General features: G+C 40.2%; 1 protein-coding gene across 4 annotated transcripts; it reads right to left on the minus strand.

The window, feature by feature from the left end:
• Nucleotides 1-15,046: 15,046 nt before the first annotated feature.
• ELL2 (elongation factor for RNA polymerase II 2) lies at nucleotides 15,047-101,798 on the minus strand. 4 transcript variants are annotated; one of them, XM_036310393.1, is made up of 12 exons: nucleotides 101,502-101,797; nucleotides 78,461-78,508; nucleotides 45,754-45,875; nucleotides 39,177-39,340; nucleotides 32,545-32,804; nucleotides 30,505-30,629; nucleotides 30,272-30,359; nucleotides 27,826-28,393; nucleotides 24,113-24,179; nucleotides 21,024-21,195; nucleotides 19,000-19,044; nucleotides 15,047-18,907 (listed from the first exon to the last, which is right to left on the minus strand). In XM_036310393.1, the coding sequence occupies exons 1-12, from the start codon at nucleotides 101,646-101,648 to the stop codon at nucleotides 18,791-18,793; spliced, it is 1,923 nt and encodes a 640-aa protein (XP_036166286.1). In that variant the 5' UTR covers nucleotides 101,649-101,797; the 3' UTR covers nucleotides 15,047-18,790. The 4 variants fall into 4 exon arrangements, 3 of the variants coding, with proteins under 3 accessions (XP_036166286.1, XP_036166287.1, XP_036166288.1); XM_036310394.1 differs by lacking the exon at nucleotides 78,461-78,508; XR_004967686.1 differs by lacking the exon at nucleotides 24,113-24,179 and having other exon boundaries at nucleotides 18,815-18,907; nucleotides 101,502-101,796.
• Between the last annotated feature and the right edge of the window lie 42,381 nt (nucleotides 101,799-144,179).

The raw sequence follows: 144,179 nt of genomic DNA on the forward strand, positions 1-144,179 counted from the left end.
CTGACAGTTTGAGGAGCACTTTCATGATTTGATTTGATTTTTTAGAGATAAGGGTAATAGAGCAATGATATGGTCAAGTTATACAATTATCCTATATAAGAAAAGCCTAATATGCAAATCGACTGAACAGCAGAATGATCGGTTGGTGTGGGACAGGCCCGGCGAGTGGGCGGTGCCAGGCCAGCCAAGGCGGGTGCCAGTGGGCAGAGGGAGGGGACAGCAATGGGGGGGGGGATGGGTGGCAGCGACCAGTGGTGGGGGAGGAGGCGGGGCTGGAACTGCCCCTGGTGGTCAGTGCTCTCCCACTGGGAGAGGGAGTGCTGCTCAGACACAAGCCGGGCTGAAGGCTGGAAAGTGCAGTGCTAAGGATGTCTGACTGCGGCTTAGGCCCGTTTCCCAGGGAGCGGGCCTAAGCCACAGTTGAACATCCCCCAAGGGCTCCCAGACTGTGAGAGGGTGCAGGTCAGGCTGAGGGACACCACCCCCCACCCCACCCCCCAGTGCACAAATTTTTGTGCACCGGGCCTCTAGTATAATACATAATTAACAAGGGGTAAGAACACTCATCTTAAAGAAAAAAACAAACTTTCTATGTGTTTAAATAGTTAATACAACAGATATGGCAAATAAGGGATAAAGTATGATAAACAATTATAGTTAATTCAGAAAGAAATAAACATTTATGAAATACTATGAGCCAGACACTATGCAAGGATATTGACATGCATTATTCCACTTGAGCCTTACAACAGGTTGGCAGTACTAGGTATTTTACCAAAGAAAAGAATTGACGGTCAGAGAGGGCTAGTTTCACTGAGGGCATATAGTAATTGCATGATGTGAGAGGGAAGCCCATGTGTGTGTAGCTCCAAAGCCCATTGTCTTGCCATCCAACCACCCTACCTCAAGTTACTCAGGATGAATATTGCCTGCCATTTCTTCTTTTTCCTTTTAACTTTCATCATTCCTTTGATTGGAGGTGATCACATTCTCCATAGCTCCTGTCATCATTATCACCATTATGGTGATTCATAGACCCCACTTCATACATCTTACTTTTAGATTTCTCCTCTTACCTCTTCTATACCATATGCTCCTTGAAAGGAGGTTTCGAGTCTTACTCGTTTTTATATCGTAAGCAACATCTTACATACTGTACTGTATCTAATATCTGCTCAATAAAACTTTTGAATGAAACTATGTGATGCAAAATGTTTATAATCCAGGGAATCTATTAACTAGAGAATTTGGGTGGGGGAGTTCTAGCTAAAGGATGGCGGTGTAAAGTCATGTATGCCTAGCTGGTTTGGCTCAGTGGATAGAGCATCAGCCTGTGGACTGAAGGGTCCCGGGTTCAATTCCAGTCAAGGGTATATGCCTGGGTTGCTGGCTCAATCCCCAGTGGGGGGTCGTTCAGGAGGCAGCCAATGAATGATTCTCTCTCATCATTGATGTTTCTATCTCTTTCCCTCTGAAATAAATTAAAAAATAATAAAGTCATATTTTCTTTACCCTCTTTCATAAAACCTACGAAATGGATAAAATTTAAAAGAATGGAAAAAAATTTAAAAAGGATGAAATTTTGATAGGAAAAGCCCATCTGCAATGACACTAGGACAGTGATGGCGAACCTTTTGAGCTCGGCGTGTCAGCATTCTGAAAAACCCTAACTTAACTCTGGTGCCGTGTCACATATAGAAATTTTTTGATATTTGCAACCATAGTAAAACAAAGATGTATATTTTTGATATTTATTTTATATATTTAAATGCCATTTAACAAAGAAAAATCAACCAAAAAAATGAGTTCGCGTGTCACCTCTGACACGCATGTTATAGGTTCACCATCACTGCACTAGGAAATAGCTAAAATCTCAAATTACATTATCTGCCAAATATGGCGAATCTGGACTGACTCAAGGAAGGCTACAGAGAGCTGAAACACACTTGCTGGGTTCCAGCTACAACTCTGATTTCTCTAAAAATAGTTGCTCTCAGGGGCCTAAGTTATGGTCTTTTCCTTGGAGCAAGGACTAAAGGTGTGGATGGGACACGAGAAGTCCAAACCTCCCTCTGGAGGGTTGTCTACATTGCGTAGAAGAGAGGATAGTCAGATAGATGGAAGGAAGTTTTGCGCAAAATATACTTATTTTCCCTCAAAATAGAATTCCTATTTATGAGGCGAGGCAGGGAGGATGAATAAGTAGCAGTGGCAACCAGCTTTACAGTGGTTGATCAGATTCAAACAAGCAGCTGCAAATAAGCACAAATAACAAACAAAAGATTTGAGAGTGGGCCTCACCACCATGATCCTTACTGACATCTTGCTTGGGTGATCCACTCTCTCAAAAGGTCAGAGACTGTAGCAAATGTGGCTGAAGCTATTGAAGCTACTGTGAGCAATCAGATCCAATCTGAAGGAGTACCCCTTGACTCCTCTCCCTAATTCTTCTCTCCACGCCAGGAGAGAACCACTTTCTCTTCAGAACAGAGTACATTTTCATGAACATTTAGGCATATCAATAACCCTAAAAGCAAGTAAAACCGAAGACAAAAACAAAGGAGGAAAGAAATCCAACAATCAGAAGGCAAATGAAGAATAATATTCTTGAAAATAATTCCTGCAAATCAAAGAAACATCTGAAGATGCAAATTTAGCTCCACTCCCAAAGAAATTTTAAAAATACATGTCTTTGTGGAATAATTTATAAATGAAATACAAGAGATCAAACCAGAATAGGCCAAAGAAGATAAAGTAAGCTAAGAGTGATAAAAAAATTGAAGATAAAACTATCATAGAAATGAAAATCACATTAGGACAGATATTGTTGAAAACATTGTCATGATGCAGAAGTCAGACTAAAGAGAACAAAATAGCATTTACAGGGGAAAAACCCAAATAAATAAAAATTAAGTAGGGAGAATATGTCAGTTATTACAAACAGCCAACAATCAGCCGGTGTATGGAATAATTATATCCTCGAAGTAGAGAACAGAACAAATAGGGCAGGAAATAAAAATGTCAAAAATAAAATTAAACTTCACTAAAATAAAATAGATCTGAAGATTGAAAGAGATTCCAGAGGAAAGAAACCTGATAACAGAAGAATCAACACGAAGACACATAGTAAGTCAAGTAACTTGAAGGCCAATAGAAGAATCCCATGGGCATGTAGGTAGAAAAAGCATATGTCCTGAGAGGGAAAAGAGCAGGCTAACCTCAGATTTCTCAACAAAGAAATTCAATTAGAGAAAAAGGTAGACAACTACTTAACTATGAGATGAATCACAATAAAGTCTGAAGAAAGGGGAAAGGCTTAGTGTCACAGGACTGAGTTGGAGCCTTGAATCCATTTAGTTATAGACATAAACCAAATTGCATGAAAAGTTAAAAAATAGAGTGCAACTATTATAAATCCTAAACATAAAAAGTAACATAAACATATAATAATCCAAAATCATCAGTGAGGAAATTAGCTTTTTTTCTTCTCTCCTCATTCATAGCATGGAGCCATAGCTACGATCAAAGTTTTCTGAATTCAAGATACAAAATGTACTTGGTAACTTAAAGAAATTGATGTATAGTATTTAAAAGTTTTGGATTTGTAAATGATTTTTGAACATCCTCTAAATAGTCTATATTTTAATGGTTTTCTCGTACATTAGGAGGACTTGGAAAGGTAGGGATTGTCAGTAGGGACAGTGGTGAAAATGTTAAACCACTTGGTTAAGGGAATGTGTCTGGCCATGTTGGTGATGATTTCAGTTTTTCAGTATTAGGAATACTCTGAATCTCAATCAGAGTGATTAAAGTAGGAAATTATGTTATAAACAATGAAATACCATGCAGCTGGTGAGAGGAATGAACTAAGTCAATAGGGACTAAGATGGGATGATGGTCAAGTAGTGTTGTTAAATAAAAATTTAAGCTGCAGATCTGTACTTTGATATCTTTTTGAACAAAAGAGAAAACTGTAGCCTGGCTGGCATGGCTCAGTGGTTGAGCATTGACCTAAGACCCAGGAGGTCACAGTTCGATTCCCAGTCAGGTCACATGCCTAGGTTGTGGGCTCTAATCTCAGTGTAGGGTGTGCAGGAGGCAGCCAATCAATGATTCTCTCTCTTCATTGATGTTTCTATCTCTCTCCTTCTCCCTTCCTGTCTGAAATCAATAAAAACAAATGTATCTTTTTTAAAAGAGAAAACTGTACATGGATATGTACTCTCAGTGTGTACTTTTGGAGCCTGAGTTACGTGAATGAGAACAGGAGACTTCTGCTTTTTCTTTTATTTACTACTTGAATTTTTTTCTTAGAGTAGAAATGACTTTCTTTTTTTTACAATAGATTAAGAAAAGGATGAAGGACAAACTTTAATTTTTTATTAGATGGCCATAATAGTCATGGTTGGTGAGTCAGGAAGATCATCTGGTGAAACTGATTTGCTTGGCAGTGGCCTTTAACATTCTGTTCCCACTGCCAGGTGGAAACTCAACCTGGCTGTGACGGAGTACATTCCACCTTCGGGCAGAAGACAGCAGGAGGCGATGGTTACAATAGTGGATGGGAGCCTGGGAAGGCTGGCAGGCATTTTCATAGCCCACAGAGGTGTTTAGCTGGCTGCAGAGGCCAGGGCAATAGAGAATACCCGGCTTAGAGCATGGGAAAGGGAACGGAAATGTTACCTCCTATAAGTAGGAGTTTACTTTAATACTCTTAGAGGAAAACCAAGTTTCATGGAGGCACAGTGTGAGTGGGCTGTGAGGAGATCTTGCTGGGTTCCCTCAGTCACCAGGTAAATCTTGGGGATCAGCACCAAGTCCAAGATGATGAGTTCCGAGGCACAATGGCAAGAAGCAGGGTGCAGTAGCGTGACAAGATTTTTATTGGAAAGAGGACATACCATGTGACCCCCCAACCCCCGCCCTTGGGGCCTGTTTCTCCTTGGTAGGCTGTCCCACCTCATGCTGTAAAGCAGGGTTGGGGAATGTCTGGTCCGAGGGCTGTATAAAGGCTAAGAAATCATTTGGTCTGGCCCTGCTAAGGCATTAGGAGTGAGTTAATTAAATGTTTGACCAAATATAGTAGGCTAATTTATTTTTTAATTAATTTATTTTCTTTGTTGATTAAGGTATTACATATGTGTTCTTATCCCCCCAACCCTGCTCATGCCCTCACCCCCCTGGTGTCTGTGTCCATTGGTTAGGCTTATATGCATGCATACAAGTCCTTTGGTTGATCTCTCCCCCTTCCCCTCACCCTCTCCTACCTTTCCTCTGAGGTTTGACAGTCTGATCGATGCTTCTTTGTCTCTGGATCTGCTTTTGTTCATCAGTTTATGTTGTTCATTATATTCCACAAATGAGTGAGGTCATGTAATATTTAGCTTTCTCTGACTGGCTTATTTCATGAGCATAACACTTTCCCGTTCCATCTTTGCTGTTGCAAATGGTAAGAATTACTTTTTTTTACACCAGTGTAATATTCCATTGTACCGAAGTTTTTTAATCCACTCATCTGCTGATGGGCACTTAGGCTGTTTCCAAATCTTAGCTATTGTAAATTGTGTCGCTCTGAACATAGGGGTGCATATATCCTTTCTGATTGGTGTTTCAGTTTCTTGGGATATATTCCTAGAAGTGGATCACTGGGTCAAATTGGAGTTCCATTTTTCGTTTTTGAGGAAACTCCATACTGTTCTTCACAGTGGCTACACCAGTCTGCATTTCCACCAGCAGTGCACGAGGGTTCCTTTATCTCTGCATCCTCGCCAGCACTTGTCACTTGTTGATTTGTTGATGATAGCCATTCTGACAGGTGTGAGATGGTACCTCATTGTTGTTTTGATTTGCATCTCTCAGATGATTAGTGACTTTGAGCATGTTTTCATGTCTCTTGGCCTTCTGTATGTCCTCTTTCGAAAAGTATCTATTTAGGTCCATTGCCCATTTTTTGATTGGGTTGTTTATCTTCCTTTTAAGTTGTATGAGTTCCCTGTAAATGTTGAAGATAAAACCCTTATCGGAGATTTGCAATTAACATTGGCAAATACGTTCTCCCATGCAGTGGGGTTTCTTGTTATTTTGTTGATGGTTTCTTTTGCTGGGCAGAAGCTTTTTATTTTGATGTAGTCCCATTTGTTTATTTTCTCTTTAGTTTCCATTGCCCTAAGAGCCTTATAAGTGAAGAAATTGCTTCGGCATATGTCTGAGATTTTGCTGCCTGTGGATTCCTCTAAGATTTTTATGGTTTCCTGTCTTACATTTAAGTCCTTTATCCATTTTGAGTTTATTTTTGTGTATGGTGTAAGTTGGTGGTCTAGTTTCATTTTTGTGCATGTATCTATTCAATTTTCCCAACACCATTTATTGAAGAGTTTGTCTTGACTCCATTGTATGTTCTTGCCTCCTTTGTCAAATATTAATTGGGCATAGTGTTTGGGTTGATTTCTGGGTTCTCAATTCTATTCCATGAATCGATATGTCTGTTTTTGTGCCAGTACCAGGCAGTTTTGAGAACAGTGGCTTTGTAATACAGCTTGATATCTGGTATTGAGATTCCTCCTACTTTGTTCTTCTTTCTCAGGATCGCAGCAGCTATTCGGTGTCTTTTTTTTTTTATTCCAGATGAATTTTTGGAGACTTTGTTCTAGGTCTGTGAAATATGCATTGGTATTTTAATGTGGAGTGCATTGAATCTGTAGATTGCTTTGGGTAGTATGGACATTTTAATGATGTTGATTCTACCAATCCATGAACATGATATGTTCTTCCATCTGTTTATGTCTTCCTCTATCTCTTTTTTCAGTGTCCTGTAGTTTTCTGAGTACAGGTCTTTTACCTCCTTAGTTAAGTTTATTCCTAGGTATCTTAATTTTTTGGTGCAATGGTAAATGGGATTATTTTTTTAATCTCTCTTTCTGTAAGTTCACTATTGGTGTATACAAATGCCAAAAATTTCTGGGCGTTAATTTTGTATCCTGCTACATTTGCCGAATTTATTTATTAAGTCTAATAATTTTTTATGGAGTCTTTAGAGTTTTCTATGTACAGTATCATGTCATCTGCAAATAATGACAATTTTACATCTTCTTTTCCAATTTGGATATCTTTTATTTCTTCTTCCTGACTAATTGGTAAGGCTAGCACTTCCAGTACTATGTCAAACAGGAGTGGTGAAAGTGGGCATCCCTGTATTGTTCCTGTTCTTAGGGGAACTGGTTTTAGTTTCTGCCCATTGAGTATGATGTTGGCTCTGGTTTGTCATATAAGGCTTTTGTTATGTTGAGGTATGATCCCTCTATTCCCATTTTGCTGAGGGCTTATATCAAGAAAGGTGTTGGATTTTTGTCAAATGCTTTTTCTGCATCAATTGATATGACTATGGATTTTTATCTTTCAATTTATTTACGTGATATATCACATTTATTGATTTGTGGATATTGTACCATCCTTGCATCCCCACAATAAATCCTACTTGGTCATGGTGTATGATCTTTCTGATGTAATGCTGGATCCAATTTGCTAGAATTTTGTTGAGGATTTTGGCATCTATGTTCATGAGGGATATTGGCCTGTAATTCTCTTTCTTTGTGTTGTCTTTATCTAATTTTGGTATTAGAGTAATGCTGGCTTCATTGAATGAGCTTGGAAGTGTTCCTTCCTTCCTCTTGAATTTTTTGGAATAGTCTGAGGAAGATAGGTTTTAGTTCTTCTTTGAATGCTTGGTAAAATTCCCCTGTGAAGCCATCTGGCCTTGGGCTTTTGTTTGCTGGAAGTTTTTTGATGACCGCTTCAATTTCCTCCATAGTTATCGGCCTATTGAAATTTTTAGATTCTTCCTGATTAAGTTTTGGAAAGTTGTATTTTTCTAGGAATATGTTCATTTCCTCTAAGTTGTCTAGTTTGTTGGAATAGAGTTCGTAGTAATTTTTTACAATCCTTTGTATTTCGGTGGGGTCTGTTGTTATTTCGCCTCTTTCATTTCTGATTTTGTTTTTTTGGTTCCTCTCTCTTGGCTTCTTAGTGAGCCTGGCTAGAGGTTCATCAATCTTGTTTATCCTTTCAAAGAACCAGCTCTTGGTTTCATTGATCTTTCGTATTGTTTTTTTGTTTTGTTTTGTTTTGTTTTGTTTTGGTGTCTATGTCATTTATTTCTGCTTTGATCTTTGTTATCGCCTTCCTTCTGCTTACTCTGGGCTTTTCTTGTTGCTTTCTTTCTAATTCTTTAAGTTGTAGAGTTAGATAATTTATTATCATTTTTTCTTGTTTTTTGAGGTAGGCCTGTAGAGCTATAAACTTCCCTTCAGGACTAGCAGGCTAATTTTTAAGTTGATAATTTTGTAGGGCCTGCGAATGATTTTATAAATATCCAAATGGCTCTTGGCAGAAAAAAGGTTCCCCCCCAACCCCTGCCCCGCCCGTTGTAAAGGGATTAAAGGGAGGATCAATTGAGAACATCTGTGAAAATGCTTGGAAAAAGCACAAAACATTGTACATTGTAAAGTGGTATATAAGAAAGTATCCACCTCACTCTCCTACTTTGCTCATTTTTATTCCCAGAAGTGCTCTTTTTCAGCTTCTTGGACCGTCTGGCATCTTTCTCTCACCACTCTTGTCTTGGTTTGCTGCTTGCCCACCAATTACTTTGTTAGAGCCTCATCACACAGATTTGCCTGGCTGCTGAAGTCAGAGAGAACTGGTTGGTAATTTTAATAGTACAGATGTTTTTGTTTGATTGTTTTTCTCAGAGAAACTGTCTCTGGCTGATTGGACTCTATCAATGTAGCCAAGATTTCTTACTGTAGCCCTAGATACCACCTTCTCCCCCAATGGAGGGCGCCTGCCCATCTTGGCTCTCTGTGCTCATTCTGCACCAGCCTCCAACGGGGAGACGATGGGCTCACCAATTCCTGGGAAAGGCCGTCACTGTTTCTCCCCAGTTCTTCTCCATGTGAAAGTTCACGGATTGGTTTGAGATCAATACGTCACTAAATTGATATCCCTCTATTTTATAAACTTTCCTTGGAACTTATTCGCAACATCAGAAGGCCACCGGGTAAGAACCCTAAGTACCAAGATGTCTCTGATAAGCAATAACCCAAGTGCCCGGATCTCAAGAGGAAATCGTGTCTGGGCTTCATGCCTCCAGAAATACTAAGGGCAAAGCAGCAATGGAGGGAACAAGTTCAACACAAAAGCAAGACCTACAGGTTTTTGTAAATGAGAAGTGATTTGGATAAACATGTATTCAGTGAGTGCTAAAGGCCTTCTTCCCAAGGCCTTTCCAACACGTTCTCTCTTTCTGGTACACTCTCTCCTCAGCCACCTCCTATTCATCCCTCAAGTATTAGTTTCATGCCATTTCCCCAGGGAAGCCTTGCCCCATTCTCTCACTGTCCTGTGTCCTGTTACCACCCATTCTAATGGCTACCCTTTTATTTTGCAGCATTTACCACAATCATTCACATTCATCTTGATGTATTCCCACCAAGGAGCACAATGCTTAGGAACACATAAATATTTGTTGGATGAATGTACAAATGCTATAACTTAAAATTCACAATGCAAATAACAGGGTTTAACACAGGACTCTGACAGCCTTGGTTGAAGTCATAGACTACGAATGCCACCCCCACAATATAAAGCAAGGTGCAGGACCACACATGCAGGGCTTCCATAGGAGGTTGTGAAAAAAACCAGGTTTGCTCCCTTTAGCTTCTGGCTCCTCACTGGCATAGGGATTGAAGTTGAGAAGTCACTGATGTGGGAAATCAGAGGGTTTCTATAGAGCAGGGAGTGTGCTTGCCCTTACCACAGGCTAACGAGAGCAGCTTTATGAAGACCACTTAGATGTCAGTGAGGATGTGGAGAAAAGCAAGCCCTTGTGCACTGCTGATGGAAAACAGTATGGAAGTTACTTAAAAGATTAAAAATAGGACTACCATATGATCCAAAAATTCCACTTCTGAATATTTATCCAAAAGGAATTGAAATTAAGTCCTCAAAGAGATACCTGCACTCCCATGTTTATTGCAATATATTCACAATTGTCAAAATATGGAAGCAACCTAAATGTCCACTGATGGATGAATTGATAAAGAAAATGCCACACACACACACACACACACACACACACACACACACACACTGGACTAATATTCAGCCTTAAAAAAGAAATCCTACCATTTGCAACAATATAAATGAAACTGGAGTATGTTATGCTAAACAAAATAGACTAGACCAGGGAAAGACAAATACTGTTTTTTCTCACTTATGTGTGGAGTATAAAATAGTTAAACTCATAGAAGCAGAGTAGAAGGTGATCAGCAGGGGCTGGAGGACTGAGGGAGATGGGGAGGTGATGGTCAAAGGATCCAAGTGTCAGACAATGCCTAGAGGAAGCCAAGGCCAGTCTCCCCTGCCCTTTATCTCTTCGCCCTACCTTCTGCTCCTTCAACCTGGGGGCACTGCGTGGTTGGAGGAGGGCAAGAAGCACTTGTCTTCCCGCCTAAAGCAGGCCTAAGCTGAAAGAATGGAACATCTTTCATTTTAATTGCATTTCAGAGTTTTGGCTTCTATATAAGACTAGTCTTATTAATTACTGAAATGAGACCTATGCCGAAATTGACCACCGGACTTATCATATTAGAGTTGTCCTGGGGAAATTATAAGACCTGGCCTAGATTTTATTGCTGAGGGTAGAGAAACAGCCACCAATGTGGGTTTTTAGGGACACGTGTGAGAATAAACAGTGTTGCTTTGTGAGTGCCCTACCAAGTCCCTTTAGTTAAATGCAACAATCTAATCTTCACTTAGCTACAGTATGTAGGTATTATCCTAGTTTATAAGAGATGGTGGAAGGAAGACTTAGGGGTTTAGACAAATTGCCCTGGGTCATAGTTTGGTAAATCTCAGAACTAGGACTGAGACCCAGGTGTAGGACTGCATTCTTTCCCCTCTATCGCAAAGCATTTTCAACTTTACTTCCTTAACTTTTTGTGTCTTGCTTGTAGGTCCCTGGTTCTGAACTGGCCTTCTCACTATCTATAAGCCAACTCATCTGTAACCAAAGACAGAGGGAAAATGATAAGATGTGCACATTAACGGAAGGGAGGAGCCATTGTAGTTCATGCAGGTGAGAATAGTGAGCTGAGAAGGGAGGAGCAGGTGGGGTGGTAGTAATTGGCTACCACAGCAATAAAAACGTGTCAACTGGGGCAGAGAGAGAGGCAGGGAGGATGAGGGTAGATAGGAGGTGGCTTTGCCCGCAGTCCCCAGTGTCCTTTTATAGCTGTTCTCAGCTGCAGAGTTCTGTAGCTCAGGTGGCCCTGAGACCCCTGGAGACCCTCTTGGCTCTCCGTTGGCAAAGTTGAGTTAAATGAGCCCTATCCTTGAGGGAAGGAAAAGCTTACAGGTGTAGGACAGAGTCATGTTCATGGCAGACTTTTTCGCAGCTCACCTTACCTGAAATGAACCGTGTCAACCCTCTCAAGTAACAAGCGGGCAAGAAGCACTTAAACTTACAGAAAACACGGCTCATTACAAACTCTCCCCTATGAAGACAACTGGAAAAAAGAATTAATACAGAGTATGTTCAAGTTTGGAACAAATGCATCAGCACTATAACTAAGTGACTGGTATCCGTGCTGTTTAGGGCCACTAATGTGGCACTTGATAAGATTCACAAAGAAAACTTATTTCATAGAGTAATTGGGAGCAGTGACTCTTAAAACGTTCTGGGATGTGTTGATCTAACATACGGGCTCCATCACTGTTATGCAAAAATCTAAATTAGCCCAATAAGGTTTCCAGTTCTGGCTGGCTGCTTATTTATCAGGTATATTCCTAAAAACTGTCCAAATCAAAGTAAATCATTAGAAAATAAACCATGAAAGTACGTATAGGAAACTTATTAGGTGCCATGTACCATTCCACATATATGTTATCACAACAACCCTCTGAGGTGGGCACTGTCCCATTCATGGGTGGGAAACTGAGGCTAGAGAGCTGTATAAGCTTGCCCATGTGCGTAGTTTGACAGTGGCAGACCCTGGATTCCGAGTCAGGCTTTCTGAACTGCTTGAGTGGTACACCTTGTTTGGCATTTTGCCAGACCCTCTCTTTATTATGTTCAGCCTCCCTCTAGGAAGATGTAAGCTCCTGGGGTCCATCTGGCTCTGCGAGGGGCTGTCATTCAAACACCTCCATCTCATCATCTGTGAAGGGGAGGCAGTGGTGCCTAATACTGTTGATGGGCTCTGTTAGCTCTGTCATTACAGGAATCCCCAAACCCTTGGATAACCCTTTATATGCATACTGCCTAGGTGGTTCCAGAAGTGTTGGGCATAAAATAAGTTTCAATAAAAGCACATATTGACTTTAAAGAAACATCAGGCTGGGCATGCTTTCACGAAGATGGAAAAGTGAGATGCAACACTATCTTAAGATGGCTATCCTCTCCCACATCGTTGAGAAGTGAGAGAAAAACTATTGAAAAAATAATTAGGAAATGAGTCAGAATAATAAAAGTCAGTTATATATAATAATGAGTCAGTTATAATAAAAGTATCTTTTTAAACCATTTCATTTTACATTCCAAACCATGATAGACTAATGCAGATGCTCATAATCCAAAGGTGACTGGAGGGGTGAATCCAATGTTGGAAAGACATTGAAGGTGTCCAGTTAGTTAATCGTGGCAAAGGGATTCCCGAAGTCAGGTCGGTGAGCCTTTCCTCAGTCAGGACTTCGGGGCGAGAAGTGGCAGGGCACAGCGAATGACACAGCAGACTCTCGCAGTGGTCCAAGTCCTCTGCAACGTTAACTTTGTGTGACATATACAAATAGCCTGCTTCGGTCATTCTTTCAATCCATTATTACTGAGTACCTTCTGTATGCCAGGCACTAGGCCAGGAGCTGGGGATACCCTAGTGAGCAAGACAGTCTCTACTGCCATGACACTTATTTGATTAGTAATAATACAATTAGCATTTAGTTACAATTGTCATAAATGCCCTAAAGGAGAAGCATGAAATGAGAGCATATACCACGGCGACCTGAGTTTGTCTGAGGGGTCAGGGGAGGCTTCCTGGAAAGAAGTGATGTTTAAACAGAGATCTTCAGGGTAAGGAGGGATGAGCTAAGTGAGGAAGGGCTGGAAGGTAAGGCTGGTGGTGCAGAAGGGACAACAAGTGACAGTAAGGGCCTGGGATAGGAAAAACCTGTGGGCAGGCCTGTGCGACTGGTGGCAGAGAGTGAGTGTAGCAGGAGACGAGACTGGCAAATTGGCTCCCACTGCCTGTCTAGAATTCTGTAAGCCCACTGGGAACCTGTATAGAAAGGCAGCCAGCCATTCCCCTACAAGCCCCAGCTTTAGAACTCAGGCTTGGTGGCTAATTCTGGGAGCTCACCTTTAGGAGGCATTCTCCTACATTTCACAGACCCAGATATAGGATTTTTATCGTCCATCTACAAATGCCCACATTGTACCAAGTATCTAATTACAGTCAGACAAACCAGCCTGGCTGGCCAGTTGAATTAAGCAGGCAGGAGTTGTGAATGACGCATCTCCAGTCACACACAGCAGAATCATCTGACCCCAACATGACAATTAAGCAATCATAAAATATCAGAGCCATCTCTTGCCACTGCTAGCCTCCTGTCCGTGTCAGAAAGGTAAAACCAGTGGAGCAGGTACCTGAGAGCCTGGCATTCAATAAAACAAACCCCAGGCACTCACCTAGAACCCTCCGCCTCTCTCTTCTCTCTGCCTTTGTCCCCTTTGCCATCAGTCAAAATAGACCCATTGTCACCTGGAAAATAATGCTCCCAAGTCTCCCAATGCGTTCAGCAGACAATATGTAATTTAGATAGCTGTTTTTCATGGAACACCCAAGTGCTTTATAAACAGTAATTAAGCTTCTTTCATACCCAGTAAGAAGGCGTATTTCCACTTTACAGCTGAGGAAAGGAATTAAAAGACAAGCACATGTTAAATGTCTGGTGGGGGAGGGCCGCTGCCACAATTACATTAGGAATCTCATTAATCTGTGAGGCTCCTTGTAAACCTAACCAGAATCACTGCTGGCACTAAACATTCTAGGTTTTTAACATCAATGCTTAATTGAGACTTTCTTCCTTTCATCTTCCATTGTTCCTGCAGAAATCTTATAGAAACAGGAGGATGTCCTTATGACTAATTCAGACAGGGATCCTAGAGCTAGTCTGTTGTTAGGGAGACAGCCTTTTAATATGAAAAGAAAATGGTGTGATTCCAAGGCCATACCCCTGCCTCCTGTCTCTGCCTTCACTGCCTCAGTCTCCTTCAAATACTAGTAGCCTTGTTAAGACTATACACAGTCATGAAGAAAATGAACATATCTTTTCGTAAAAAGTATTTTGGCCTTCCTTCAAATTTATCAATTCTGATAAAATCAACCTGCTGAGAATAATCCAGTAGACATCATACTCACATTCTAGTCTCCTTTGAATCAAAACATTTTTCTAGCCCTTCCGATGTTATTAGAATGATCACTTTGTGAAGATTACTCTAACCCTAAACTGGTACGAACATATGAGGGATATCGTGGAGAAGTGGTTAAGAACACAGACATGGAAATCAGGTTTCTTAGGCTCCACTGCTTACTAGCTGGGTGATGGGCAAATTTCTTAACTTCTCTCAACCTTAGTTTACTCACCAACAAAATGGGTATAACAGGGCTGTGGTGAGGAGAAATGGGACCATGGATGCAGAAGGGTATGTATCCCACAGGAAAACCCTCAACAAATGCTAACTATGATTACTGTTCCCCTAGATGTTGCCTGTGGAGGGTATGTCCTAAAATTATAAACAGGCAGCGTTCCGGAGCAGACAGACACCCTGCTCCGACTTTTAGAGTCACCAATAAATATCTGTCCTAGGAAGATCATTTACATTAGGACATCAGAGAGCACTTTGGTGTGGGGCATTTTTTGTTGTTGTTTTTTAAGACAAAGTTAAGGATTAAGGGCTTGAAATGAGACAAAGGCAAAACAGATACCAGCAGTGCAATGTTTACATTTTTATTGAACTGAAATTGGTGTAGAATAACAGGGGCCACTACAGCTGCTGAGCTCAGTAACAACTGAAAAGTCCCTGTGACATTTTACCTTTGAGAGTCCTAACATGGTTTGGATGTAACTGAGAAACAGTGTGTGTGTGTGTGTGTGTGTGTGTGTGTGTGTGTATATAAATTTTTAACACTTCAAAATGTTTTGAAACGAGCCTCACAGCCTTGTTCAGGTTTTTAGGTTACAAAGAAAATGGATAATATCTCCTGTTGCCTCCATTTAACAGTGTCCATTAAATATCCTTTCCCAACATGTTCCTCTCAAAGTGCTGGTTATAAATTTTCCCCAATCTGGTACATGTAATAAAAGGATTTAGTAACACTTGGGGAAGTAATAAACTGTAAGCACTTCAGAAGTAGTAAAGGCATATACCAAGCACACATGATAACACTCACCCTGCCAGAAAGACAATGAACTGGCTAAAACGTTTCAGACAAGTTCCAGGAGCAAAGAACAAAGTAATGCAAGAGGTACGGCAACCAAGCAGTGTTGGAATTAATGGACCATTTGTGGCTAAACCTCATTTCAACATCTTGCTTCCAACATGCAAGTATGCATTTATTTTCATAATAAAGTGAAATACTTTAAGGGAAAAGAAAACTCCTCTAACAGTTAAAAGATCCATCAGAGATGAATGAAAATACTGAATTTTTGGAATCAATGAATGGAGCAACGATAGAAACTGACCACACCAATTACTTTTGAGAGAGCCAGTCCTAACATCTACCACTAGAGGTGAAAGTTTAACTCTTTAAGTTACTCCTTGAGAAATAAAACCCAAGAAGATAGGAAATTAAATCCCCACATAAAAAAACAAAACCACACCTAATTAATGTTCTTTTTGGTTTATATTAAATTAGCTGCTCATTCAATTTAGAGTCAATTTATGAGTGTTGGTAAAAATCTTCAAGAATGCTTCAAATTATTTTACATGAAATGTGATGAAAACATAACTCCCTCTCTCATCTTGACAATGCTCTTTTACACTGTGTCTTTCAAAAAAACTGAATAGATTCTTTGACCAAAGTAACTAAGTGATCACACACTCCTGCAGCAATGACTTGAAAGTATCTAAAAATCTAACAGTAGGATATGAAAAATGATATATTTTAATAGGCTTATGCCTGTCTTCAAAAGAGATGCAGCCTCAGGTAGCAGCAGAGTCAGAGATTTATAACTGATACACATTTTATAAGGATCTGCCCATGGTACACAATAAACGTCTAAATTAAGGCTTTTATAGGTTTGTGGTCAAGTCTATGGGTATGCAGTGCTGGATTTTTGTAAAGCATCTCCAGCTTCTATTACCCAATTTGTAAACCAGAAGATGTGCAGATGTGGGTGGGTAGGAACTCTAAGGGCTAACAATTACCTAACTAGAAGACTTGTCTGTAAACAAGTTCTGAAATAAGAGTTGGCAGTGAAACAATTGAGAAGGTGCCTCTCATCTTGAGGAAAAAGTGATGTGTACCTGCTGATAGAGGTGGTTTAAAAAAAAAAAAAGCCAACAGTTGAACTTCAAGACTTTGAGATTTAGAGACCTAAGGTTTAGCACTACATCCAAGCCAATGGTTCTCATACTTTAGCTTGCAGGTCACCTGGAGGATACCAGGTAGTGGATGACTACCTGGGCCCTATACCCAGAGATTCTAATTTGGGTGATGTAAGTGGTCCAAGCACCTTGCTTTTGAGAAACACCACTCATAGCAAATAGCAGCACACAATCTTTGATTAAACACCAATGAGGTCATTATCTACAGACAAATCCCTCAGCAGACTCCACCATAATAATATGAGGACCAAATTTACCCCCAATTAAGTTTCCTATCTTTTTTGCAATTGAAAGTTTGAAATCAATTAACATTTACTAATGATTGTACCAATTCTGAGGAAAAAAGAAGAGCACTAGGGATCTCAATGCTAAAAGAAATCGAATTCCCAAGAGGTTCATGCTACATAGAAATTAAGTTTCTGCAATAATGTTATAGAGTTGTAGTGTAGAGGGTCTTGTTTTAGTCTTGGTAAAGTTTGTGTACTTCTACATTATCTAAGAACTCCAAAGAGAAAGTTCATCTACATGCTCTCTCAGGTTTTCTAGATAATAACATTTTCCTGGTTTACAGTGATACACAACAGAGTTATTTATTTTTGGATGCTGGAGACAAACATCTTTATTAAAGATACTACCAAAATTTGGCAAACATTTCAAAACAGATTTGTAAACATAATGCTTCCCTTTTTAACTGGCAGCACTTTGAAAAGACAATACGGTAAGACAACACAACTTGAATCAACATTAGTTCAAAATCCTTACATTTTGACATAACTTATGTTCCCACATGATAAAACAAGTGATAGTTTAAATCAACGTCAACAGATAAACTCCATGAACTGAAAGTTTGTGCTGTTTGATGAATCACAGTATGCTATTGTTAAATATATCCACTCTTTTTTATATTCCTGGCACCCAGGATGAAGAAAAAAATCTTTAAATATACATTTCATGTAGGTAATAACTTCTTTGCACATCTCTCCTCAAAAAATACTTTATAGCAGTATATAAATAGTTTACCTACATATTTAATTTTATAATTTTGCCCCAAAACTATAGATTTGTTTCATTTTCATAACATACCAATTTTGCCCAACGACAAAGCTGACAAACAGTTGAAATGGAAATGCTTTTGTCTTTCACAATAGAAGTAGCAATTGGACAAAAAAAAAACAAAACAAAAAACAAGAACAAAAACAAAAACCTACAGTAACACTCGTCAGTTGTTTAACCTGAGCGTTTGGCCTACTAAGAGTAGCAGCTTTTTTTCCTTCATGCACGCTCACATCCACACCACCTCTGCACACACACAGGTCGCGCACACGCGTTCAGACGCTGGTAGGCCACAGTGTGCTTCCCGTTGCTCCAATCAGGTGGGAAGCAGTGTAGCTAATGATTAACCACACTATGTACATAACTAGCAAACACCTTAAGGCAACCATTGCAATGGGGGGTTAACTTGCAGGGCACTTTACTGTTCTAGATTAAGTCAGCCTGTATATATATGTGTGTATGTGTAGCTACACACATATACATACTCGTAGACCTTTTTATTTCTTAACCCTCCAATACAATGTTTTAATTTTTTTTGTATTTTGTGCAAATTTCTAAATATTCTACCATTTAAGGCAAAGAGTTTGCATTAAGAAAGGTCAGAAAATAGGCTTATGTTTATCCAAACGCATTTCACCTTGCACATTACTGGTTTGTTTTTTAACACACATAACTTTGAAGTATAGACACTGGATCCCCAATATCTAAAAAAATCATTGCTAATTACAAACAAGTTTATAAGAAAAAATAACTGATTTAAAGTATAGATACTGGATCCCCAATATCTAAAAAAATTTACTTCTATTGACAAACACAAGTCTTGACGGGGGGCGGGGGGGGGGGGGGGTGGGAGGGGGTGGGGAAGGACCAGAAAAAGCAGCTTCAAAATTGCAGGGAGGCAAAGAAATTAGGGGTTGTGGGAGGGGGACAGAAAGAAAAAAAATAGTTAACTCAAGTTTACAAATACTGAAACTTTCAACAGGCAAAGTTTCCTTTTTTAGAATCTTAGAGCAACTCATTTGGAATTTTAAATAAATAAGCTTAAGTTTATTCACATCTTCTGGTCCAAGCAGAGCTCTAGTGCCATGCCTCTGCTTGCTGTTGGTCAAATTCACCTATCAGTCTTTTGATATGAGCCAGCTTGTTATGAAGATACTCGCATCTGTATTTTTCTTCATGGTAATTGGGACTAGACTGTAGATGGAAAAGAACAGGAGGAATCAGGTTACATAGTTTGTAATTACTTCCCAACTCCATGTCAGAAAACCAACAGTAATGATACGCACCTGCTTGATCTTCTGATATTCTTGTAAGACTTCTTCATGAACATTCTACAAAATTAAAAATTAGAAATCAGAAGAGAACATTTTTTGTTTTCAATATATATAGTTAACACACATTTGAAAGGGTGTGGGGAAATATTGATGATGGGAATGTAAATCAGTACAATTACTAAGGAAGGTAATTTGGCAACTGTTATCAGTATAGCAAATGCAAAACTGGCTTGGCACTTAGACTTTCTTTCTGATTTACTGGTGTCTGAGTGAAGTGATGTGTGTGGAAGGTCACTTGCTGAAGCACTGCTTGTAAAGCAAAAGATAGTAAACCACATCGAAGTGTCCATTAATCCATGCAAAGGAATACTAAGGAGAGCATTAAACAAGGGAGGAGTGTTTATGTACTTATATTTAAAAATTCTCTAAGATGCATTTGTATTGTTCAGTTAAAAAAGCAAAGTGCAGAACTATTTATACAATGACATCATTTGTTTAAAAGAAGGAAACAGAATATATATTCTAAGAATTTCATTAATTCTAAGATGCATATTTCTTCTCAATGAAATCAGGTGAAGATGTATCATAGTTTAACTTACTTGAACATAACACAATAGTGTATCTTGTCATTATACCTCTTAGATTTAATTATGTATGGTATATATGTGAATTTGCTTGTGTATATACCTCTTACACACATGCATGCACACGCGCGACTCTTAAAGAATACACTGGAAACCAGCACTACTGGTTATCTCTAGGGAGGAAAACTGGGTGGCTGGGGAAAATGGCTAACCCTTAAGTATCATATAACCTGATGTACGATGGATCTAAGCAGGTTCCAAATGCTTACATTTATTCTGCACAAATCTATGGTCACCTCATTCTATGGATGGGGATTTTGAGGCAAGTTAAGTAACTTGCCCAAGGTCACACAAGTATTAAATGGTAGGACCTTGGAACCAAACCCAGCATTCTGGTTCTGGAGCTACTTCTAACCACCAAACAATCCTTGGAATACAATCATGTTACACTGGTCAATAACTACATAGAAAACTACAAACCCGAAACCACCATATCACCGTCTTCTCGCATCCTCAAACACCAACTCCTCTGGAAAAATATATAATTCTAGGCGGCTTGTTTAAGAGACTAAGGCCTCCTAATAGAAGTCATAATGGATATCTAGGGCACAGGCCCTCCCCTGTAGGAAAACTCATCCATTCTCTTGCTGGGATCCTATCAGAACAATGGCAGTGGGCCGGGATGGCGGCACCATCTATGCCTGTGAAGTGCGACCAAATTATCTGGTCTATGCAAGCAAGGAAACACTTGTTTATATTAACCCTTTTGCTAAGAACCATGAGAATAATCAGGTCAGGCTTCTGTTGCTCTTTGAGCTGTAGTAATATTATTACCACTTAAAGTAGGAAAGTGAAACTGATCACTACCTGCTAACAAATGTCTGTCTCTGGAACAGCTGTAAGCACCATGTTTTTCTTCACTTAAACCCCAAACTTCTGTGGTATTAAGCCCCTTGTTATATTTCATGTCTACATCTTCCATTTTCTATTCCAGACTGAGGTTATTTAAAAATTACTTAAAGTATTGACTTGGAATTGGAGTTTTGGGGAACAGTACCAGATCTGGAGCTGTAGCCTGAGTTGAGTTGACAATGCAATAAAATGTTTTGATGAATCCAAAATCCAACTTGTTTTCCTGTTTATTTGTGTTTGGTATTCTTCCCAATACACTACACATAGTATAGTAAATGTATTAAGCATATATTACATATTTTACACATATTACATTAAATAGAAGGTTATTTTTTCCACGGACAGAAATACAGGTTGAAGCACTACTTCAAATATTTAGATACCAGCTAATTTTAAATAGAGGCTAAAAGCTGCAGAGAAGTTGGTCAGCAAGAAGACCTACTCTGAAGGCTAACAGGATGCTTGGGGGCCTGGGGGTTGGGCCAGGCAGAGAAATTAGTAAAACATGAAAGTCAGTCTTCTATGAACAAATGCATTTACCTGATACTCTTTTGAGCCTGGAGAAAGGCGCTTTCGTTGTGCATCCAGTTTGATAAATCTTCTAGCTACAGTCTCCATTCTGGCATGCAAGGCCCTGTATTCATCATACTCTGCATTGAAGTCAGCCTTGTAATTCTGGCGTTGTTCATAGGAGACGATAGCAATATATTTTCTAATAAGGAAAACAGGATAAAAGATAGCCATGTCACTCCTTCCAAGACCTTCCAGGTGAAAGTCTCCCATAGAAGAGCTCCAGTGAAGGAAAATTAGTATAAAAAGACGAGGGAATTATGAGGGGATCTGTCTTTAGGCCTTTCACACCTGCTGCCACCAAGGTGCCTCAGGCTTCCTCCCCTTTCTCCCTTTCTGATTAGGCAAATATTTAAAATACAAAAGGGAAATTGTCATTTAAAAAAATGACACAGTATAACCTGTGTAACAGAAAGGCCGTGTTGTGCTATTAGTCTAATTTACTTTCTTAATAAAAATGCCATAAAGCTGTTTTACTTTGGGGTATGAACACTTCTAGGGACCTGGTTAATGAAGGCTATTTTCACAGAGTGTCAGTTTACTCAGTGGTAAGTAAATTAAACCAGCATTTTAATATTCATATTATTTGTGGATCCAGAGATTGGGATCACATCAGGGTCTTTGCACTCTGTGCTTCTGTCATGAAATGCAAAAATCCCTTGACTTTATTGAGATAAAAATTGAGATTTCAAAGCAATTTCAAGCAGGTAGCTCCAGGGGGTACATAATATTCTTCACTGTGGGAAAACCTTGGAGTTCAACCCTCTCCAAAATGGTTTCAGATAACTTTCCAGTTATATTTAAAATGTAATAGCACAGATACCTAGTTGGAAATGTGAGAAAAGTAATGCAGTGAGCAACCTTAATGTCCTCATTAATATTTTTATTCATGCTGAGTTAGGGTGGAGGTTTAATTTCTAAGTGTAATGGAGACTACGGTAGTATGCTGTTTTAAAGCTGCCCCGCTGGTGTCTGTGCTGTAAAAGGAACACCGCCAGCCCAGCAAGGAAGCAATCCTTTCCAGACGGGGATGTCCTCACCGCACTGCAGAGTGAGCCCACTAGGGAGACAGTTCCCGGGACAGCATATGTGAGGAGATGGCTAAACAGATTGTGAAATTCAGGTTCAATCTGTTAGCAAAATACTCATCCTTCTTTCTCAAAACTCTCAATATTTCATTTAATAAATTCCTTAGGAAAATTACAAACTGACCAACAGTTGTGTTGCTATTATAGAAGATTATTTGATTATACTGGCATTTTAACAAAAAGCATTTTACTATTTTTATCAAAAAGTATGAGTTCTACTGTTGGTTCTTAATGCAAGAATGGAATAAAATTTTAAACACTTTGGACAATTTACAACCAGAAGTAGCAGAAGTATTCTTATTATATAAAAATCAGGAATATTGTAATTAAGTTGACCATTAAGGTTTTATAGTATGATCTTTCGATTTCTTATGAAAGCAAGTTAAGTTTATTTTTGGTAATTTTTCTGAAAATTCATGCTTTCTCACCATTTTTAGAATATTTTTTATATATATACACAAGACTTATTTTTTTTAAATTAAATTGCTTTTACTTAAATAAAGCAAGCAATCACATAGGTTATATATTTTTGTAATTTTTAAAGAGCTAAAAACATGACAAGTGTACAGAAATGCACTGATGAGGCAGATACATCAGTAAGTTAAATTTTTTTTTAAATATAGAATTAACTGATTAGGTTGAAAAAAACACAGCCTTACTCCATGGGGAGAAGGTCAGAATTATTTTTCAGTTTCCCTACATGATCTGTCATATATAACAAGTATACATCACTAGGGCAAAAAAGAGGAGTTCAAAATCCATCATGAGAGAATGAGAGCACAGTAATGCAGTTATTATTTGAGGGGGGTGTCAACTTTCATAGCACTGTTAAGGAGAAATGGGTTTGAGCTGGAGAAATGAACCCCGCATCATCGGTGCAGATAGGTGCTGTCCCCTAACCAACCCTTCCTGGGCCAACTCAGTGGTGCCTGCTTTTCAAAGCTCCTGCACAGAATCCAAAACCATACACTGCTTCAGATGAGAGAGTACTAAATATGGCTTCTTTTTACATAAGAAGAGATGATAACCAGTCTTATGGTTTCCTGCTGTATCATTCGCCAATAACAATAGCTTTCACACTACTGTTAAGCAAAAGTATCACATTTTAAGTATAAAATGTTCTCTACTCTGAAAATGAACATTTCATTGGACATTGAGGGCTAACTGGCATAATTCAACTTTGTCCATCATGAGATGGTACTAAATTGAGAGAAACTGTTCATACAGCCCAAATTCCTGTTTCTATTCTAGATTAAAGCTATTTTGCACATTTGTTCATTTTTTAAGCTATCGACAGCTAGACCTGTTTGCCCTTTCACTCTCCATTTTTCCAGGCTCTTGCAACTTAATTATTTTCTTCTTATGAAGCCTTTGAGTCTGTAAAAAAGCTAGAATTATGTGTCCAAGTTATAATTTCTGTGATAGCCAGTTACAAAAATGTCCCCAGCTCAGCGTTTAGCAACTTGTTGCCACAAGAAAGACATTATAACCTGTAGTAAAGTGAGATGATCAAATTTTACTATTCTCTCCTCTTAAAGTTAATTTGATGGCATAGCTTTGTTTAAACAAAATCAATCTATCTCTACTTTGTATTAACTGCAGAGGTTTAAGCACTTTACCAGTAACATATGCAGAGAAGGTCTGTGCATTGATAGACTGTCAGCTTTGAAGAGTCCGATCCCTAAAATCTTCCATAATCAAAAGCTTGGCCTGGCCCCGGAACAAAGGACAGGCTTCTCTATACTTAAGGCCCCCGAGCAGAGCTCTGAGCAGGGGGAGGCACAACCTGCTGAAACCGACTGGGTGGATTTGGGACAGGCAGGCTTAATGGCAGCCTTTCAATTGCAGGGGTGGCTCCAGGACACTATTTCTGGAACTTGTTACTTTTCTGATTTGCAAATTATGGGAAAAGAATTTGCAAACTTTCTAAAATTAAACAGTTCTCTCCCAATGGCAAACATCTGAACTTACATCAAATAATCTGGGAGTTCAATTGTTGAAGAAGGCTCCATGGAGGCAGGGCAACCCTCTTTAACTCCTACAAAGAAAAAAATTCAAGTGTTCACCAACAATATGGTTAAAAAATGCCTATATTTCTAAAATAGATTAGAAACATCTGGAACACTTTCCCTCAAATCCTGTTCTTCCATCTCAATAAGCAACAGTGAGCAAGGAATACAATTGAACACGAACAATAGAGGCCTATGACCAGCGCCAGCAGAACCGACGCCAGGCATTGAAAGTACCCTGGCTACTGCAGTGTCTGCACAATAAAGGAATTCCATCTTAACCCAAGGTCAATCTTCTATTCTTTTAGCAACAGTTGTGGCATCTGCCCAGCAATTCAAAGACTGTGGTGGCAGATGCAGCCAGACAATGGGAGATAAAATTTTACAGCAACATCTACTTTTCCTAGGATTCAAACAAGGCAGACGAGACAGTGAAGGCAGGTAGCAGACTGCTTCCGTCACTGTATTTTTACTGCTACCCTTTCTGTATGCAGACAGTGGAATTGGGTAGGAAATTTTCCCATCGCTTTAAAGTAATTTAAAATAAGTTATTACTAAACACTGATTTGCACTCCTCTAATCACTAACCCTCATAATAAGAGATTTGTTTTTAAAAGGACAAGTAAACAGATAAAGTGCTAGTCACTCAGAACTATGCTATGAAGTGTATAAAATCCCTCAGTATTTCAATTGTTTGAATGCACCATTTCCAGAAGGTATGTTTACACTTTTTACTTGAGTAATTTTTTATCATTCAAAGTAGAATTAAAGTAATAACTCAAGCCGTAACCCTGCCTGCTGGCAAAACATACATGTTCAATATAAAACAAAAGTGAATATTTGATAATTTTTTGATTTAATATTTTAAAAAAGGACAAAGTATACTAAACAAATTATGCAAACTCTGTGGACTTATTGTTCATAGTAGTCTCCCATTAAACATAGGTGATATGTTCCAAGACCCCCAGTGGGTACCCAAAACCCCCGATCGTACCAAATCCCACATATACTGTTTTTCCTATACATGCACACACTTACAGCTTCACTTTGGCATATCTGAATTGCCAGCATCACTACTTCTGTGCTGTGGGGCCATTATTAAGTAAAATAAGGGTTACTTGAACACAAACCCTGTAATACAGAGACAGTCGATCTGATAACCCAGCCAACTCTAAGTGACTGTCAGGCAGGTAGTGCATACAGGGTGGAGACACTAGACAAAGGGGTGATTCACATCCTGGTTGGTACAAAGGGAGACAGTATGAGATTTTATCACACTACTCAGAATGGCACACAATTTAAAACTTATGAACTGTTTATTTCTGCAATTTTGCATTTAATATTTTTGGATCAGGGTTGACAATAGATAACTGAAACCACAGAAAACGAAACTGGGGCTAAAGGGGACTACTGTATATTTTATCCACAGGGTAAAAGAGTCTGTTTTTATAACAGCCTTAGTTTTAAAGGAAAAGACATCAAGTGCATGTCACCTGGCTTCTCCTTTGACACAGACACCAACTAAGTTCCAACAAAAAGGTACAGGGGATGTGAGTCTGACCTTTCCTCAGTTTGTGATCATCTCAATTGTCTTTGAAAGATGGCACATCCTCATTGAAGGATTCAGAAAGACTAAGTCTGCTTCTCCAGGCCTCCAAGTTAAAGAAGGTTTCTATATCCTGGGACACAGTCTTCCCAGCACTAACCTCTGACTCAGGATCACCATCTGAGGGTGGGGGGTGGGGAGAGTGGGGCATACCCAGGGATCTGATGTACTAACTCTGAGCAGGAGGTTGTATTACCTCTTGCTTTTCCTGACCTGTGTCTATATGACAGTGTTTGAGGAAAAAAGCTTACACCTATCTCTTAGCCCACTATATAGTACCATACTGATGCCAATTTTTCAGATATACCATGGCATGCAATATATTCAAGCCAGATCAATAAAGGCACTGTAACAAAATATTCTATAATCAAACTCACATGGTAAAAACACTAGTTAAATCTAAGGACTATATACTTTCAATATTGAGGGCAAGTTACAGAAAGACAATACTCCTTAAGCTCTATTCATTAAAATAATTTTTCTAAAGTCGTATTTTCCTGGGGAATTTTGCCTTAGTTATGTTGGGTTTAAAATGAGCAGCAATGCTAAATAATGGGTTTGGAGTCTTCTGTGTGCTGGCATGTACAACATTATGCTTTAGAGGATAGCTCTTAAAAAAAAGAATCCAATTTTATTATTAGGTTTTGAAAATCAATATATCCCAGGTAAGCTGTCCTATTGGTTAGCTTTTCTTTAGAGGTAAAGCATTATGTTAAGTTTCTTTGGGTCTCTAGATATTTGGCTTTTAAAGATACACATCTTGAAATGGTTAATTTTACTAATAACAAATGATGTTAGTTTACTCAGATTGCTTTTACTCTGAATGAAGATGATTTTATGAATCTGTAAATGTAATTTCACACCTTGTCTGTTCTATAAAGAATTTGATATTTCCCCTGTGCTAATCTATAATAATGAAAGGGCAATATGCTAATTAGACCAGACGTCCTTCTGGACGACCTTCCTGACAAAGCCGGGGCTGTGAGGGAAGCCTGGGTCCCGGGTGCCAGAGGGAAGCTGGTGCTGGTAGCCAGGGGAAGGAAGGCCTATTCTTGCACTAATTTCATTCATCGGGCCTCTAGTATTAATTAAAGCAAGGGTGACCCTGTTTCTTTGGCAGAGAAGGAAATGAATATTTTTATTGCTAATCGTGTGCCTGGCTAAATCAGTTCAAGAATGGTATATAATAGGTCATGTTGAGGTTGCATAACACCATTACAGTATGGAAAAGGTCAGCAAAGTCCCCTTTCTTTAAAGGCGTATTGAGTATGACAGGGTCATTTCCAAATGTCACTCACCATCTTATTAACAAACTATAGGCCCAGTGCACGAACTCGGGGTAGATTGGGGCCAGGCCTGTCAGGAAAAGGAGATGGCAGGAGGTTGGGCGGCTGGCCCGCCTCTGATCGGGGCCCAATCAGGGCCAGGCCAGCTGGGGGGAGGGGCCACAGGCTATTGGCCAGCGGGCCCCACCCCAATTGGGGTGGGGGGACTGATCTGGGGTGGAGCTGGGTGGGGGGAGGAGCTGCAGGAGATTGGCCAGTTGCCCCTGCCCCTATTGGGGTTTGGGGGGCAGGCGATCAGGGGCGGGGCCAGCCAGGGAGAGGGGCTGTGGGCCACTCAGGGTGGTGGGGGCCCATCAGGGGCAGGGCAGGCCAGGGGGCGGGGATGCGGGGGGTGGGAGGTTGGCCGGCTGCCGCGCCCTTGATCGGGGTGGGAGAGTCCAAGCAGGGGCGGGGATGGATGGGGAGAGGGACCATGGGAGGTTGGCCAGCTGGCCCCACCCCCCGATCAGGGGATTCGTTGGCCACAGTGGGCATGATAGCGACTGGTTGTTCCAGTCGTTACAGTGTTCCGGTCGCTGGCTTTTTATATATATAGATATAGAAACCACATTTAATAGGTATATAAAAAAAGACCAAAAAAGCCTTCTCAAAACCACAATACTAAAATTAATAACTAAATGGAAGCTCCTTTGATACTATTATAAACAACCTAACCTCACACTATGACAGTCCCCTCTTCCCATTAATTTACATGTGTAGTTGGTTTTTACAAGTATAAAATACCTTCACTGGAATCTGGACTGGAGTTGTTCAGCTTGGCAATTTCCTCATCTCCTTTAAGGTCCTCTTCCTTTTCCTCATTCATCTCAATGTCATGTATCTTTATTTGGTCCTTTTCCTTGTGTTTTTTAGACTTCTTTTTGGACTTCTTGTGAGACATTGAATGGTTTTCTTCCATAGGCTTTGGACACTTTAGTAGAACTGAATCAGAGGGTAAGGTTTCCAGAGAAGTCCTAGAGGTATATTTATCTTGCTGGTCCTCACAGTTACTACTGTTTTGACTAAAACTGTCAACAGGTAGGTCTTGAGTCCCCCGGCCTTCTGGAGTGCTAGGGGAATTGGAGTTAGAATCTACAGTCTGAGGAGGGTTGGAGGCGGGCAGGTGGTTTGAAGGCAGTGGTGGAGCGGTGGGGATGGCAGCAGCTGCAGGGGGCGGCAGGAGGCCTGCAGATTTTTCACTGGTGGAATTCAAATGACCATTTAATGTTGGCGGCACTCTATTTGTTAGGTGAGATATTCGAGCTTTTTTATTCATTAAAGGATCAATGAACTCTGACTCTAAAAGCCGTTTCTGGAGGGAGGAACAGAAAAAAAATATGAGCCAGTTTGCACTAAAATTCAATATATGCATCCCTGGTTACCATAAGAATAATTGAGTTATTTTATTCATACTTAGGTTTATCACTGGTGTTGAGTTAAACCTTTCTCCAAACTTAAGCAAGAACAAACAAACAAGCCACAAAAACACAAGTGACATAAATTCTTGTCTAATGTAAAGAAGTAGAATCTGGCAAATACAGGGGTGGGCAAAAGCAGGTTTACTGTGCCACGGTGACATTCTTGAGTTAATAAAGCTATTGTTAATAATCATAACCTGCATGTCTTTCCATACGAACAACTATAAACCTACTTTTGCCCACCCCTGTATATGTTTGTTGGAGTTCTTATCTTTTTGCTCATACAGCCCCACCTGAAGTTCTTTCAGAGACTATTGCAATTTATGTGAATTTTACCACTCAGGAGAGTACTAAACAGAAGTAGCCTCCTGACCTATTTATAATAAATAAGAGGAGGACGCAGTTTGTACCATTTCACTCTGTCAGAACAATAAGCCTACACTTAATCTCTAATGTAAGATGCTCCAGTTATGAATATTTTGACTATCATTTATTATTTTACCTGTCTGAAATGGGAACAGCCAGCACCTTCAGAGTAATTTCTCCAAGTATCTCTGAAATACTATTCATTGTTAAAATATTACTTACTTTTCCCCTTCACTGGATTAGAAAATAAGTCTTAATAACTGGTCCATAAAAATGATATGGAATTACTGTTTCAAACACTTAAAAAATCATGCTAAGATTAGCCCAATCCAGCAACATTAATATTTAAAAAGAAAATTCAGATAGTTGAAAAGTATAAAGCATACATCCAATGAAATACTGTGGCTTAAACTGCAGCTTGAGATAAAATAAGTTAATCATCCCATTAATTTAATCTGTTTTCAATTTAGCAATTGATATGGTACCCAGTATATAATCAGGTCAGAAATATAAGCAGCTTCATGGTAGTGGCATTACAATTGAGGCTTCTATAGATAATGTACATGCAAGGTCAGAAATGCTTTTATTTTGTTCCTCCTCTGTTCCTCACAACAGGCTGCTAATATTTTCTGACACAAATAGCCTTTACCCAGCGCATGCTTGCGGCTTGTCACACATCTGTCCTGCCTCTCTAATCCTTGGGAGGGGAGTCCAGAGAGAGGAGCATTCTGTCAGCAGTATGGGACAAAGAGGTCTGTCCCACTGTCCGTCCCAAAGACCTTTGAAACTGAGAGAGTTCAAGGCTGGCCGGGCCCTCTGAGAACCAAGCAGGCTTGAACTCTAATACTCTCCAGGATCTCCGTACCTTTTTCCAAGACAAACTGAATTGCTTAGGGGAAACTAAGCCAGATTAAATTTCTAATTGCAGTGTTCTGATTGGGATCTAATTGAAATTATTTTCAGAAAATAAAAATGGCAAGAATTTTTTGCTTGCTTGTTTTAAACATATTTTTTCCCCAAGAATATTTTTCTGGAACATGTTTCAAATAAAATTAAATATATTCAATTTTCTATATAATATGAGACTATATATAGTATTGGATAGGTCTTCAAGTTAGTGACCAAATGGAAAAGTAGATAATCTTACAAAATGTAAGCTTTAAAAATGGAAAAGCAAGGTAAACATTAAGTACTTTGACAAGAACTGTAGTACAGTGGAGAACAGTTCTGGGCTGAGAGATGGTATTTGAATTCCAGACCGAGTTCTGCCATAAACTAGCAATGTGAGTTTGGGCAGACAAGCAATGCATCTTCTGTGGCCTCACTTCCCTCACATATAAATACAGGAACTGAACTAGATGCCCCAAAGGTCCGTTTAGGACTATGACTGTAATTCTATGAAATACCTGAGGAGAAGAAGCAATGTCTCTACTGGAACATACAGGAGATTCTGAACGCCTGGTGCTGGCAGCATTCTGAGATGCATTTAGTTTTCTGTAAAGGACACACATGTTCCAGTTATGGAGAGAATTTTCATGATAGAAAGCTTACCCTTGCTTCTCTTTTCCCAGCTCAACACTAAAATAACAATGACTAAAATAATCTTATATGCATCATTTTTAAAGGAAAAGAAACTTACTTTGAGAGCACAAACTCTAATGAACGTCTGTCAATTTCATTGTATCCAGGCCAATCTCTCTGAAGCTCTTTGAAAACATAATCCTTTAAGGTATATGAGAGGTCCTTAGGATTCAGATTAGCTACCTGATACATGGTGTGAAAACAGAACAGAATATTAGATTCTTTTGCTCTTTACTAACCTAAAACAGGTAACCTTTTGGAGTTATATTGAAAATAACTGCATCAATTGGCCACAGAGGGACTGCTCATTTTGCATATACATGCTCTCAATAAATGCTGTTCAACTTTATTTGGGGAATTAAAACTTTATGTAAATAGCTAAAAGAATTTCCTCCCTAAATGGCCATTGCACTTGTCATATTTCTAATCAAATAGTAAGCTGACATTAGGCAAAAAGTTGAAGATTTTTTAAAATAAATTTTTTCTAGTCAAAGAAATCTAAAAGCAGTTATATTATCAACATCATTGTTATCATTATTATCTACTTTGATTCCTTAGTCACTTGTATTAAGTAGAAACCAAGTAGTGCCCAAATGTTAGGTTGCAAACTTTCCCTTCAGTAATCAACAGAAATTATCTCCATAAATAGTATCAATTCTGACAACTTTGTCATTTTCTTGGATAATAAGAACCACTTATTCAAAGTCCTTGAAATTCCAAAAACCAGTAAATGGAAACAAATCAGAATAACCCTGAAATGACATACAATTACTGTTATTAGTCTGCCAGTTTATTCCCAAGTGTAATCTTTTCTTATCCCCTAACTACAATTCCTAGAGTGTCCAGTCCTAGATTCTATTAACAACACAAATGTACTGATTGAGGAATCAAACCGAGAGTCATTTTTAAGGCTGGCAGAAAAGGATTCCTCTTGTCAGTTCCTACTGGAAAGGTCTTCTTTTTAATAACTTGACTTCTGTGTAAGTACTATTAAATATAGTAGGATAGTATATGCTTTTCTCACAGCTCGGCAGAATACTAATATGTTAATACTGTCATAAAGTAGATAATGGTAGGCTTATCTTAAATTTAAATTTGCAAATAAACTGACATGAGATACCAGACTTCTCAAAGTGAAATAATATAACAATCCTTAGAGTTCCTATTATCCGGGGTACTACACATGCTAATAACACCCCAAAACTAGAGATTATGCTTTTACTCTCTCATAAGAGTTAGTATCATGCCTTTAATGTAAGAGAGAATAGATAAAAACAGACTTAAAAGTGTTATTCTTTAAATAATAGATGAAAACCTGCAGGGTGTTTTTTTTTTTTTTTTAATGATGAAATTTAAGAACAACTTTGAAATGTTTCTGCTTTAGAAAAAAGTTCACAGATGGACATCATCTATGGTGGATTTGAATGCTAATCAACATTTATAACCCAAAGTCAGTATAAAAAATATAGGAAGTTCCAAACCATTGACTTTAACAAAATTTATGACCTACTTTTATAATTAAGCTTGTGATTGTAAGATAACTGATCAGAACTAATACTTCATACACTCATATCCTTTAATGAAGACAAGTGATCTCAACCTACGCAATAGTAGAATACTGGGCAAGACACTATGTAGTAGGTAAAAATATTCTAGTTTATACCAACTAAAGACTGGTAATACATTGTACAACTCTGCCTATATAAACCAATAAAAATTATGACAATCATTTAGGTGATTCAATATTAAAAACAGACAATAGAGAGTCTTGTTTACTTTTTTAAAATGAAATTTCAAGATAAAGTTTATTTAACCCAAATGAAGATAGTGACTCAAAACTTTAATTGTTTAACAATTCAGAAGCCTCTAACTTATAAATCCTAGTATAAATGCCCGCATTTCAATTAGTTTTTAATTAAGTGTTTAAACAAATGCTTTAATGTAATATTCAGGAGCTATATTTCATATAGCAAAAATGGTCCTGAAATTTCTCTACCTCAATAATAATAATAATAATGGTTACAGCAAAAACAAGCCTTCTTAAATGAACTTCTCAATAAGAAGGTAGGTGGAAGGAACTCTCTCCTGCTGTTCTTACCTGTTGCAGAATTGCTCCGAGAGAGTTCTTGTCTTTTTGATTGACACCATCTTTCTGCAGTCGAGCCAGCAGCTCAGGTTTCTTGTAGGCCTTCAGTGCCAGTAAGTGAATCACCCTGTCCCTATATGGCCGCTGAGAAACACTGCTGCTGCAGTGTGTCTTTCGAATTGTATTTGCAGGGTTCATGGGGGTTGACCGTTTCCTCTCAGGCACTGCATCTGATAGAGCTTGAGGTGCTTTCCGAATCTGCACTCTTTTCCCTACAGTCCAGAGGAAACGATATTTGTTACACATTTGTGGGTAATAATATGAATTAGGAATTTTTTGATGAAATCATTTATTGAAATAAATATTTATTATAAAAGTATTTTGGCCACTTGGCTATGCATTGATAATAATTAGTGACACTCATCATAGCAACAAAGTGGAAATTTTAAGGATGTAGGTATTTGATGTTAAATGAAAATTTACAGAACTTAAACATCTTACATATTATTTCTAAAATTACACCTAGAAAAAAATTAGAATGAAACTGTATAAGATCCTCATTTTATAATGTCTGAGGTGTAATCTTATAACTCATTTAATATACTCTAAGCTCCTAACTGCTCACTCTGGTTAAAAAGCGGAAACAACTGGTAGTGACATACAATGAGGGGCAACAGCTTTAGGTACAAGTTTAGCAACTAGAAATAATGGCGAAGTAAAAGCAGTCATTTAAGTGCTATGGTCTAGGGTGAAAATGACTGGCTTAATGGGGCAGGAGATTTACTAAATAATTCTGTCCATGCTAGGCTCCGGAGGCCTGGCCAGATGGGCTGTTTGAAACCATCCTATCGAAAGTAAAGGGGAAAGGATGAATTTGTCACTAGCTCTTATTGTTCTTTACTATCTGGACTTAACTAATTTTAAATATCAGATCAAAACACTGCACAACTAAGGAATTCAACATTAAAGGGATATTGTCCCACGATAAGAAAAGCTGTTAAATTAGGGTGCAATTAGAGTTTTGGAATTAGAATTAGATCTGGTTTCTGAATTTTTCTTAATTTAGAGACAGCTAGATCAATGTCATAAGGGCTTTGAACAAACTGATGATCATGCATCAATTATGTGTTGGGGAGGGCACTGCTTTCAATGGGATAAGCTCAAATGGTAAAGTGCTCTCTTAGCATCTGGAGGGTTCTATGATAAATACCCAAGTTTTCCTACTTGTACTTCTTTGTGGAAAAGTTTCATGGACTAATGCCTAATGTCCACTGTTGCTTCATGTTAGGCTGCAAGCTCCATGCAGGCAGGGCTGTGGCTGCTTTGTCCCTCAGCAGACCTTGATTCAGAATGTAATGGCTAGCAAAGTGAAAGACTAGCAAAGTGTCAAAGCGAAGACAGCAAGAGAACAATTAGATAGTAGAGAAGCCAGAATCAAAACGGTGTATATTCCCACACTGCCAGACTGCCAGAATGGGAAGACACTGAACTTTCTAAAATGGCAAATGCAAACCTCCCAACCCACCATTTCTCAGCTGCAATAGTGCTAACAAACGGTACTATTCTCTGAATTTTTAATAGGGATTTGGTGGGGGAAGAGAAAAAATTGGGGTCACAAAGGTTTCAGAAATGCTATAATTTCAAACTCCCTTCCTCTTGAAACCTTTTTAACTTACTCTGACCCAAACAAGATTACTGTGGGGTACCCCAACTCCCTAGGGAGGGAGGTGGGCAGAGAATGTTTACTTAAGCTCAACACACCATGACTAGTCATTTAGAATTAATTCAAGCCAACAAGACAGGCAAATAAAACTGAAAACACAAAGTGACAGTACTTCCTCTGTGTTCTGGGCTGTCTTACTCTTCTGTACGTCTGACCCACCTCTGATCCTCAGTCTCAGGAGAACCCCAAGGTCTCCTGAGTTTACCCGCACCCCTCCCTGAAGCAGACATACAGCAGACAAGTGAGGCTCACTCTGCCCTTAAGAGGGGTGTAAGTATGATGTTTGAATAGAAAATAGAATCTGGACAGGGATATGACAGTGTTAGAGTCACCTAGGGCCTAATGCTAGACTGTCATCCATTAGTCAATGAATCTCTTCATTTTTCTTTTAAATTGCCAGTCATGAGGTAACCCATTTCTTTCAAATGCTGAAAGAACAGCCGAAACCGGTTTGGCTCAGTGGATAGAGCGTCGGCCTGCGGACTGAAGGGTCCCGGGTTCGATTCCGGTCAAGGGCATGTACCTGGGTTGCGGGCACATCCCCAGTGGGAGATGTGCAGGAGGCAGCTGATCGATGTTTCTCTCTCATCGATGTTTCTAGCTTTCTATCTCTTTCCCTTCCTCTCTGTGAAAAATCAATAAAATATATTTAAAAAAAAAAATGCTGAAAGAACAATCCAGCCACACTGGGCCAATTAGTTTTATGCAAAAATTACTTGCTCACTGACTCCTGATCAATTTGTGCCTATTCAACTAGGAAGGAGTCCTCTGGTAAAGGTTAGAGAGCCTACAGATTAGTGCTGTAAGTGGCTAAAGAGTTCAGATGCTAAAGAAAATGAAAAAAGTAAAGCTGGAAAATGTCAGGGTCAAAGTGGAAGGAAAAAAGGCTTTATTTTTATTTTTTTACATTTGCCTCAGAAAAGCCCTTTTAATAAAGCCTATGGGAGAACCTAATTCTCTTCCCAGACCCAACCGCTAATCAATTCCCTGGGTTCCTTATATAAACAGCAGTAGTAGGCCTGATAGGGTTGGGTAATCTAGGACTATATCTAAACTGTTGTTTCATAACAAGGGGTCCACTTCTAGCTTCCCCATTTAATGAGATGGTAGAAGTATATAGCACTTCATCTAATGGCTGAGTAAATTGGAAGGTAAATCTTAAAACAGTACATCAGAAAGAGAGCAGGGATTGTAGCCATCTCCTGCAGCTGTTTTTCTGTTCTGTGGAACCTGACCAGAAGCCCTGACAATACTGACCCAAGGCTTTAAAAACACTGGCAGGACTTTGATGATGGTGTGACTGCCATGGTTAAATACATACTCCCCTGCAGTGGAATCCATCTCCACCATGTGGCATTTATGACCACTTTTCAAAAGGTTTGCTATCAAAATATATTTAGACAACAGATACAAATTGTTAGAACTACAAAGAATCTAGATGTATGTAGTTCAAACCCCCTTAATTAATATTTGAGAAAATTAAGGTCCACAGAGGTGAAATGATTTGTCTGAGGTCACTCAAACATGCACTAACTCATAAGAAATGAGAAGGATGGGGGCAGAAGTTAGGAAAATTGGGAACAGAATCTGAGAAATTAGATTGGTTGGGTTGTTTTCTATACCTAAGTAAATATTAGCATTATAAAAATTTGTAATCCAGTACAATTCTAGAATTTTGGTAGGAGTCACTGAGCAGACTTAAGATACTAGTAAACCTGAAGCAATGGTAGTGATTTTTTTCCTTTTTAACAAACAGAAGGATTATAACACAACAGTGCTTACCACTGATATAAATGCTATGACTCAAAGTAGAAATTCGACTGAAGAAATAATGTTTTCTACTGCACTTCTCCAGGCAAAATAGGTTTTGGTTCTTTTCAGCCCACAAAAGGCTTTCAAAGCTCATATTCTTGGGTGACTAAGCCAGGTGACCCCTAAGGAATACTTTCCCTTAAACTTGGCCTGTGCCCTAATTCAACCGACAGAGGCTTGGCCGGGCATTATGCCACCATAATCCTACAATGGGACCAGCATTATTCCCATTTATCCTCTAGCCTGGCTGACACTGTTGAAAGAAACCTTATTCTTCAGGTACCTCTAAGTTGGCATAAGTGAACTTTTGGCATCATTTTATATGATATATTCAATTATGAATTAAAGAGGTAGCTCCTATTGTCTTAAGAAAATAACATAACGTGTTAGTGAGGCCAAATTCATATCATTTGCTACTTGCTGATACCAACAACTTGATATATAAAAGGAGAGGTGGAGAGGTAATCATAATCTACTTCATAGGGTGGTTGTGGTATGTAAAATGCTAACCAGTGCCTTAAACATCACAAGTACTCAATAAGGGCTGGGTAATATTAATATTGAAGGGTGACTGATTGCATTTTAGAGAGCTGAATGAGTCAGGTAGTTTTGAGATACTGAAAAATGCAGGAAGATATACATTGAGATACCTAGAAGGAAAGACACATGGTAAAGGACTAATGATGGAAAAAGTTAGAAGAAAAAAAATCAAAACATGGGATAACAAAGAACAGTAAATAAAAAACAACAATAACTGAAAAGCCCATCTGGATACTAGTCTTTTGCTCCCCTCAGTTCAGAGTTGATGAGACTTTTCTTAAGAGTAGCTTGTCCAGTTTTGAACTTTGAGGTGAAGAATTGAAGGTAGTACAGAGGAGAGCAATAAAAATAATTAAAGGGTTGGGATGCAGGCCATATTAAGAAAAGTTAAAAGGAGCTGGGGTTATTTGACCTAGAGAATAAAAGGCTGAGGAGGTTAATGACAAGATTCAAGACCAGAGAAAAATACTGTGCTGTGATGGTGAGTGGCTGGGGCACTGAGGACACAGCACAGAGGAGAAGACTCAGCACTCAGTCTGGCAGAGTCCATTGCAGGGCTTCCATGTGGGAACATGTGTGCAAAGAGGGGGGCCAGCTCTTCGAATGGCATAGATGGAATGTGGTTCAGATTAAAACTTAGGTGACCTCAAATCTTATGTTGGTCATTCCCAAAAATATAAATTATTTGTAGTGCCTATAAAAAACCTTGCAAATTCTAAAATCCCCATACAATTAGGGAGTATATGGTCTATGTCAGTGGTTGGCAAACTCATTAACAGAGCCAAATATCAACAGTACTTTTTCAAAATAGGCTCGCCCAGGCCGAAAACCGACTTCTGCGCATGGGCCACGAAGTTTCAATTGCATCGCACTGTACGCGCGCCCGCACGTGGTATTTTGTGGAAGAGACACACTCAAGGGGCCAAAGAGCCGCATGTGGCTCGAAAGCCACAGTTTGCCGACCACAGGTCTATGGGATTCTGGGTGCTAAAAAGTCTGTTGTGTAAACTGCAAATGAACTGTACCTGACCCTATCAAAACGAACAAAAACACATGGACATAAGGAGCACCCAAGGATCATTCAATGGAAAAGTATAGTAATCATTGCTGACTCTCAAGCTTTGGAATAAATCGACATAAGGGTTTTCAGCTAGTTATACTGAGAGGGAAAAACTGATTTTGATGGCTTGAGTCTTCTATTCCTTTGTCAAACACACCAATTTGTCTCACTATTTCTAAAATGGTGGTATTGGACAGTAAAAAAAAATACATTTAAAGTGACAGGGATAGCAAATTCATAGTTTGTACTTAAATATAAATGCAGCAGATCTTGTGCATTTTAAAAATAATCTGGGATTTAGCCTGCTAATACAGAAATTAATTAAGGAAGGATAAAAGGGAAAGAACGAGGGTTGGAAGTTGCTAGCTCACTCAGCAACAAAGGGAAGGTGAAAGTCTCATGGCTGGTAACTTACTGGGCAGGAGCTGGACCCCGTGGGTATAGACATGAATTGTTGTTAAACCAAACTCCATGTATCTAAGCTAAGCATCAGGTCCCAAGAGCACTGGCTTTGTTCCAAAGAAATACTTATTAAAGACACTAGTGGAGCTTCTCAAAGCTGACTGTATTGTAGTTAGGTCAGCAATGGGAAAATTACAGAAGCAGGATTCTAACAAACTATGGAAAGATATTGATTAAGAGATTTGGTTCTTCAAGAGACTATTTCTGTGAGCATTTATGTTTCCAAATTAATATCCTTTCATCATTTACTATCCAGTGACTTATGTTACTAAACTGACCAAAGCCTCAAAGGGTTCATTCTCAGTCTTGACAATTCCCTTTGTTACTGTTAACAGTCACTGTGACTGAACTCTAAAATTGTTAGGGTCACTGCTTATAAAGGAGAGACTCATCTTGCTGGTCTGGTCCTCCTTCCCTTCAATCTGATGCATATGAGTGAACTGATGAGAAACAGAATGGAAGTGGGGCAGGCTCTTAATTAATGGATGAGGATGAGGATCCATAAATGACATCACAATTGAGGTACGAAGGAGGCATAACCCTAATGCTTGCTATAAACACATCTTATACTTTTGTAATAAAATTCACTATTATGCAAAGATCCTCTGAAAATGGAAGCAAAAGCTGCAACAATAAGATTATCAACTCATAAATCCTACAAAAAGATTTTTGTAAAAATAATCCTACAAAAGTGCAAAACAAAAACCACACCATCCGCCATTGAAATTACATCATCCAATGACAAAGAAAATACAATGGTACCACTCTTACAACTCACATAGTAAAATAACTTGACCAGATCTCAATATCATAAAATAATAACCATTAGCTAACACAGAATTCAGATTTATGAAAGAAGTAAAAGCTTTAAATCTGTTCAATTAACCAGTAGTCTGAAGAGAATAAATGATTTTTGACAATGTTATCTAAACTGTTCTGAAAACTAATTTTTGTGTTATCATGAAATTAATATTACCAGTATTTACCTACAGTGATCTTGCAATATTCCCATCAATCAGCGAGAAGAAGAAAGATATATATACAAACCTACATATGGTCCACCGGGTTTAATAACTTTTGTGCTTCGGTTGCGGGATTCCTCCTCTGCCTGGGTCATTCTTTCTCGTGTCATCTGATACGAGTCGTTTGTTGCACACACTGTAATTTTATCTTGTATAAATCCCAGGCAATTGAGCTGGGAGGCTCCAGAGCTGTCAAGTAAGGCGATGGCTTTGTTAGACATGCCCCTCATTTTATACAATAAAGTACAAGAAAGAATTGTACAATCCTAAAATCAGCAGCCCGAATAAGAACCGAAATCCTAAAATAACTAATATTAGTAATATTTAATTGTAAAGACTATTTAAAATATTTGAGTTTCTCTTCTTCATTTCATGTCACCTTTTTTCCCATTTTTGTGAAAAGAGTGGATGAAGTGAGCTCTCAGAGATAAAATCCATGAAATTTTTTTGGAAAATCAGCATTTGGAGTGAATACCAGAATCCTGATGAGTACTATAGTTCTTTCATTTAACAGTCAACTATTTTTAAGAATTAGCTACCACTGATATGAGAAACGTTAAAAGTTCACTTATAATGGGACCATAATATACATAGTTGATAGAAAGACTAGATAAAACAAACACACCGCAATTCTTTTGATTTTTAATAAGATATTAATTTTAAAGCTAAAATACTGCCACATTAAAACTTACTTTATTATTATTAGCCCAAAGATTTTAAACATTTGTAGAATTTATATTTAACACTTTGTTAAATCTCTATTTAAGCTGACCTATTTATATAGTAAATATTGAAGAAAATACTGGATAGATTTTGTCAGAAATAATTACCATGGCCTTAAAACAGATTGGACTATAAAAGTAATGAAATGCCATTGCAGCTCTGATACTCGATTTCCAAACTTATTTGGAAATAGCTTTGTTATAATGCTAAAAAAATAAGAGTTAATAAAAATTTATTAAATTGCTAATAACTGTACAAATGCTTTCAAAAAATCAGTTTATTCGTCTCATAAATATTTATGGAGCAGAGACTGAATGCCAGCAATGTGTGAGTACACAGCCTATGACAAGGACTGAGACAGATCTGGTCCCTCTTCCAAGGAGCTCTCTGCCTAATGAGTGACAAGGATGAGCAAATTGGAAATTATGACATGATGTGATAAATGCCAGGGGTAGAGAACTCCCAGGAAGTGCTGCATCTGGACGTGTGGGAGAGGGGAGAGGCAAAGGCTTCCTGGAAGAAGTGATGCTCAAGTGACCTAAAGGGATGACTAGACAAAGGGGAAGAAAGACAGCAATGTTCCAGAAGGATGATCAACCTGTGCAGACCCAGGGGGAGCAAGGAAGAGTTTTTCAGTTAAGCCAGAGGGAGTTATAAAGGACAATTAGAGATGAGGCTGAAGAGGGCCTGAGATGTACAATACACTGGGCATTGAGGCCCTGGTATGGATTTTGGACTTTATCCCAAGAATAAAAGAAGCTGAAAATATCTCCTTTGTATTGCAGAAAGATCAATTTGGATAAAGAACAGATTGGGAGGAAGAAGGTAAGAGAGCAGTTAGGAGGCTACTGAAGAACTACAGGCAAGAAGTGATGACTTGAACCGGTGTAGGGTGGTGTGGATGCAAAATAGTAAACAGATTCCAGAGATAGTGAGGAGGCAGAATTGATAGGATTTGGTCAGTCATTGGCCATAAAGGGAGAGAGTGGGGAATAGAAGTTAAAAGATTGTGCCCAGGTTACCAAATGTGTGGAGCTAACACTTATTGAGACACTGGGGTGGGGTTGGAAGAGAGAAAATAAGTTTTGTGTTGGACATGGTGACTGAAGAAATTAGGAGACATCTCGAGAGGGAACCAACTGTGAAGAATACTAATATTTAGAATAAGCAATAAGAAGATGAAAAGACCATAGCAGACTGAAAAGGTAAGCCAGAAAGGTAAGCCAAGGAAACCAGAAAAGCAGTGTGTCATGGAAGCCACTGATTCAGAATGCTTCAAGAATCAAAGTGGTCAACAGTGTGCAATGTTGGCAACAAATCTAGAGTAATAAGAAACTAATAAGCACTCACTGGATTCAGGGCAAGGAGGTCAAGGACTCCCATTGGGGAGCAGTTTCAATGGAATAATGGGGACTAAAGCCAGGCTTTGGCTCCAGAAGTGACTGCAAATGAGGTTATTTATCTTTATTTTCTTTTTAAATCAGACTCACCTGAGCATGTATGAATGCTGAGAAACAGATAAAGGAGGGGAATGAGAGAGGGAGGGAGAGATTTAAGCCTCAGGGGAATCAGGATGGAGAAGAAAAAGAGGAATAGAAGATTGCAGTAGAGTACAGAAAAGACCACAGGTGGCAGAAAGTTTGAATTCCGAGATCTCCCATTACTTACTATGTAATTTACATAGGGAGAATAAGCTGAATGTGTTGCCAATCACAATGAAGTTTTAGTTTGCACAATTCAAGATTAAGTTAGAACTCTTTCAGAGATGTGTCTTATTTTACATCTCTGCCTACTGTGCTCACTTGAAATACAACTTTCTCAACTTGCACAATTGAAGATCAAGAAACAAATCTTTACATGAAAACTAAACCCTGCAAGCAAGAAGGTACTCTCTAGAATTCCCATTCATCCCTTTTCAACTGAGGTACCTTAAAAGTTCAAATACACTGACATCCTATCCTATATAATAAAAGCCTAATATGCTAAGTGTCTGGTTGTCCACTCGTCCGTTCAACCAATCAAAGCGTAATGTGCTAATGATATGCTAAGGCCGCTCAACCGCTTGCTATGACATGCACTGACCACCAGGAGGCAGACAGTTGACCAGTTGCTATGACGTGTACTGACCACCAGGAGGCAGAAGCTCCGACTGGTAGGTTAGCTTGCTGCTGGGGTCTGGCTGATTGGGACTGAGTGAGACGGGCTGGACACCCTGGAGCCCTCCCGCCGTCCCTGGCTGGCCAACCTCCCGCGTCCCTCCCTGGTCCCGATTGTGCACCGGTGGGGTCCCTCGGCTTGGTCTGTGCCCTCTCGCAATCCAGGACCCCTTGGGGGAAGTTGGAGAGCCGGTTTCAGACTGATCCCGCAGGTCAGACCAGGGGACCCCACTGGTGCACAAATTCGTGCACCAGGCCTCTAGTATGTATATAAACATCCTATGGTCTTTCTCTATCCTAGCTCACTGTTTCCCATACTTGAGTGCTCCAAACTATGTATTTTCACTAGGTCTGTGAATGAGCAAATTTAAGGAATTTTTGAAAAGTAAATTTGACTTTGGGATTTCCTCCATTTTACATAGGAGAAAGTGTGGTTTAAGGAGATTTATAAAGAAAGATAAGAAAGGAGACTAGTTAATATGTAGTTTTTGACCATCTATTTATTAAGCATTTAATTTGAGCTGCACCAGCATTGTAAGACTAGAAAAAGGGCATAAGAAAGCCCCTGCCTTTGAGGAGCTTGCACAATTGCATGAAAGACAGGATCCATGGGAAAAATAAAAATGAAATCAAACAGAAAGGTGGATGCAGATTAAAAAGGTTTGCTTGCCAGGTTGAGAACTGAAAGTTTGAGTACTTTTGGTTTTTTAGTGGCAAATTTCAATTTATACCATACAACACCATTTTATAAAGCACTTTGAATCATACTTTTATACTTGGATCACACTTTTTATACAGCACACTTGGATCATATTATTGCATTTGCTCCAATTTTTTCACAATAATTATTTCTTTTCTCTTGCTGCATCATGTATAGTTTTAAGTGACCTTAAATCAGTGGTTCTCAACCTTCTGGCCCTTTAAATACAGTTCCTCATGTTGTGACCCAACCATAAAATTATTTTTGTTGCTACTTCATAACTGTAATGTTGCTACTGTTATGAATCGTAATGTAAGTATCTGATATGCAGGATGGTCTTAGGCAACCCCTGTGAAAGGGTCGTTCGACCCCCAAAGGGGTCGTGACCCACAGGTTGAGAACCGCTGCCTTAAATCCTTCTTCAAACAAGCAAAGTAGAAATAAGCACAAAGGATATTTGTGATGTAAGGGAGAAACCATATCACCTATGATGATATGACTGGTATTGAAGAGGGAATTAAGTTCTTTAACATGTTAAGCACCATGTCAGTCACTGGTGACTGACACTATACTTTCCATCTGGACTGGTCAGTCACTGGTGCCGCCAGCGTATCGGTGAAGTCAGATATTGCGGGCTAAACGGAAAGGAAGACAAAACAGGCTTGGTGCTTAACGTGTTAATAAAACTCCTAAGGGGACATTGTTCAATTTGATGTCAAAATGATATCACTATCCTATCCTATGTAATAAAAGGCTAATATGCAAATAGACTGAACAGCAGAACATCCAAACAACCAGTCGCTATGATGTGCGCTGACTACCAGGAGGTGTGCCTGGAACATGGTGGACATTGGTAGCAGGTGGCAGAGCACAGAACATGGTTGGCATCGGCTGCAGTGGGATGGTGGAACAGGTGAGTGGGGGCACCAGACCAAGACGGGGCACTGGTTGTTGTCATCGGGGAGAGCCTCTGGTGGTTATTGAAAATTCTTTGCTCCTGTGCCCACGGTCACGCCTGGTGCTCGCACCTGCTGCCAGTGCCGGCCCCACTCACACCTGCTGCCAGCACCCGGCGATGGCCCCACTCACACCTGCAGCTGGTGCCAGAGCTGCTGCTCATACCTGCTGCTGGGACCCAGCGCTGGCCCCAATCGCTCGGCACCGTCAGCAGGTGCGAGCGGTGGCTGCCGGCCCCAATCGCCCCTGAGGGCTTCTTCACCTCCCCCTGCTCCTGAGGGGCAATCGGGACAGCAGCCACCACTTGCACCCACTGATGGTGCCAGCCCCACTTGCACCCACTGCTGGTGCTGGCACCAATCGCTCCGCATCGTCAGCAGGTGTGAGTGGGGCCAGTGCTGTCCGTGCGTGGGAGTGGTGGCAGTGGGAGTGGGACTACAGGCAGACAGGGGACCGGGGCCACGGCGGGAGGGGCTGGGTGAGGGCGTAGAGGATGGGTCGAGACCCACCCCTGTGCCCACCACAGCCTCTTGGCCCACAGTTCCTTTCAAGGTGCACAAATTTGTGCACTGGGCCCTGGTAGTATAATAATTCTCTAAAGACAAGAATTCCAGGTGAATGCACCACAATTAGAAATTGGTATATAGTGTGGTATGCCATGAACACTGGACTAAAATTAAGAGAACTCAGTTCTCATTCAGCCTAGTCACTAACTAAACAATTATGTAACTGTGGGTAAATCACCTGTAAAAAGATGGGGTTGAACAATTACCAAGGACCCTTATACTTGGTGATTCTAGAATTGATTGTAATACTGTCCCATAGATCTTTCTGCAATGGTGAAAATAATTAATATCTGTGCTGTTCACTCTGACAGCAACCAGACACCTGGCTATTGAGGCTGTAATGCGTGGTTAGTCTGAGTGAAGAAGTAAAAGTTTTAAATTTTATTTCACTTTTATCAATTGAGATGTAAATAGCCACATGTAGTCATTAGCTATTCCAGTGAATAGTGCAGAAAGCTCTATAAGACTTATAACATGCAATTTATACCAAAAATATAAGTTTGGAGGTGGGCAATTTTTAGAAAGCAAAATTAACATATACTCAGGGGAAAAGGCAGATTAAAAGGTAGTTACCTTAAATGAGAGGAGAAATTTAGAACTCTTTCAGTGATGTGTCTTATTTTATATCTCTGCCTACTGTGCTCACTTAAAACACACCTTTCCCTTCTCTTTCTCTCATGCACAGCAAGCATTAACACAGTTTCAAGTGCAGCGCAGACAAGATAGGGATGGATGGCCCAGGGCACTTTGAGCCAGTATCAGTGACTCCTGGGAGGTTAAGGGCTCTAAGGCCTTGTCTTTATCCACAGGCGGAACAACTCCCCCTACTCAAGGGGCCCATTCTTTAATCAGAAACAACCAGAGCAAAGAAGAGTGAAACAAGTAGCGTATTGTTTAAAGAGAATCTAAGTAGATAAGAGTTCCATGGTACCCTGGGATGTGGGTGTGTAGTCTTGTATTCTTTCTTTAAAAAAAAAAAAAATGCTATGCTGGGGTTAATTTCTTATTTTCATTCTGCTGCAGAATAAAGATTTTTAAAAATCTACTTTAAAATATGGCTTGCATAGGGAAGAAGAAAAAGAATATGCAAGGTATATAGGATTTTTTCCTCCTTTACCCTTAAATACTAGTCTTGAGTGTACTATAAAAGGCACTCTTATTTAAATGCAGTGAATATAAACTTTTTTTAAATCCCCAAACTTGTCTTTAATAAAACAAGCAAATAAACCATGTTTTATAAGTTGAAAAAAAAATCTGTACTTTAAAAATCCCTCAAGAGTAAGAATGTTAAAATTTTTGTGATCATTGCCCACAGTGACAAATATAATTACTAGCATAGAGTAGGTGCTCAATATTTCTCAAATACTGTAAATAAATGAGCTTTGCCATTCAATTCAATAAATATTTATAAATGACTACTATGTATTTTATTGTTTAATTTTTTAAAAACCCTCAGAGAAAAATGATTTTTCCCTTTAGCATACCCTGAAATGTACTTACCTGGAGAATCTCTGCTGAATGCAGTCAAAGCTGCCTTGAGGGTTGTCTTTACCCACATTTGACAAATAGAAGTTAAATGTATGTACTTCATTGATGGGATCATTTCTGGGAATTTTGACAAGCTAAAAGGAGAGGAAAAGAGAAAAACACCTCAAATTATAAATTTTCTATAAAATGATCTGATGGCTGACCGTCTTTCAAGTAACATTCACTTTATGCCCGAGCCCTATTTTGCATTTAAGTTACCCAATCATCTAAGAAATTTGGCAGGTATATCTATAACTCACCATATTCTCATATCCACTTTTTACCCTAAAGTGCCAGTAATCACTTCTACCCAGCAATTAGTTTATGAGAGGAACCATCTTCATTGCAAATAAGCAAATAATTACAGTTCACATGAAAGAGTTACTAGTGAATTGGCCAAAAAATTCGTCCTCTTTTGAGCTACACAGGTTCTGTTTGGCTGATACGACCTCTTGCTGAATAGCTTCTAGATACTTAAATGCTCTCTACGATAGCTGTGGCCTATGGGCTTAGTTGGTGGAGTGTCATCCCATGCATTGAAAGGTTGCTGGTCCGATTACTGGCCAGGCCACATGCCCAGGTTGCAGGTTGGGATGCAAACAATAGATGTTCCTCTCACATTGATGTTTCTCCCTCTCCTCCCTTCCTCTCCTAAAATCAGTTTTAAAGAACACATTTAAATGCTTTCTAAGATAAAGTCCATGTCCCAATCTTTTGCTCTTTTATGATATATACATATTTAATTTAAATCTTCCAACATTGAGTAATATTTTTGAATAATATCTAGCAGCATAAGGTGAATGCCATAATTACATTTACAGCAAAATGAACCCCTCATTCATCCTTATACTTATAGACCAGGGTCAGCAGCCTACTGAGATGGTTTTGCAAGGCACAGTGAGGCTGAGCCCCAGGCAACACTGTGAAACAGTATGTTTTCCATGCTCTTGCTCAGTCTGGTTTCTCTGCTAGATGAGGGAAGGGATAGGACTGCTCTAGACAACTGAGCCCCTGCACCAGGGTCATATTCCTGGCACATGGTAGAAGCTTCATAAACATGTGAACAAATGAACTGGAACATTCTCACTGTCTTTCAGCTGTTCCACTCTTTCCAGCTCCTGAAACCTTTCTTCCCTTGGGTCTGCAGGGGCCACCATAGGGACAATTACAGAAAGGATTTGTTGGCACGAATGTAAAATATGACATCCTGCTGTCCAGCCCCCAAATACACATAGTCTTAGTAATTTAGTACAAAACCGGGAGGGGAAAGTGCTGTATAATTCTCATTCTTCTCCCCCCTTTTGTCCTTTCCATGATTGGAAGATTAAGACTCAGAGTTAACTGGCTGTCGGGTGTGTGTGGATGCACACACATACACATACACATACACGTACACTCATTAATGTGCTAAAAAAATATAAGTATGTATGACCTCTACATCAGTGGTTTTTAGAGCTGCAGCAATGCAGATGGTACAAACTGACCTAATCTCAGGCGCTTCCTGGAAAAGATCTGAATAAGATGTCATCAAGTGATCTTTATATCTTCAAAATTTTAAAAGCTTAAATTACATGGTCTATAGATGTAGTATATCTAATTTCCTGAAGATGGTACAAATTAGATACAAAATTTATTTGTATCAATATCTAAATATACTCTTACAAATAAAATGGATATACAAAGGAGTACTAATGTTTATAGCTGGTAAGTCTGCATAACAGTTTGGTCCCATGGGCAGTAAAGCAGGAGACTGACTCAGTGGAAAGAGCAGGTTGTATGTGACAATTTAGGCAGGCAGGGGTGGGTAGGGTGGAGGGAATGGAGACTTCAGAACTAAACCAATGGGACCTCAGAGGGAACCAGAGCCTGTTGGTCCACTCTGTGGAACTGTTAAGGCCACATCTAAGGTGGGATTTGAAAGCTGTCTAATCAAGGGCAATAAATGAGACATTTCAGAGACTAGATGTGAGGAAACTTGCGAATACTCATCACTCATCTCTCTGACATACAGGAGCCTATTCCACAGTGAAATAGGAGTCAGTCCTTTCTTCCAGAAAGGTCACAAAGCATTTCTTATCAACTGGCCTTTGAATTTACGGAATATGAAAATGAAATTACTGTTATTAGTGGGCCTAGGGTCAACTTCTAGGGACTGGGCTAGCCACCGTGGGAAAAGAAATTCTGAAGTCTGATTTAGAAGCTATCTTGGAAGAGTATCCCTTTAGTGATAGGAACTTCTCAATTTTAATTATAGTATTTTAAGCTTTTTCTATAGCTAAGTGGGTATAACTTTATATTTAGGTATTCTAAATATGGTCAGCTTGAAATTTTTAGCTAAATGCCTTAAGAATGAAATATTTTAAAAGTATCTAAGACTATGATTCCAAACAGCTTCTTATTCAAGATAAAGAATATAAAAATATACCACCATCTTCTGGGTACCTGGAAAAGTAGATTTTAAATTTCATTCCAAAAATGAAAGATTGAAAATCAAAGATTTAGGACCACATTCCACAACCCTCCTCCCAAACTCCAGTCTATCTTTGATAAAAAGCTCTGAAGAAAAAGTTTCAGGAAACTTTCAGACATTTATAATTAACATAAACACTGTATTCCGAGATTTGTAAGTCAAGGCTTCTAATTATTCCGAGATACAAGCTCAGGCATGTGGCAATGGAATACTGTCTGAAAGGTCATTTCAACATCAAGTCACGGATCTCCTATTTACATAAGGATGTAGGGCAGAAATGCAATGTGCACACTACTGCAAATTTCTCACATGGGTGTGCTAACATCTGCTTAAAAGCCATTGGTACCTTTACTGTAGGGGTTACTTACCCTTAAGTCAAATACTTTCTACTCAATATTAGATTGAGGTAACACACTAGATTAAAAATAAGACCATCAGGTTTTTCTTTAACATTTATTTAAAATAAATGCTTTATTCTTTTGTGGGTATTACAAATGATTTAAACTTAGAGAAGTTTTTCTTGGATAGTAACTCTGTGAGTTTTAATATCGAGCCTTTCCTGCTAAGGTGACTATAAACACACAATGAGATGCTTGTGACCTAGCAGCACCACAGTTTGGTATGATAACGCTTGGTCTTTAATGCAGACCCATAGGGCTGACAGGCCTTAGAAATCATCTAGCTGAATTTCTTCATTTCATAGAAAAGGAACAGAGAGAGGTTCACTGACTTGCTCAAGGTTTATGACTCTATTTAAAACTGCAACTCCTTACTCCCGACCTCCTAACCCTGCCCCCATGTTTGTCTAGGGCACTTAGTACCTGCACTAAATCACAAAGTATGTTTATTCTCTTTTATATAATATTCTCTTCTATAATATAATCCTTGGAAAGATGGAGACTTTTGTCTGGTTTGTTCCCTGTATATATCACCAGCATCTTGAACAATGTGTGGCACAAAGCAGTCACTCCATACATGTTTGTGGAATGAATGAAAACGTTGATTAATGCCTGAGCTAGTTCTAGAACAACTAATGTGTCTGCTCTCTTTCCTCCAATATTTCCAAAGCATGTTGAAAAGTTTCCTGAAAAAGGGGTTCTGTCTTCAAATAAATTTGGGAAATGCCTGGTTAAACTAAACAACTTTCTTTGCTATAAGTCCTTTCAAATTAGTCATTTCCCAATTTGTATGACCTCAGAACCCATCTCTTCTGATATCTCAGGAGGCCAGCTTGGCTCATAGTATTATTTGACTACTATAGCTACTATTTTGCTACATATACACTATATATCTTACTTTGGGTATGGATAAAGATTGCTACAAACATCTAAACTTTAGAATTCCCTGTTGTTCTCAAATCCTTTCCACACTTTTAATGATTCTGTCAGTTTAGCTAGAGGAGTGCATTTGCATGTACTGTTCAGGTGTCAGAGTTTAGGGGCAACATAAAACATCTAGAATCAGAACAGAAAATAGAAACCTCAACCTAAAAGCCACAAGTCCTATTTTTCAAACTAGAGCTGTCGTTATGACTTAAGGCCTAACATTATGGGTTTAGAAAGGAAAACAAAAAGGCCTCTCAGATCAGCCCAGATGTGGAAACCAAAGGGGTGAGTTTGGGAGAGTAAGAAAGGCAGGGTATCTTTCACTGGCAATAAAAAACATGAAGTAGCATTACAGAAATCAATAAGAAATAAATATTCCCACTGACAGAGAATGGCAGGGGTAGATAGGGTCCCATACATGCTAAAAATACCTGAAATGTCCACATGATACTTTACTGAGACAACTAGTGCAAAATGCTAAATTTCCTAGCACAAAAAGAAAATACTGGCAGTTATAAAAAAATTTAGGCCATGTAGCAATGAGTATGTATAATTCAGGAAAAAGCAAGTCCACTTATTTCCTTGTATTCTTTGTCTTTAGCAAGATGTATATTAAAGAAAAAAGTAAAGTACAATATCTTTCCCTATTATTCACATAACTTCTTTAGATCCAGTTATTAAAATTTCTTACAAAGTTCTTGATGAAAGGATAGAATAAGCTGATACTGAGCTTCCTTGGTTATGTTACTTCTATAGGATATATGGTTTATTAAGAAAAATCATTTCTTGAGAATTGCATTTTCATCCCTAATATATTCTTTCAAATTCATGACCATTTTGGAGAAACCATTGATGGCAATATTTCAAAACTAATTTTAATTGGTTATGAATAAGCAATAACATTTATAGAAATAAAGTGCTAATTTTTAAAAGTCAAATATACCCAACTTACTATATAATTAAAACTAAAAACAAAAAACACACAACTTCCCTGAGTAATTTTTGGCTCTGTTAATATGAAATCAGCCTTCTAAATGTGTCTAATAAGATGACATTGATTGGTGGATTTGTTCATTTAATTCATTTATTCCACAAATATTAACTGAGTGCCCACTGTGTCAGGCACTATTTTAGTTTCTGTGATACCTTAATAAATAAAACTGACAAAGATCCCTGCATTGAGGTACATATGTATAGAAATCCAGGAGTGAGATGATGGTGACTTGGACCAGGAAATGGGGAGAAGTAGATGGATTTGGGATACAATCTGCAAGATTCCTAGACATACTGAATGTGAGGAATGAAAGAAAGAGAGAAATCAAGGATAACACTAATGTGTTTTCCCTTAAAAGAACGGAGTTGTGTGTGTGTATTCAAATATATTTATGTGTCTATATATATGTATATAGTATCTTGAATATGATAATGAATGTATTAATGTAACTAAATCAATCCATACTCGGTAAGTGCATTAAAATACAAATGACCAGTGTTGGTTTCACCAGCTAAAAGGGGGGTTCAGAGTGAGTTCTGTTATGACTCATTTTGTAGTGTCATGGCTAAAAATTATTTAGAAAAGACCAGGTGGCTGGGTCTTTTGGTTGGTAGCTGGGTATTTCCAGGAAAAAAAAAAAAAGGGTGGGTGTATGTTTGACAGTTATTGGCAGAGGAAATATGCAAATAGCAAATACTAGAGATACTGTATCAGGGGAAAGGTATACGTATTATGAAGCATGAGAGAATAGAAAATCTGTATTTGAAAATTACTGTAAAACTGATTTAAACGCCAAAGTAACTTTTAGAAGGAAAGTGAGAGAGCCAGTAAGAGAAACTAAGAAGTCTGTTCAATCCACATCATGGCTATTAATCCACAAGTCATTCTTTGATAGCAAAAACTAAAACCTCTCATTTAGTTTTGTAACTATCATAAAACTGCTTTTCATTTTCATTTTATTAATCAGTCCCTTCTAAAACTTAACTATATTCCTTAGAATCAATGCTTATATATAGAAAAGAATTCCCATCTTATCCCTAAATCTGCCCACCCTCCCACATCATCCATCTCCCAGTTCTTAAACTGCTATTCATCTAGTGACTGAGGTTACTGGCATCCTGGGGAGTCAACTGGACTCTTCTCTCACACCACTGAACACTCCTCAACATCCAGATAAACATAGCCCTACTGCTTTTACTTCCTAAATGATCTCTCAAATGTATGTTCTCATCTCCTTCCTCTGCTTTGGGTCAATATCACCTTTTGCTTGGGCAACTGTCTTTCAATTTCCACTTCTGCCTGTTCTTGGTCCCATCCTTTAATCATTCAGCTGCCTAAACTAGTCTCATAAAATGCCCATGTCAGTCCCAAGAATAATTTATTTCTTCACGGTTCCCTACTACATATATACCATATAGTCTAAGCTCCTTAATAGAGCATATGAGGTTTCTTCTCAATAGAAGGGCCTGACTCTCCACTTATATTTGAGGTCCCCACTTCTTGTCTTGTCTTGGCTTGTGCTAACTTATCCTTTTTTTAAGGCTCATATCATAAACCCTTCCCTCAGGGACATCTCCTTCACCAGGGAGGTAGGTTTAGAGGCCCCCTGTTAGGGTTCCCACAGTCCTCTGGGTCCATCTCTACTGCTGCCTTCACTAGACTGCATGCCAGGTACCTATTTATGTGTCATCCTCCCCACAAACTTCGAGTTCTTTGGGGGCAAGGACCATAGTTTTACTTTTACATGTATTTGGGACACAGAAAATGCCTAATAAAAATATACTGGATTCATGTGAAGAAACTTGGGTCTAGATTAAGTTTACTCAGAAGAAGCCTTATGATAAAGACACTAAAAAAGTAGAGATGTAGCTGAAATCGATCACTGAAGAGTCTGTGGAAAACCAGATCTTTCAGAACAGGCAAAAATAAATAACAAATTGAAAGGAGAAGGAAAAAAAAATCCCACACAGTTGCCTGCTGTGTGGTACAAATATCAGGATGAGAACGTTTCTGGCCCCTCTTGTGCTATATTTAGCCCTAAAACCTAGACCAAGTCGCTTCCTGGGTTTGTGGAACTTAAATTTATAAGTTTTATTTTATTTTTTTAAGTATCTTTATTAAACACTCACAAAATACTCTGGCCTCCCCAAATTCCATTTGAAAATAATGATACAGCATCTTTAAGCCACTTTATATTTTAAAGGATTTAGGGAGATCACAGTAAATAATTATCAATTTAGTAATTCTCCTGGTCAAGCAGGAAATAGAATTTTGTTTTAAAAATGATTTGTTTCTTCAAAACAAAACCCAAAACTGAGTTCTACAAGGAAAAATATCTTAAATGTGTTTGTCAATTTCCAAATTCATTGCCAATCTTCTCCTTTTCTTGCTCTCTTGAAGTCTTGAGGAAAACTTTTTCTGTCATACCAGCAGGAACTGCTGCAGAAACATCGGTGGGAAGAAAACTGATGCATGGCAGTTAGAGACAGTTGTGTAAGTCTGACTCTAGGGGAGAGACTGATACTTGACAGTTGTGAACCCTCAAGATTAAGTTGCTGAAAGTGACCCAGGTCCTAGATTTTGCAATACACATGGTTTCACCCCAACTCAATCAATGTTACCATGAAAACTTGTAAATTGAATCACATAAATAATATTTAAGTCTGAAGACTATTTCTGTACAGATTTGGAAGTATATTTAACTCTTAATTCTCCATTTTTCAACATCAATAATAGCCAAACCTTTTTTAAAGCTATAGAATATTTTTTAAAAAGCTTATGGGGATGCCCTAGCTGGTTTGGCTCAGTGGATAGAGTGTCAGCCTGCGGACCGAAGGGTCCCAGGTTTGATTCCAGTCAAGGGCACATGCCGAGGTTGCCAGCTCGATCCCCAGTAGGGAGCATGCAGGAGGCAGCCAATCAATGATTCTCTCTCATCATTGATGTTTCTATCTCTCTCCCTTCCTCTCTGAAATCAATAAAAATATATCAAAAAAAAACACAAAATCTTATGGGGAAACCAACCACATATTACAAACAGAGTCAGAGCTGCTCTGGGTGAGAAAAGGAATAGTGAGTGACTGGGAATGCTAAGGCAGCCTCAATGATACCATCACAAAATCTCCAGGCTCGGGACCAAAGACACAGAACTATGGCTCCACACTAAGGAAAAAGAAATAGCAACAAGATGTAACATAGCCAGGGGATATAACTGTATTAATTTAATTTTAGTTACATCTTAAATGACAAACATGACAGATTGTTTACAAAATATGAACTCTTCTGTGCCTTTTTTATGCTAATTAGTGCCAAATACTTGAAGGATTCCAAAGATAGGAAATGGTGTCCTACTGCCTTGTTCTCTTTGCTTTTAAAAATGTTTTCTTTATTATTGGATCAGCTTGTATTTCCAGTTCAAAGGTGGGTTTCCCTCAACGTTATAAGAAAAAAGTAAGAACTCTCTTACACACACATGAAAAGGGGAAGTGCAAATAGACTACATCCAGTGTGCTAGGTCATGAGCTCTGCAGCAAATTGCCCAGTTTCCAAGTCTGACTCCAGAGTCTCTTACCTGCGTTACTTGTAACTTAACCTCTTTAATCCTGTTTCCTCATCAGTACAATGATATTACCTTGTATGGTTGTTGTGAAGTTTAAAAAGATAAACCTATCTCACCACCATTCTCTGATTGAATCAGAACTAATCCTGTGTAGTGATAAATGTTAGACTTATTGTGGTGATCACTTGCAATATATACAAATATCAAATAATTATGTTGTATACCTGAAACTAAGATAATGTTGTATGTCAATTATAGCTTAGTAATAAAAGAATAGGTAAGAAAAAAGACAACCCATCTAAGGTACTTGGCAAAATATCTAGCACACATATGTGTCCAAAAATGTTTGCTCTGATGATGTAAAGACAATATTAGGGAGCTCACACTCTGATTTCAGCCTGTTTGATTCAAGCACACACATAATGATCCTTAACATAATGATGCTTTTGATTTTTAAAGTAATTTTCAAATGGTAAAGGACTGGTAATAAGTGCCTTGTGGATACTCAAAAGTTGACACTTACTCTGAATCCTTGATATTTACAAAAGTAAGGGGCTGGAAACCTTCAAGGTCATAACTTAAGGATTACCTTAAACAAGCTAGAAGAAGCTATCTGGGCAAATAATCCAAAAGACTAGCAATATTTCTAATTGTTCTTAACTCAGCAAGAAAAGATACAAGAATGAATAAGTCACAACAGGTGTTTATGGAAGGCTGAAAAATTGCAGATGGCTGCTGCTACTCTAGAAGGGTAGTAAACACTGCTTCCCATGAGCCCTCTCCATAAAAAGAAAACGCTGCCTTCAGAGCCCCAGAGAGCCCCAGATACTAGCTACAGTACAACAAAGAAACAAAGAAAATAGAATTAAGAATTCTCATGGGAAACACAACTTTGTGACTACAGCATTCAATATTCATAAATGCACACAATACTTTAAGGGTTGTGTTTCTTTGCTCGTGTCAAAGCCTACAGTATTTTACATTTTATAAATCTCTTTCAAAACATCTATCCTGGAAATTGTTTCTTAGGTAAGGTTCATTTCATAAAATGTCTTTCTAGTCAGTTTTCATGTGCCAATATCCTTCAAGACTATAAAAGAAGTAACACTATGTCTGATTTTACATGTATAAAGCTATTGATACACACAGTTCTGACCCAGACAAAAATTGCAGTTCTGACCCAGACAGAAAAAGCTAAAGGAGTTCATTACCATCAAACCAATACTACAAGAAATGTCACAAGGACTTCTTTAGGAAAAAGGGAAATAAAGGAACATAAATATAAATAATAAAATGACAATAACCAAATATTTAACAATAAACACTTTAAATGTAAAAGGATTAAATGCCCAATAAAAAGATATAGAATAGTCGAATGGTTAAGAAAACAAAACCCGCCCTAGCCGGTTTGGCTCAGTGGATAGAGCGTCAGCCTGCGAACTGAAAGGTCCCAGGTTTGATTCCAGCCAAAGGCACATGCCCGGGTTGTGGGCTCGATCCCCAGTGGGGGACTTACAGGAGGCAGCCGGTCCATGATTCTCTCTCATCATGGATGTTTCTATCTCTCTCTCTCCCTCTTCCTTCCTCTCTGAAATCAATAAAAATATATTTTTAAAATAAAAAGAAAACAAAACCCATATTTATGTTGTCTATAAGAGACACAAATCGGATCAAATAACACAAACCGAATAAAATTAAAGGAATGGGAAAAAAAAAAAGCTGGGGTAATAATACTTATATCATACAAAACTAGACTTTAAAACAAAAGCTATAAGAAAAAAAGGACATTTCATAATGATAAGAGGCTATAACTCTTGTAAATATTTATGCACCCAACATAGGAGCAACTGTATATATAAAGCAAATATCGATGGACATACAGGGTTAGGGTTAAGGTTAGGTAACTGAAAGGAAAAAAAAACACCCCAGCCGTTCTGATTTCTAAGAGAATTGATCCTTCTGATGTAAATAAGAGTCAAGTGTCTTAGATCAACTGCTTTATGACTGTAATAAATACAGAACTAAAAATATTCATTTTTAAGAACAGTATGCTTAAGCTTTTGGTAAACCTATCAAAGCTATGTCTTCAAATAGAGAAAGAAATATGTTGGCAAAGGACAATGGTTTACATTTAGATAGCTAAGGTAATTACTGTATTTGGATAATTCATATTGTAAAGCATTTGTTTGATTATCTTTTAGATAATTATTTAATTCTGTTAGAAGGCAGATTCATACACACCAATGTTCCTCTAGAACAGTGGTTCTCAACCCTCCTAATGCCACGACCCTTTAATACAGTTCCTCATGTTGTCGTGACCCCCAACCATAAAATTATTTTCGTGGCTACTTCATAACTGTAATTTTGCTACTGTTATGAATCGTAATGTAAATATATGATATGCAGGATGTATTTTCATTGTTACAAACTGAACATAATTAAAGCATAGTGATTAATCACAAAAACAATATGCAATTATATATGTGTTTTCTGATGGTCTTAGGCGACCCCTGTGAAAGGGTTGTTGGCCCCCCAAAGGGGTCGCGACCCACAGGTTGAGAACCGCTGCTCTAGAACAATGAAACTATATGAGGTAGCAAAACATTTTATCCACTTGCTAATAACTCACTTCACTGCCCCATAAAAAAGATGGGTTCATAAGAAGTTTGTGATGTTCTTTTAAGAAAGGCAGCCCTGGCCAGGTAGCTCAATTGGTTAGAGTGTTGTCCTGATACTCCAGGGTTATGGGTTTGATCCCTGGTCAGGGCATATATAAGAATCAACCAATGAATGCATAAATAAGTAGAACAACAGATCGATGTTTCTCTTCCCTCCCCTTTCCCCTCTCCCCCTCCTCTCTCTCTCTCTCTCTCTCTCTCTCTCTCTCTCTCTCTCTCTCTCTCTCTCTTCCCCCTTCCTCTCTCTCTAAAATCAAGCAAATAAAAAATTAAAGGAAAAGAAAAACAGGCATTTAAAGGTAAGGGTGGAAATTCAAAAGCATTAAATTATTAGGACCATAAACAATGTAAATAGAATGACAAAATAGCAAAATATGTAAAAAGTTAGAGAAATAGAGTAACTATTTTAAAGACTTAGAGAAATCAAGTAATTATTTCAAAGAAAGTCCATGAATTAATAAAAACTTCTCCCCACTATAATGGGAGAAACAAAGAAAGAAATTAAAAACTCAAAACCACTCCTAGCAATATCAGATGGAGACAACACATTTGATGATACTTCTTGTTGTAGTATTTTACCCATGCCAGATAGTATCAAGCAAATCATACTGTTAGTTTTTAAACATTATCAAATAATTACTTTTGAAATTTAAAAAATATGTATTCAATATTGGCCAGGGGAAACACTTCCTGACAGGCACTTAAAACAGTGGTGGAAATAGCAGCAGCAGCTTTGTGGGGTTAAGGTGGAGGTGGCAGTGGGGTGGGCAACTGGGAGATAGTTATAAATAACTTTAAAAGCATTCATACCTTCTGACCGATTAAAGCGACATCTAGGAATCTAGCCTGAAGATACAATTAGAAATGGAAGTAAAGATTTTGTTCATCATACCATTACTGTTATATAGAAACTATTAAGTAATAGGTAATGGCTAAAGAAATACTAGTGCAGCTATAAAATAAAATGTTAGGTAGCTATTTAAAAGTAACTTTTACTATTTAATGTCAGGAAAATTCTCATGACATATGTTAAATGAAAAAATCAGGATGTAAAAAAGCAGTAAGTACACTGTGAATGCAGTTTTTTGAAAGGTATGTGTGAATGTGAAAAAAAAACAAAACTAGAAGAAATCCAATACTAAATGTTTTCCACTGTTAGAGACATTTATTATTCATCTTTATCCTTGTATGTGCTTTTATAATTCTCAAATGTGCATTCATTTGTTTTTCTATCAGAAAAACAATAAATTCTGCTTTAAAAAATACTTAGAATTTAAGTTTTCACTATGACATTTGCTCTTTATGACTTAATCATGTTAAATGTTTTTGAAAAAATTACTTTTACAGACTCAGAAATTGTGAAATACTAGAAGACTATCCAAAATTAATCCTGACTCATAATTCTTATTCAAGTTCTCTGAAGAAGGAACAGAACACTATCTTCCTTAAAAAAAAAAAAAAAAAAAAAAAAAAAAAGCAAAAACAAACAACAAATATCCCTAGTATGAGGTTTCTCTTTAGTCAAATACAAAACTCTCAAACATCTGTGGAAATATGTCAGCAACATCTTTATTGTTTAGTGGAAATGGAACACTCTCAAGTACCTTCCCTCCTTCTTAATCTGTAAAGACTGACTTTAACGAATTACAAAAACAATTAGATTAAGAGAAAACTAAAAGGCATTCAGATTAGTCATTAGAAAGAATTTCTTAGTATTAATAGAATATTAATGTATAAATCAATATGACTATGCCTTATAGTATAAGGCTTATATTCTCATTCTAAAATAAGATATCCCCTATATAACTGAGTGATTATTAAACCCTCTAGGTATCATAAAAGACTGCCCTTTTACTATGGCTGCTTTAAGTATCAATTCAACTAATATTGTGGGCCCAAACTTAATTCTCAATCAGCTCTCCACTGCATTTGAGTTTTATTACCTGAAGGTCCTTAAAAACCTTATCTTTTAAAATTCAAACTGACTACTACTTTTCATTCCTACAATCTGACCTTTCTAGATCTGACCCATCCCAGGGGACTTCACAAGACTCCTGCTCCAAAATGTCAACTGTTAACTCAGAAGGGAAAGTAGCCTCTTCTCCCAAGCCACTGATAATACCAGCACTCCTGCTCGTGCTTTCCTTCTACTTGGGAGAAAGATCACAGATGGGAAGAACATTTTCTTTCTCCACTGATAGATGACAAAGCAACTCTATCAAGCAAAATATTTAGCTGGTGTCTAGCTATAGATAACTTCTCAAGACCTACCTTTTCCATTTTCCTTGTCAACCTGTTTTTTAAACCTTGAATATTCATTAAGCTCTTCTTCTGGACTCTTGACATATTTAAACCTGACATCTCAAAAAAAAATTCTTTTATGTAATTAGAACAATTAGGAAATATATATATATATATATATATATATATATATATATATATATATATAGTAAATATAGATATATGTATTGTAAATCACCATCTATGACATTTTGTATACAGTATTTGGTATACAGGTCTTACAGCTCCTTGGTTAAATTTATCTCCTAGGCATTTTATTATTTTTGATACAACTGTAAATGGAATTGTCTTTTAATTTCTCTATTAGTGTATAGAAACACAATAGATTTTTGTATATTGGCTTTGTATACTGCAACTTTACTGAATTCATTTATTAGTTCTAACAGTTTTGTTTGTTTTTTATGGAATCTTTAGGGTTTTCTGTATATATCATGTCATCTTCAAATAGTGACAGTTTTAATTCTTTCTTTCCAACTTAGATGTCTTTTATTTCTTTTTCTTGCCACCTGTTGTGGCTAGGACTTCCAAAACTATGTTGAATAAAAGTGGTGAGAATGGGCCTCCTTGTCTTGGAGAAAAGGCTTTCAGCTTTTCACTGTGAGTGTGGTGTCAACTGTGGATTGGCATATACATAGCCTTTATTATGGTGAGGCACATTCCCTCTGTCTTGTTGAGAGTTGGTTTGTTTTTTTGTTTTTTTAATCACAAATAGATGTTGAATTTTCTCAAATGCCTTTTCTGCATCTATTGAGATGATCATATGATTTTTATCCTTCATTTTTAAAATCTGGTGTATCACACTGACTAATTTGCAGATGTTAAAAATCATCTTGCATCCCTGGAATAAATGCTACTTGATCATGATATTTGATCCTTCTATTGTATTGTTGAATTCACTTTGCTAATATTTTGTTGAAGACTTTTGCATCTTTATTCATCAGGGACATTGGCCTATAATTTTCTTTTCTTGTGGCATACTTGTCTAGTTTTAGTATCAGGGTAATGTTGGCCTCATAAAATGAGTTTGGAAGAGTTCCTGTCTCCTGTATTTTTGGGTAGAGTAGGAGAAAGACTGGTATTAATTCATTGGATGTTTGGTAGAATTCACCAGTGAAGCCATCTGGCTATGAACTTTTGTTTGTCAGGAGGTTTTTGATTACTGATTCAATCTTGGTAGGTTGTATATTACTAGGAATTTATTCATTTCTTCTAGCTTATCCAATTTGTTAATATACAGCTGTTCACAGTAGTCTCTTATGATCTTTTGTATTTCTGTGATATTGAATGTAACGTGTATTTCATTTCTAATTTGAGTCTTCTCTCTTTTTTTCTTGGTGAGTCTAGCTAATGGTTTGTCTATCTTGTTTATCATTTCAAATACCAGCTCTTAGTTTCATTGATCTTTTCTATTGTCTTTTTAGTCTCTATTGCATTTATTTCCGCTCTAAGCTTTGTTATTTTCTTCCACTAATTTTGGGATTTTATTTGTTTGTTTAGTTCCTTCAGGTGTAAAATTAGGTTGTTTATGAGAAACATTTTTTTTGTTTGTTTCTTGAGGTAGGCATTTATCGCTATTAACTTCCCTCTTAGAACCACTGTATCACATAAATTTTGTTATGTTGTATTTACATTTTCATTAGTCTCCAGTTATTTTTTTTCTCTTTTGATTCCTTCTTTGACCAATTAGTTGTTCAGTAGCATGTTATTTAACATCCACATATTAGTGAATTTTCCTTTTTTTTCTTTCCCCATTAATTAATTTCTAGTTTCATACCATTGTGGTTGGAAAAGATGCTTAGCATGATTTCAATCTTCTTAAATTTATTAAGACTTGTTTGTGGCCTAACATGTGATCTATTTTAGAAAATGTTCCATGCACACTTGAAAAGAATGTGTATTCTATTGCTTTGAAATGGAATGTTCTGTAAATATCTGTTAAGTAAACTTGGTCTAATGTGTTCTTTAAGGCTGATATTTCTTAATTGAATTCCATCTGGATGATCTATCCATTGATGTAAAGGGGGTATTAAAGACCCCTTAGTATTATTATATTGCTATTGCTCCCTTATCTATATTAATATTTAGGTGTTCCTATGTTGGGTAAATATTTACAAACCTGAAGCCTGGTGCAAAAATTGGTGCACCAGTGGGGTCCCTTGGCCTGGCCTGCAGGATCAGGCCAAAACTGACTCTCTGACATCCCCTGAAAGGTCCTGGATTGTAAGAGAGTGCAGGCCAGGCCGAGGGACCCCACTGATGCACGACTGGGGCCAGGGAGGGATGCGGGAGATTGGCCAGCCAGGGAGGGACAGCAGGAAGGCTCAAGGGCATGTCGGGCCCGTCTCACTCAGTCCCAATCGGCCAGACCCCAGCAGCAAGCTCGCCTACCGGTCGGAGCATCTGGCTCCTGGTGGTCAGTGCACAACATAGTGACTGTTTGACTGTCTACCCCATGGTGGTCAGTGCACATCATAGCAAGCAGTTGAGCGGCCTTAGCATATCATTAGCATATTATGCTTTGATTGGATGAGTGAACACTTAGCATATTAGGCTTTTATATCTTCATATTGGATTGGTCCCTTTGTCATTACAGAATGTCCTTCTTTGTCTCTTAATTACAGTCTTTGTTTTAAAGTCTGTTTTCTCTAAGGATAGCTACTCCAGCTTTCTTTTGGTTTTTGCATGGAATATCTTTTCTATCCATTCACTTTTAGTCTCTGTGTGTTCTTATATCTGACCTGAGTTTCCTGTAGGCAGCATACATATTGGTCTTGTTTTTTAATTCATTCAGCCACTCTATGTCTTTGATTGAAGAAGACATTAAGGAAAAGGAAATTAAGGAAAGAAATTGAAGAAGACACAAATAAATAAAAAGATATTCCATGCTCAAGGACTGGAAGAATTAATATTGTCAAAATGCGCATACTACTGAAAGCAATACAGATTCAGTGCATCTCTATCAAAATTCCAATGGCATTTTCCACAGAAATTAAACAAATACTAAAATTTGTATGGGACATTAAAAAAACAACAACAACAAATAGCTAAAGAAATTCAAAAGAAAAAAACAAAGCTGGAGTCATCATGCTCCCTGGTTGCAAACTGTATCACATACTAGCTACAACTGAAACAGCATGGTACTGGCATAAAAACAGATACATAAGTCAATGGAACAGAATAGAGAGCAAAGAAACAAACCCATGCATATATGGTCAATTAATTTATGACAAAGGAGCCAAGAATATACAGTGGGAAAGGGTCTCTTCAATAAATAATGGAAAGATTGGAGAGTAACATGCAAAAGAATGTAACTGGGCCACGATCTAATACCAAACATAAAAACGAACTCAATGGATTAAAGACTTGAATGTAAAAACTAAAACTATAAAACTCCTTGAAGAAAATATAGGTGATAAGCTCCTTGACATAGGTCTTGGTAATTTTTTAAATCTAATACCAAAAGCAAAAGCAAGTGGGACTACATCAAACTAAAAATCTTCTGCACAGAAAAGGAAACCATCATCAAAATTAATAGGCAATCTTGCCTTATTGAATGTGAGAAAATATTTGCAAATCATGAATCTGATAATGGGTTAATATCTAAGATATATAAAGAACTCATACAATGCTATAGCAAAAGACCAAACAATCTAATTTAAAAATGGCCACAGAATCTGAATAGACTTTTTCCCAAAGATATACAGATGGCCAACAGGTACATGCAAAGATGCTCTACATTATAAATTATCATGGAAATCAAAATCAACACTACAGTGAGATGTCACTTTCACACCCGTTAAATAAGTGGCTATTATTAAAAAAAAAAAAAGACAAGAAATAACATGTTTTGACGAGGATGTGGAGAAAAGGGAACTCTTGTGCACTGTTGGTGAGAAAATAAATTGGTGCAGCCACTATATAAAACATTCCCATTCTATAGAAAACAGAATGGAGGTTCCTCAAAAAATTAAAAATAGAATATGATCCAGAAATTCCACTTCTGGGTATTTATCCAAAGGAAATGAAAATCCTAATTCAAAAAGAACCTGCACCCCTACATTGACTACAGAATTTTTTACAATAGCCAAGATATGGAAACAACCTAAGTGTCACTTCATAAATGAGTAGATAAAGGAATTGTGGTATGTGTGTATGTATGTGTGCGTGTGTACACATACATCATGAATGGACCTCAAGGGCATTATACTGAGTGAAATAAGTCAGAGAAAGATAAATATCATATCTTTTTATGTGGAATGAATGTAAGTACACAAAATCATTCTCATCAATTTACAAACATTCTGATATTCCTCCCATTTTAAAAGAGACTTCTCTTCATTCTACCCTTCCACTATTAGGGTGCTAGATTTTTCAAACAGTTATTTCTGAACTGACCACATTACTGAAGAAAATCTTGTAAGTTTTTAACCTGGTTACTTGGGTTATCTGCAGATACTGGCAAATTTGCTCCCACTTATCTATTATCCATAGCTTTTATTTCATTTTCTTTCCATGTCATTACCGAGCATTCTCAGAACAATGTTAACTATAGAGATGATAGTGGGCATTTGTATTTTATTGCTAACATTAATAAGAATATTTATATTATCTTATCTCTAAGTATGGTAACCGGCTATTAGTTTGACAAAGATATTTTTCATCATGTTAAGGAAGAATTATTCTTTATATTACTTACCTAAAGTTTTAATCCAGATTTAATACCAAATTTTTATCAAATGCCTTTTTGGCATCTATTGAAATAATTTGTGTGTGTTTTTTCCCCATTTAATCCATGAAGATGACAAATTAAAGTTAACCATAATGAAAACAAACTAATTTATGTAGTATTTGTTTCTACAAAACAAATACAGCTTGATAGTTAAGAAGTTTGATGACACAATGAGCACCTGTGAACTCACCTCCCAACTTAAGAAACAGAACATTAGCAATGATGTTATCTACCCATCTGCTCTTCTCCTGGCCCTTCTGCCTACCTTTCTCTACCAGAGGTAATAACTTTTCTACCTTTTGCGATTATCATCATTTATTTTTAATAATTTTATCACATGTGCATATACATATAAAACATATTGTTTGATTTTTTCCTCTTATTGAACTTTATAAAAATGGTGTCACATCAGCCCGGCCAGTGTTGCTCAGTGGTTGAGCATCGACCTGTGAACCAGGAGGTCATGGTTCAATTCCCAGTCAGGGCACATGCCCCAGCTGTGGGCTTGATCCCCAGTGTGGGGTGAGCAGGTGGCAACCGATCAATGATTCTCTTTCATCATTGATGTTTCTATCTCTCTCTCCCTCCCTTCCTCTCTGAAATCAATAAAAATATATATTAAAAAAAATCGTGTCACACCAAATGTAGTCTTCTGCCCACTTAGGGCTTTCACTACCATGTTGTATACTCTAAAATTCAGAGTCTACTAGTAAATCACTGTCTTTCACTATTGTGTACTTTTCCACTGCATCAATATGTCATGGTTTATCTCTATTAGCCTGCCATTGTTCTTAATTAGTGTGAACAAAATTTCACAACAGGAGCTGAAAATTCCCTAAGTGTCAGTAATTAAAAGTATCAACACTCCTAAAAGTGTTCAAAAATAAGCCAGTATTCTTGACAGTTAAAAACAACAACAACCCTTACCTATGATTTTATTCTATCTGTAAATACACCTTTTTTCCTTCTCAAGACTGGGTCTCCAAGTATAATTAAATCCTATTAAGTGTCCTTTTGGGGTTGCTTCTTGAAAACCTTTTTGTTCTAACTTCCCCATGCCTTCTGGACAGCTCTATATTGATAAAATAAGGTGTGGTATATTATCTGAACACCTGTAAAGCATGTCCCAAAACAAACACACCCCATGTCTCCTACCTTAATCTGTTCTTTCATCTATTTCAGATCTTGAATAATGGCCTCACTATCTAACCAAATGCTTGTCATATATATATATATGGAGCCATCCTGGACTCCTCCTTTTCCTTCCTTCCCATATATAAAGAATAACTAAGTCAAGGTAGCTACTGAATAAGCATGTTAAATTGCAAACCTAACCACATGACTCACTGGAACCCCACCCGTGCACAAATTTGTGCACTGGGCCTCTAGTATTTAATAAATTTTAGCTGTAATTACAGTAGGTCCTTGGGTTACATCGGAGATCCCTCCCTATGGTGCAACATAACATGATTTTCACTGTAAGTCGGAACCCACCTACATAAGCACCTACGTCACTCACATGGAGCACATACACAGCAGTAATGAAGTGAAACAGTAAAAAAAAAATTAAAAGAAAGATAACAATTCCTGACCTTTACCTGTGGTAAATAAATAATAAAAGACATAAAACACATAAGTACATACGTTGCAATGATGGAACTTTTTTTATTTATTAAAGAAAAAAATAATTGGAATTTATATACAAAATAATAGAATAGATAACTGTGCATTTATGCTAAATATAGTACTAATTATCCTATCTAATAATAGAGAAACATGGTAATTAACTGTAACTTCGCTATCCTTCCCATTGGCTAATCAGCGAGATATACAAATTAACTGCCAACCAAGATGGCGGCCGGCAGCCAGGCAGCTGAAGTGAACAGGAGGCTTGCCTGCTCCAGTGATGGAGGAAGCCAAGGTTCCCCGCCTGTCGCCGCCCAGCTCTGAGCTGCACTCTAAGCAACTATGTTGCAATTATAGAAGCTAAACAAGCTCCAGAAACCTGCTTTCAGCCGGCGGCCTTGGAGCTGGAGCTGAAACAGTGTTTCAATTATAGAAGCTAAACAAACCCAGATCAGCAGCCGAGGTTTCAGAGCTGGAGCCGAGCCTCAGAGCTAAAGCCGGCTCTCAGTTCCAGTGACAGCCATAGAAGGTAAATAAATCCCAGAATAAAAAAAAGAAAAAAAGGAGAGGTTGGGAGCTTCAGTCACCCGCCAGCCTGAAAACGGCCCTCAGCCCCTCACCCAGACTGACCAGACACCCCAGTGGGGACCCCCACCCTGAAGGGGGTGTGACCAGCTGCAAACAGCCATCATCCCCTCATCCAGGCTGGCCAGGCACCCAAGTGGAACCCCCACCCTGATCTGGGACACCCTTCAGGGCAAACCAGCTGGCCCCCACCCGTGCACCAGGCCTCTATCCTATATAGTAAAAGGGTAATATGCCTCCTAGTGCTGGGATCTGTGGAGCCGCGAGGCCTCCCGAACCCGGGATCAGCGGAGCCACAAGGCCTCCTGGCACCAGGATCAGTGGAGCCACGAGGCTTCCCGGCACCGAGATTAGCAGAGCCACGAGGCCTCCCGGCACCAGGATCAGCGGAGCAGCGAGGCCTCCCGGCACTGGGGTCAGCAGAACTGTGAGACCTCCTGGCACTGGGATCAGCGGAGCCGCGAGACCTCCAGGCCTGGGATCAGCAGAACCTCCCAGCACCGGGATCAGCGGAGCAGCGAGGCCTCCTAGCACCGGGATCAGCTGAGCAGTGAGGCACCACTGCCCCGGTGTTAAGCGGAGCCGCGAGGCCTCCCAGCACTGGGATCAGTGGAGTCGCGAGGCCTCCTGGCGCCTGGAGCAGCGTGACAGGGGGCAGTGCCCAAAACCCCTGATGGCCCTGCGGCTCTGTGTGTGACAGGGGGTGGGGCCACAACCTCCCTATCTGCCCTGCTCTGTTCATGACGGGAAGGCACCCCAACCCCCTGATCGGCCCTGCTCTGTGTGTGACAGGGTGCGGCACCCCAACCCCCCCATGGGCCCTGCTCTGTGTGTGAAGGGGTAGAGCTGCAACCCCCCAATCGGCCCTGCCCTGAGTGTGACAGCGGGGAGTGCCCCAACCCCCTGATCAGCCCTGCTCTGTGGGTGACAGGGTGCGGCGCCCCAATCCCCTGATCCGCCCTGCTCTGTGGGTGACGGGGGGAGCTCCCCAACCCCCTGATCTGCCCTGCTCTGTGCGTGACAGGGGGTAGTGCCCCAACTCCCCTATCGGCCCTACTCTGTGCGTGACAGGGGGGAGCTCCCCAACCCCCTGATCGGTCCTGCTCTGTGCGTGACAGGGGGGAGCTCCCCAACCCACTGATGGGCCCTGCTCTGTGCGTGAAACGGGGGAGTGCCCCAACCCCCTGATCGGCCCTGCTCTGTGCATGACAGGGGGTGGCGCCACAACCTCACCATCGACCGTGCCTTGAGTGTGACAGGGGGCGGTGCCCCAACCCCCCAATCAGCCCTACCCTGAGTGTGACTGGGGGTGGCATCGCAACCTCCTGATCCTCCCTGCTCTGTGCATGACAGGCGGTGGCGCCCCAACTCCCCAATCGACCCTGCTCTGAGCCCAACCAGGGGCTGCACCTAGGGATTGGGCCTGCCCTCTGCTACCTGGTAGCAGGCCTAAGACAGCAGGTCATTATCTCCCGAGGGGTCCCAGACTGCGAGAGGGCACAGGCCGGGCTGAGGGACACCCCCCCCCCCCCACCAGTGCACAAATTTTTGTGCACCGGGCCTCTAGTAGTACTATATTTAGCACTGTAGTACTATATGCTAAATATAGTACTAATTAGAGAGATTTGAAAATTCTTAGCCTAATAAGAGCAAATTCATTAGCCTCAAAGCAAGACTGGGCTTTTGAAGTCTTTAAGTCAATAACTTTTTTCTTCTAAACTTGTTTTCAAAACAAGTTACTTTTATAAGTTAAGGTTTTTAGCCAAAGAAACAAATTTGAGAACATTTAATTCTATACTTTTGTTCTTGCAGTTTATATCACAATTCAAGAATGGTTATAAAAATATACCTTCCCTATAAATTCTCCAGATTATTTAACATATTGAGCTAAGAAGCAAACTAGTCAAGAGGAGTGGGGGTGGGGGAGGTCAGGAAATAAAACTATTGAAGATAACTCTATTTAGATAAACTCTTATTGCAGAACATAGGAACTCTACTTCCACTGCACTATGGTTCATTAAATCTAAGATGCCAGCAACTGTAAAACAATTCATGGTTTTATGCACCACTGTATAATATAAAATGCTGACAAACTATGACACAATACTAAGATGCTACTGATAATGAGAAGCATTCCAATTCCAAAGACATTCAATGTTAAAAATAAAACACACCTTGAAATCAATAGCATTTTGTGTGTATGTGTGTGGGTTAAATAGTTTGAAATAAGATCTTGGGCTTGGACATATTATGCTAAATTGTATTTCCTGCTTTAAAATTTGACTTCCTTATAAGAAAGCTCTTATCAGCTCATCTTGTGTGCCTAGGACAGGGCCATACACATAGTAAGAGGTCAAAAGATATTTAAATAATGCTCATGGTTTAAATTTAAGGTTGGTTTAGCTGTAAGAAGCACAGATGTTATAAACTGACTAAGAGATTATTTTCCAAGCTTAAATTAGTGATATTAAAGTGACAATGTCTGTATCATAGGTGACTCAACTTCATAAGTTTCAGTTTTAGGTGGGAAACAAGAAAGCAAAGCCATCATGGCAGATTTTATTGACAAACAGTTGATGTCAATTAGAAACAAAAGCTGATATTTTAAGGTCCCAGTTACCTTTGTCTAGACATTGTCTATCATGGTGCCTGGTACACAGTGAGAATGCATAATGCTTACTGAATAATGATAGTAAACTTAACTCACTGCTAAGAATGTAATTTATGGTATTTGTGACAGCTATAGATTTCAATAATAGTTCCAGTTGCTGCTTTCCAAAGTGACCACAGTTTGGTGAAGGGCAGAGCGGGATGGTTTTACCTTCAACTCCTGTTCCTGATCATGTTTTGGGAAGCTTGATCTGCTGTAGCCCACACAGGGCCTGTGTGAGGCTGTGGTCCATGAGTACTTTGAAACACTTTCCCCAGGTACCACAAACACACAAAATTACCCTCCCATCCTCCACCATTCTGCACTCTTCCAGGGCAGGGGGTGGGCTAGGTTCCCCTTATGCCACTGTTGCCTGTAGTGGTACCTGGCTGAGTTGTGAAGACACAGATGTTGAATTTAGCTCACTACTCTCCTTGAGAAACCCTGCGGCCAGTTCTTATACAGAAAGATGAGGGCAGAGGAGAATGACAACATAAAATAGAGAAGTTGGTCAATTTACAATAACTTCAAACTATGATTCGATTATTGTTTGAAATCATGAGTTTCCAGAATGTCAGACCATTCCCTTGGCCAAATATGAGATTCTACATATACATGTATAATTATACATTTACTAGAGGCCTGGTGCACAAAAATTCGTGCACTGGGGGGTGGGGAGTCCCTCAGCCTGGCCTGCCCCTCTCACAGTCCGGGAGCCCTCAGGGGATGTCCTATTGACAGCTTAACTCACTGCTAAGAATGTAATTTATGGTATTTGTGGTATTTACAGACACCGAGTCTGGCCTCCCTGTGCGGGAGGCAACTGGGCTGATCAGGGGAAGGCACCGCCCCCATCACCCCGCTGCTGCTGCCACTGCCAGCCGCGGAGGCTGTCTGAGCCCAGGGCTGCCTGAGCCCCGGGCCTCATAGCTGCTATAGTTTTGTCTGGATGGATGTTGGAAGATGTCCGCCCTAATTAGCATATTACCCTTTTATTAGTATAGATATATTACATATTATACATACAATTATAATATATACTAGATAATATATATAACCTTTGATATATATCAAAGTTAACTATTTCCAATTAGATAATTTTCTATTGTATCAATACCTTAGTAAATTAACATGTGGTTAGAGTTATAATTCAATGCAAATATTAAAATGTTATTTACAAGTCAGCCAGTTAGTATTAAAAAAATAAAACAGAACTAGTTACAAAAGGATATAATTTTAGCATCCTTCTAGTATTAATTACATTCAGAGCAGGGTGTATAAAGGTAGCTGTTAGTCAACAACCTTTGAGCAGACTGACTAAACACGACTGTTGGCAAAACCAGTGGGCTAGCCAAACCAAAATCAGCAGGGAAAGCAGTCAGAGTGCAGGCATATCATCTAAGAACAAATGGCAGTGTTGGGGATTTATTTTTATCCCTGTTACTATTTCAAGTGGAAAGTTATCTTTGCTTCCCAGGTATCAAATAGGTTAGAGAAGGATAGTGTTCAGGAAGCCTTTGCAGGTGGGCTGAAATTGCCTACTAATTTCAAATACTGTGTAATTTAGTTTTTCCAGACCCAATCTTCTCCCCAGCCTGCCAAAGGAAAATAAACAATTAAAAAAACAAAACTTGAAGCACTTTGCTAAGTTTGGAAGTTAAAAAAAAGAGAAGAAAAATCCAACCTGTGTTCTTTAGCGTCAATGACTCTACTGCAAGAATTTTATAGCACTATTCAAGCCTTTAAAGTTAATAGTTAAATGCTGATTAATCTTCAAGTCACTATGCCTTTTAGGAAGACATACATTTAAAACTTGTTTGGCTGGCTATTCCTTGTTTATTCTTGGAAAAGTGTGCGTGACTCTGTATTTTATAGGAGATACTCCATGGTACTTATAGAAAACTAGAGGCCTGGTGCACGAAATTCGTGCATGGGGGGTGGTGTCCCTCAGCCCGACCTGCACCCTCTCCAACCTGGGAGCACTCAGAAAATGTCCAACTGCCCATAGGGATCAGGCCTAAACTGGCAGTTGGACATCCTTCTCACAATATGGGACCTCTGGCTCCTAACTGCTCATCTGCCTGCCTGCCCTAACCACTCTGCCTGCCTGCCTGAAACCCCTAACTGCCCTCCCCTGCTGGCCTGATCCCCCTAACTGCCCTCCCCTGCTGGCTTGGTTGCCCCCTATTAACTTTTTTTTTTAATCTTATCTGCTTCACACACAATTGTATTTGACTTCCTTACTGGCTTCTCCCTCTCACACAATTTTTCTCTCTCTTTTATGTAATACTTTTCCCTACTGACTCATCATCTATAAACTTTTCTTTCCTCCTTATTTCCTACTTCTGTTCCATCATCCTTCTTCTCATCTTTCTCCTACCCTCCCTCCATCCCCATATCCCTTCTTTCCTTTATCTTTAACCTTCTCCTCCCTCCCCTTTTCCTTCCTTCCCACCTTAACTTTTTTTCTTCACTTCCTCCCTCGGACCTGCTTTGCTCCCTCCCCCATTTCTTTCTTCTTCCCATTCTCCTTTTAAGCTCTACCAGCTCCCCTTTAAAACTTTTCTTCCCTCCCTCTTTCTCTCTTATCCTACTTTTCCCATACATTCTTCTCTACTTACTTCCACTGTTTTAATATCTATCTATCTACCTGCCTAATTATTCATTATCATTTATCTTTTTTCTTTTCTGACTCCTACTTTTAAAATCTGTCCCCAGTACACAACTATACTTGATTTTCATTATAGCTCTTACAGCTCACTCATACAGCTTCTTTCCTTCTTTACTCTGCTCTCTGCTGACTCCTTTATAAGGTTCTTCCCTCCCTCTTTCCCTTCTTAAAGCTTCCGTTGGGGGGGGGGGGGGCGTTAACCCCCAGCCCAAGGCTCAGCCCCAGCCAGGTGTTCGCCATTTCCCCTTCCCCAGCTTCCCCGCCGCTGTCCTGCTCCCATTCCCTGCCTGGGATGCCCAGCCCAGCGAGGGTGGCCGAGGCCCGCATGGCCCGGGCGCTGCTGCCACAAAGCAGGAGCGCCTCTGCCCAGAAGGCCTCGGACCATCCACCACTCCGTCCCGGACCTGCGGGTGCCTCCCCGCCAATGGCCCGCCTCGGGGGCCACCGCTCTCCTCCCGCGTCTGGGCAGGGCGCCTCCCATGGTCGCCACCCCCTCCCCCGTGCAGCCCCGTGTTTCCTTCCCTTTTCCATTCCTGCATCTTTTTCTTGTTCCCTTTCTATATTTCTGTTTCTCCTCTCAGTGTGTCTGCATGTAGGCCTGCTTTCCTCTCCCTCTCCTTTCTTATGCCCTCCTATCATAACCTATCCTACCCCGGGCCTTGCAGCTGCCTGAGCAGAGAACGGGGACACAGCCTGCTGACCCAGTTGTAACATGATGCTGTAACAGACAATTTGCATATTCCTCTATTTTATTTATATATATATTCTATTTTCAGTCCTTTTCTTACAAGTAATTTCTAAATTATGTATGCAAACCTAACTTCTGTTTTTTAAAGCCTCTGGGATTGCTGAGTCTGAAGTAAGCAATTAAATTAGAAAGAATTTACAACAACATTCTCATAGCAAATACTGAGTTAATATAGGATTTTGGGATCCCATTTGCTGTGACAAAGTTAACACTGTTTCTCAATGTCCTGTGGCAATCATTCCCTGCACACCTGAGTCCCTGAGGCAGCAGGCAAGTCCACTCTGTAAGGCTGCCGCACACCAGAGGATGTGGCCTTTATTTTCTGCAAAAAACGTTGCCATTTCAGATTTTGTCCAAATTATAAACATACCACAGATCTATCTTTTTGTGTATGTGTGCGCATGGATTTTAATAGGCCCATAGGAATTTTACATACCTATGCCAGGATATAGTATTTTGCATCTACTGAAACCTTTGTTTAAAATGCTGATTCATATCAATCAGAAATATACACATAAGCCTTGTTCCTGACAGTCCCCTATTTCTATAGAAGTCCCCAGTGGAGGGTTCTGGATATGCTCTACATTATTATTCTTTTCTGAGTATTAGTCTGTATGTTTGTCAGAAGGAGTGCCCTGAGGGCGGAGCCTATGTTTTACCCACCCCTGTATCTTTGCACACTAAACACTTAGCAGAGTATGTGGAACTATAGGGGTTAAAACAGCCATGGGCAAACTACAGCCCGCTGACCGTACCCTTTTATGTAATGATGTTTACTTTGAATTTATATTAGTTCACACAAACACTCCATCCATGCTTTTGTTCCGGCCCTCCTGTCCAGTTTAAGAACCCATTGTGGCCCTGGAGTCAAAAAGTTTGCCCACCCCTGGGCTAAAAGAATGTGTCCTAAAATAAGAAACAAGAAGAACAATAAAACTATTAGCACATCCACTGATGACAGTTTATTGTGAAAAATAATTATGTTAATAGATAACTTCATCAGTTACAACTGCCCTTACTTTAAAACACTGACTTAATTTGCTTCTCCTTTTAAAACTTTGCAATAATAGCAAGGAGAACTTTCCCCTGGTGATATGGAGACCTACAGTGTAGTTACAGATCTGCCTCCATATCTGTGTTTTTAGACAAGAAATGTTCAACAAACAAAAAAATACAGGTTTTAGTTCTTAAAACTGCACTGAAGCACACTTTTTGAGAAAATTTCCACCTGCCACAATTTCAGTATATTTCTGTTAAAATATGAGACAGAACTATTCTGATTTGTATAAAATTTACCTGACAATAAAGATGCAGCATTTTCCTCTGAATGTTGTAACCTGAACACCTCCATATTGTAGCCCACGTGAATCTTACCACTTTTTCTGTTCAATTGAAATGGGTCTACAGGATGTATAATCCTAGGAAACCTTTAGTTAGTGAGCATCATAGGTATGGATTAAAACTGTGAGGATAATTAGTTGACTCATACTCTTCAGGGAAGTCAATAAGACATTTGTAGCTGATTTATGTAGCTCCTGATAATCACAAGTTTAGAAATCACAATCAACTACTCCTACAGATATTTCCTCCTCTTTCTGAATCCATAAAATGCCTTCAATGACCATTCAATTTCCTGAGCACCCTCTTCCTCTAAAGCAGGGGTGGGGAACCTTTTTTCTGCCAAGGATATTTATAGCATCATTCGAGGGCCATACAAAATTATCAACTTAAAAAGTAGCCTGCTATATTTGGTCAAACATTCAATTAACTCACTCCTAATGCCTTGGCAGGGCTAGACCAAATGATTTCCCCACCTCGACATTCCTCACCCCTGCTAAAGGAAAGGGGGGAGATGAATTGTGAAAGATACAATTTACATTTTTTATGCTATAAAAGTTGCTGCCCAGTTGTGATGATAAAAATCCAGGTAATCAATGATTCTCAGAATTTTTACTCCGTAACAGTATATTGCTATACTTTGTTTAATGTTCCACTCTGCCTTTTTTTAGAAGAAAATTTCAACCTCAGAGAACATATTCAGGCATAAAAGTAAACATGCTTAAAAGCTAACCTGCCAAAACTCAAATTCTGACCTTCTAAAGACACTGCTGAGGGGGGGAAATCCTATATTGGTAACAAGGAACAATATAACCATGCAGTGCTCAGCATCAAGATATATTTTTAACAGTAAATGTTCACTTTTAAAATGATATTTTAACAATGCTTCGGTTATGCTTCAAATATGCCTACATATGACATTATCATGATAGTTGTATATTTTCAAACATGTTTGATGTAAAAACTGTAAATTTGTTTGATTTGCTAAATCCTTTCTAGAAACATTTTTCAAGGTTTCTGAAACACTGTAGTAAAAGAGAACTAAAATTTCTCATTAAGGAAAAGTATCTTTTGTGGGAACCTAAATTTAAACCTTCCACTTGAAGTCCTAAACATTTTCCACGTAGGAAAACTGTAAGTGTATATCTTAAGAGTTTCTAGAGCAATCAGCATAGGCAATGTTAAATTACCATGCCTCTCTAGACAAACAGAGGAGCACTGTACAGAGACCCTCACATTTGTGGCCCTGTGTATTCCCTGTGGGCAGTGCCAACCCACTCTCTCCCCGGTAATGACTCTTTGTTTTCACTAAATCCCAAAAGGCTGATGAGAGCTAGGCAAAGAGAAGGGGGGAGGGGCAGATGGAATGCAGCTGCAGGCTATGAAACAATGCTGAGTCCATATATTTTGTTCCCAGTTAGAATAAAAAGTGGACAGCGGTTGGGGTGGAGGGGACAAGGAGACAGAACCCAGAATAAGCAAGGTTGGGCCACATATCCCACAGTTGTCAGTCTGCAACTTCCTCCTCTTTCACCCCTCTATCTTCTACTCTATGAAATCCAATAACTATTCATTTGGGTTAAAAAGCTTATCTGCTAAAATTAAAATACCTATTAAAATTTAAACCTATCAGTCATTTATATCCAAATTACTTTTATCATAATTATACTCAGGTGAGGATGGAATAGGGAGAGAGAATGGAGCTTGCATAGATAAACTGGGGAAGCTGAGACAGACAAGCTTGGGGGAAGTAGTCGAATTCAGAAAAGGATGTACAAGGTTTCAAATATAAACTGCCTGCTTTGCAATGATGCCTACAGCCTGAGAGCAATTGGTAGGAAAACTATATTCCTTAAGACTGATAAAAGCTGCATATGTCTGCATGAATCAAGAGTTTGAAAGCCTGCACATATTGGTTCATCATTATTCAATCCAACCTGGTGTTCCCTAAGAAAATGTTATTCACTTGCATTGCCCTGGCATCCATGTTCTAACTGGGAGAGAGACTTAAGGGAGAAGCAGACCCAAAGTGGCAGCTGCTAGTGAGGGTCTTGCCCTCTCCTCCTTGACAAGCTCAGGGGAGGCCTGTATAGTAGGCCTTATAAATTCTGAGACCTAAAGTAATCACATAAGTTGGTCTGAAATAAAAAATTTCCATATAAAAGCAAGTCCTGGTGAGTAGTCATGATCTAGGCCAGCATCTTCCTTGACAAAGGTCAATCTTTACCTTAAATGAGCCTGTCTGTTATTATCTTTTTGCATCTAGGATAACATACCTTTGGAAAATCAGGGTTAATTTCCTTTTACCAAATCCTTCAGGGCACTATTTCCCACCAGAGCAGAAGACTACAGAGCCCCTCATTGTTATTGTTATTGTGTTAATTATTAACTATCCTATATCCACCTATGCAAAAGAAGTGTATGTCCATTCCTTTTACTTTTTTCCAAACCCAGAGATTTCGTGCTTTGTTTTCTCTAGTCTCCCTAATCACCAGCAAATTTCATGTAACCCATCTACATCTCCCCCTTTGAATCCGATGTATACAATAAGTGCTAAAGCTAGATGTGCTCTCCCTCCTGGGAGCATGCCCATGCCTTTCTTCCCTCTCAGGTGTGCATCTCCTAAACTCTAAGAGTACCCACAAGACTTACAATCAGGGGAGCAAAGGGCAGTGGCAGCTTGTCCTGGGCTATCCCACTAATCCTGTCTCCAAGGCCCTCTTTCCTCTGACTTCCCAATGAGCCAAGCAGCCCCACCTAGGCTCTCACCAGTTGCTTCTTCTATCCTAAACCCTTCACTGTCCCCAGGTTTAATAAACATACACTAAAAAAACACACACAACAAAACAAAACAAAAACCTGCCATTTTTCCGGAGCATTTTCTCAATCCATTGAGATTTTGCTTCCTGGCAAGTGTCCTCAGTTTGGCTCAAATAAACTCATAAAAATTCTTGCAGGTCTGGGTGTTTCTTGTGTCAACATAACCCTTTACTGTTTCTGTAGAGCCCTCCAGGGTACATGGACCCAGGCCTGCCTCTGGAACATCTCTTAAGATATAACTAATACCATTAAAAATTTCCAGAAATTTTTAAGAAGCCTTAAGTAAACAACTGAAATGAACACCTCAAAACAACAAAACAAACAAACAAAAGAAACAGAATCAGCATGTGCTAAAGACTACCTAAAAAGCTATAAAAATTCAGGAGAACCTTGTTCCAATTACAATCCCATTCATGAACACTTGGTAACTTGGGAGAAAAAAAAAAAAGGATGTTCTTATAAAGCTATCATGTAAAGCTCTGAAATCTATACACAAACATCTCTTTCAAGTTAGCATTACACAAAATTTAAAAGTACTCTTACTTGGTGTTGAATGATATAACTAATCTCGACTCTTGAAATGTTTTCAACTTAAAAAGTTTAGAAAGATTGGATTTATTTACATTGAACTTTGCATTTTGTGACATGATAAAAGTCGTAAGTATGTAGATTTATAGTAAGCAGAAATATAATCTCCCTGCCTCCCCAACTTGCCTTTTCTCTATAGGCTAACTCTATTTACAGATATTCCAACTCTCCATACTATACTATACAGAGACAAATTCAGAAATGCATGTTAATTTAGATGAAGGAATGACTGTGTCTATTTATTTAATATTAAATAGTAATAGTAATAAATAATACTGACAGTACTGTAAAGTCTATCATCTATTATAAACAGAAAATTCATAGGTGCATTTTATTAGGAGTTATCATTTATTATGTTTTTAAATGTGCAATAAAATAGAACTCGTTGTTTATTCTGTGGTACTGGAAAAACTCAATTTTCTATCTATACATTTAATTTCCTAGTATGTACAATCAAAGAAATTAAATAGAATAGTTGTTAATAAAAACAATATCACATAATCAGAATTTGCCTGAAATTAATAACTCTTTATAACTTAACTAGAGGCCCGGTGCACGAAATTCGTGCATGGGGTGGGGGTTGTCCCTTAGCCCAGCCTGCACCCTCTCCAATCTGGGACCCCTCTTACAATCCAGGACTGCTGGCTCCCAACTGCTCGCCTGCCTGCCTGCCTGATTGCCCCTAACTGCTTCTGCCTGCCAGCCTGATCACCCCCTAACCACTCCCCTGCCAGCCTGATCGACGCCTAACTGCTCCCCTGCTGGCCTGGTCACCCCCAACTGCCCTCCCTGCAGGCCTGCTTTCCCCTAACTGTCCTCCCTTGCCAGCCCGGTCACCCCTAACTGCCCTTCCCTGCCAGCCTGGTCACCCCCAACTGCCCTCCCCTGCCAGCCTGGTCACCCCCAACTGCCCTCCCCTGCCAGCCTGGTCACCACCAACTGCCCTCCCTGCAGGCCTGGTCATCCCCAACTGCCCTCCCTGCTAGCCTGGTCGCCCCTAACTGTCCTCCCCTGCAGGCCTGGTTCCCCAACTGCCCTCCCCTACAGGCCTGGTCCCCCCCAACTGCCCTCCTCTGCCAGCCTGGTCACCCCTAACTGACCTCCCCTTTAGGCTTGATCTCCCCCAACTGCCCTCCCTTGCAGGCCTGGCCCCTCCCAACTGTCCTCCCCTGCTGGCCTGATCCCCCACAACTGCCCTCCCCTGCTGGCCATCTTATGGTGGCCATCTTTGACCACATGGGGGCGGCCATCTTGTGTGTTGGAGTGATGGTCAATTTGCATATTACCTCTTTATTATATAGGATTGTGGTAAACAAGACATTCTCATTATACTTTGAATATGTTACATTGCAATAAAATGGTTAAAAAATGCAATTACCCATGATTTGCAAAAATCTACTCAATAAGTATATCTTAACTATTTTTTAACTAAAAAGAAGATAATTCAAGTGTTGTAGAGGTGTCAGAAATTTACATTTAGTCACAAAGTTCATAAAATATGAGTACATTAAGAGGCACAGGTGAAAACAAATTTTAAGACTTAGGTAAAACAATGTATGAAAATAATAGCTTTTCTTGCTAAATCAATGAGTACTCACCCCTTGGAGCCCTTGGAACTGAATTGAAGGTCGAAAAGGAATTAAGTTCTGTTAAAAGAAACATAAGAAACAAACAGGTCAAACTTGATTACTGTGACACAGAATTAAACGTTTAAACTTTAAATCTGTGCATTTGGTCAGTGGTATAGTCTGTGAAAATACCTTTTCATCATGTACTTAGGTTTACACGTCATTTTATTAAGATGCATTGATGAACAGTAGCACACTATTGACATTTCTCTGAATAACACAACCAAAGGTATCTTTTGGCAGTATAGCTGATCAGGTTTTTTTAAATGACTGATACAATTTGGTAAAAATATGATTAGTATACAAATTCAATTTTACTAGTACATTGAAAAATCATACTCTGGCTTAGTTTCTTCATACTTTTTAAAATATATTTTTATTGATTTCAGAGAGGAAGGGAGAGGGAGAGAGAGATAGAAATATCAATGATGAGAGAGAATCACTGATTGGCTGCCTCCTGCATGTCCTCTACTGGGGATCAAGCCTGCAACCCCAGGCATGTGCCCATGACCAGAATAGAACCTGAAACATTTCAGTCTGCAGGCCAACACTCTATCCACTGAGCCAAACTGACTAGGGCTCTTCATATGTTTTAAAAGTGGTGGAGATAGGAAAGATATTTGGAGGAACTTTCCAAAACCCTAATAGAACATTAGAAATATAAAATTTAAAAAAATACTTAAAAATTAAAAGAAATATAAAATTGAAGTATTTGAGATTGAATGATTGTTTCTATTTTCTCACATTTTACCAGAGATTAGTTTTTAATTAAGGGTCAAACAGGTTACCAATTTTCTCACAAGATGCTCACTAGGAGAATATTATAATTTCTACAACAATATTATGTTTTGTAATGAATTCTCATAGCTTTAATATTTTAAGAAAAGCTGTAATTATAAATATCTACCATAGTCTCAGGCATGATATCCTATATCTACAGTCACCAGAATGATTTTTATGGGAATGCTTTTCTAAATTGTTAACAGAAATTCACAAGGAAATCAGATATGAGTAACATTTAATAATAACATATCAAACTGTAAACTATTCTTCATATCCTTATATCCAAATACAATACACAAAAACAGAAACAGTGGTTTCTGGTTTCATCTTGATCTCCAATAAAAATAGAGCCAGGCACCCATGTGCCCCTCCCTTCAACCACTGTACATTACCTGCAGATTTAAAAGTTTATTAATCAGTATTACAATAAACTAAAGAGTTAGATGAAAGGGTGAGTACTTCTTAAAAGATAGATTATTTAAATATAAAAGCACATGGTAGCATTAACTATTCTATTATTATTTTATACTAGAAGCCTGGTGCACAAAATTTGTGCATAGGGAGGGTCCCTAGGCCTGGCTGGCGATCAAGGCTGATCTGTGGGGCGACCGGCAGGGCAATCAGGGTCCCCGCTCACACCCGCCTTGGCCTGGTGCTGTCTGCTTTCCAGCCCCGCCTCCCCATCGCGGTTGCTGATCGCTGTCTGTGGGGTGACCGGTGGGCCGATTAGGGCCCCCACTCACACCCGCCTTGGCCTGGCTCCACCCGCTCACCTGCTCCACCATCCCGCTGCAGTCCCACTCTTATTGGGGCCCATTGGGTCCAGCAGTGCCTCCACTGCCACCTGCTGCCAGCACCGCATTGCTGATGCCTGCCATGTTCCACGCTGCCACCTGGTGGTTAGCGCACATCTAACTCCTGGTCAGTCGAACTCCCACCCATGGGAACAATTTGCATATTAGCCTTTTATTATATAGGATAAATGGATAAACATCTTGGAAAAAAACATTATAATAGATACTATTATCATTGTTTTACTACCTTAAAATGATCACTAAACTCTAGACTTATCAGCAGGCTCAAAGTAATACTTGTAACAAATTCATTTTTTAGTGTGTGAGAAGTGGGTTGTTGTTTTTTTTTTTTTAAAGGGAAGATAAAAAGATAATGATTGAAATTGTAAAATGATTTTTAATAGTGATTCCTTTTAAGTCATAGTCTTTTATGAATATACAAATTATAGATTAATGCTAGAATTTCCTTAGAGAAAGAAAACCCTACCCAAACCTACCTTTCAGACCTAAACTTCTTCCTGAACTAATAGCAATAAGCCTGGAGAAGCCTAAAGAAGTCTTTCTTCTGTAGAAGCTGCCCTACAATTTGGGTAACACAGGTCTAGGCTCAAGTTTTCACAATATTTCCATCAGTCCTACCTCCTGGCTCTCCTTTCAAATCACAAACATTGAACATTTCTGAGGCTGGTTACATTTTCCTCCCTTACTCAATGACAGAAAAACTGGCAAACACTAAACCACCCCACTTCAACCCCCCAAGTTGGCACCTCTTTCCTACTTTTTTATCAAGGGTACTTCTATCTTTTTAGTTCTCTGGGATCACAACCTTAAATTTATAGTCTTCTCTCTCTTCACCCCCACCATATTCTATCAGTCAATTGTAGGCCACTAGAATCGCATAATTCTGATCCAGGGATAATATAGTTAACTAGAGGCCCAGTGCACGAAATTCATGCGGGGGGTGGGGGGTGTGGTGTGTGTCCCTCAGCCCAGCCTGCACCCTCTCCCACCGGGATGGGGCCTAAATGGGCAGTCAGACATTCCTTTCACAATCCAGGAGTGCTGGCTCCCAACCGCTCGCCTGCCTGCCTGCCTGATTGCCCCTAAAAGCTTCTGCCTGCCAGCTTGATCACTCCCTAACCATTCCTCAGCCAGCCTGATTAACGCCTAATTGCTCCCCTGCCAGCCTGATTGCCTCTAACTGCCCTCCCCTGCATGCCTGGTCACCCCCAACTGCCCTCCCCTGCTGGCCTGGCCAACCCCAACTGCCCTCCCCTGCTGGCCTGGTCACCCCCAACTGCCCTCCCCTGCTGGCCTGGTCAACCCCAACTGCCCTCCCCTGCTGGCCTGGTCACCCCCAACTGCCCTCCCCTGCTGGCCTGGTCACCCCCAACTGCCCTCCCCTGCTGGCCTGGTCACCCCCAACTGCCCTCCCCTGCTGGCCTGGTCACCCCCAACTGCCCTCCCCTGCTGGCCTGGTCACCCCCAACTGCCCTCCCCTGCCAGCCTGGTCCCCCCCCCAACTGCCCTCCCCTGCAAGCCTTGTCCCTCCCCTGCAGGCCTGGTCACCCCCAACTGTCCTCCTCTGCCGGCCTGGTCACCCCTAACTGCCCTCTCTTTCAGGCCTGGTCTCTCCCAACTGCCCTCCTCTGCTGGCCTGATCACCCACAACTGCTCTCCCCTGCCGGCCATCTTGTGTCCACATGGGGGTGGCCATCTTGTGTATTGGAGTGATGGTCAATTTGCATATTTCCTTTTTATTCGATAGGATGCCCATCCCCCTTAGGCAATGTGTCCCATTACTAACTAAGCTGGGACCAGAACTCAGGACTCAATCCTCCTATTTTGTCATGCTGCGTTTCTTCTACTACCTGGTGTTCCACACACATCTGCTATGGGAAATTCAAGAGTGTGGGGGCCTATTCCTTCATGCCAGACAGTTCACATTTTAGTTAGGGAATATTAGAGAATGATTAAATACTAGGCTAAGTACTACCAGGAGGTGTAGTAAGGACTCTCAAAAAGGGAAGAAGATTATAGGTTATAAGATATACTAGAAAAGCCAAAGATCTTGTGGAAAGGGTGGATCTTGGGTAGCAATTTAGAAAATACTAACTCCAGGGAGAAGTGCTCTGCCTGAACAGAAAAGCAAGGAGACAGGAATGAATACTATGTGGGCAAAGGGCAAATGTCTCTCTGTGTAGAGTTCTTTCATACTTGAAACACTACACAAAGGGTAAGAATTGGACCTGGAAATCCCTGTCTAATATTTCCTTGGGTTGAAAATTTGTCTTCAGTTTTGCTTCTATCCACTACAGAATAAATAGGACAATCAGTAATTTAAATTTCAGACCTCTGGGATTTCAAAAGATTTATCACCCTGTGAAATAACCCCACCCTAATCCTTCCCATTACCCTCTCAGGTAGGGCCTTAGACCTGACAACTAATTGGAGACTCATCTAAGTTTTGGAACAAGAGAGGGAGTTGCTGAAAGAAGTGTTTCAGGGAAAGTAGTCCCTTCAGTCATGTGTACGAAAGATGGAGATGGACGGATTGGGGCTAGGATAAAGGATTAGCTCCAGGGGATTCTTTATTTGGAGATACTCTGGTGAGAAAGGCCTAAGTTAGTATTACTTCATCTGGAACAAGCATTCCGATGGAAGAAAGATAAAATGTGCTAAAAGCTTGACTACCAGGCACCAAAGAAAAATGAAGTGAAGGTGGTTCCAGAGGTCCCAATCATCATCTCTGGTCAGTTAGCTCCAAACTTCCTCAAATTAAGCTTAGTCTCAGCTTTAGAAGCCTCTGTCTATTTCAAGCCCCTATCACCAAGTACTTAGATCAGGGGTGGTGAACCTTTTTTCTGTCAAGGGCCATTTGGATATTTATAAAATCATTCGCAGGCCATGCAAAATTACCAACTTAAAAATTAGCCTGCTATATTTGGTCAAATATTTAATTAACTCACCCCTAATGCCTAGGTAGGACCAGACCAAATGATTTCAAGGAGCCGGACGTTTCCTACCCTTGATCTAGATCAGTGGTTCTCAACCTTCCTAATGCCGTGACCCTTTAATACAGTTCCTCATGTTGTGGTGACCCCCAACCATAAAATTATTTTCATTGCTACTTCATAACTGTAATTTTGCTACTGTTATGAATTGTAATGTAAATATCTGATATGCCATATGTGTTTTCCAATGGTCGCGAGCCACAGGTTGAGAACTGCTGATCTAGATAAAGGCCTTCCTCCCTACTTTCAATTCCTTCCAAATTCAAATAGCTAGCAGAAGCTCTCTCAGACACCACTCTCAGCATGTGGCACAGCCTGCAATGGGTTCCATCAAGGCAAAGCAAACTCCTCCACATAGAAAACAGACCTGCCGCCATCTACAGGATCAACCAATTTCATACTACACTTCCTCTAAACCAGGGGTGGGCAAACTTTTTGACTCAAGGGCCACAATGGGTTCTTAAACTGGACCGGAGGGCCGGAACAAAAGCATGGATGGAGTGTTTGTGTGAACTAATACATGTTAACACTGCTGCTGGTGAAGGAGCGGAGGGGAGAGCAAGAGAACCCTCTGCTCTTTCAGCTCCGCGGGCCGGATAGAACAGCCGAATGGGCCGGATCCGGCCCGCGGGCCGTAGTTTGCCCACGGCTGCTCTAAACTGTGGTTCAGCCATGCTAACCTTTTTGTCTGTTTGTTTTGTGAACATTTTCTTTTCTATTATTCTACCTTCCTCCTGTTCCTTCAACCTGGCATACCTTCCCAAACACATTTTGCCAATCCATGTTAATCACTCACTTAACATTTAAGTTTAAGATTAATTTCCTCACCGAGGCCTTCCTTTGGATACATCAGGAATGGAAGACTTAATGTGTTTAATAACATAAGGCAGGTAAATGTGAGACAGGGTGTAAAGCAATAAGGAGTGAACACCTGAAGAATAAATGCCCAACCTAGAGAGGATTCAAATTTTTAAAAGTTAAATTTTTTTTCAGGCCAAAAAAAACACAATGCTGCCACCATTTTGCTAAGTCTGACCTATACCCACTTTGAATTAACTCCTGTTAGCTGTTGTTTTTCCAGATGCCTGTGTTTACAATTCCACTATGTTGGGGATATATTTTTTCATAGATTGTCTTACTCCTAGTTATAATGAAAGAGAGGAATCTAACACATATTTAGCTTACAAGTATTCATTCTGCATCATGCTCAGCTAAAAAAATAATATAAAATTATTTGGCCATGTTCTCTTTAAATATGTGGTACACACTATATCCTTGTATACCTTACAGATTACTATTCAGGGTTGTATAGACAAAACAACACAACTATGCTTTACATCAATTTAGAAACTTTTAAGAATAATTTTGACTTTATCCAGTTTTATTTTTTTTGCCTTATCACTGAATTTAGAACCTAACCTCCTGATATGCTTATTGTTCTATTTGTATTGCTGATTCCTCCACAAAAATGATAGTTCTGTTTATATAGTTTTGTAATGCACAGAGCATTTTTGTACCCATTGTCGCAAATGAGCCCTCTAAAACCAAATCTGGGTGGTAAGAAGGTATCATTATTCCCCATTTCAGAGGAGGAGATAAATGAGTCTCCAGCAGGTAAAGTGTGTTGCTTAGGATCATCAAACTAATGATTAGCAGAGCTGGACCTCAAATCCAGCCACCTGAATCCCTTTCTTTTTCTTGTCTCTATAGCCAGTTATCTCATAGTGCTGAGTATTTAAAAGCCCGTATGCTCATTCAGTTATTCTGACATTTTGTTCCCAAAGAAAATGAATTTCATAAAACCACTAAAATTTCCAAAGTTCAGTTTCTTATTAAAAAATAGGTTTTGGTCCTGGCCAGTTTGGCTCAATGGTTAGAGGATTGGCCAGGGGATTGAAGGGCCTCTGGTTCAATTCCCAGTCAAGGATACATACCTCGGTTTCAGTTCAATCCCTGGCTCTGATCAGGGTGCATGGGGGAGTCAACCAATTGATGTGTCTCTCACGTGGATGTTTCTCTCTCTCTCTCTCTCTCTCCCCCCTCTTCCACCCTCCTCCCTCTCTTCCACACTGTCTCTAAAAATTAATGGGAAAAAGTATCCTCCAGTGAGGATTAAAAAAATAATAAAAATAATAGGGTTTTTTTTGCTATAAGGACCATGTATAATAAATATTTGTGCTAGCATTTTTCATTTATGAAAAAAATTAAAATAGTTGTGTGCTTATCCAAACTGGAAAACTAAGATTACTGTTACTAAAAAAACTCTCTTAAGATATCTGACAACCTAGAAAAGAAAAATACATAAGAGAATCTCAAATGTTTTATTGATTTTAACCCCAATTTTAGATTTTAAAAAATGCAAAAGGCAGCTAGAACTCTATGCCACTTATGCATCTGACCAGTGTATTAATGGTATAGCTACCAGGAATAAGTTCTAAGAGTCAAAAAACAAATGATTCAAGCAGTTAATTTTTAATCTAAATGTTTTTAAGCCTAACTGCACAAACATAACCTGAATTCACTGTACATTTTTTAAATGATCATGTAAATATAGGTGGCCAAATATGATATGGCATGTTTTAAAATAATGTTTAACTCACTAAGTACATTCCCATTACAAATAAATTTCAATAGGGCTTCAACTTTTGATTTTTTAGCTTCAATTAAATAGTGACACCAAACAGCTCTTTTAAAAATCAAGTACTCTAGGGTTTAACTGAATAGTAGTCAATTTATAATCTAAGTAAAATTGTGATCAGGTATCTTCATCCAGCCAAGAAACAATGCAAACTGGAACTGGCTAGGGAAACTCCTTTTGACAAATGCTTCAATAACCTGATAAAGGTGATGTTTTGCAATCAAAAGGTCTGTTAAGTTCTTAGTCCAAAGGCTAACATGGGCCAAATAAACAAGGTTTAAGTTTATGTGGGCTGCAAAAAAACAAAAGCTTCAATTTTCATAGAAACGTAGGTTTATTTCGATAGAGACATGCTGAATACAAAGGGCTGAAATAAATGAGTAATCGTTAACATAAAATAATAGAACATTTTAATAAAAATTATTTTTTCTTGAACATTAGCTTACCAGACACTGAATAACTGCACAAATTAATAAATGCAAATAAACCTATTTTTCTTGTTCTCTGAAAGCAAAATATTTCCTGTTGCACACACCAGACAAGTCAGTCCAAGACTAATGGCTTGGCTGCTAAAATATTTGCTGCTAGTATTAGTGGAGAGAAATGATTCGCTTGCACGTAAGGCGTGTAAGGGAAATGAATGCAACACGATTATAGTAATCAGTCATTAGCGATCATTATAGTTCATTATTAATAATTATGTATAACAGAATACTGTAAAAATTAAGTTACGAAATTTTTGTTAAACCATTTCTTACATACCTTTATATTGGCTGGGCCGCAAAAATATTCATTGTGGGCCACAAGTTTGACATGATTGGTGTAGGCAATGCTAAAATGCTCAAAAGTTTGATTATACTCTTGACATGTGCCATTACATGCCAATTCTACTGCAACAAAAAATTGTTCTATGTCCACTTATTTTCAGGGACTATTCCTCAAATATATCGGGACTATAAAAGTAATATGTAATTTGCTAAGTAATCTTAATTTTACTGAGTAATATTAATTTCTGACATAATTCTTTTAGGATGAAAGAGAAGGAGTAAAGCTCAGGTGTCTTTGGAGGTGAACAAAAGAAAGTTACCCTATAAAAGTTGTTATAACCATCTCTTGTTTGTTTATATATTACTTATGCATGTAGACAAATTAAATCTATAGTTACTTTTACTCTATCAACCACCATTGTTTTTGTGAATATACAAACATAAGAAATGGCATTCTTGGTCTAAGAAAGCGTGATTTCTCTAAGAAAACCATTATAGAGATTTGTTTTCTAACTTTATTCCCTAAGGTTAAAATACCTTCCGCTTCCCTTCTGAACCCATCATGGAACTTTAACTCAGTTAACTTTTGAATTATTCTTGAACTACTTAAGAATTCTTAAATTATTTAAAATCAACAAACCAGCATCTATTACTAGTAAATACCGAATATTTACCTGAATACTTAAGCTGCCTTATAAGTTATGATAAAGACAGTGCTAAAAAAAAATTCCAAAGTCAAAAATAGTTTTGGAACTTTACCAAAACCAGAACACTCTATAAATGGTGAGTGCTTTAAGTGGGGTTGTTTTAAGAAACAATTATAGCTACCTAGTCACTATTTATTGAGTGCTTAAAATGTGTCAGGCACTACAATCATTTTTTATTAACACTTCTGGGAATTCTCAGAACACTCTTAGGGGGTAGATACTATTATTTCCACTTCTTGGGTAAATCTTATGAATTATCTAAAGTTACATAGCTAATAAATTATCTGAGATTCAAACCCTGGCCTGTCTCACCTTAAAAACTGTGTTCCACCCATACTATATACAGCTAGCCTCTCTTGCCCCTCCTTAAAATAGTTAATATCTATATATATAAAATGCTAATATGCTAAGTGTCCATCTGACCGGTTGCTATGATGTGCACTGACCACCAGGAGGCGAGTGCTCAATTCAGGAGCTGCCGTGATGCGCACTGGCCTTTTACAAAGAAACGGCAACGTGGACCTGGCGCCCACAAAGCAACACTCGGCTTCCACCAAGCGGGACACAGGCCCCACCACCACCCCGGAGCGACATATCACCAAATCGCAGCTAATGCTGTTGAGACCCCATGGCGCAAAATGTGGTCCACAGCCCAGTCCAGCCCAGAAACGGTGGCTGTGAGCGCCAGGTAATGACATCATGTAGCAAGGCCTGGCTTCCTCTCCCTAGTGACTAGCCTCCTTGTAGTTCCTTCAGCTTAAGAACATGACTTGCTTTATAGCCAGGTACAAACATTTCACACTTTAAATGTCTGTGAAGCGTTTTCCTATGCCTCATCTCATTTGATCCTCACAGAAGTCCTGGAGTAGATAGATAGGAGACTTGGTGAAATCCTATTTTCTTTTCATTAGCTGGAAAACGGAGATTTAGAAAGCTTAGAAACTTGACCTGACTAAAAAGAAGAAATGGTGGACCTTGAAAATGACTTCAGGTTTTCTCACTGTGCAGAATATAGTAGAACACTGCTACAGTTAAATATTTTACCCTTTGTTCTCCCTGCATGATCTACAATAATAATGTGCTTTGTGTTGATATTTACTGCTGTGTTGCTGACAATTACCTGAAGGAGAACTTGCGGTGTTTCACTGGGCTGGAAAAAGTTTAGCTACATCAGAAAGCAGGTGTAATTAAGCAAGTTTATTTTATATATATAAAAGGCTACGTTGACTCGCACATGTGCGATACCTATAAAGCTCTCATTGGCACCAATTGCATGCGTGTGTTTCGATCTGTCATTGTTGATCGTGAATTTGGTTGAAACCTCTATTATAGAGAATCGGTGAATAGAGATATTAAAATATTTCTTCTCATTAATTTCCTTTCAGTGTGCATGAATTGGTGCACTGGCCCACTAGCAGTTATATAAAATGTGAAACATCTACCCGCCCAGGGTAGCTCAGCAGTTGAGTATCAACCTATAAACCAGAAGGTCTCAGTTCGATTCCCGGTCAGGGCACATGCCTGGGTTGCAGGTTCCATCTCCATAAAGGGCATAGAGGCGGCAGCCCATCAATGATTCTCTCTCATCACTGATGTTTCTATCTTTCTCTCCCTCTCTCTTCCTCTCTAAATATATTTTAAAAAATAAAAATAAAAAGTGAAACATCTGAAAGCTGGATATTAATAACAAATAAGAACTGAGAGCCTTTGAGGTGATCACTAGTTTTGGTTTTGCACTACAGCTTAAGGAAAATATCAGACACCTGAATTTGTTTTCACCTGTGCAAGTAAACAGCAAAAAGTATTTATTTCCCTGGTATACAATTTGTATAAGATAGACTATATTTCATTCCTAAAAGAGGTTCTATACCATTTTAATAACTTGTATTTATGACTTATTACTTTAAAAAGTTATTTTATTCTGTTTTTTAAAATATCTCATGATAGAGAAAACAAAAACTATACAATTATTATATTTTAACTGCTGTAACAAACAAACAAAAAAATCTAGGTAGGGAGAGAAGGGAAAGAAAATTGGAGCTAAAGCAGGAAACAGCCCAGAAAATCAGACTGTTGATCATGAAGAAATCAAATATACTCAGCTCTTATCAGAAACTGGTAATATGGTTTTTTAAAAAATATATTTTTATTGATTTCAAAGAGGAAGGGAGAGGGAGATAGAAACATCAATGATGAGAATCATTGATCGGCTGCCTCCTGCACGTCCCCTACTGGAGATTGAGCCCGCAACCCGGGTATGTGTCCTTGACTGGAATCGAACCTGGGACCCTTCAGTCCACAGTCCAACGCTCTATCCACTGAGCCAAACCAGCTAGGGCCTGGTAATATGTTTAGAATGATAGCATGAATGTGAAATTTAGAGATAATCCAAAGCTGCCTTAATAAAGGCTGTCTCCTTCTGTGGCCCCAATCTTTTATTAGATACCCACCCTCCAAAAAAGAGTCATTAAGCTCCACAAAATCTAGTATTTTGCTTTGTGAGTCAATCCAAACTTTTTCTGGCCATCATAGCATTGAAAACAGTGAAATATAAAAAGGCTTACCAAAACAGTAGTGAGAAGAGGTCAAAAACTTAATATAGTTAACACAATCCTTGTTTTAAAACATAGCTTCTGGCAAACTGTCACTGATGCAGGCCAAATTTTTACAAGCATTACTGTTGTCTTAAATCTTCCTATTTCAAATAGCTCTTAAAGGAACATAGAAGGCAAAAATCTAATCTGAACCAGCTAAAAAGTTAGTTACTGTGAACCAGCCTTTAACCAATAATACTTGAAGTATAACATCCTATCACTTATTTTCCAAAAGAGAGCTTAATGTGGGCTTTATCCTATACTAGATGCCCGGTGCACAAAATTCATGCACGGGGGAGGGGGGGGTCCCTCAGCCTGGCCTGTACCCTCTCCAATCTGGGATCCCTCTCACAATCCAGAACCACTGGCTCCTAAGCGCTCACCTGCCTGCCTGCCTGATGCCCCTAACTGCCCACCTGCCGGCCTGATGGCCCTAACTGCTCTCCACTCCTGGCCTGATCCCCCTCACTGCCTATCTGTATTCCCCTCCTGGCCTGATCCCCCTAACTGCCTATCTGCTCTCCCCACCTTGCCTAAACCCCCTAACTGCCCATCTGCTCTCCCTTCCTCTCCGCGCCTTCAAATCCCAGCGCAGGAGTGCTGAGAGCTCTCTGCCAAGGCCCCATCCCCGTCCTAATGGCCCCCTCCAGGGTGGTGCCAGGGCTGCCCCTATCCTGACGCCCCCACTCTGGGCCTGGTAGCACAGCAGGCTTGCGTGTGCCTCCATCCTGACACCCCCCCCCTCCAGGCCGGGCGGTGCGGCAGGCCTGTGCACACCTCTGTGAGGGGGGCCACCCCCGACAGCAGCCTCATGTTCCAGTGGTGCAAGCCCCTGCCCCTGTCCCTGCCCACTAGCTCCTGTGCGCGCACAGCCTGTTGAATGGTTGTGACTGGGACACAGTTAGGACCAATTAGCATATTACCTCTTTATATATGTAGATAATAAAACCCTAATATGCAAATCAACCGAACGGCGGAATGACTGGTGGAATAACCGGTCGCTATGACGTGCACTGACCACCAGGGGGAGGTGAGCAGCAGCAGCAATCCAGGGGGGTGGAGCTTGCCAGTGTGGGGGGCCAGGCTGCCAGCCAAGGCAGGTGCCATGGGGGCCCCCCAATCACCCTGCCCGCTGGTTGCCCCACAGAGTGAGGCGATGACCAGCAGTGGCTGCAGGGGGCGGGGCTAGACAGTGGGTGGCACCAGGCCACCAGCCAATGCGGGTGCCAGCAGGAGCCACCCAATCACCCCGCTCACCCCACAGAAGGCCCTGATCACCAGCCAGGCCTAAGAACCCTACCCTATATATTGGGAACAGTCTCTTAGATTTAAAAATCAAAACCTGGCAAGGCTACTCTAACATTGAAAAAACAGGATGATGCAGCGATGACATGCATGGACTCTGGCTTGCACATTTTGTGGTTAGCCCTGATTCTGACACTTATAGCTGTGTGACAAAGCCAATTATTTAACTTCTCTCTGTTTCAGTTTTTCCACCCATAAGATGGGAAAAATGGTACTACTGCCTCAGAAGGATCATGTTATATCCAATTTTTTAAAATAATATATATATTATTGATTTTTTTTTTTTTACAGAGAGGAAGGGAGAGGGATAGAGACTTAGAAACATCAATGAGAGAGAAACATCAATCACCTGCCTCCTGCACACCTCCCACTGGGGATGTGCCTGCAACCAAGGTACATGCCCTTTACCAGAATCAAACCTGGGACCTTTCAGTCTGCAGGCCAACACTCTATCCACTGAGACAAACTGGTTAGGGCTGTACTACTTTTTATAATCAGGGCAAAAATATGTAGCTACCCATACAACAGCAAGATGCCTTTCACCTGTATGAATAGTAAGGTCACTGGTGTATGCAGCATCCCGGATTGAGAGGGATGTCTGACTGCCAGGTTAGGCCCGATATCCCCTGAGGGGTCCCGGATTGCATGCAGGCCAGGCTGAGCGCAACCCCCCCCCCCCCGCCATGCACAAATTTTGTACACTGGGCCTCTAGTAATTGTATAATAACCTTACATGTCAAATCTGACTATAAATGTAAATGAAGATTTATCCCCTGGGATCATAATCCCTAGAGCAGAAATGTAAGGAGAGTGATAAAATAAGCTTGGATTCAAAGATGGAGATTATTTTTTAAATACTAGAAATTGCTAAAATGAAGCATTAAAAGCAATTTTACAAGGGAGCTATTAGAAATGTAAAAACCAGAAAACTACATGATCACACTTAATATTTTAAAAAGATCACTCTGGTTGCTGCATGGAGAATAAATTATGGGAGGAAGAGTGGAAACTTGGAAACCAGCTGGAAGTCCATGACAGTGGTCCTCAAGAGAAATGATGGTGCCTGGGACTTGAGTGGTGATGATTGATGGAGTTAGGTTTTATTTTGTTTTTTAATTTTTTACTAGAGGCCCAGTGCATAAAATTTGTGCACGGAGCGGGGGGGGGGGGGCGGGGGGGGGAGCGGGGGGGGTCCCTCAGCCCAGCCTGTACCCACTCCAATCGGGGACCCCTCGGGGGATGTCTGACTGCCGGTTTAGGCCCAATCCCTGTGGGCCTAAACCGGCGGTCAGACACCCCTCTCACAATCTGGGACCGCTGGCTTCTAACCACTCACCTGCCTGCCTGCCTGATTGCCCCTAACTGCCTCTGCCTGCCTGATCACCCCTAACTGCCCTTCCCTGCAGGCCTGATCTCGCCCCCAACTGCCCTCCTCTGCCGGCCAATTTGGTTCTGATTGGTCAGTTTCTATGCCAGTCAGCATCAAAAGTTTCGCCTCCTAAGCAGCCATTGGCTCCTCACAGTTGACCTAGATTTGGTTCTGAACTGGTCAGTTTCTATGCCAGTCAGTGTCAAAAGCTTTGCCTCCTAGGCAGCCATTGGCTACTTACATCCACCCAGATTTGGTTCTGGTTGATCAGTCTCTATGCCAGTCAGTGACTCTGGGCTTATCAACAGGGCCTGATCAGAAAGGTGGGGATGATCAGCAGCCCTGTGGAGGCCTGGAGAGAAATGGAGGCAGGGCTGTTGGCCAGGCTGGGAGAGAAAGAGAAGCAAGTTCTGATCAACGGCTGCCACAGAGGCTATGGATCAGACATTGCCCCTCTCTCTTGGCAGGCCTCTCTCCGGAAATGATCCGCAGCCCCCTAGGCAGTCAGTGCTTGGTTGGGTGCCCTCAGCGCCCCAATCAGTGCTGGGTCACCACGCCAACCCAGCACTGACTTCTTGTATGGTCGAGCTTTCGGTCCTTATGACCCTGGCTCTTTATTATATAGATTCCAGAAACATTTATCAAGTATATATATATACTATGTGCCAGGCAACCTGTCAGATGGTGTGCAATCACAAATTAAAAATAAAAAGTTTAATTGGGTAAGGAAGAGGCAGATATGTAAGCAAGCAAATACAATGAAGTGATTTAGTGTCATGAGAAAAGAAAGGGGCAGTCAAATCATTGTGGGGAGTGAGATCTGAAAGATGAGTAGGAATTTTCCAAGCAGACAACAGCCAGATGTGAGTGTGGGCTAGTTTGGGGGAAAGACATTTCTGATAGAGCACACTGAAAAAGGGCAGAAATACAACACAACATTGTTATAATTGGTTAGAACTGGAGTACAATGTGCTCTGAGGAACTTAATGAGAGCTGTGTCTGAGAAGGCAGGAGCCTGAATATAAGGGGCTTATATTAGTCTAAGAAGCTGGTCTTCATTTGCTTGGTGATGGGGATGATGGAGTTAGATTTTAGATGACTGAAGACTGACAGGACTTGCGGATGGATCAGTCAAAAGAGACACATGAAGGACTACTAGTTAACCCCACTTAGAAAAATGCGAACACTCAGGAAAATGTAAGTTTGAGGAGTAAAATCAAGAATTGTGTTTGGATCTGCTAAGTCTGGGATACCTATTAAACTCTAATAAGGAGGTGAGGTGTTGGAAGTAAATGCTTGGAGTTGGAGGGAGATCAGAGTTAGAGATAATATTTGGAAATCATTAACATAAATGCATTTAAATTCATAGGGCTAGATGAGCTCACTTAAGGAGAGTGAATAAAGAGAAGGGAGCTGGAACCTCTAGGATTCAGGGGCTAGTGAAGCAGAGGCTAGTCAGCAGAACAGAGTGAGAAAGATTGGGCTAGGTCGGAGGCAGGAGGAAAATCAGAATAATTTCTAACTGGAGAGGTTGGACAACAGGATGCAATGTTGCTGAGGGTGGGTAAGACAGGCACAGAAAGATGACATGGGACTTGGTAACAGGGATCTAGTCAGTTGCAGTCTCAGGAGTGTGGTGGAGACAACCCAACTGGAGTGGGCTGAGGAGAGGATGGGAAGTGAAGAAGCAGACACTGCTTCTCAGGCACATTCTCAAACATAATTATTCTCTTTATAGATGTCCCTCTTGAATAAAGAGTTTATTGAATTTTTTCCCCATATGTCTGTACTTTCTTGATGGCAGGGACTGCCCATAACATTAATCTTTACATCTCCAGTGCCTAGTTCTATGCCTGGCACATGTCAGAAGATTAATAAATGTTTGCTAAATGAATCAATGAATATTTGGTAGTTATAATTCTGACTCCTACCTCTTAATCTTTTATTAAAGAAAAAACATCTTAAAATACTCACCTGAGTTTTTATTACATGGGTATGTTTTCCGGTTCTGAGGCAAAAGGGTTTCCAATAATTGAAAACAAAAGCAATGATACTAAGTAAATGTTATTCTAAAATATGCTAACACTTAAATTTCCAGGTAAGCATATTTAGATTCTAATGTATCTTAGTGAATCTTATTAGAAAGGACAAGCCTGGCTTCACCCTTGAACAAGCTCACTGTTCAGTGAAAAAGTCTTCTAGCCAAGATTATCTCATGGACCATGAATCAAGCACCCATAACTAGACCATGACAATGTGTATGTATGACAAAAGCATTATGTACTCATGATGATCTTTTGTTTTTCACAATGAAACTGTCAATCAAAAAAGAAAGGAGATAATTAAAACACTAAAACAGAAATGGAATTAATATAGAAATAGTGAAAACGTTGACCCTTTCAAAACCTTTAGAAATCATTTCAAAATGATGCTTGAAATGTACATCCAATTATAGAGAGTTACTTAACATTTCAATAATCTGCAGGGACAGAAACTACAGGTCTCATCTTCATGTTAAAATCAAATTTTCCTTTCATATTATCTGTGTTCTATGATGGTTTTAAGTGCAATTTATAGAGAAGGTTATTGAATAAAGGAAGTCCATAAAAATACAAACAACACTTTAAAAATTCCTGCTTAAAACCATAAATTTCTTCCACATAATAATTCCAATTTTCCCTCAAATTTCCATCCAAATGTAAGTTTATATGAAATATGTAAACAATATTGTTCTAGATTAGCCTCAAACCCCGAAATACACTTCTCAAATATAAAACATCTAATCAAACCTAAGTCTCTTAATCACCAAAAAAAGACAGAATGAATGCTCATTAACATGGTACACATCATCTTTTTATCTCCAACCCCACCCTACTCTACCAACTGCTTCTGATTTTCCTTTTTCTACTAAGGGTTCCTACTCCTGCTAGTGCTGATGGCTAGAAATCTCAATTCAACCCTATTCCTTTAAAACCTGTTGTTAAATTCTATAGATTCTATTTATCACAAGCATCTACTTTACAACAAAATTATCTCTGGTCTGAACCCATACTTGTTTATAACTTGTCTATTTCCTTCCAGATTTACCTTATATTTACCATGTACAATGAGGCCAGAATAATCTGAAAGCATAGCTCAAATCACCTTAAATTTCTACTCAGCCTCACCAGTCTTGACAAAATAAAATCTAACCTGCTCCAATCTGCCTTTCCTCTTTAAATCCAATTACATTTTCCTCCTCCCCTCCAGATTAAGTGGAACAGGGTCTTCCTTACAATTCTTGAAGCCTGTTATAGCTTTTCTACTGCTGTCCTTTCCATGCTTGTGCCATTCCCTTTGTTGGAAATGTGGTCCACCATCTAGTCTTTGCCTGCTCAAATCTTGCTAAAATCCTTTAAGACCCCAGCATGATCTGTAGATCAATAACATACAGGATCCCCCCAAAAGAAAAAAACTATGGCATTTGTCTAACAATCTAGCTCTATGAAACTAGTAGCCAAAAGCTCTGACTGTAGAGACCTATTCAAGGTGGTAATTTGATTCATTAATCTTTTAAGGAGCATATCCTAATTAATTTAGATATAATTGAGCAAGTATATTTATAGATAGGTAAATAAACTAGAAGGGAGGGAGGGAGGAAAAGAAAAGAAAAAAAAAAATACCCAGAGCAATTCTTCCTGGTAAATTTAACCTGAGTTATGCATGCATCGATTTCAGCTTCTATTTGGCTATGGAGACACGGCCATTAAATTATTGTATTCTATTCCAGACCCATTTTCCTAGATTTTTGCTTAAGTCATGAGAAATGTCATATGGAGTTAAAGGTATGCAGGATAGTCAAATGTGGGGTTATATACATATTGTTTTCTTTATTCTAAAACTTAGCTCATCTTATATGCATAAATGCCCAAAAAAGCACATTTTAGGGACACCTTCTCAAGTACTCCAAATATATTTGGCCCAAACTGGCAAATAAGTGTGATTAAACTCTGGTGCCAGGTATGAGCTTCACTGTGGTCTGCAAATTGTTAAAAATGACCCAGCATTGGTTTAGCTGAAATTCTCATTTTCCTCCCTTTGCTGGCTTTATCACAAATTACCTAATACGTGCTCTGAGCACAACTTCCACAGTGCAAATGAGGCAAATGGAAAGGCAGATCTGGTGACTGTCCTCCAGTAAGCTTTTCTGTAAATCATTCCAAGAATTCTACGCCCCTTTCCTTTTAAATTCTTTTCTTGAACATGTTCCAATCCTTCACATATGTTCTTTCTTTCTTCTCCCAATTCTGGTGCCAAGATCCCCCCTCTATCTTTTTAGTCAATTTGGCCACTGCTTTTCACTGGGAGGAGGCCTCTCCTTTGCCCTGAGCACCTGATCATTTGAATAAACTTTTCAATCATACTGCAACATGGGGCACAAACTTCACTTTAACTGATAAAAAGCACTTTAAGATCAAGTTCAGCTTGAAGATAGGTCTAAGTTAAAAGTCAGTAAGATTAATTTATTTAAATTAAACCTGGCTACATTTAAAAAGTGCAACAAAAGGAATGTGCTAATGCAAGCCTCATTGTTTTACTTAATTACATGCCAGATGACAGTGGCAGCTCTGTGCTGGCAGGTCTGGACACTAGAACGGCGCCTTTGGGAGAACAGGGTCTTCTGTAGTATTTATAAGGTAGATTATTGAACACACAACACACATACACACACAATTGAGGACAAGCGAAAAAAGGAAGAGTTAAGGGAAAAATAAGGTATGAGTCTTTTCTCTGCCTTAAACCACAATTAATTAAATGCTGAAAAGTTATCCTGGTAGAATGAAAGGCTAAGGAGAGGAAATCACCTACCCCCCATGACCTGTGAGATCAGTGATTTTAATAGATCAAGTAACACATTAAAGGGAGGAACTATGAAGGACATTACTATGGAGATTTAAATAAGACTTTATGCTTTGATAGTAAATAATAGTATCTGGCAACTGAGAGAGATTGAGTTCCTCATGCAAAAATTAAATGTAAGTATATTTGTACAAACTTTCAAAACACAATTATTTTCCTAAAAGACACTAATCAAGGCAGGAAAACTAAACCAATAGAGTTGACAAGAGAATGTGTTAACAGAATCCTTCTTAAAAGCATTTACTTTCTGATATTCAGACACAGAGAATGAAGGTCAAGCCCCATCCTCAAATGCATCTATACAAGACTTTTTATGTAATAGTTGGATAAACATTATAATATTATTTTACCACCACATTTGAAGCTTTAGGTAAACATTAAAAAAAAATTGACAGGCTCAATGACGACAGAATCTTCTTAGACTATTTTGATAAGATTTATATTACTACCAATAAGTTACTCAAATGTCAAAATAAAGCCAGCTACATTACTGAAAAAATTCAGCTAAGATATATTTTAGAATTTTAGGTTTTAATTGTAAATACAGTTTTAGGATACGTTTTGGAGAAATATGTAATTACAGTAATATGTGCTCATTTAAAAAATGTAGAACTTATATAGACCACACAATCACAGACATCAATTTAGGATAACTATAAAGTTATAATTTGTGATTTTATTTATTTTTTATAGCAACTTGTTCCCTCATCCAAAATAATCTATAGTAAAAAAAGAAAGTACCTTTGCAATAGATCCACATCAATATCAGTATGTCTAAATTTATTCTGCAAACTATGAAAATAATGTTCCATTTAACATTTTTAATATAAAAATCAATTTGAAACTATTTCTGTATTCAAACTGAGTGGAAAAACAACTTTTAGGGATATTTACTCCAACTGTAACTACCATTCCTGCACCCAAAATGTCTCTCTCCCCCACCCCAATCCCTACTTAAAAAGGTTCCCAAGTTAGCATTCTTCATTTCTTGTCTAAAAATAGAAAACTTAAATAATGAAGGTCAATTAGGTTTGTTTGTTTTGTTTCCAATTAAAGATTATGTTTTCATGAACCTTCATAATTTCATATACTTGCTCAATTATATCTAAAGAACTACTGTATTTTGTCTAAATCACAGTTTCCTAAAATTCCTGAATTTACCTCCCTGAAACCTTAAGTCAGTGGATTAATTTAGAATACAAAATCCAATGGACAAAAATAATCTGGATAAAAATAACTCTCTGATGCTTAATTTAGGAAATTAACATGTTGAAATTTCTGGCTCTTAGAAAGTCATTAGAAGAGGAGGAGTAATAGTAATAATCTTGTACAGACCAAAGCCACTTGGAGGCCACTTATCAAGCATTATGCACCTTTCCAAACACAGGAATAATAGGGGCAGTTTTATGTAAGAAATTAAAGTCATTTTCCCCCCCAGAGAGAATAGGCTTGACCACCAGAAACTTCTTCCCAATTACCTAACACATGCCAACATATTTCCAAACAGCAGCTACAATTTAAAGTCAAGAGCCCTACTTCTGATAAGTGTGGAAGGTGTAAAATACCAAATAAGTATCCTTCTACTGGTTGATAATAACTCAGCCTGAAGCCTAATGCTGGCAACTATTACCTGAATGTGCCAGAGGACCCTGCAATAGTACCAACAGGGTGACAGTCACCTGAAGGGTCCCTCATTTCTTTTTCTCCAGTCTCTTCCTACTTTTCAACCATTAAGAATTAACATTCTCACCCACTTCCTGGGCCTCAGTGGGCATACATATCAGTGAGCATTGAGGGCCTGTCAGTCACCTCACTTTCCATCCCCTTCCCCTATGGGCCTCCTCATGCGCCTCATCCTTGCCAAGTGTATAATGTCTGTCAATCTTGCTGTAATCGACTATACAGTTTACCTGTTGTTCTCCCAAAGTTGATCTACTGTCCCCAAAGATGCCTCTCCACCCTGTGTGTCAGTCTTTCTTTGCTCCCTGGATCTGTTTCTGACGGGAGGTTAGCCTCTTCCTGCTGGCTTTGTCTCCCGCCTTTGTGTTTTTCTCTTTACATCCCCTGACCTACCTTCTTCCCACTGTCATTCCTTCCCACGTCCTCCCCTTGGAACAGGCAAGCTTATCTCCATCTTGCAGGGCTGAGTTTCTCTCTCCTGTCTGCCTCTGTCCCTCAGCCTGCCTATCTGGCTTCCCCCATATGGGCCTCCACACTCCATGCTGGTGCTGGTCTCTTCCCTGCAGGTGCACCTGTCTAACTAACACGTGCAGTATTGTATTTCTTGTCTCTCATTGCATTCCTATTGCTGGGTGTACACTGACCTCTCAGCCATACATGAGACAGTTTCCCTGGGATTTCATGGTGAAGGTAACTTTGTCCCTCTGCATGCACTCCTCCCTCCCCTCTCAAGTCTGAGTGTTTCTCGTTATATGCCTCTCTGGAGGGTAACATATGTGCCCTGATGTGAGCACCCATGTGTCCACTCAATTCTGTGAGTGCCCTCCTGAGACCATGCTCACCGCTCTCTCTCCTGATGTTTACACCTACACTGTCCTGTGAGTTCATGTACTCACTCCCCAAGCAGTGCACAATTGAATACCTCCCGCTGTGTGCATGTTTATGTAGGGGGCCTCCCTGAATGTGTCGTCCTTGGCTCAGGTTCACACGTCCCTGTGAACCAGGGTCACACCTCCTGTGGCTCTCTACCTCTGTCTTCCTTGTATGCATTTAAAGTGCCTGGCACTAGTGGGAGCTCAACAGATGTTAAATTTCCACTTTTATCTGAATAACTGAGTTTGCATCTGAGTGTCCCTCTGTGCCTGTTTTATGACATCAGTTAATTAGAGCGTGTTTCCTTGATATGGACTGAGCTATTTGTTAGGCTGCTCTGTGAGTTATTATCTCTCCCCAACTGGCTCTCCTCTTGGAGTAAGTATTACCCGTCCACATATGGTAGATACCTCCCCTTAGGCGATGTGTCCACTCCGGTCTCCCTCATCCACACATGTCCATAAACGGCTTCTCCATGCACCCAGGTTGCAGTGTCTCTTCTCTGTCCCTCACTTTTTTTTTTTAACGTGAGGTTTGTACTCCAATTGCAGCGTGTGTGTGTGTCTACAAAAGCCTTCGCTGTACTCGAGTTGTGTACGGAACGCGGTGCGGGGTAAGACACTGGATGCAGTATATCCTCCCCCCACCCTTAACCTCGTTCCATGTCTCTACGTCCTTGAGCCCCCTTCCCCCCTTCCTCCCACCTCCCGGAGATCCGGGGCATCTTCCTGGTACGAGGAGCCTCCACCAATCTGTCCCCGTAACCGGTGCCTAGCTCCTGGGAGAGCGCTGGGTGTGTAGCTCCCTGGATCGCGGTGTTCGTGCGTCTCGGGAACCCAAAACGCCTTGTCCCCAAGTCCCTGGGAGTGCGGGGCACGAAGGTGTGTCCCCCCCCCCCACTCGTACGCGGAGCGCCTGTGTCCCAGCCTTTGTGAGTACGCGAAGCGTCCCCCCACCCTCATATGCGGAGTGCCTGTGCCCTCATCTCTGCGAGTACACGGTGTGCCCCGCCGTACACGAAGCGCCTATGTCCCCAAGTCCCTGCGAGTACAAGGTGTGCCCCAGCTCCATAAGCGGGCCGCCTAGGTCCGTCTCTGCGGGTCTACGGTGCCTGTTACCCCCAAACGCTGACGACTTGTGCCCGCAGATCCTCGGGAGTTCATCACCGGTACGCTGCACCCCCTCCCCACAACATCTCCCCCCCACCACCACCACCAGCCGTAAGCAACGTGGTTTCCTCACTCGACTCCTGGTCCCTCTCTCCCTCCCTGGGACAGAAAAAGCCAGGAAACCCGCGGGCGCCGTCGGAAAGTCCCGCAGCGGCAGCGCAGCCAAAGTAGAGCAGCGGTTGCCTCGGCCCCGCCGCCAGGGGCCGCCCGCCCGCCTGCCTCTCGGCGCCCCAGCGCCCGGCCGGCCCAGGACGGCGTCTTCTGCGACCCTGCCCGGCCCTGCGGCCACGGGCGCTGACGGCCGCGCCGGCGAGTCACAGCGCCCCCAGTCCCGCGACGGATCCCGGGGGCGGGGGATGGCGCGGCCAGGCTGTGGGGGGCGCCCTCTCCCTCTCCCTCCCTGAGCCCGGCCAGCTCACCTTGTGGCTCTGGTAGGTCTCGAGCGCCCGGATCGCCGTCTCGGTGAGCTTCACATGCAGGACGGTGATGTTGTCCTGACCCAGCCGTCCGCACGACAGTCCATAGCGCTGCTCTTCCCGCAGGCCCGCCGCCCCCCCTGCCGCCATCTTAAACTCCCCGGGCTGCCGCCGCCGACGCCGCTCCGGCTCTAGTCTCCACTGCGGCCGCGGCTGCTCGGGCTTCTGCAGCCGCCGCCACAGCTACGGCCATCCCGCGGCTGACGTACTGTCATATACTGCGCGCAGCGAGACCTCGGGCTGCCACCGCCGCCGCCGCCCCACCTCCTGCCCCCGGCCCCGCCCCCAGTTCGTCTCACTGGCCCGGTTCCCCGCAGAGCCGCCCTCATTGGCCGCCGCCCTCACAGGGGCGGAGCCCAAAGTCGCTGGAGTTTTGCTCGCAGGACGGGACATCCAAGAGGTGAGAGGCTGACGTCGAGGTGACGCGCAAACTTAATCACATCTGACGTCACGTCTGGTTGTCTAGGCTCCCCGGCCACGATTGGGCAGGCTGGATGGGGGGTCCCTTGCCAATTGGGTGTCCAAGTAGCCGGGTCTGTTTACCTGGAGTCGGAGTCCTGAGAGAGGAGGGCCCTCAACCCCAAATGTGTGTCCGAGTGGGGACTTCGTCCCCCGACGGCCGCGGGAAGCGTTTGGAGATTGGGGCGTGTGTACGGGAGATTGCGGGAGGATGCAGTAGGCGGGGTCACTGGACGGCTGCTCCTCAAAACTCGGTTTAGCGCTGTTGAGCGGATGGAATTGGGGACGGGGGGGGACGCCTTCTTAGTGTTTTCACCCTAAACTTGAAATTCGAGAGTCGACCCTACACCTTAGGTTTGTATTAGATTGTGGGGGACAGCTTCAGTACAATATCATGACTAAGGTTTAAATGCCTTTGGTGTGGTGGGTATAGCGTTACAGAAAATGGAACTTCATGGCTTTCCCACGCTGTGCCCGCTTGGGATCCCATAGGAACACGTCCCGTTCCTCTGGAGCTCGCCGTGGGGGCGGGGTTGTGTGCGCCTTTTCTCGGGGGGGGCGGGGGGTGTTCTTGGCTGGGGTGGTTCCCTCCTTTAAAGGATCCTGGGAGAGGAGAACTAGCCTCCACCTAAATCAAAGGAAACATCGACACCTCTCTGATCCGGTTTGGAGTCCTGTTCATTTTATCTGACGGGGACGTGGGCAAACCTAGCTGGGGTTTCAGCTACTGGGGTGAAGTCGGGAAGATGGGGGTGTGAGGCTGTGCGGAGGCCGGGCATAGTTTCCATTCCTCGCGCCGCTCCGCGTGCGGGCGTGGCGAGGGGAGGAACTAACGAGGAGCCCTCTTGAGGCTGTGCGTTCGTGGACGGACCCACAGGCTTCCCCGGCAGGAGGAGGCATTAACTGGGCGATCAGAAACACCCGATAGAAAACAAACCGCGGAAAGGCTTGAAAATGTTGAAAAGCAGTTTTTAAAGATGACTTCTAAAAAAAAAATATATATATATATATACTGGGACGCTTGTTGTTTCTCTCAGATTGTAAAACCTTGTTGCGTTTTACAGGGATTCCCCAGGAAAATTTACAGGCAGTATTTCCCGTCCTTTTAAATTGGATAGGGCTAGATTTTCCAAAAAGGTCCAAGTGGGAATTTTTCATGATTTACCGCCCCAGTCCCCGCCCCCGCACCTGTAAAAGTTCCTTCCTCAGCCCACGGGTACACTACCTCTTGATTCGGAAGCTCAAGAATTGTACGCGTACAGTATGAATTACAGAACTAATTCTTCTTTTATAGAGTATGGGTTATGTGGAAAACACCTCTATTAACTGTTGGGTACATCACAGGAGAGCATTTTAAAAATTGACTTAATGTCAAACCACTAGAATTGGCTAGCTGTGAAGACAAGATTAGCACTTGTTAATTTAGTTTACTAGAGTGTTAATGATCTTAAATTCATTGAATAGAGAAATTAAGGGAATCAGAAAAAAATTTAAAAATAAGTTTATACTAGAATTTTTTTCCTGTGTTTGCTTTACTTTGGTAGGCAAGTATTTACTTTGACAAATCTAAAGCCTTAATTATTTGTCAGGGGGAGGAGTTTGACCAGAACAAGTAAAACCTGTATCCCACTGCTTTTCCTGTGAGGGTGGGTAAATCCCCTCCCACAGGGCATCTTAATATGGCCTACTCTTTCTCAGAACTTCTGAGGACATCCGGGGTGGGGGAGGAGCAAGGGTGGTTTTCACTGCAGTTTTCAAATATCTGACGTGCAGTCACTTTCTAGTAATTGATTTTATTTTCTTAATTGTAGAAGAAATTTTCTCATGTCATCCCCTATTTTAGGGGTAACAATCTTTCAATGGGTAATAAATTATTGTAGTCGGTTATTGTTTGTAGTTTTCCTCTTTTGAGCTTTTCCACTACGGAAGGAAGCAATGACCATGTAGTGTTGCGTAGTACTCATTATAACTGCCTGAATCAGATGGACAAGTTGTGATACAAGGATAATTCCTTCTGAGAGGGCTAATGAACGCTGCTCTTTGGGAAGTTCGCCATGTTGTAGATATTTTCTGTATTCGGTTTGAATAATTAACAAATAATTATTGAATGCCAATTGATTGTAAAATGCTGTGGGGGAGGGGGCTAAAAATTAAATGATATAGTCTTTTTAAAAATGATATAGTCTTCTATTTAAAGGAATTTTCTGTTTACTATAGCAAATGAATGAACATACTCAAAGCAAAGCAAGTAGATAATTAATAAATGCTAATATGGGTGGTAATGGTGATAAGCTCAAAAATTCAACGAAAGGAGAAGTCTGGAGAGGTTTTTTGGAGGTGGTGAAACTTAAACATCTCTCAAGTGCAGCGTAGATTCTAGATAAGTGGAGGTGGTATAGATGGGAGAGGCTAACTAAAAATGATCTTAATGGTCATTCTAAGTGAGCCCATTCATTTTTTGAATGAGGAAATTGAGACACCATTAATTTTAAAACAACAAGCTGTCAAACTTTAAATTTAAATAGCAAAGGCTATTCAAGTAGCAACTGAGTTTATTTGAGAATAGCAGAGGGATTGCAATTTGGGACCTACAAACTATGGTGAACCATAGGCAAGTACAAAGAGATAAGGGAGGTCAGCTTTTATTGGGTTTCAAATTAGGAAGAGTTGTTTTGAACAGGAGCCTATTGGTGAAAAAGGAGAATTTGAGGTTGTGGCAGTTTTTTATTAGCAGAAACCGAAGAGCATTTACTGATGCTGAGGCAAGCAGGGAAGAAATCTTTCATCTTGCTGGCTATGTAAGTTTCCACGAGTGTTCAGAGCTCTCCCTTCATAGTTTCCTGACTCTAATTTGAATGTTTCCTCCATTCATTTTCATTCTCCACAACTTACTGCAACCAGGAGAGATGGAGATAGAGTCTAAATCAGCTGTTTAAGTGTCCTTCTAGTCACTATATTAACTGAGTGGCTACTATTAGGATTTAATATGTCTTACATAGTAATTCAATGCAAGGAACAGTCAAAAAGCAAGTAATCTGATGCAGAGCCTGTCCCATCTCTGATGTTTAGTATACAATGCAGGCAGGAGGATGTGTGAACATCAAGGCCTTTGCTGGCCTTCAAATGCTGGGCCACCCCTCATTCCTGGTTGCTACATACTTATTGACCATTTCTCACTTGTCCTTTGGAGCTGAGGTCACCAATTCAGATACCTTCAGAAGCCATTAGGTACCCAAATTGATTGAAGGAGGCCATACACAATGCCACAAAAACAGAAGGTGCTGAAAGGACAGTGAACTGGAGATGTTTGAAGGACGCAGTGGTTTTCAGGTACACCAAGTCCTTTCAGCTCCTGGGATTGGCAGTTTCTGCCCCTTTCAAATCTTGGGGAAAACTATCCTACCCTTAGACTTCCACCTCTATACTCTTTAGTCTCCAAAGTGCTTCCCCCGTCTTTGGAACAGCCTGGTTCATTTCAAATAGTGTGATCTGGAAGTAAGTAGAGTACCCTCCATCCTCCTGATATTCTCCTACCTCCAGTTCAAATCCCCCCTCTTTTGTTTTCCCCTTTAAGGTTTCTTTTCTTTTCTTTTACAATTACAGTTGGCATACAATATTATATCAGTACAACATAATGGTTAGACATTTCTATACCTTATGAAGTGATCATCCCAGTAAGATAGGACATTATACATGATTATGACAATATTATTGACTGTATTCCCTATGCTGTACTTTACATCTCCGTGACTATTTTTATAATTGGTCATTGTATTTCTTAATCCTTTTTATCTTCTTCACCCATTCCCCCCAACCTCCCATCTGGGGACCCTCAATCTATTCTCTGTATCTATGAGTCCACCACAGTAATTTGAAAAGCTTTGCCGGGAGCCGGTCCATGCTTGCTGTTTCAAGGGACCTGGCATATATGGCATACTGTTCTTAATATGTTTGCTCACCTTCTTGGCACTATGTGTTTTAACCAAGGTCTCCGAGAAAGGTTGTTTCCCCAGGTAGGGATTTTCCCCTGAAGTTAGGGAGGGAATAAAACCTCTTAACTAAGTGCCAGGCGGGTAATTAATCACTTTAACTACGAACAATCATGCTTAAGCTACATAATCTTTACTCCCTGGAATGGAGATAAGAAACGCCCTAACCTTTGTAATAGAGATTGATAGGATTGAATCAACTGGTATAAATACAGATGTAATAAGACAGCAAGACACAGAACTTAGAATACGGAACCAAGAGAGACAGAACCTAGGCACAGAACCTACACAGAAGTTCTCTAGAGACAGAAGAACTTCGCTGGAGAGAACATGGCAAAAGATCCTGGACAGAAACTGGCCTCAGAACCTAGAGACAGAACCTAGCGAGAGAACATGGCAAAAGATCCTGGACTGAACCTGACTACAGAAATTGGCAAGAGAACCTGACTAGAACCTGGTGACTGAACCTGGCTGGAGAACCTGGACAGAACCTGGCTGGAGAACCTAGCGAGAGAACATGGACACAGAACCTGGCTGGAGAACCTAGCGAGGGAACATGGTTACAGAACCTGGCTGGAGAACCTTGAGAACCTAGCAAGAGAACATGGACGCAGAACCTGGCTGGAGATCCTAACCAGAACTTCGCTAGAGATCCTGGCTAGGCTGCTGATCAACTGAACGCTGTCTCCGTGTCATTCCTTCTTCGCCGACTCCGTCCACACCTTTGGGGACCCCTGAACCCGCTGGGGTTGGACCCCAGCAAAGCTTGAAAAAATGTCCTGTCTACACAATTGCACAATATAGTGACCAAAGCAGCCTTTTCTCCTATATAATTGTTTTTATGGCTTTTTAGCATATTGCAAAGTGCCTTGAAAAGTGTCAAACAAACTCTGAGAATGAGAAGAATGGTAAAGAGTGACCTCACAACTTTTTTTATTTTCATGTTGTTTTGTACTGAAAAGGAGCACATGTATTTCTGAATAAACTGAGAAGGTAGAAAGACTAAAGGGGGCAAAGTGGTCTTTTCAGCTTTTCACTTTTAAATAGACTAATAGTGGGTCAAACTCCAATATCAAGAACAATATTGGTAATTAATAATAGCTTATTCTTTATGGGGTTTTGCAGTTTAAAAGCAATCAAGTCACATGTCTCCTTGAATGTTCTCTCTGTGAAGTAGCCATTGTTTTGTACTCAGTTTACCTTTGAGGTAAATGAGGCTCAGAGAGGCTGCATATCACCCAATTGGTAAGTGACAGGGTGTAGTCAGATCCTAAGATTTCCTTTCCCCCATGTAGCCCTTCTATCTTTGAACATGGCTCTGAGTTCTGAGAAATTACTAGTATACTGAACATGTCAGGTTGTCACAGTAAAATTAATAAAGAGGAAATTGTTGGTTCTACCTTTTTGGGCAGCTTGGGAGTTGGTTTTATTGTCGGTGTTGAAAGCCAGACTAAAGGCATTTGAATCACTTCCTCTACACAAACATCGGATGTACAATTAAATAATAATAAGGCAAATAAAATGATCCATTCAGCATTGGTTTATTATAGCTAGCATATTGACTTTAGTGATATTTAGGAAAGCTAATTTTATTTTTATAGGTGGCATAGATAATTTGTGATATATTAGAATGCTTGATATAACAAATATACAGTCAGAGATGCCCACTTGAAAATGTCCATATCATTTTAAATTATAAGGGTTTACAGTTGTTATAATTTTGCTTTTATTGCATGTTGTTTATGATTTATTTGATAATGAGTAGTTGTTCCCATGGGAAAATACCACTCACTTTATAACATGGCTTCTAAAATATGATATGGCAAAAAGTGGAGAATAAATATATCACACATATGAACATAGAAGATTTTTGTGTCTATCCTTTCACTAATACTACACATTGTCATGATTATTGTAGCTTTAGAGTAGAATTACATAACTTTAAACATCTCTGGTAGAAACAAGTTCTCTATGGCAGTCTAATCAATTTCCTTTTCAATCTTCTTATCCAAGCAAATGTATTATTTCTCAACAATTTTAATGTCTTCTATCTTTATTCAAATTACATAGTGATTATAAACTCAGAATGGGCCATAGCTCTAGATAGAAAGGGATCCCTGTGAGCTATGGCATTTAACTAGAGCTGTTATGATTCATCCCTCTTCAGATTTCTGCCTTTTGAGAAGTGATGCTAATAGAGCCAGCTCAAATTGTGTCTGATTGGGAGAATTTCCTTTATGGAAGATTTCTAGTGCTTCAGCAATAGCACTTTTCATTTTTAACCAGTATGTTCCAATTTCCAGTGTCTGTGTCAGCTCAGTTAGATATATAAATATTGTTTTCATCAAGTGTTTGTACTGGCTGTTACTTCTTCCTGAAAAACAAATATGCATGGAAACTTCTAAAAAAAAAAAGTTCCTGAAATACCAATTCTTTAATAGTTTTATAAGCTGAAATATTCTCTGACCAAAATATGTATGACTTGTTCCATTTTGGATACGGTGAAGCATTCTCGAGCACCTGAGAGGATAGCCTCACCTCCTGTACCTTAAGGATATGGTCTTTCTCTTGGGCTGTTGAAGCCAATTTCACCTTGTCCCCCCCCCCCTTTTTTTTGCAATTATGTTAGATGTTAGTTCAGATAGACTTATAAATATTACTTCAAAGCAGAATATCTGGCCCTAACTGGTTTGGCTCAGTGGATAGCGTTGGCCTGCGGACTGAAGGGTCCTGGGTTTGATTTCGGTCAAGGGCATGTACCTTGGTTGCGGGCACATCCCCAGTAGGGAGTGTGCAGGAGGCAACTGATCGATGTTTCTCTCTCATCGATGTTTCTGGCTCTCTATCCTTCTCCCTTCCTCTCTGTAAAAAATCAATAAAATATATTTTTTAAAAAAAGCAGAATATCTGTTAGGAGATCAAAGAAGTTTGCAACTATCAGGAAAAGTTTTTGTGCCAATCAGTCAATAAATACACTAGAGAGAACAATATAAGAAAAAAATTTAAATATTTCTATTGATTTTTTTATTGATTTCATAGAAAGAGGGAGAGATAGATACATCAGTGATGAGAGAGAATCATTAATCAACTGCCTCCTGCACACCCTCCACTGGGAATTAAGCCTGCAACCTGGGCATGTGCCCTGACCAGGAATAGAACCATGACCTCCTGGTTCATAGGTCAATGCTCACTGAACCATGCCAGCCGGGCAGAAGTTGAACATTTTATAACATTTGGTAGTAACAAGTAATTTTTAGGTTTGGGTTTGTGATATTCTAGCGCAGAAGTTCTCTAAAGTACATAAGAATCCCCTGGGGAGCTTGTTAAAATATAGGTCCCTGGGCTTCAGCCCTAAAAGGTTTGGATTTAGTTGGTCTAAGTAGTGAATGGCCAAGCATCTGCATTTTAATAACAATGTCACTTCACACCCTGAGTCATCTCTAAAGAAGTTGCAGAATTCTCCAAACAAAAACTGTTGTCTCTCAACTGAATTTTTAAAATACTATTTCACTTAGTGCAAGTAGGTGTTATAAAACCTAATGATGATTGAGCTTCAGAGTTCCAAAGAGGTTAGCAATAAATAGTTCAGATACCAAAGGTATTTAACTAAGATATATATGCAATGAGCAGTATACAGAGACTTAAGTTAGATTTCTTTCAATTAGAAGTTATTAGTTACACAATTTCCATTTCCAGGTCATCTATGCATCCACAGATGGTATTAGATAAGGGAGGTAGACCAGGCATAGATACCTGGGGAATTTTGTGAGGTTCTTTATAATCATTTATAGCCTGCTGTGCCCTTAATGATGTTACTCAGGATCCCATTAAGTTAGCTATAATTGATCCCTTGACAATAGCCAGGGGGTATCTAATCCTGTGGCTTCATCCCATTCTGGTCATATTGGAAACAAGATAGAAATTGTTGCCTGTAATCTTCAAAGGGCAGTTTCCTTTCTGAGGACAAGACACCTGTGTCCCAAAGGCGATTTCTTAAGAGATTTCTCTCTAGGACAACAGGAGTCCCTAGAGTCCTCCTCTAATTTAGGCAGGCACTTATGACCCACTTTTAAATGTAATCTAAAAATCCCATTAAATGCAGATAATCAAATCCAGATTCTCCTTCAGGTATTCTGTAGACCTAGCATTGCATGTTTCCATCTGTCCACACCAATAGCTTAAATATATTTTGAACAAGAGTTCCTCCTCCTTTTTGTTGATACTTAGGTAAGATGGAGCGTTTCTAGTTTCTGGACTCAGAGCAGCTCCATAAACGAAAATGATAGGATGTCAATTGGTCTTCCTATATGGAACAAAGGAAATAAGATTAACTCACCTAGTGTTCAAGTTCAGACAAAGTTCTGCAGCTTGCAGAATTAGAACACCCAAGACAGATTACTTTTAAATTTTTAGAGAGAGAGGAAAAAAGAGGGAAAAAGAAACATTAATCAGCTGCCTCCTGCACGCACCCTACCAGGGATCAAGCCCACAACCTAGTCATCAGCCCTGACCGGGAATCGAACTGACAACCTTTCAGTTCACAGGATAACACACAACCAACTGAGCCTACACAAGCTAGGGCAGAGGTTATTTTTCCCTCCTTGGAAGTCTTATGCTTGGGTTCATGTATGTACCTTATGAAACTTTTCTAACTTTTCAAAGCAAAACTTGACAAAGCAAAGACATTCATCGAATCTGCCAGAGTTAAAAGGTACTTTAAAGAACATCAAATCTCATTACTTACCTAATTTTTTTTAATCCTCACCTGAGGATATGTTTATTGATTTGAGAGAGAGCAAGAGAAACATTGATGTGAGAGAGAAACATAGACCAGTTATCTCCCATATGTGTCCCAACCAGGATCTAATTCACATACTAGGTATGTGCCCTGATTGGGAATCAAGCCTAAAATCTTTTGATATACAGGATGATGCTCCAACCAACTGAGCCACCCTGCCAGGGCCACTTACCTAATTTTTAAATCTCATCTTGCTTCTACTTTAACTCTGTCACTTAATTGTCAGCTATTTCTTTTTTCTTTTTTTTAAAAATATATTTTATTGATCTTTTTTTTACAGAGAGGAAGGGAGAGAGAAAGTTAGAAACATCGATGAGAGAGAGAAACATCGATCAGCTGCCTTCTGCACATCTCCCACCGGGGATGTGCCCGCAACCCAGGTACATGCCCTTGACCGGAATCAAACCTGGGACCCTTCAGTCCGCAGGCCGACGCTCTATCCACTGAGCCAAACCGGCTTCGGCAATTGTCAGCTATTTCTATATCACTAATATGCATTTTTAATCACCATAAGATTATACTAATAAAGTTCAGCTTCTTTAGGAAGACAGCTTTATTTTGCATAATTGATTGTGGACAACAAAAGGGGTCCTATGGAAGGTAAACTCAGAGTGATTTGATCGTAAATTCCTAATGGGACTGGTCCTGGTGGGTAGTCATGCCCCAGGCATATAACTTCTTTATAAAAGGCTTATTTTTGTCTGAAGGAAGCCCCATTTGTGCACCTAGGTTAACATACTGTTGAAATGGCCCCTTTCAGACCCCTCCTTCTAAAGCACAGAGCATGTAACCTTAAGTACCCTGTAATCCGATCCTCACCTCCATTTCTCCTACGCTCATGTAATTTTCCTTAGTTCCTTCCTAATTTCAAATGCATAAAAGAAAGTACATAACTGTTATTCTCTGGAACATTTGAGATCTTGCTCCCCAGCATATATCATCAGTTTGGCTCAAATAAATGCATAAAAATTCTCTACAGGCTTGGACGTTTCTTACGTTGACTTGACCTAAATAAAGATTGGGGAATTTGATTGTCAAGTTGGCAGATGTCTTTTCTCATTCCCTATTTTCCAGTTGCATAGGTTTGGCTGTCACATTTCCTCAATTCAGATCTTTGTCCTGTCATTTACTAGTTGTGTGGCCCTGGGCAAGTTACTTAACCTCTCTGTGCCTTAGTTTTCTTTTCTATAAAATAGCACTCAACAAATGATAGCATGACCTTCTCATCACCAGCCTGACCATGCTATCTTAATTTTAATAATTTCAGGCTATCTTATAAGATTTCTGTCATCTCTCCAATTTGCATTGGTGCCTTTAGCTCTTCCTAAAACCAGTCTGCAATCTCTGCATTATTTATTTCTGGCTGTATCTTGTCCAGTAGAATTCTGCAGGACCAAGAATTGTATGGCAGTGCTCCAGGCTCTGGAATGATGGTTTGAAGAGTTGTGAGATTGTTTAGCATTATACAGGCTGTGATGCAGCCTGGTGTGATCCTAGATCTGCCACTTACTTCAACTTACCTCAATAAGCCTCAATTCCTTACAGGTAAAATGTAGAAAATAATAGTACTGATGTCATGAGGTATAGAATTAAATGACTTACCATATGTAAAGGCACTCCGAATGGTGACTAATACATAAAGTGGATACCATGCCCAAGTCCCACCCTAACATTCTGATTAAATTGATCTGGGTGGGGCTCAGGCTTCAGTATATTAAAAACTCTAGAGCTCTCCCTCTGGGGAGTAAGCTCTCGCCTTTCCCTTCCCCTTCTTTCCCTCAGGCTCTTTACCTTAGCCATTCTCTCTCCCGAGCTCAGAGGACCTTGCTTTTGCTTCTGTAATTTGTTTCCTGATCCTACACAGCCCAGCCGGCTCACTTCTACTACCTCTGTAACTTTCTAAATAAATTTTTCTTGTAATTTGGAGGAAAAAAACCTTTCTATGGGACTCTCATGTATAGTAAGAATTGAGAACCACTAGACTAGATCAGCAATTTCAACCGGTTTACCAAAAGAATTTTTAAAACATGCAGTACCTGACTATTTAGTCAGGAACACTGACCATTTTCCCCTTAGATTGTCAAATTAAAAGATGACAACAGCCAGTACAACAATAGCTGTCCGGTGTGAGGTAATAAAAATTATACCTATATTTTTTGTCAGATCATTGATGCTTCTGTTTCTCTTCCTCTCCCTTCTTCTCTGAAATCAATGTATATCAAACTTAATGATACAGTTAACAAAGACAGGATATGTATGCTCATGTAGAGCAGAAGAGTAAATTAATTGCATGTGTTTTGAATCTGATATGTTCTAATGAACTGAGTTATCAGGTAGTTACTTAATTGGGCTATTGAATGAATTAATACCCCTTAAATGTGGGAAGTTCACACTTGGCTTCATTAGTCCTGTCAGTGAACTGGTAGCAGTATCCAAAAGATCAAATTAGTCCTAGCCGGTTTGGCTCAGTGGATAGAGCGTTGACCTGCAGACTAAGGATACCAGGTTCGATTCCAGTCAAGGGCACACCCCAGTTGTGGGCTCCATCCCTAGTGGGGGGCATGTAAGAGGCAGCCGATCCGTGATTCTCTCATCATTGATGTTTCTATCTATCCCTCTCCCTTCCTTTCTGAAATTATATGTATGTGTGTGTGTGTGTATATATATATATATATATATATATATATATATATTTACATTTCTGAAAAAAATCCAAGTAGTTCATATTAAAGAATAATGAGTATCAGAAGCATTAGGGCCCTATCATGTAATGTTGCTAATGTCCCCTTAATATTCACTGCGGACAAACTGGGAAAGTATAGAGAAACAGAAGTAAACAAATCACCTATAATTCCATTCCCTAAAACAACCATTACTAAGAACTTTATGTGTTAGCTCCTCCTAGCCACAATTATATACAGGATGTCCCCCAAAAAATGTATATACACTTTAACAGCTGATAGCTCAATTTTGAAATGTATTTTAATCAACACTGCCTTTATAATTATTCAAAGTGAGTGTATACATTTTTTGGGGGACATCCTATGTATTAATGAGGTTAAAATGGGGTCATAGTACAGATAAAACTTTGCATTTATCCCATTAAACTCACTGAGAACACCTTGTAAGACAAAATAACTTTTACACTTTTGCGTTCTCCTCAGTTATACATGACATAAGCTAAATATTGATAAGTTCAAAATAAAGGATGTAAATAAAAGGATGCTTGACATTAATCAAGGTAGAGAAACAAGCAATGAATAATAAATAATCTGTAATTTTTTATTCAGTAATAAATTATTTATGGGAAAGAGTTGAAAAAGGCAGAGATTTAAAATATAGAAAAAGTGTAAGACCTCGAAATTGCTTCAGAGAAAATTGGAAGTAAGTTCACCAGTAATCTTTTGGGGAGTGGCTCAATGAATAATTAGTGTAGGAATGGATTAAGGAAGAGCTAAATACATCCTATATAATAAAAGGATAATATGCAAATTGTCCCCACGGGTGGGAGTTCGACTGACTGGGAGTTAAACATGTGCTGACCACCAGTGGGTGGTGTGGAATGTGGTGGGTGTTGGCGATGCAGTGCTAGCAGCAGGTGGCAGTGGAGGTGCTGCCAGCCCCGGTGGGCCCTGATGAGAGCGGGACCGTGGTGGGATGGTGGAGCAGGTGAGTGGGTGGCACCAGGCCAAGGCGGGTGCAAGCAGGGGCCCTGATCACCCGCCAGGCCTAGGGACTCCACCTGCGCATGAATTTCGTGCACCAGGCCTCTAGTAGGAATATAAACATAGTTCCTAAAACTTTAAATTCTTTCTCTTTCTTCCCAGACTTATTCCAAAGTCTCACTTTTTTTTTTTTTTTAATGTTCTGCCACTCAGGAATTTTAAATTTTAAAAGTGGAAAGAGTTACTGCTGATTATATCTTTTTAAAAGTTTAGAAGATAGGGAAGTGTAACTGGATACTAGGTATAAACAGAAAGAATTCAGAGATTTGTACTGACAATGCTTGGTGCAGGCTTATATTTTCCATGGTGGAAAGTCTTTAAAGAGAGGGACAAGCAAACCTTATGTTGCTGAAGGATTCCTGAAACCATCTTGTAATGAAGGCTGCTTTCAGTACCCATTAGAGTTCACCATTGGCAGAGATGTTAAACATTTCTTTCATCAGGGTGTTAGAAGTTCACCTTTTGATTCCCAGTGGCCTCTGCAACACTGACTACATAATTTGCCAGGCCAAGCACAAAATGAAAATGTGGAGCCCCTTATTTAAAGACCAAGAAAATTAAAATATAAAGTGTTTCCTGTCTTCCACAGTCTTTCAATCTGTAATGGCATTTTTATTTGCTATTTAATGTTTTGTGTCCTCAGGCATGGTCACACTTGCCCGACAAATGCAGTGTGTCACAGGGCTCTATCCTGTGACTAAGTACATATGCCAACCACCAGCTACTGGGTTCCCCTTCCACCAGCCTCTAGACAAACTCATGTCCTGGCAAGAGATGGAGAAATCATGCCAGGCATCCTTGGGCCCAGTGCCCATGGGAACCCACAGTGGAAGAGGTGCCCTCTGAGGGTAGTGCAACCTCCATGCCAGAATGTGCTAAGTGCTTGTATTGGAGGTGGGTAAGAAGCTCTTCTCCACCCACCAGTCACCTGTAAGCACCCCATAGTGCTGCCAGTCTGGGACAAGAATGGGTGCTGTCAAACCTTGCCCTGAGATGTCTCAGGGAGCAACAGCAACCCTTCTGTCTATGCACAGACCTCTGCTGAAGGTCAACAGCAATTACCAGATGAGGACCGGGACAGGGGAGGCTGCGGGGTCCCAAAGGGCCAGGGCAGCTTAGAACCCCATCCCAGTGAGTCAGGGAAGTGGGCTATTAGATAAGCTGAGGCGTGAAGTTCCTAGCGCATGCTCCGTGGTCTCATAGAACTTCACTTAAAAAACACAAAGGCAAAAATAAAATTAAGAATTTCAAGACAGACTATTAAACCTCACTGCGGGGAGGGGAGTCTTTTGGTCCAGTACCCAGTGTGGCTGAACTAACTGCATACTAATGAATTAGGCCCTGAGCCTCTGGAAAAACCTTTCTGACAAGAAAATGAAGAAACTGTCTTTTTGAAAGAATAAGAAATACTTGAATATCATTTTGGCTTCTTGTATAGCAATGCTTATAAACTTAAATGTGCATATGAATCACCTTGTTAAAGTTCTTGTTAAAATGCCAATTCTAATTTAGATCTGGGATGGGACCTGAGATTCTACATTTCTATCAAATTCCCAGCTGATGTCAAAGGTGGTTTTGGAACCACCTTTCCACATCCCCATCTTCCCCCTCAAAAAACCCACAAAAAACAAAAAACCAACCCCCCCAATTTTATTTGTAAATAATTATAGACTCACAGGAAATTATAAAAATAGTACATAGACTCCCATGTACCCATCAGTCCCAAATGGTGACACAACTAAAGATGTCTTCTTGTCTTTAAGCAAAGTAAAATTTAGAAGATGGGAACATCATTTGTTAAAATTTTGTTGTATTGAAACTGAATTTTGTTCAAGACTTCTGAAATAATTAACATGCCACTTCATTTTACCTTAGCAGTAGGATTACATTTTAAATTTAAAAAAATTGACTTATAAAGATGAATGCCTAAGATGTTCTTTTACAACATTATTCATAATGACCAAGTAAAAATAATTTGGTTATTTATCAGGACTTTTGTTCAATTTTATATTATGGAATTAAAAGGATGAGGTAATTCCATATATATTGACTAAGATGCCCAAGATGTATTAAGCTAAAAAAAAAAAAGATTGCAAATTAAAGAAGCCAGACACAGAAGAATACATATGATATGACTCTATTTATTGAAAATCTAAAAACAGGAAAAGTTATAGTGCTTAGTGACGTATGCTTAGGCAGTAAAATTAAACAAACAAATAATTGATTAAAAGTCAGGATAATGAAAATCTTTGAGAGGGAAGGTAGGTGGTGATGGCCATAGGGTTCACTTTGTTGTTTTGGACACTTAGCTATGTGTACTGGCATATATCAGATTTCAAAATAAAAACTATCATTTTATAACTACACTAGAGGCCCGGTGCACGAATTCATGCATGGGTGGGTCCCTTGGGGTGGCCTGCAAGGATCAGGCCCCAGCTTGTGCCTCCAGGCTTGTAGCCCCAGCTCACGCCCCCAGCCTTGCAGCCCTGCAGCCCCACCTGGCACCCCGCCATAGCCTGGTGCCGCCCCTTCACCTGCTCCACCATCCCACCTGCGGAGCAATTGATTGGGGCTGGGTCCCCCCCTGCCTGGCTCCCTCAGCGCCTGGGAGCTGGATGGTGGCCCCGCCCCCACCGCCACTGCTGGTCGCCATCTGCAGGGTGATCGCATCCACCTTGGCCTGGCACCGCCTGTTCACCTGCTCCACCATCCCGCTGTGGTCCTGCTGTCATCGGGGCCCACTGACAGCACCTCCACTGCTGCCCGCTGCCAGCGCCATGTTGCTGACGCCTGCCATGTTCTGTGCCACTCTCTGGTGGTCAGCACATGTCATAGCAAGTGGTCGAACTCCTGGTCGAACGACCACCCGAGGGGACAATTTTCATATTAGGCTTTTATTATATAGGATTAAGTATATATATAATCTCTGCATTCATAGCCAATTTTACAATTTTACACACATATATACAAAAGATCTTTGGGCATTTGTTATCATTTTTAGGTGGTGGGAATATGGGGTAAGGAAGATTTCACTTTAAATTTTATAATTTGTATTTTACGAAAATTTGTGTTTTCTCTATAACCATGTGTTAACTTTATTTTCAAATACCCTCACAAAAACTGTATGTGAATATTGATCATTCCATTTTTTACATTTCTATATTATTTGAATTTTCTTCATAATCATGTGTTACCTTAAAATACTATCTCAAAATTTGTATATGAATACATGTGTGTACATGTGTGATAATTATGTATACACTAGAGGCCCTGTGCACAAAATTCATGCACTCAGGGGTGGGTGGGGGGGTCCCTTCATCCGGATTGCAAGAGGGTGCAGGCCAGGCCAGGGGACCCTACCGGTGCACGATTGGGGCCGGGGAGGGATGCGGGAGATTGGCCAGCCAGAGAGGGACCATGGGAGGGCTCCAGGGCCTGTCTGGCCTGTCTCATTCAGTCCTGATCAGCTGGACCCCAGCAGCAAGCTAACCTACCAGTTGGAGCGTCTGGCCCCTGGTGGTCAATGCATGTCATAGCAAGAGGTTGAGCAGCCTTAGCATATCATTAGCATATTACACATTGATTGGTTGAATGGCCGACCGGACAACCAGACACTTAGCATATTAGGCTTTTATTATATAGGACTAGAGGCCCGTTGCAGGAAGATTCCTGCAAGAATAGGGCTTCCTCAGGCCTATTCCTGCATGAATAGGACTTCCTGCAGCTAAAGGGAAGCAGAGAAGGCCCTTCTCCGCTGCCTTGCTCCCTTCCTTGTCCGCTGCCTTGTCTCCGCTCCCATTTCCACTGCCTTGGCTCCCTCCCTTCTCCACTGCTTCACTCCCTTCTGCAGCACCTGGCTTCCTTCTACTCTGTCTTCAGTCTTGGCTCCTTGCCTGCATATGCAAATTAACTGCCATCTTTGTTGGGTTAATTTGCACACTCACCCTGATTGGCTGGTGGGCGTAGTGGAGTGACACCAATTTGCATGCTTCTCTTTTATTAGTGTAGATATTTACATGTTTGGGGGATTCTGGGATGATACTCATAAAACTTTTGTTGAGTTTAGACAAATATACAGCCAGATAATTTTCCAGAAAAATGGGTTTACTTGGGAACAAGGAATTGTAATGCAGGACATGCAATAAGATGAGGAACCACTTGCAAATCCAAAGAAACAAAAGCCTGGGAACTCTTTTATGGACTTGGGAGGGGCTGTTGTAAACCTAGAGTCTATTGGAGGAATCTGAAAGTTCCAAGTATAGTGACTTTTCATTGGCTGAACTATGGCAGTCTCCCATTGGCTGGGCTGTTACTGGGAAGGAGGAATCTTTTCTTCCTCCTGCTGAGATAGTAAAGTAGTATCACTTCCTACCAGAGATGCAAGGCACTCACTTCCTGTCAGGGCCACTTCCTGTCAGGGTCTGCACTGAATGGCGTGGGCTGGAGAGTTCTCTCTCCTCGCCTCCCGACTCCATTTTAAAGGAGGTTTGTCTTTATTACTTTTCACACTTTTAACAGTGGCCACCCCTGAGAAGTGCGCTGGGTGGCTAATGCATTAAGAGAGGGGTGAACTTCCACTTTTTCCTTCATATATTCCAGGTTTATGTGAATATATTTTTTAACAGTGAGCATGCACTACTTTTAAAATTTGTAACACACACCAAAGGTGGTACAGAGTGTATTCCAGCATAATTTGTTTTCCAGGCAGAATAAGCTTGAAGGGGGAGGAAGGGGTCTGTTTACACAGGAGTCCGAGTTGGGGGGCGGTGGGTCTGGAGGGAAGAGGCCTCAGAAGACGAGCCGTGTGCACCCGCGCCGCCCGCTCCGGCCGGAGCCCCCGGAGCCCCGGAGCCCCGGAGCCCCGGAGCCGGCTCCTCGGGCGGAGCCGCTGGAGTCAAACCGCCGAGGCGGGAACCTCACAACCAGGCGCAGGCCCTGGTGGAAGGTATGCGCCAGTGATTTGTTGACTTTAACCGTGTCTGATATTCCACTTACGAAACTTTCCCTGCCGGTCGAAGCCTTATGTTTTGTAATATGTTCGGTGTTTTGCTGGAGGGCTGGGAAATGCAGACCATGATTGACAGGATGCACGTGGGCGATGTAGCCGGCGTTTTAAGAGCATAGGATCCTTCCCAAATTGTTCATGAACAGGGATATTATAGGCTAGTTGTTCTGTGACGGTTCGAGTAAATTACCTAAAATTCAGTCGGAATGACTGGGCAGACAAGAAACATTCCCTTGAAGACTGAATGTATTGCAGGGAAGCGGTCCTGATATTAATCAAAGCTCTGAGGCCGAAACTGAGTAATGCGCGTCGGCCCAACATTTGTGGCTGGCAATTAGATACTGCCAGCAAGTGATAATCAATAATAATGTTTTATTGGCAACAGAAGAAATCCAGTATAGAGATGACGAGGGGAGCTACTCACAGATCAAGGACTTTTTAGGAATAATGTCCCGCGCTGGTATAAAACCGTGGTGCTGCGAACGGTAGCAAAGGTCTCCATGAGGCTGCCGAGCACTCGTGGTGGCTGGTCTGCATCCAGAGTTCTGGTACCAAGTACACCCCAGGTTTTGAAGACTGAGTTTAAAAAATGAATAGTATTAAAATATTCATGTTTAATATTGATTACATGTTAAGTGATACTATTTTGAATTATAACAGCTTGAAAAAGGTAGTATTAAAGTTAATTTCACATGTTTTTTTGTGTGGTTATTACATTTTTTGAAAATTACCAGTGTGTGCCCTAACTGGTTTGGCTCAGTGGATAGAGCGTCGGCCTGCGGACTCAAGGGTCCCGGGTTCGATTCCGGTCAAGGGCATGTACCTTGCTTGTGGGCACACATACCCAGTAGGGGGTGTGCAGGAGGCAGCTGATCAATGTTGTTCTCTCATCCATGTTTCTAACTCTCTATCCCTCTCCCTTCCTCTCTGTAAAAAAATCAAATATATATATAAATATATATAAATATATAAATATAAATATCCTATATAATAATAGACAAACATGGTAATTGACCGTACCTTTGCTACGCCTCCCACCAGCTAATCAGCACAATATGCAAATTAACTGCCAACAAAGATGGCAGCTAATTTGCATAGTGCAGGCAGGGCGGGACAGCGCCATCCCGCCTGCCCTGCCACCATCTGGGCCTGCTGTCTGTGACCCAGAGCGGTGGGTGTCCATGTGCGACCCGATTCGGGGCAGCCGGGTGGGCAGTAGCGATCTGCTGGCCTGCCGGCCGCTGGCCGGGCATCCTGTGTGTGACCCGACCCGGGGCGATGCCCCAACCCCTGGATCGGCCCTGCCGTGTGCGAGACCTGGGGAGGCGGGGCAGGCACCGAGGGATAGGGCCTGCCATCTGCCACCCGGGGAGCGGGCCAAGGCCAGCAGGTGGTTATCTCCTGAGGGGTCACAGACTGTGAGAGGGCACAAGTGGGGCTGAGGGATACCCCCCACCCCCCACCCCGCCAGTGCACAAATTTTTGTGCACCGGGCCTCTAGTGTGTGTGTGTGTGTGTGTGTGTGTGTGTGTGTGTGTGTATGAAAATTACCAGTGTGTCCCAGTTGGTGTGGCTCAGCAGTTGAGCGTGGACCTATGAACCAGGGAGGTCCTGGTTGGGTTCTGGTCAGGGCTCCTGCCCGGGTTGTGGTCTTGATCCTCGGTAGGGGGCGTGCAGGAGGCAGCCCATCCATGATTCTCTCTCATCATTGATGTTTCTCTCTCTCCCTCTCCCTTTCTGAAATCAATAGAAATATATTTAAAAAAATAAAATTGCCAATGTGGCTCACATTTATAGCTCACGTACGTTTCTGTTAGACAGTGCTGGTATGGAAGGCTTGAATTCGAAGTGAACCAAGAATCAGCATGGTCACCTTCCTTACTTTCCCAGACAGGAAAGAATTTTAGGGAGGGAAGTGTTTTGCTCAAAGGCACAAACCTGGTTGGGAAGAAAGTGGGGAGTGCAGCTTCCATCCTGTGATTCTCTCCTATTTTCTAGCTTACACAATGGGCCCCTAATGGAAAATTCGAGGCCAGAGAAACAGACTTCCTCAGCACATTTACACGTCAGACACTGTGCTGCTTTAACCTTTTAAGTAACAGACAATGACAAAAAAAAAAATTAGGCATTTGGAATAGGGTTGAGAGTAGATAGGAATTAGAGGACTTTAAGTTTCTGTTTTACATACCTGTGTGTTATTTTTAAACCTTGGGCATATATTACTAGGGAGGGAGGAAGGGAGGAAGGGACCGGGGTAGCGGGGGGAAGTAGGTAGTTAGGTAGGTAGGTAGGTCTGGGGGAGGGTGGGGAATGGAAAGCAGCCAGATAAGGTTCAGAAGAAATTGTGGCTTGAAATTCAAATCTGGAGATATTTGAGGTGGCTTTTTCTACCATTATCATCTTTCACATCTTTAAACACCCTTAGTTAATTCTTTCTGCTCTCATTGGGGTGCTTCACTTTTTACATTACTAAAGCAAAATCTACTGGCATGAACTGATTTTTGAATCTGTAGCTGTAGCTTGAAAAACCTGTGTGTGTTTCTTACTTTTGTAAGCAGCAGGCTGTTTTGTAAGAATGATTGGTGATTTTGTTTCAAGGGAATTCAAGTCCAGCCTTCTAAAGGGTACTTGCCGACAAACTAGATGTTTCTATTTGAAACCATTTGCTACAATCATCCTTGAGATTTTTGCTCATTACTTTCAGAGCTGCTGCTTCTGAAGGCAGATTCTTAGAACAGAAGTTCATTTTGCTTTAGAATATACACAGCCTCCTTATGGGAGCAGCTATGCTGACTTCCTGAATGGAGATGATTTCCACAGTGCATTTTATAGTCACACACCTTTCCCGAGGATAATCTAAAACACAAATTATTTTTATTTTAATTCCTTTATTGTAGGAGAGAAAGGCATACTTGGCTAGTCTGAGGGCTAAGGTTTACAGCAGTTTGTTCTATTTTTGTGGCAGTTTCCTTAAAGCCCTTGCACTGTTGACTTTCTTTCTCATTCCCAGAACTTGATTTAGTGGTCTCCTGACCCAAAGCAACAATAAATGCAGGTTGCCAGTGCTTAACAGGACACTGGGAGTACGTTTGGGTATGGTATAATTTCTTCTGTTTAAATTTTTTGTCAATATTCTCATTTTTATTCTTATTTCATCACTTTCAATCCCTTTCAATCTCTGAAACAAAAAATAATCCTGTCCTGGAGACTGATACCATCTTCTCTACTTTTGTGAGGCAAATGCAAAGGTTCTAAAGGGAATTTTAATTTGATTTTTTAAAAATTATTTACCAAATGCATATTCAGATATCTGAACCTATCTAGAAGCTGAGTCTCCTGAATTCCAAAATCTGCTTTCATTCATTTCACAGTCATAATATTAAACAGCTCCCATATGTCAGGGTAGGGTTACATCCATTAGAAGTAAACTTGGCAGCCTATCATAAGAAAAAAAAAAAATCTAACCATGTATGGTGATGGATGCTAACTACACTTATTTTGGTGGTCATTTTTCAGTATGTACAAATATTGGATCATTATGTTTATACCTGAAATTAATATAATGTTATATGCCAATTATGTATCAATTATAAAAGGCAACCTTGACAGAGAAAATTGCTGCACAGAAGCCCTTGGATCTCTCCTAAGGACCTTTGGGGGCGGGAGGGCAGAAAGAATGGGTGGAGAGGATGAAGCTGATAAGCCTGGGAGAGCTGAGTTTTCCTAGCTCTAGAAGTAGTTAATAGTACATACTCCCAGCCTTTGTTTACCCTCCGGCCTCTGAGTTGCTGTATAGGGCTTTAAATCACTCAGATCTCCTGACCTTTGCTTTTTGGCTATCCCACAACTCCAGAAATTGAAGCATTTACATACAAACCTGGTCTTAGCTCTCCCAAGACACCAGCTATGTGACCTCACTCTTGCTTGGAGTAGCTGCTCTTTTGTCATTTACGCTGATCTGCAAAAGGAAAGAGTGGGACTCTTTTTAGCATTAACATGCCTTACAAAAGAGGCAGAGGTAGAACTTCATCGCAGCTTCCTTTTGGAAATGGTTATCCACTACTAGGGGGCCTGGTTTACACGGGTGGTGTTACACAGTGGAGGTTTCAAGAGATATGCATGTGCCCCAAACCAATTAAATAAACATTTCTGGGGAGTGGGACATGGAACAAGTGTTTTTGAAGAGCACACCATCATATAAAAAAAGAAAAGAGAAGAAAAGCACACCATCTAATATACAGCGAGTGTTGAGAACCGCTTGTGAAAACACCAGGCTTGGAGAGAGACAGACATGGGTGTAAATTCCAGAATTTACCACGTACTAGTTGCAAATCTGTGAGCAAGTCACTTAACCCCTCTGCGGCTCAATTGCTTATCTGTAAAATGGGGACAAAATTGTACCTTTCTCAAAGGTAGCTATGTAGCACATAATAGATACTCAGTGAATAGTAGTTATTGAGATGAGTCTATGGCTGTTCTGTACAGTTGATAGCCATTAACCATATGTGACTGTTTAAATTAACATGTGATAAAGTTAAAAAGTTTGTTCCCGAGAGGTTCCATGAGTAGCTAGCCAGTCTCTACCACTAAATAAATAAATAAATAAATAAATAAATAAATAAATAAATAAAGTTTGTTCCCAAGTCCCACTAGCCACATTTCAAGCTCTCAGTAACCACTTGTGGCTAGTGGGTACCATATTGGATAACAGAGATGTTAAACATTTCTTTCATCATATAAAGTTCCATAGACTGGAAAATACTAGTCTATATGATCTGTTTCACTAAGAGCTAAGTTTATTCAGGGAAAATTCATTTTTAACTCTTCTGGAAAACTCACTACATTTTATTCTGTCAGGTAAATAGCAGGCCTCTTGGCTTGAGCAGAGAAGTGAAGGAAACCCAGTTAACCAGCTCTTCAATGAAGACTTTTTTTTTCTTGTTACTATATATCTGTAAATGATTTTACCTAGTAGTAAACAAACAAGTGGGAACATCCAATCAATTGTTCAAATAATGATCTCACCCCACAAGTTCTGAGGCCACACTTACCATTTAGTCCATTTTTGAAGTAAAACATTAACTTTTCCCGGCCCTATTTTTTAGAGCCATATACACTATCAGTGAAGCTGTTGGTGTGTGTGTGTGTGTGTGTGTGTGTGTGTGTGTGTGTGTGTGTTTGCTGGAAAGTGGAAGAGGAAGGAGCAGAAAGGGGAAAAAGAGCTACCATTGATAAGGGAAGTCAGTGGGAAAAGAAAGGCTGTAGATAAGATGTGTTTTATGCTTTTATTATCAGTAATGTTTATTTCAGGTATATTGATATGTCTTCTAGTCTTAAAATCCTGTAGTGTCATTTTGACTGGCCAAGAGAGGGTAAGAGCACAGGCTCTGAAGTCAGGCCTTCTGAGATCAAACCATGCGTTAGTATTTACTAGCAGAGTGACCTTGGACAGGGTATTAACCTTTTTAGGTCTCAGTTTCTCCATTTACAAAATGAAGAAAAATGTTAGTATCTATACCTCATGGGATTGTTGCAAGGGTTCAATGAGAGAAGACATGTAAAGTTCTTCATGTGGTGTCTAACACCAGATACATGCCTAATGAATTTTAAAAAATTATTTAGAGAAATGAAATGATATTTTGTTAATAAATTTTCCACAGGAGTTTCACATGTTTTAAAATATGTTCTTATCCCTTTGTCATATCTTCTAGAGTGAGAAGGCCTCTGTTTCTCAAAAAAGATTTATAGTTTTTGTGTTACATAAATGTTCCACTTGCACTACTGTACTTGTTTAGTTAAGCACAGACCTAGCAGCTGGGGAAGTGTCAAAGTCTGAAGAGCAAATGCATTGTTGATTTGAGCCACCATGTGTTAAAAATTGCAATATAACCAAACAGTCTTAAAAACAAGGAAGGTTCTTGATGGAAAAGGGACCACAACCTACCTCTTAAATTCACTTTTATTTGTTTTGTCTTCCTGCAGTGATGTTTTTATTGGCAAAGTTACTTGATTATTTTTTTAAATTCGAAAACATGGCATGTCTTCTGGGGTTTTTTGTTATTTAGATGTTTCACACTCTTTTGTTTTGTTATTCAGTGTGACTTTGTGACATACCTAAAAACTAGCTCCCCAGTGAGTGGAAACTGCTCTCATTTATTTTTAGTGGTAGACTGTATTGGTTCATATAGCTGTTTTCCCAGCTGAAATAACATAACAGATTGGTGCAGTTTCAACACTGTTAATTGCTGAAAGTTTTAAATCTAGTAAATAGGTCTGATTAGCTGGAATCCAAACAGTAACCCAAAGAGACCAAACCACTTTTGATAAGATAAACACTCTACTAACCCTTAAACATTCCCTTTGGATTATTTTCCAGTGGTATGCAATGTTAAACTAAAAACTTTTTTTTTTTAATATTTAGAAAGACTTCAGAAAAAATTGTTTGGAATATTTAAAACCAAGTTAAAGGTTATTATGTCCAATGTATGATTTAGTAGTTAATTATCAGCAATACTAGTACTAAATCATTAGCTCATGAGAGCTGAACAGTAAAGTTCATAACAGAAAGTGGTTTTCTTTTTTAATTTATTGGGGTCAGAAAGTCTTGATTTATAAGGTCACATTGTACACTGTCATTTCTGTTTGAGCAACTAAAAACAAACAGTAGTAACTCTAACAAGTGGACAGTGAGCTTTTAATAAATAAAATGTAGATTCTTTATTATTCATCTTAAATCTCAAAACTAGAAAGCTTTCTAGAATAAAACTTCACTTTTACTAAGCATTTGTAATATTCATTGAAAACATAACTAATTCCCCCCCCCCCATATTCCAGGTTCTAGAGCATTCATATTAAAATTAAGTTTGTTTGAGGTGTATTATTTAATACACCTTGAATTGTTTTAATTAAATATTGCTCTTGTGAACCAAATATGAAGCCCTAACCCTAGAAATAGAGGCTGGAACACGGCAAAAATAACCAAAATGTGGTATTGTGTCCAATAATATCAGTTTTAGAGTACTATCAACTCACTTTGTGGACTTATACAAATATTTCAAACTCTCCGTGCCTCCTATTGATAAGATTTTCTTATCAATAAAGTACAGGGGAGGAGAAACTAAGATGGCGGCATAGGTAAACACCGGGAAATTGTCGCCTCACACAACAATTGAAAATTACCGCAAAGGACTGAGCAAACATCATCCAGAACAACAGGAAGGCTGGCTGAGTGTAAATTCTACAACTAGAAGGAAAGAAAAGCACGCTGAGAACCAGAGGAGCTGCGGAGGTGAAGTGCAGAGGTATGGCGGCTCGCGCGCACGCGAGGAAAGGGGGTAGCACCTGAGGACGCGGCTGTCTTTTTGAATCACAGGCTCCTGACTGCTCTGAACTCCGGTTCCGGGAAGTCTCTGGGGACCCAGGTCTCATACGGGGAGAGGCTGGTCTGTCCGGCAGCGGGCGAACTTGAGGGCGGCTTTCCCTCAGAGGTGCTTGCAGCCGTTACCGGGACACTGAGACGCGCGACTCCGGGCTGAGAATCGGCCATAGCTGCTTCTCCGCCCTTTGACTCCCTGAGACCCCGCCCCACCCAGGCTGCGGCAGAGGCTTTTGCATGTGAATGTACCTAACTGCAGCCGAACCAGGCAGACCCGGAACTTCCAAGAGAAGGCCCAAGGCCCCGCAGCGGCTTGCATTGCTTCACAGCTGAGCCTCTTCGTGGCTCCTGCTGTGTGGCCTCAGGCAGAGGCTGAATTAGCACCTCCTTAGATCCAGGAGCCACTGTACCCAGTGGTCAGAGGGGGTCCATCCAGACTGCAACTCCTCAGATCCATAAGGGACACACTCAGGGAGCAGACTCAGTGAGCACCAAAGCCCCACTGAAGCAAGTCTTGCCCCAGAAGGGTGTCTTCAGCACAGAAGTTCTCCCACTTTAGACACAGCTGATTCTCACAGCCAATTGGCCTGGAGGTCAATTCCTCCCAGTGATTCTACAACAACCAAGGCACCAAGAGTGCACCAAGAGTGTCCACCTCAGGTAACTGGGGAGGCTGAGCCACTGGGCCCTACAGGACACCTGGCGCGCAGGGCCACTCTATCAACACAGGGAAGCTGCCAAAATGCGGAGACAAAGAAACAGGTCACAAATGGCAGAAATGGAGGAAAGCAAACGATTGGATATAGAGTTCAAGGCCACGTTTATAAGGTTTTTCAAGAATTTTATGGAAACCGCCGATAAATTTAATGAATCCCTCAATAAGTATAGTGAGACCATGGAGGACATGAAAAAGGACCAACTAGAAATTAAGCATACACTGACTGAAATAAAGAATAATTTACAGAGATCCAGCAGCAGACAAGAGGATCCCAAGAATCAAGTCAAAGATTTGAAATACAAAGAAACAAAAAATACCCAACCGAAAAAGAAAAAAGAAAAGAGATTCCAAAAATATGAAGATAGTGTAAGGAACCTCTGGGACAACTTCAAGTGTACCAACATCAGAATTATAGGGGTACCAGAAGGAGAGAGAGGGCAAGATATTGAAAATCTTTTTGAAGAAATAATGACAGAAAACTTCCCCTACCTGGTGAAAGAAATGGACTTACAAGTCCAGGAAGCGCAGAGAACTCCAAACAAAAGGAATCCAAAGAGGACCACACCAAGACACATCATAATTAAAATGCCAAGAGCAAAAGATAAAGAGAGAATCTTAAAAGCAGCAAGAGAAAGACAGTCAGTTACCTACAAGGGAGTACCCCTAAGACTGTCAGCTGATTTCTCAACAGAAACCATGCAGGCCAGAAGAGAGTGGCAAGAAATATTCAAAGTGATGAATAGCAAGAACCTGCAACCAAGATTACTTTATCCAGCAAAGCTATCATTCAGAATAGAAGGTCAGATAAAGAGCTTCACGGATAAGAAAAAGCTAAAGGAGTTCATCACCACCAAACCAGCATTATATGAAATGCTGAAAGGTATACTTTAAGAAGAGGAAGAAGAAAAAGGAACTCTTACCATTTGCCACAGCATGGATGGAACTGGAGAGCGGATAAATACCACATGATCTCACTCATTTGTGGAATATAATGAACAACATAAGCTGATGAACAAGGACTGATCCAGAGACGGAGAGGCATTGATTGGACTGTCGGGACTTGGAGGGAAGGTAGGGGAGGGTGGGGGTAAGGGGGAAAGATCAACCAAAGGACTTATATGCAAGCATATAGGCCTAATCAATGGACATGGACAACGGGGGGGTGAGGGCATGAGCGGGGGTGGGGGGGTGGGGGGGTAGAGGGTAACGTGGGGACAAGGACACATATGTAATATCTTAATCAATAAAAAATATATTAAAAAAAAAAAAAAAGAAGAAGCTGGGAGCTGGCCGGGGGGCTTGGCCAGCCTGAAAATGGCCCTCAGCCCTTCACCCAGACTGGCCAGGCACCCCAGTGGGGACTCCCCACCCTAAAGGGGGTGTGGCCAGCCTGAAAACAGCCATCAGCCCCTCACCCAGGCTGGCCAAACCTCCATGGGGTGAGGGTCCCCACTGGGGGGGGGGGGCTTGACAGCCTGCAAACAGCCATCAGCCCCTCACCGAGGCTGGCCAGGCACCCCAGTGGGGACCCCCACCCTGAAGGGGGTGTGACCAGCTGCAAACAGCCATCAGCCCCTCACCCAGGCTTGCCAGGCACCCCAGCGGGACTCCCACCCTGATCCGGGACACCCTTCAGGGCAAACCAGCTGGCCCCCACCCATGCACCAGGCCTCTATCCTATATAATAAAAAGATAATATGCAAACTGACCCTAACAGCAGACTGGGAATGACTAGTCACTATGACACACACTGACCACCAGGGGGCAGACGCTCAATGCAGGAGCTTCCCCCTGGTGGTCAGTGGGCTCCCACAGGGGGAGCTCTGCTCAGCCACAAGCCAGGCTGATGGCTACAAGTACAGCGGTGGTGGTGGGAGCCTCTCCCACCTCCTCAGCAGCGCTAAGGATGTCTGACTGCAGCTTAGGCCTGCTCCCCACTGGCGATTGGACATCCCCCAAGGGCTGCCGGACTGCCAGAGGGATATCTGACTGCCAGCTTGGGCCCGATCCCCCAGGGAGCGGGCCTAAGCCAGCAGGTGGACATCCTCCGAGGGGTCCCAGACTGCAAGAGGGTGTAGGCTGGGCTGAGGGACCCCCCCAAGTGCACAAATTTTTGTGCACCAGGCCTCTATTCCTATATAATAAAAGAGAAACATGTAAATTGACCATCCCTCTGCTACGCTCACCAGCCATTCAGGAGTGAGTATGCAGATTAACCCAACAAAGATGGTGGGTTAATTTGCATACACAGGCACTGGGCAGAGAGCAGAGTGGGAGAGCCGGAGGCTTGGGGGGACGTGGCTCTCTCGGTCACTCCCCCCAAGCTGCTGGGTCTAGAGCAGAGCGGGAGAGCTGGCAGAGACTGGAGCGGCTTGGGAAAATTGGCTCCCTAAGCTGCCAGATGGAGAGTAGAGAGGGAGAGCTGGTGGCTTGGAGGACTTGGAAGAGTGGGAGGCCATGGGACAGAGACAGAGCAGTAAGGGAAAACCAAGAGTGCGGGGAGCACCAGGAATTCTGGGAATAGTTTTGGTGGCAGCCCCAGCACTGGAAGCAGAAGCCCAGAGTGCAGGGAGCACCAGCAATGCTGGGAATCATAGTTCTGGTGGCAGACGGATCTCCTAGCACTAGAGCAAAGTGAGCCTGGAGCAAGTAACTGTTGCGATTGGGGATGGAGGGAAAGCAAAGGTGAGAGACATAAGTAAAATCAGAGTGTCTAGGAAAAATTAAAGGGAAGATACCCTAAAACTTCCAGGCAATCTCCACCAATGGAGCAAAGGAAAAAAAAAAAGCCTCTAATATTCTGTGAGCAACAAACCAAACTGGGTTGGGGGGTCTCAGACAATTCGCTCATATGATTGCAAAGATAGACAGAAACTCCCGGATTGGAGAGGGTTCCCCTGAGGGTCCCAGATTGGAGAGGGTGCAGGTCGGGCTGAGGGACCCCCACACCCCTCCAGTGCACGAATGTCATGCACCGGGCCTCTAGTGCTAAATAATCAAAGGGTAATATGCAAATTGACTGAACAGTGAAATGACTGGTTGCTGTGATGTGCACTGACCACCAGGGGGCAGACGCTCAATGCAAGAGCTGCCCCCTGGTGGTCAGTGTGCTCCCACAGGGGGAGTGCCACTCAGCCAGAAGCCCAGAAGCCGGGCTCATGGGTGGCGAGTACAGCGGTAGTGGTGGGAGCCTTTCACAGTAGCGCTAAGGATGTCCCACTGCCGGCTTAGGCCTAAGCCATCAGTGGGACATCCCCTGAAGGCTCCTGGACTGTAAGAGAGTGCAGGCTAGGCTGAGGCACCTCCCTTCCCCCAGTGCACAAATTTTGGTGCACCAGGCCTCTAGTCTAGTATTGTTTTAGCTTTTTTTTTTTTTTTTTTTTAATATATTTTATTGGTTTTTTACAGAGAGGAAGGGAGAGGGATAGAGAGTTAGAAACATCGATGAGAGAGAAACATCGATCAGCTGCCTCCTGCATGCCCCCCACTGGGGATGTACCTGCAACCAAGGTACATGCCCTTGACCAGAATCGAACCTGGGACCCTTCAGTCCGCAGGCCGACGCTCTATCCACTGAGCCAAACTGGTTAGGGCTGTTTCAGCTTTTTAAATCTCTTAACACACTAGTTTGTTACTATCTGTTTTAAGGTGTATCTCAAAAATGTACAATCAATAAAGATTTAAAATACAGATGTTTGCTAGTAATTACCTTTTGAAGAAAAACATTTGATATGCTGAGGGTAGGGGCTTTCATACTTTAGAATTGATCATATCTCAGGTTATACCATGAAAACATGTCTCCCATGTGGGCGTTAAAAAGTGTTGAACATTAGATTAAGATTCAAGAGACTTAGTTCTGGGACTACCACTAATGGCCTTGTGTTCTTGCAGTATCACTTAACTGTGGAGACCCTCAATGTGCTCCCAGTGGTAGTTAATTTTCACGATCTTTTCCTGAGAAATGTTGATTATTCATTTAGTCAACATTTACTGAGTACTCATTTTGTGTCAAGCAATGTGAGGTACTATTAAGCAAAGGTAGGACAAAGATGCCAAATGACTTTATAGAGACAGATGTGAAAACAATGAAAAGAAAATGTTGTACATTTTATGCCAGTTCTATCATTCCATTGGTCTAGAATTACTTTTTTTTTTCCCTGACAGAGGAGTTAACGGGAAGGATGTACCAAGAAGGAAAGTGAGCCCAAGGATTAGCTCAGAGAGCATGCTTTATAGGAGAGAGTTCATGTGTCAGACATGTGACAGAGGAGTTCCAGCCTATATGGCTGTAACCAACATTTGGACAATAAGATTTCCTCACATTGTGCTAAAAAGGTATATTTATTTCCCTAAGAGAAGTAAAAGGGAGACACTTGGGACTATATAAAGAACTTGGAAGATATTGGGCATCCAGTTCTCTTTATGGTATTGAAGATTATAGTAGATATTTCTTTTATTTCAGGTTTTCCCAAAGACATTTTGTTAAGAAATATATTTTTAATATATTGCAAGAACATGAATCTTATATAAATCAACTTTGTGCCCCGATTCCCAAGATTTGTCTTTCAGATTTGCGTCACATTTTTTCCAGTACATTTTCTGAACTTCCTTTTATAACTCTGCACCATATAGTCTTTCATATAAAGTGTTGACATTGAGCAACTGACTTTTGAAAGTTTTTCAGACTAGGGGTGTCTGTGCTTCTTTGACTGGAGTTTCCCCTCCAATTCTCCTTTGTTTACCTCCACACTCATATATATATATATATACATATATATATATATACACACACACACACACACACACACACACACACACACACTAGAGGCCGGCCCAATGCACGAACTTCGTGCAAGCGTAGGCCCTTACCACCCCGGCTTCATCCACAAAGTCATCCGGACAGTCATTTTGCTGTTAGATTGTTCAGTCAATTTGCATATTATGCTTTTATAGATATATATTCTCTTCTTGACAGTAGACATCTAGGGCTGCTTATATGTAAGTAGTGGAATTGTTTGCAAAATTATCAGAAATTAAGCTAACAGTACATTACAATCATATAATCTTTATTTGGCAGATATACCATTTAGGAACAACCATTGTTCAAGCTCACTTACATATGCCTTAATTATACATTGTGTTTTGAAAAGGCCTTGTCTTGGTCTATTAGTTAGGATGCATGGTTGTCAGTGGCAGAAGTTCAACCCAAATTAACTCAAGCAACAAGAAAATTTATTGGCTCTTTTAACTAGAAAGTCCAAGGGTGGAACTGGCTTTAGCACGGCTGAATCCAGGGACTCACCAGAATTCTTGGCTATCTCACCCTCTGCCACTTAATTCAGCACTCCTCTGGATAGCAGCCTCATTCTCAGACAGATTCTGTGTGTGGAAGTCAGAGATGGTTATTGGTACCTCCAGACTTACCTGGTTTTTATAAGTAAAGATCTGAGTAAGAGAGACTCTGTGGGGTCCATATACCAGATCTTATCAAGGGTCTCTGATTGGTCCTGCTTGGGGCATAATGCTCACTCCTTGCACCAATCTCTGTGAACAGCAGAAGAAGGTAAAAAGATTGACTAGCCGAGGAACTGTCCCAGTTCATGAAGCCAGGGTAGGGTAAGGCATTCTGAGGGACACATTCTTCAAATCACATGGATGAAAGAGAAGCAGGTCCCTAGTGGAGGCTGGGCAAACACAACAGATACACTACATTTGGTAAGGTGTTATTAGACACTTAAAAGTGAAAGGAGCACAGCTCTTATTTGCCACAAAAATGCAAAACTGCTATTAATAATATTGTAATATTTGTCTTTGAAACCATTGTAAATATTCTAGGGATCTATTTAACTCATTCTCTCTTGATCTTATGGTAATATACCTTTTCACTGAATTGACATTAAATGTCAATTCTTAATTTCAAATCTTATCAAGTTTTTGTAAATATTACCGTTGATTTCTTTTTTAAAATATATTTTAAATTGATTTCAGAGAGGAAAGGAGAGGGAGAGAGAGAGGAAAACATCAATGATGATAGAGAATCACTGATCAGCTGTCTCCTGCATGCCCCAAACTGGGGATCGAGCCCTCAGTCCAGGCATGTGCCCTAACTGGGAATTGAACTGTGACCTCCTAGTGCAGGGGTGGGCAACCTTTTTGTGAGTGCGTGCCCAAACCAGCAAAATCTCTGAATCAAAATTCTTCTGCGTGCCAACCCTAAGAACATGTTATGCCTACCTGATATCTCTTAAGGTGTACGTATGTGAAAAACCTTAAAGAAATAATAAAATTCATTTGAGCGACAAAAACACAGTATATGATGATGAGAAATACATTTATTTTTTAATGTATACACGTACACTGATAGTCCAACAGAAAACTATGACTCCGTTTGATATTATCAGTGGGACTTTTGCTGCTACATCACTGATGACAGAGATTTTACATCAGGTTTATATTTCGTGACCTTCAGAAATATGCACGAGCTACCACTTTCATCCGTCAGGCTACTCCTATTACGAGACTTAACAAAATTCATCACTGAGAACAAAGATTCACAAGCGTATGTGGATGAAACCAAAACACTGGTCGGATCTAGGAAGGCAGGGAGAGTTAAGGCAGAGGCATAGAAATTGCTCTTCCCCTCTCTCATCAATCCATGTCTATGGTCTTTAAGATAACTTGTTATGTAAGATTATTTATTTACCTAAGATGCACCCACACTGAATTTATCTGAAAAATAAAAAAGTCGATATTTAGAAAAAAATTGTAAATGGAAGATTATAAGAGAGGGTTTCGCGTGCCAGCAAAAGTTACTGGCGTGCCATGTTTGGCACGTGTGCCAGGGGTTGCCCACCCCTGTCCTAGTTCATAGGTCGATGTTCAATCACTCAGCCACGTTGGCAGGACAGCCTTGTGATTTCTTGCTTGAACTGTGTTTATTTCATAATAAACATCACAACTATCCTAGTTGAGAGAAATCATTTTAAAAAGTAGCAGTTCTTTGGTAAGTTAGAAGTGTTGATGGTGTTAGTTACCTGGAATTAAAAAATTTTTTTGAATGGAATTTGTCTCAAAGCTTTACTAAAGACTAGAAAAAAGTTTTTAAGCGACCACATTCTTAAGCTTCAATAAACCACATTTCCCTTGTATAAAACATTTTCAGTTCTCAGATCTTAACCCTGATAAGGTTTCTGAAGAGTAATATTCCAAAACACATATGAAGGAGAGCATTGTGTTCAGATGTTTTAAATAGCAAGTCCAAATACAATAATCCTTTAAAAAATACTCATAGATTAGGACAGCTTTGGCTTTTAAAATAGAGTGAGAAGAATGAGTAGCATATATACAGAATAAATCAACATTTAAACATAACACATTAGAGTTCTTTGGATATCAAAGATGAGTGATAAAATATAAGTAGATTTTGGCTTTAGAAAATATGCTAGATGTTGGCTGGTTATGTTGTTACCAAGCTCTAGAGTTTTAATTGGCCTCCATTGTAGGATGAAAGAAGAGGTGAAATCATTACAAAAAGGCTCTGCCATATTATCATTAAATTTATTTTTAAAATTTATCTTTATCATTGAAAGTATTACAGATGTTCCCTTTTGTCCCCTATTCACCCTTCTAGCCTGTACCCAACTCCTGCCCCAGGTCTTCACCACACTGTTGTCTTTGTCCATGAGTTATGCATATATGCATATAAGTTCTTTGATTAATCCAGCGGTTCTCAACCTGTGGATTGCGACCCTTTGGCGGTCGAACGACCCTTTCACAGAGGTCGCCTAAGACTATCCTGCATATCAGATATTTACATTATGATTCATAACAGTAGCAACATTACAGTTATGAAGTAGCAACAAAAATAATTTTATGGTTGGGTCACAACATGAGGAACTGTATTTAAAGGGCCAGAAGGTTGAGAACCACTGGAATCTCTTCCCACCCATCCACCCACCTCCGCCTTTCCTTTGAGATTTCACAGTCTGTTTCATGCTTATGTCTCTGGACCTATTTTGTTCATCAGTTTATTTTCATTACCGTAGATTCCACATATACCATAAGTGAGATCATATAATACTTATCTTTCTCTAACTAGCTTATTTCACTTAGCATAATACTCTCCAGGTTCCTCCATGCTGTCTCGAAGGGTAAAAGATCCTTCTTTTTTACTGCTGCATAGTATTCCATGGTATAAATGCACCACACCTTTTTTTATCTACTCATCCACTGATAGGCATTTGGGCTGTTTCCAGATCTTAGTTATTACAAATTACACTGCCATGAACATAGGAGTGCATATATTATTTCTGATTGGTGTTTCTGGTTTCTTGGGATATATTCCTAGAAGTGGGATCACTGAGTCTAATGGCAGTTCCATATTTAATTTTTTGAGGAAACTCCACACTGTTTTCCATAGTGACTGCAGCAGTCTGCATTCCCACCAGCAGTGTACCAGGGTTCCTTTTTCTCCACATCCTCACCATTTGTCATTTGTTGATGGTAGCTATTCTGACAGGTGTGAGGTGATACTTCATTGTTGTTTTAATTTGTATCTCTCTGATGATTAGTGACTTTGAGCATTTTTTCATATGTCTCTTGGCCATCTGTATGTCCACTTTGGAGAAGTGTTTATTTAGGTCCTTTGCTTTTTAAAAAAAAATATTTTTATTGATTTCAGAGAGGAAGGGGGAAGGAGAGAGAGATAGAAACATCAATGATGAGCGAGAATCATTGATCAGCTGCCTCCTGCATGCCCCACACTGGGGATTGAGCCTGCAACCCAGGTATGTGCCCTTGGCCGGAATCGAACCTGGGATCCTTCAGTCCGCAAGTTGACGCTCTATCAACTGAGCCAAACCAGCTAGGGTGGTCCTTTGCTTTTTATCATTAAATTTCTTTGGACTGTATTCAGCGTAGATATGTTTTATATAGAATTTCTGTGTATATGGTTAATTTTAACAAAAGTATATCTTATTCCTTAAATCTAATGGTCATAAACTTGGAAGCATTATGTTAAAGACTGACTCATTCCTAAGGAAATACACACTGAAATATTTAGTGGTAAAGGGCATGATGTCTCCAACTTACTCTCAAATGATTTAGAACAGCAATAATAACATGATGCTCTATTATATAAATGTTTCATAATTTATTCAATCAGTCCTATGAGGGTAATTATATGTGGAGGCAGATGAGAAAACTGGATAACTTCAACTCAGGTGATAGGATTTTCTTCAAGTAGTTTGATTATTGGCTTGAAGTGCTATACATTCCAAAGTTTTAGATCCTATTCCAAAGTCGATATACATGCCATTAGAGTTAATAATTGAGTTGACTGTACATTTTAAATATTACCTCAAAGGACTTCTGGTAAAATGTGGGAGTGGAAACATTAATAGATGAGAGATTTCAACACCGTTTTAGAAGATAGAAAGCAAAGAATAAGACGCTAGAACACGACTCACTAGTTTGAAAGGGCCTACTGTGTGCTTAGCACAGTGAATGAGAAGAGACCCTTCTAAAACAAGTCTTTGTAAAATTTCAGCATGCTGGGATAAAGAGAAAATGCTGGAAGACCAGTGCATATACAATAGGTAATAAAATAGCATAGTAGATCTCAGTAGAAATTTTGGAAGATAGAAGACAATAAAGCAATGCCACTAGAATTCTGAGAAAAAATGATTTTCAACCTAGAATTCTCTACTCAGCCAAATAATCAGTTGTGAGTATAGAATACACAGTTTTAGATAAGTGAAGCTTAAAAAAATTACCTCCCCTGAGTCTTTTTGTAGGAAGGGATTGGAAGATCTATTCCAAAAAATGAGATCTATTCCAATAAATGCAACTGAAGAAAGACAGTCCCGAGGCCCGAGAAACAGGGAATCCACCACAGAAGGCTGACGAAGGAAGTCTCAGCTTTTCATCAAGTCCGAAGAGCCACGAGTTGCAGACTGGAGCAAAAGGATGAGAGTTCCATAATGGAAATGGAAGAAATGAAATGGATGGATTATCTGATAGCACTAGACTACTCAGAAATTAATATTGATGGGTCTGTGATAAATCTGATGTAGCATTTGGAAAAATTATCAAATATCTAATATAGATAAATTAAGGGATTTTAGTATAAGTATGTTATTTAGAATCACAGAGGTTAAATAACTAGAAGGAACACATAGATAGATGAAAGTGATTACTCATGGGGAAGAATGCAGCAGGGACTGATAAATTTGTTTATCATTTTTTAAATATTATTTGATTATATTATCAAGTACACCAGTTATGTTGATTAAAAATAAAAATCAAGTGGAAATAAAAGAAGTTCAAACTAAAATAAACCTTTTAAAGATGTTAATAATAGGGGAAACTGGGTGTGGGGCATACAGGAACTCTTCCTCACAATTTTTCTATTAATCTAAAACTGTTCAGAAAAATAAAGTCTCTTAAAAATTGATTTGAAGAAATAGGAAAGATGAAACAAGAAAGGAGTAGCGCACAATATAATGCATACTATATCATATATTAGTTATAGTACTATAAAATTAATGGATATAAAAATATCCAGAAAATCAAATGAATTTTATTATTGATTTTTAAAGCAAAATAAATGATAAAAAATAAACTATTGCACTATTGTTAAATATTATTTATACATGTCTTATTTTTGAATTATTCAATATTACTGATTTGTTCTTCATGGAAAAGCATTATTTAAAAAATAATGAATATCCATGTTTAAGATTAAGTGGTTGACATGTATTTTTTCCATTAGTGGATTAATAAAGTTTTGGACTGTGATTATTCAAATTCACCTCTTCAGTATCATTTAAGCATCATAAATTACTAAGAGCAGACCACATTAAAGTTGTGCAGGGCTAGTTGAGGATGAGGTGTTCAATGAGCATATTTGGCTAGGCCACATTTTCAAAATGTTGCACTATTTATTGTTGGGTATTACTGCTTCTCTGTTCCTGTCTATCAGTTTGGCTAAATACTAGTCCAGTTTCATAGGAATTAGTGACTTATCTGATATTCTAGTGGTAGAATGGTGCTTAGAAATTAAGCCCTCTGATACCAAGGGTAGAAGAGTAAGTTTGTCCAGGTGAGCCAAAGATATGGGATGTCTACTGTTTCTGTCATTATAATAGGCACTAAACTTGAAAGCATAAACTCCAGGACAGTGAGATGGACCTTGATGCAAAACTATGTGCTTAGTTTGGGCTCCCTAGCAAGTTTCAAGACAGGTTTACTTATTTCCTTATTACTTTCAATACTTTTAAAATCCCTTTTTATATTTTAAGAACTAGACAGTACAGGAAACTCTCCTCATACCTTGTTTTCTCTCTGTAGATTAGCAAATAAAAATGACAGCCCTGCAATAGCTAAATATTTAAGCTTTCAAAACATTTTAAAAGCCACAATTGGCATAATAACCTGTAATTTTCTTTTTTTTTTTTTTTTGGCATCACCCATTTTATATCTTGTACTTCCAGTTTCCCTCAATCACATAATTATGAGATATTCTTGTGGATTTAAAAAGTGGTTTTGAAGTCATATTTTTCAATTAATTGACTAGTTTGCTCCCATTAACTGTAATCTCTTATGCTTGGACTTCCTGCCTATGGGATATAGTTTAGTTCAATAGTACCCTTTGAGGCCTTTTTCCTGATTTGTTCACTTTAATAGTAGTTCCTGGTTCAATCAAGTAATCTTGGACATGGTACAGAGAATGTCCTTTTCGTTGTACATGCAGATTAAACCTCCCTAAGAGTAATGCTATTTTGGGGTTTAAGATTGGATTGATAATCTTTGGGTCTGTTGATTTTCATTGTGTGAGTAATGGCTAAATAAATTTCATTCATTCCATTGATTGTTCCCTTGACTTTTGAACTTGGTTACAGCTCTTTTGAAAACTTACTAGTATAAACTGAATGTCTGTATATGTTGAAGGCCTTCTCCCATGTGGTAGCATTTGGAGGTGGAGCCTTTGAGAGGTATTTAGGTTAGATGAGTTTATAAGGGTGGTGCCCCCATGTTGGAATTAATGCCTTTATAAGAAGATGAAAGGACACGAGAACTCTCTTTCCATAGCCATGTGGGCACACAATGAGAAGTCAGTTGTCTACAAGCCAGGAAGAGGGTCCTTATCAAGAACCCAATTTGCTGTCACCTGGATCTTGGGCCTCCCTGCCTCCAGAACTGTTAGAAATACATGTCTGTGGTTTAAGCCACAAATAAGTCTATGGTATTTTCTTATAGTAGCCTGGCTATCTAAGACATGAACTTTCCCCAACTTCTGGATTCAATAGGAATAGAACAGGGCAATTAAACCTTAGCCCTGTTGAGCATATGAAGGTGATATTCTCCTTTAGACCTAACACCCATTCATTTTTCCTGGGACCATACTCTAAAACCAAATAAATGTAGATTATTTTTGGAGATAGTATCTTTATGTTCTTAAGAGCCTTATTTATCTTTTTATTTGGTCATGCCCAGCACTTTTTGTCAACAAACTGGATGAGTGCTGTAGTGCAAATATCTCATTTTTCCTTTTTCTGGTACATTCCTAGTCTACAGCATGGTTATAATGCCTTGCTTTCTTTGGAAAATCACCTTTCTCCATTCTCATTCCTCAATACGTGTGATTTTAAAGGGAGGTTTATCTCATTTATATTCTTACTATCTTTATTTTACAGATGACAAAATAGGTGTTAAAGAAATGTAGAAACTTTCTCAAGACCACAGAGCTAAGAGATGATAGTTTTGGGCACGTAATCCAGGTTTGTTATGATGGTCAATTAATGTGTCAGCTTGGCTAGGCTATAGTTCCACTGTGATAGTTGGTTAAACACTAATCTAGGTGATGCTGTGAAGGTATTTTATAGATCTCATTAAAGTCCTTAATCAGATGACTTTGAGTAAGGGAGATTATCCTAGATAATCTGCATGGACCTAATTTAGTTAGTTAAAAGGTCCTAAGAGCAGAGATGAAATTTCCCTAAAGGAAAAATTCTGCCTGCCAACTACAGCTTCAGTTGCCTGAGAGTTACAGCCTGCCCTTCCTGATGGTCTGCCCTATGGATTTTTAGACTTGCCTAGCCATCCCCCGTAATCATGCAAGTCAATTCTCTGCAATAAATTTCTTAATGTAAATCTCCTACTGGTTGAACGCTGATACATTTGTCTAAATCTAAAGCTCAAGCACTAACCAGAATGCTATACTCATTCTTATATACAGATGGTCCCCCGACTTACAATAGTTTGGCTTACAATTTTTCTACTTACAATTTTTATATAGCAGTATGCAATATAATATTCTCTTGTGATACTGGGCAGGGGCATTGGACTGCAGCTCTCGGATAGCCACAAGGCCAGAGGATAATATAATCATTGTGTTAGATTATTTTGCCCATTTACAGGCTAAGGTAAGTGTTCTGAGCATGTTTAAGGTAGGCTAGACTAAGCTATGATGTTTTGTAGGGTAGGTATATTAAAAGCCTTTTCCACTTATGATGGGTTTATCAGGACATAACTCCCATCTTAAGTCGAGGAGCGTCTGTGTATGGCAAATGAGGAATTTGAATCCAAGTCTAGATCTCTGTCCTATAGGTGTATCTGAACCACACACTATACTTATCAAAAACCATTATATTTTTGGTTTTTATATTTTGTATCCTGCAGTTTGATAAGCATTTTGAAGGCAGACACCAGGTTTTGCTTATCTCCTTTTTTCTATAGTGTACAATCACACATACAGAACCCACAAGTCTTTTGTCAAAACGATCTCTATTATATCTGCACACCGCTGTATGTCATTTGTAATATAGGAATAATAGTATTATGACATTGGGGTTGGTGTGAGGACCAAATGAGATTATCCAGTTGAAGCACTTAGCTTTAGCCAGTGCCTGGCACAGAATACATCCTCCATCTGTGTTGGCTTCTACTGGGGGCTAAATATTACATATTTTTAAATTCCCAATGTTTACCCCTTTATATAAAGACTTTTAAAAGACTTGCATTTCTTGCATATCTTTCTAAAATGTATCACATTCTTCCTACCTTATATAGTGTTCTTAAAGGACGTAGGGTCATAATTATAAATGTCAATTGTTGTACTGTAATGTAATATAGTTCAGGACACTTTGAGATGTGTAGGGCATCTGCCATGATATTTTTGGGATTTTTGTATATTTTTATAGAAGTGGGGTTTTTTTGGTCACTTCTTTGCTGTTCTCAGTGTATTTTTGACAAAATATTCTTTCTAATTTCATTGACCTCTTAATATATACTGGCTTCAATTTGCTACAAATTTTGGAAGATGTTAACCAGGTTTTTAAAGAATTATATATAGTAACTTAAAAGAAATTAGCCTGAAGTAAATGACCATTTGGTAAGTATATGTTGCTATAAAGAATCCCATCTAATCCTCTGTTACTATTGAAATATTTCCACTTCACTGTAATCAAGAAATTAAATAGAGTCTAAATTGGATAGTGTTCATATTCCATCACTTTTACCATCCATCAGAAATATAAGTACATTAGGCCACTAGTCCACTTCCAGTATAAATAAATGAGCTTGGATGCTTGTGGAGGTTCAAGGACCTGTCATTATTTCCTGCCTCGAAAGCCCATCCAAACTGAATGTTGGGACTGGAAGATGTTGCCACTATTCCTGCCACATTCAGAAACTGGTGGCAAAGACTAGTAAAGGGTGGGAAGGAGAGGAGACTTTCCCAATACACTCCTAATGTACAAGTGAAATGGAAATTTGTCAACACCACTTCCAGATGGTCAGCTTCTTTGAGAGTAGTAGGTATTTAAAAAAAAATACAGTTTCGGACCCTTACTTATATGTGTGATTATGGTGAATTATCAGGGCATATGATTTTTGAAAAACAATAAAAGGCAATACTTCTGTACAGTGAAATATTTCCACTTCACTGTAATCAAGAAATTAAATAGAGTCTAAATTGGATAGTGTTCATATTCCATCACTTTTACCATCTATACATATAGGGCATTTATTTTCTCATTGGCATTTATTTCTCTTTCCTCTGTAACAACTCTTAAACTTTGCTTTCAAGGTGCAAAAAAAAGGTGAGACTTTGGAAAGAGATCTGTTTTTCCTCTACCAACCTAGACCACTTAGATGTTATCTCTCAGAATTTGAATCCTGATTGACAAAAATGACTTAAACAGTTACAGTAGAATAATTGCAGCAGCAAAACCCTGAAGTGGGGAAAAGTCATTAGCCTCTGCTATCTAAAAGTCATTAGCCTCCCACAACTGCCTTATTACTTAATTTTTCTGTGGCTTCTGGGGGTATCTCACACCCTTCCAGAAATTCATTTTCTACTTTAGTCCATTTCTGTTGCTTAAAAAAATTCTTGCACAATAAATTTTTGGTTTTTGTGTTTCATAGTGAGAATTAACATAAAAATACATTTTAAATGTTATTAAGTTTTAAAATATGTTGAACAAAAAGATACACTGTCTTAGAACAGAACTTTAATAATTTTGAATAAAGATAGTTTCTTAAATAGAAGGTTATCTACCATTTATTGAGCATGTATATCATGCTAAATGCATATATTGTAGGTGTGTGTGTGTACAGTTACTTGTTTTAAATATATATACACATATACATATGTATCCTATATAATAAAGCGGTAATATGCAAATCGACCGTCATGCCATCACAAAGATGGTGGTGCCCACAGTTGGTGCGGTGCTGGCTGCTCCGCGTGCCTGCCGCCAGAGTCCCCTTATCCCTGCCGGGGGCCTTGGGTCCTCCTGCACTCCCCACTGACTGACAGCTCACCCAGGCTTCTATGAGCTTCCCATCCCCCTCCCCCGAAGCTGAAGCCTGACTGTGGTGTCCAACAAATTGGAAGTTATAACTCATGTCATTGAGAGTATCCTGCATTCCTCAGCCAGGGCTGGCTGCTCTGCTTGCTTGCTGCCGGAGTCCCCTCATCCCCACTGGGGGCCTCGGGTCCTCCTGCACCCCCTACTGACTGAGGCACAGGCAAGCCTCGGATGGCAGCTGCCCAGCCTCCCAGGGCCGCCCCGAGGCTCAGGTAATCAGGGCCGGCCAAGGCTTGTGCTGCCAGCAATGATAGCAGCAGAGGTGTGATGGGGGCGTCACCTTTCCCTGATTGCCAGGTCGCCTCCCATCCCTGAGGGCTCCCAGACTGTGAGAGGGAGCAGGCCGAGCTGAGGGACCGCCCCCCCCTCCCCCCAGTGCATGAATTTTCATGCACCAGGCTTCTAGTATGTATATGAAAATTGGTATTCATCGAGTAAGATTCGAGTAAGATTTGAGTAAGATTACTATTCCATTTTGCATATGAGGAAACTGAAGTCTAGAGTGTTTAATTTGACAAAGTCACACAGCTGGAAAGTGAAAAAGGTAGGATTTATACCCAGATCTGGTTGACTGAACCACTATGATATATTGCCTCCCATCAGCATAAAAAACATCCAAATCTGTAGATAATTTTCATAAGAGATTAGTTGAGTCCAAACTGGTGATACATGCTGGGGTA

This window comes from Myotis myotis, unplaced genomic scaffold (genome assembly GCF_014108235.1).
Source record: "Myotis myotis isolate mMyoMyo1 unplaced genomic scaffold, mMyoMyo1.p scaffold_m19_p_5, whole genome shotgun sequence".
Classification (NCBI taxonomy): domain Eukaryota; kingdom Metazoa; phylum Chordata; class Mammalia; order Chiroptera; family Vespertilionidae; genus Myotis; species Myotis myotis.

Excerpts from the sequence above, each read along its gene's own strand:
- ELL2 (XM_036310393.1), bottom strand. The coding sequence starts at position 101,648 with ATGGCGGCAGGGGGGGCGGCGGGCCTGCGGGAAGAGCAGCGCTATGGA. Across the intron at positions 30,630-32,544 it reads TCGGAGCAATTCTGCAACAG|GTAGCTAATCTGAATCCTAA; the intron begins GTAAGAACAGCA and ends ACCATGTATCAG. Across the intron at positions 21,196-24,112 it reads GAACTCCCAGATTATTTGAT|AAAATATATTGCTATCGTCT; the intron begins GTAAGTTCAGAT and ends TTTCCTTATTAG.